Raw genomic sequence first — 144,179 nt, forward strand, 5'->3', positions numbered from 1 at the left:
GGGCACAGAACCCCTCAGTGACTGCTAATATCCTTATCATTTACAGTAGGGGGTACAGTATCCCTTATAATACATGAGTGATACTCAGAGTTCCCTGTATAACTCAGCCTGCAGCCTTGTGCCTTTATATGGGCACAGAACCCCTCAGTGACTGCTAATATCCTTATCATTTACAGTAGGGGGTACAGTATCCCTTATAATACATGAGTGATACTCAGAGTTCCCTGTATAACTCAGCCTGCAGCCTTGTGCCTTTATATGGGCACAGAACCCCTCAGTGACTGCTAATATCCTTATCATTTACAGTAGGTGGTACATTATCCCTTACAATACATGGGTGATACTCAGAGTTCCCTGTATAACTCAGCCTGCAGCCTTGTGCCTTTATATGGGCACAGAACCCCTCAGTGACTGCTAATATCCTTATCATTTACAGTAGGGGGTACATTATCCCTTATAATACATGAGTGATACTCAGAGTTCCCTGTATAACTCAGCCTGCAGCCTTGTGCCTTTATATGGGCACAGAACCCCTCAGTGACTGCTAATATCCTTATCATTTACAGTAGGGGGTACAGTATCCCTTATAATACATGAGTGATACTCAGAGTTCCCTGTATAACTCAGCCTGCAGCCTTGTGCCTTTATATGGGCACAGAACCCCTCAGTGACTGCTAATATCCTTATCATTTACAGTAGGGGGTACAGTATCCCTTATAATACATGAGTGATACTCAGAGTTCCCTGTATAACTCAGCCTGCAGCCTTGTGCCTTTATATGGGCACAGAACCCCTCAGTGACTGCTAATATCCTTATCATTTACAGTAGGGGGTACAGTATCCCTTATAATACATGAGTGATACTCAGAGTTCCCTGTATAACTCAGCCTGCAGCCTTGTGCCTTTATATGGGCACAGAACCCCTCAGTGACTGCTAATATCCTTATCATTTACAGTAGGGGGTACATTATCCCTTATAATACATGAATGATACTCAGAGTTCCCTGTATAACTCAGCCTGCAGCCTTGTGCCTTTATATGGGGGGCACAGAACCCCTCAGTGACTGCTAATATCCTTATCATTTACTGTAGGGGGTACATTATCCCTTATAATACTCTAGAAGCACATTATATATATAGTTATACATACATATATTAGCCTAAATGCTGCCCTAAGTATAAAAGATTACAGAAAATCACAGCCTCTGTAGTTAGCTATCAATTAACAATATAATAAAAAGGCCCTATGACAGTTTCAGAAAATCAGCAAATAAGAAAGAAAGGAAGTTTGTACAGACCCTGCTCAATGAAATATAAGGGGTAAAAGGCCACATCGGCGGTGGGACTGTGTGTTACCAAATCCTTAGACGTTTCAGTTGGCCACTATTGACTTATGTAAAGATATCATAGGTGAATTGCATCATTGAATAAATATGTCTCTTTTCCACATACGACTTCTTCGTGGCCCTTTGTCCCACTTTCACAGATATATAGATGTCATCATATCGTTTGGCAATGCACTGACAAAACCTAAAAGTGGAGAAAAAAAAATTCAAGCAAAAAGTTTTAAAAGACAGATTGTGTCACATTTATAGATATGGGAATGCTCCCAGAATGCTCAGGGGTTTTCTGGATAAACAATCTTTCTGTAATTTGAATCTCCATACGTTCAGTCTAATAAGAAATCATGTAAACATTAATTAAACCAAAAAGGACTGTTTTGTAAGGGCAGTCAGGCTATGGGATTCCCTACCAAGAGAGAGGGAATGAGTGATTCATTGGGGGTGGGGAGGAAAGGGGATCTCCCCATCAGCATAGGAAGGGGTTCCTTACTGTAAGGGCAGTCAGGTTATGGGATTCCCTACCCAGAGAGGGGGAATGAGTGATTCATTGGGGGTGGGGAGGAAAGGGGATCTCCCCATCAGCATAGGAAGGGGTTCCTTACTGTAAGGGCAGTCAGGTTATGGGATTCCCTACCAAGAGAGGGGGAATGAGTGATACATTGGGGGTGGGGAGGAAAGGGGATCTCCCCATCAGCATAGGAAGGGGTTCCTTACTGTAAGGGCAGTCAGGTTATGGGATTCCCTACCAAGAGAGGGGGAATGAGTGATTCATTGGGGGTGGGGAGGAAAGGGGATCTCCCCATCAGCATAGGAAGGGGTTCCTTACTGTAAGGGCAGTCAGGTTATGGGATTCCCTACCAAGAGAGGGGGAATGAGTGATTCATTGGGGGTGGGGAGGAAAGGGGATCTCACCATCAGCATAGGAAGGGGTTCTATACTGTAAGGGCAGTCAGGTTATGGGGTTCCCTACCAAGAGAGAGGGAATGAGTGATTCATTGGGGGTGGGGAGGAAAGGGGATCTCACCATCAGCATAGGAAGGGGTTCTATACTGTAAGGGCAGTCATGTTATGGGGTTCCCTACCCAGAGAGGGGGAATGAGTGATACATTGGGGGTGGGGAGGGAAGGGGATCTCACCATCAGCATAGGAAGGGGTTCCTTACTGTAAGGGCAGTCAGGTTATGGGATTCCCTACCAAGAGAGGGGGAATGAGTGATTCATTGGGGGTGGGGTGGAAAGGAGATCTCACCAGCAGCATAGGAAGGGGTTCCTTACTGTAAGGGCAGTCAGGTTATGGGGATCCCTACCAAGAGAGGGGGAATGAGTGATTCATTGGGGGTGGGGAGGAAATGGGATCTCACCAGCAGCATAGGAAGGGGTTCCTTACTGTAAGGGCAGTCAGGTTATGGGATTCCCTACCAAGAGAGGGGGAATGAGGGATTCATTGGGGGTGGGGAGGAAAGGGGATCTCACCATCAGCATAGGAAGGGGTTCCTTACTGTAAGGGCAGTCAGGTTATGGGATTCCCTACCAAGAGAGGGGGAATGAGTGATTCATTGGGGGTGGGGAGGAAAGGGGATCTCACCATCAGCATAGGAAGGGGTTCCTTACTGTAAGGGCAGTCAGGTTATGGGATTCCCTACCAAGAGAGGGGGAATGAGTGATTCATTGGGGGTGGGGAGGAAAGGAGATCTCACCATCAGCATAGGAAGGGGTTCCTTACTGTAAGGGCAGTCAGGTTATGGGATTCCCTACCAAGAGAGGGGGGATGTGTGATTCGTTGGGGGTGGGGAGGAAAGGAGAGCTCACCATCAGCATAGGAAGGGGTTCCTTACTGTAAGGGCAGTCGGGTTATGGGATTCCCTACCATGACAGGTGGTTTATTGTTAGGGTTGGATACCTATTATGACAGAGACAGCATTTATAGCAATGGATATGATTAAAACCAGCAGTACAGGGTACAGGGAGCCAGTTACAATGCTAAGAAGGATCCCCCCTCCCTGGGAAACCAAACTGGCTGCTGTGCAGATGGGGACGTTTCTGTTTGCTTATTCCAGTCTGGATCAACAGAAAAAGAGATTTGTACAGACAAAACCCGATGAACTTCCCCTTTAGAACTCTCAGCTGAAGACAGGGCACAGCTATTGGCGTTACTGTAGGGCCAGCGACAATGCGGGGCCCAGGGTAAAAGGGGGGCTGGTAACTGCAAGCTTGGGGGGGAGTAGACAGCAATCGCTCACTAGTGCATGTACATCAGGTCAAGTGTGCAGTGTAGTGAAACGGGGGTCTGAGTAAGCACGGGGGGCAATAAACAGCAGGTCACGCGCACCCCAGAGCAGAATGATCCTCTGAGCACTTTTGTAATTTACAGCGATTTTACATTTTTAGTGGTTTCTGCTATAAGTGGTTATACACCGCTAATGTTACACTTCTGGCTCTACAGATCTCTCAAGTCATGTATTAAACCAGCCTAATATAAAAAGCACTAATGGGAAACCAGGCAGAACAAATCCAAAAAAGAACATGAAAGTGATTAAATCCTCGTTTTCATAAGAATTTTTGTGCACGTGCAAATGAAAAAAAAAAAATTAAGAAAACCTCAAAAATCACAAATGAAATAAACAACTTGCCTGGAACAGCTCCCATTGGCTTCTACGTGTTTATGGTGTTTATAATTGATAAACATTAAAAAAAAACGTGTTTAGTAATTTCGTTTTTTAGCACTAAAAACTACAATTCGTGAATCCAACAAAATAGGAACATTAGTAAATCTTGCCCTCAGTTGAGGCAAAAGCTTCAGTCTAACTCCCATATGTTATAAAAGGCACTAAGTTTGCCCAGGAGCAGTAACCCATAGCAACCAATAAGGTGTCTACTTTTAAACAGGTGACCAGTATATTCTACCTGCTGATTGGTTGCTATGGGTTACTGCTCCTGGGCAAACTTAGTGCCTTTTATTACATAACCCCATATCTGCTGATATCTCAGTAACTGCTAATACTAGAAAATCAGTGTAAATTGCTGATTACCCCCAGTGAGTTTACATCAATTCATTTTTTGGTTTTATATCCCCTTAAAGGTTAATGTCGCACTTGAAAGGCCACAGATAATTCTAAAAGAATTATAGAAGTAGATCTGGTATAAACCCACCTCTGTGATACCTGGAAAGCGCTGGGTATGAGGGGGGCAGGATTCAAACGGCTGCCTCAGGGTGGCAAGGACCCAAGGAATGCCCCTGCACGTTGCCAGGGGGCAATTACATAGAACAATGGGCAAAATACACCTGGGCTCCCACCTATCCCTGTAATCTGTTCCTTCATAAAGTAGGAATAAATCCCATGTTTATATGCTGAAATCCAGCTGCAAAACTGTTCTACTCCTTCTGCATCATTTGTAATCCTGGCAGGGGAGGAGGGACTAAACCACTGATGTTACAGATTGTAACAACTTCCCCACAGCTTACAGACAGCATGCAGGAACTACATAACCCACAATGCATTGCACTGGGATGTTCCTTTCCTTATTGACATCACGTGTGCAGCAGGGAATTGTGGGATTGGGAGGAGGCAGGCTGAAGGCTGAAGGCAGGCGACTACTGTTACATTTTATTTGAGTCACAAAGTAGTCAGCCGGATCAGCAGGGGGCGGGGCTTAGGGAACAGGGGGCGGGGCTTCCTATTGTTTCTACCTCCAAAGCTGACAATTCAGCCCTAAACATCAGGGGGGGGAAATGAAAGATCTTTCTTGCAAGATCACTGGAAAGATCCTAATTGCTACGTGTATGGCCCCCTTAAATTGTGTTTGGGTGGAGTTCCCCTTTAAATAGAGGTATAGTGAAAGATATGCATTCCTATAACTCACCCCCATTGGCTGGATCTCTCCGGGCCCCTGTGCCTGGCACTGCCCCTCTCTGTCTCCATGTGCTGCAATGAACACAGTGGTGCCTGGGTGGGCACGAGCCAGGAATGTCGCCCAAGCTGGGCCTCGGCCAGAGAAAAGTGAAAGTCATACATGGGCACAGACACTGTTGCACATACACCCAGCTCAAGGGCAAAGTCATTACTGGCCCCAAGGCCTGGACTGTTGCCATTGTGTCTGCGGAGGAATCATATCAGGGACAGGGCAGGGTGGCAAGGGCACTTAGCCATACTCAGGGCACTTACCCACACTCAGGGCACTTACCCACACTCAGGGCACTTACCCACACTCAGGGCACTTACCCACACTCAGGGCACTAACCCATTCTCAGGGCACTAACCCATTCTCAGGGCACTTACCCATGCGATACTTACCCATACTCAGGGAACTTACCCATGTTCAGGGCAGTTAGTCATACTCAGGGCACTTACCCATGCGATACTTACCCATACTCAGGGCACTTACCCATGCTCAGGGAACTTACCCATGTTCAGGGCAGTTAGCCATACTCAGGGCACTTACCCATGCGATACTTACCCATGCTTAGGGTACTTAGCCATACTCAGGGCACTTACCCATGCAATACTTACCCATGCTCAGGGCACTTACCCATGTTCAGGGCACTTACCCATGTGATACTTACCCATATTCAGGGTACTTACCAATGCGATACTTACCCATATTCAGGGCACTTACCCATGCGATATTTACCCATATTCAAGGCACTTTCCCATGCTCAGGGCACTTACCCATACTCAGGGCACTTACTCATGCGATACTTACCCATGCGATACTTACCCATGCTTAGGGCACTTAGCCATACTCAGGGCACTTACCCATGCTCAGGGCACTTACCCATGTGATACTTTCCCATATTCAGGGTACTTACCAATGCGATACTTACCCATATTCAGGGCACTTAACCATGCGATATTTACCCATATTCAGGGCACTTACCCATGCTCAGGGCACTTACCCATACTCAGGGCACTTACTCATGTGATACCCATGCTCAGGGCACTTACCCATACTCAGGGCACTTACCCATACTCACAGCACTTACCCATGCTCAGGGCACCTACCCATACTCAGGGCACTTACTCATGCGATACTTACCCATACTCAGGGCACTTACTCATGTGATACCCATGCTCAGGGCACTTACCCATACTCAGGGCACTTACCCATACTCACAGCACTTACCCATGCTCAGGGCACCTACCCATACTCAGGGCACTTACTCATGTGATACTTACCCATACTCATGGTAAAGAGCACTCACATTGAATCAACATTTACTCATAGTTTAATACTCGAATTTTGCTTTTGTATTGATGTTACTAAAGTTTAACCAACAACTCCCAGCACCCCCAGGCAACTGAGGGCCGGGACATGGTTTGGAGCTGCCATATATAATCAATGCTCTATTCTTTTTTCATTACAGGGACAATGGACAAATGTTGGGCACCCTCTGGTGACATCATTCATTAACCCTTTGCAGCCTGCTGTCACTCCTGACTGCTTTCATTAGGGCTAGAAACTCCCAGCAGCCAGTTAGCAGTAAGCTTGTACTGGCCGATCGGATTTAGACAAAGGGGTATGTCTGTATCAATGTGGGGCAAAGCCAGAGATTAGCACGGGGCTGCATATGTCGCTCTCTAATGTGCCCCAAGTGTTTGCCAATTATATCAGCTCAGTGAACAAAGCTGGGCCTAGCCACACTGGCACCACTGGCACCCTACCCCCCCCAGCTGCTCACTTCAAGACCATATCCCCCCGGTTTCCCCCACCCCAAAGCAGATTTGCACCGCCTCCCAATTGCACCCTAGGCTCATATCTCTTCTACCTACCTACCCCAAGTTCCTGCCCCGGCAGTAAGAGTCTATGAGAGACTCTAGGCTTCTTATGGTTGCTTAGCACTACATGGGGGGGTCTAGTTCACCCCCTACCCAGGTCTAGTAACTCATGGCAACCTGGTTAATAGAGCAGTAGGGCAGAGTCCTGCACGGAACTAATTTTTGAGACCCAGACATTAACCCTTGCTGTGTGTATTGTGAAGAAGTGATGGCATTTGCCCTGGGCCCATTGGGCAGTCTATATGCCCAGCCTGTAGCCCACCAGCTGGTGCTGCCCTACAACCCCCCCAAATCCCTTCAACAGCTAAAAGGACCTGTAGACTATTTCTCCTATTTCCACACGCCCGTTGCTGCCCGCAGTGCAATGCTTCCATGCCCTCCTCAGCCAGAAATCCCTTCCAAGTGGCAGGCATTGCCAATGGAAGATGGAGGTCACAATTTGTGACAGACACTGTCTGCAGCTCAGTGCTACAGGCCAAGGCCGGTCTGACTACTGTTGCACTGTCTGGCCCCAAAGGGTCAGACGCCTACAAATATTGCAGAAAGTTGGTTGGAGCCAATGGCTGGTTCTTCTCGCTTGAACTACACCCAAAGCAGTGAGTCCAAACACACAGACACGTCATTTGCTGGAGGCAGCTGTACAAGCTGTATAATATGCAAGCAATATGGCAGCTCCCAAGCACATGTATACATGCATTATAAACTGGGAACTAGACTCTAATTAATATAACCCTTTACATATATATATATATATATATATATATATATATAGATTATATAGATGGTGTAGACCCTTTTTTGTAGACTGGGCTTCCCAGTTCTCTTGAAAATTCAGGGACACGTCTATTAAATGCATGTTGCAGGGCTGAACTAACTGCATTGCAATCAGTGCAGCCCTTCTGAATGGATATTATAGACATGCCCCAGAATTTTCAAGTGATCCGATCACCCTAATGTGGCCCTGTATTTGCGTATTCCATAACAATATTAGAGATACAAATCCAGAAGAGCAAAGTATTAACCCCAAATTTACCCTAACTTCTATTCAGGTTGCTCCCTCCACTATAATGCATTTTAGCCTTCCAAGTGGGGCCAGCTCTGCAGTTTGGGAACCTCTGGCCAGGGCAGCACCCACCCAACTAAATGAAACTTCCATAACAGGCACTAATATAAACAGCCTGGACAGTTCCCTTCTACAGCTGGGGGGCAGTCAATATTCCAGTCTCTCATTCAAATTAAAGCCTGGTTGCTAGGGTAATTTGGAGAGCTGCTGAAATCCCAAAATGGAAAGCTGCTACATAAAAAGCTAAATAATTCAGAAACCACAAGTACAGGTATGGGACTTGTTATCCAGAATGTTTGGACCCTGGGGTTTTCCAGATAACGGATTTTTCTGTATTTTGGATCTCCACAAATTAAGTCTGCAAATAATGAATAAACCCAATAGGGCTGTTCTGCCCCCAATAAGGGGTAATTATATCTTAGTTGGGATCAAGTACAGGTACTGTTTTATTATTACAGAGAAAAGGGAATCATTTAACCATTAAATAAACCCAATAGGGCTGTTCTGCCCCAATAAGGGGTAATTATATCTTAGTTGGGATCAAGTACAGGTACTGTTTTATTATTACAGAGAAAAGGGAATCATTTAACCATGAAATAAACCCAATAGGGCTGTTCTGCCCCAATAAGGGGTAATTATATCTTAGTTGGGATCAAGTACAGGTACTGTTTTATTATTACAGAGAAAAGGGAATCATTTAACCATTAAATAAACCCAATAGGGCTGTTCTGCCCCCAATAAGGGGTAATTATATCTTAGTTGGGATCAAGTACAGGTACTGTTTTATTATTACAGAGAAAAGGCAATCATTTAACCATTAAATAAACCCAATAGGGCTGTTCTGCCCCAATAAGGGGTAATTATATCTTAGTTGGGATCAAGTACAGGTACTGTTTTATTATTACAGAGAAAAGGGAATCATTTAACCATGAAATAAACCCAATAGGGCTGTTCTGCCCCAATAAGGGGTAATTATATCTTAGTTGGGATCAAGTACAGGTACTGTTTTATTATTACAGAGAAAAGGGAATCATTTAACCATTAAATAAACCCAATAGGGCTGTTCTGCCCCAATAAGGGGTAATTATATCTTAGTTGGGATCAAGTACAGGTACTGTTTTATTATTACAGAGAAAAAGGAAATCAGTTTTAAAATTCTGAATTATTTGATTAAAATGGAGTCTATGGGAGACGGGCTTTCCATAATTCAGAGCTTTCTGGATTCCGGATAAGGGATCCCATACCTGTATAACCCTTTACATATATAGCTTATATAGATGGCGTATAAACTTTTTAGGGGTTCCCAGATCCCTTGAAAGTTCCAGTGTAAAGCCAAACAGAGCCTTCTATAGGCTACCAGTCCACATAGGGGCTACCAAATAGCCAATCATAGCTCTTTTTTGCACCCCCAGGAAATGTTGGCATGCTTGCGTGGCTCCCCAACACTTTTCCCATTTGAATTCTTCTTCTAAATATCTCCAGCTTTCAAAATGGGGGGTCACTAACCCCATCTAAAAAACAAATGCTCTGTAAGGCTACAAATGTATTGTTACTGCTGCTTTTTTACTACTAATCTTTCTATTCAGGCCTTCGCCTATTTGGATTCCAGTCTTCCATGCAAACCAATGCATGGTTGCTAGGGTAGTTTGGACCCAGGCAACCAGATTAGCAGAATTGCAAACTGGAAAGCTGCCATATGAGAAGCTAAATAACTAAAAAAAAAAACACAATAAAATAAAAAATGAAGACCAATTGTCTCAGAAAATCACTCTCTACCTCACACTAAAGTTAATTGAAAGGTGAACAACCCCTTTACTAGTACTTCAGGCTCAGGTAAAACACCCAGCAGGACGGTACAGACCTCAGGGGCAGCTCTATATGTAGGTAAGTAGCCGGCACTGAACGTACCACTGTATCTATCCCCCCCTTTCACCCCTACCAAGGATTTCTCCCTGATAGACTTGCCCTCTGCTCCACAGGTCCGTATCGCTGATCCCAGGAGGTGTTCCTCCCCCCCCCCCCCGACTCACCGCTTGGTTTAGTCCTCCGCCTCCAGCTCGGCTATATAAGGCTGCCAGTGGGAAGGCAAGGAGGCAGTTGCGGGGGAATGGGAGCTGGGATCGGTACCTGGCTGCGGTGAGGCACTGGCCTGGCAACATGAAGACTATCATTGCTGCTTACTCGGGGGTCTTACGCGGTAAGCAGTGACTGGGGGGTTTGTGGAACGTACCAAGTTGCCATTGAATCCATCTGTATGGGGGGGGGGGGTTCTGCTTGCTGTTTGGGTTTTATTTCTCTCCTATAAATTAATAATTTCCTGCTTCTGTTAATGATTGCTGGTTCTGTGCTTGTTGGACTATTCATTTCTGCAGGGAGATAATAAAATCCTATGTCTGTTTGCATTAGGGGATGATTAACTCTTTTTGGGCTAATTCAGACCCAATGTGGTTTTTATACACTGACTGCAGAATGGTTCAGCTCCCAGTAATACCCAGTTAGTGCAGGGAGATGCAGCCCAAGTGTTTCCTGGGAACAAGCTCTGTTATGGATTGCAAGCTCTGTGGCACAGTAAGTGGAATTGTTGCATTCCCATAGGCAGCTCTCATTGTGCTCCAGGGGGGGGGGGGGATTTGGGAAAGGGACTTCCTGCAGCCAAGGCCTTTGTTCCCAGAGAGCAGCACATTCTGTAACCCCCCATGGGCAGGATTAATACAGTTAGGTACTTACCGCTGTTTAGCTAAATTGCTGGGTTGAGTTCGATCTGCCAGAACTGGTTGAAATAATAAGCAGTTATTATTAGCAGCCACTAATTTGATGATAATTAAAACTACAACCTGTTGCATGCTTGCAGTAAGGGGTGAAGACACACAGCGCTACTAGTAGCAGCTACTAAAACAGACAATGCTGATCATTTACTGATAATTGTTCCCATGTGTTTTTTTTTTTATCAGTCCCTTGGACTGATTCAGCAGCTAATCAGCCCGTGTATGGGCAGAAACGAGCGGCCTGGCAGACCGATACCGAAATTGGCCAGATATCGATCGGCCAGGTTAGAAAATCGGGGACCACATCGGTTCGTTGGTGCGGCCCCCGAACCGACTGCCCCATGGCCGCAAATGTAATCCGATTGTTTGGCCCCAGGGCCAAACGATCGGATTATTTTTTTTTTTAAAGCAACTTGCTACCCGATATCGCCCACCCGTAGGTGGGGATATCAGGTAAAGATCCGCTCGCTTGGCGACATCGCCAAGCGAGCGGATCTTATAGTGTATGGGGACCTTAAGTAGCGCTGTGTGTTTTCACCCATAGGGTGAAGACACCTGGAGCTACTAAAGCCAGAAAATCCCCTGCCATAGACAATACTGAGAATTGCCCCTGATAAACACATGTAGAGACAGTTATCAGTAAATGATCAGCATTGTCTGTTTTAATAGCCACAAGAAGTAGCTGCTACTAGTAGCTCCGTGTGTCTTCATCCTTAGTCCCTCTTTGTTAATATCCTCACTTTGTCAGGGTGAAGAGACATGGAGCTACTAGTAGCAGCTACTTTTTCACAGCTACTAAACTCCAGAAAATACCATTCCATAGAAAATACTGATAATTGCCCCTGCGAAAACACACGTAGAGACGGTTATCAGCAAATGATCAGCATTGTCTATTTTAGTAGCCATGACAAGTAGCTGCTACTAGTAGCTCCATGTGTCTTCACCCTAAGGGCTCTGGTACACGGGGAGATTAGTCGCCCGCGGCAAAACTCCCTGCTCGCGGGCGACTAATCTCCCCGAGTTGCCTTCCCCCTGCCATCCCACCGGCGAACATGTAAGTCGCCGGCGGGATGGCAGACGCGGCGGTGCGATTTCGCGCAAATCGCCGAAAAAGACTCTAGAGGCTTTTTCGGCGATTTCCCGAAATCGCCCCGCCGCCCCGACTAATCTCCCCGTGTACCAGAGCCCTAAAAGCTTCTAACTCCCAGCATCCCATGATATACTGGGAGTTGTAGTCTGAGAGCAGCTGGTTGTAGGGAGCCTCCATTGATGATCTAGGACTTAGGTCCCACAAGGAGATTAGTAGCGTTGCTGGCCAGGAATAGTCTTCCCAGGTTTTATATGGAGCCTTAATACCTTACTATCCCCCTAAAAGACTATTCCCGGCCAGCAATTGTAGCTACTAATCTCCCTGTCTGACTTAAGCCTGACATTTCCACTTGCATGTCTTTTGGCACACTGACCTTGGCACCAATGAGTCAAATCGTATCATGGAACACCCTTTAGAGGGTACCCACTATGCAACTCCTGGTACCACCAGTTTTATATGGTTTAGATTGTGTGTGACCTGTTTACTTTGAATCTTCGGATCTGTTTGAACAGAACTGCACCCTAATCACTCTTATAAAGGTATGGAACCTGTTATCCAGAATACATAGGAATTTCCAGATAAAGGATCTTTCCATAATTTGCACCTTCATACCCAAGTCCACTAATAAATCATTTAACCATGAAATAAACCCAATAGGACTGTTCTGCCCCCAATAAGGGGTAATTATATCTTAGTTGGGATCAAGTACAGGTACTGTTTTATTATTACAGAGAAAAGGGAATCATTTAACCATTAAATAAACCCAATAGGGCTGTTCTGCCCCCAATAAGGGGTAATTATATCTTAGTTGGGATCAAGTACAGGTACTGTTTTATTATTACAGAGAAAAGGGAATCATTTTCAAAAATGTGAATTATTTCATTATAATGGAGTCTATTGGGTCAGATTGTTGTAAAGGGCAAGATATTAGAATTGCAGCCCAGCAAATGCATAGCTAATATTGTTAGGGTAAAGACACACTGAGCTACTAGTAGCAGCTACCTGTTGTGGCTACTAAAATAGACAATGCTGAACATTTATTGATAACTGTCTGTGTTTTAGCAGAGGCAATTCTCAGTATTGTCTATGGCAGGGTATATTCTGGTGTTCTGTAGCTGCTACTAAGTAGCTCTGTGTGTCTTCACCCTTAAATTACATGGAGTCGCATCCTTGGCCTTAACCCAAGTCCGTTTTTTCCAAACTTAAAATTTCTCCTCCAAGTGGCCAATCGGTCCCTGTGAATGAGCAAAATCATTATGGAAGCCACTGAAAGGGGAACAGCCTGACTTCAATATGCAGATCCTTGTTTACAGAAGAAGTAAATAATGACTTTTTGTAGCCAATTTGGGAGGCAGAATGTAAGCACAACGCAACGTGCCAATGCTCCTGTTTATATGGCCGGTGTTACAGCTCAGTGCATCCTCCTTATGGTTCAACTGTGGCAGCATTCCCTTCTCTAAGTTCAATGACTTGATCGCCTTGTACTTTTAAAGGTACAGTAAGCATTAAAGTTGTGGGGGGGCCAATACTTCAGGTGTTGCAACCAAGTAGCAGATGACATGTACTGTCTTGCAGCTTTACAGCAAATATCTGGTTGCTATGGGTTACTAGAGCTGTAAGAATTGGATTGTAAGCTCCTGTGCTACCATATACTTGCTAGCATACTGTCCAATGATATTAAGATGGCAGTAATATCCACACTTGAGCAGCGCAGTCATCGGAACGGGCCTGAGATCCAGTTTCAGGGAAGCCACCCTAGAAGAGGGGACTGTGCAAAAGTTCAGGTCCCGTTGGGCTGTCCCACTCCCCCCCGCTGCAGCCTGTGCTGGTAGCTATCCTGTTTCCCTGCACGTGAAGAAAACTTAGCCCCGTCCATAAATATTTATATTCTGTTTAATGAGTCCTCATGAAATAAACAGTGGCCTGGAGCTCCGTGTGTACATTAACCAGTAGGTGACATAGTTGTATCTGATCGGGAAGTCACACAAGGAACTGCCATAAAGTTGACTAACGCAATAAATAGAAATTGGGCTTTTATTTTAATAGCACTTTAGTAAGTAGGGCAATTAGATTCTATATCCAGGGCTTGGCAACAGGGGATGCTTATATTCATAATATCCTGCTCCTGTGCTCTGCCTGTTCATTAATACATCCTTATTAATTGCCTCATTTGGCACTTCACTTGGACTTTAACCTGTGACTGTCTCACTGTTTTCTATATGTTCAACTGGGGGGGCAGGAATAGCAGCTGGGCTTTCCTCTCCGTATGCCCTTAATGGTGTATATAAATTATACAGTGTTCGAAGGTCTAATTAGTTCTCTTGGCAAAACGGCTGAGGGTTAGGGTTGCATGTCAATATTGTCCGGAAGGCCCTAAAGGGGTGGTTTACCTTAAAGTTAACTTTTAATATGTTCTAGAATGGCCAGTTCTTAGCAACTTTTTAAAAAAATTTTTTTTCTTCTCATTGCAGCTTTCTAATGGGGGTCACTGACCCCAGTAGACAAAAAAAACTATTGATCTGCGAGGCTACCGTTCTATGGTTATTGTTACTGTATATAACTTATTTTTCTATTCGTATACCAGTCCCCCATTCAAACCACTCCATGGCTGCTAAGGTAATTTGTGGACCCTAGCATCCAGATAGCTGCTAAAACGCCAAACTGGAGAGCTGCAAAACAAAAACTTAAATAATAAGAAAAAGTACAAATACAATTTGCAATTAGTCTTCATTTTTATTAGAATATTACTATCTATAACATACTAAAAATTAACTCAACCCCTTTAAAAATTTATGGAAGCTGTATTTGTGTAACTATAGAGCGCTAAAGGGCAACTAGTTGCCAGTTTGCCTATCTGCCCTTGGGCACTAGTGCCGCAATTGGGTTTCTCTGCAAGATCCAAGATCAAGGACGTCTATGACTTTTATTTCCCCACCATAAATGTCTGGGGAAGATCTACAGGAGCACTGTGTGTGGCTTTGTCTAAATATCATTTGTGTTGTGCAAGGGAAATAAGGCACTGTGCGTAGCTACTAGGGGTGTGAGAATGAAGAGTATTATTGAGCAGTAGGGTCCCTCCATTCCTCTCTATAGAAGTAATTTATAAAATAAACAAACTTTATACTATTGGTGTATAGGGCCCAGCCCCTTTTAGGACAAGGGGCTGGGCTATTAGCCAGGGTTGTGTAATCGGCCTACTGTTTGGCCACAGATCTGAGTGGAAATCTGCTTCACGCCAAATTCCACTATGCTGGAGATAAGCTGATCAAGAAACTGTTTGAGGCTGTAAAGCATTCCGCTTGGGAATGGCAGGCTCTCTTGCTGAGTTACGGAGGACGTATCAGAATAGTGTGTTCCTTAGACTTTGCCAGAGTATTGGCCTCTTTAGCTCTGTCCTTGTATTACTGGGAGAATGAAATGAATACAAGTGCCCTTTAGATTACTGCACAATGAAACAATGGGAAAAACAAGTGTTACTTTTCTTTTCCAGGCACTGGGTCCAGTCTCCTATCAGCGGTACATGACCTTCCAAATATCCCCTGGCTGTCCAAATCAAGTGTGGTGAGACATCTTCAGATCATCTCTGTCCTACAATGGGTTCTCAGCTTCCTCATATTGGGTAATTGCATTTGTATTTTGCCAAAACTTTTTAACAAGGAGGCAGGGACTTCTAAATGTAGCACCTTGTTTCCTTGTGTAACCTTGGCCCAGCCTGAAGGCCAGTTAGGGGGGGATTTGGGGTGAGTGCTTATTTGTGCCCTGGGTACCCCTGGAACTATAGCGGGGTGACTGTTAGCCCATAACAAGGTTACAGATATATAGAAACATTGGGGTAAGGGGGCCCAGCCTGAAGGCCAGTTAGGGGGGGATTTGGGGTGAGTGCTTATTTGTGCCCTGGGTACCCCTGGAACTATAGCAGGGTGACTGTTACCCCAATGTTTCTATATATCTGTAACCTTGTTATGGGCTAAGGGGGCCCAGCCTGAAGGCCAGTTATGGGGGGATTTGGGGTGAGTGCTTATTTGTGCCCTGGGTACCCATGGAACTATAGCAGGGTGTCTCCATTATTTTCATTATACAAGAAGATAACATTTTTGTTGGTAACCCAGTTAAGCCTTCCTTGAGGGGGAAGCGGTTGGATGATAAAGGTGTAGGTTAGATCCTTAATACTTCTCCTACAGTATATGTTGTTAGGTAACCATAGAATTGCTTTGTATTTACAGGTGTGGCGTGCACTGCAGTACTGGTGTACATCTTCTGCACTGACCTCTGGCTGATTGCAGCTTTGTATCTGACATGGATGGTGCTTGACTGGAATACACCATATAAAGGTGAGGCCAGAAGGGACTGTTGGCTTTTATATTTAACTGCATAAGGCCTATGGCACAACAGATGCCTTGACTTCTGAGATGTGTGCAGGTAAATGCCTGACAATAGCTTGGCGAGAGGGAAGCTATGCCAGCTCTGAGCACATGCAGTGTGCCATAAGCATTGCAACCCAGTGAGCCAAAGCTGCTGGAATTAAAGCAAAGGATTCATAGCTGTTTTTGGGTTGACCTGTACAACAGTACAGTTCGACCCAAAAACGGCTGTGAATCCTGTGTGCTTTCCAGATCGCATTCCAAAATTCCCAGTTATTCTAGTTACTTCCTGCTCCACCTAAGCACCTGGAATCACTGGTGTTTACTCGTGTAACCTGGTCTTTATACAACATCCCTGTATAGAATTCACCAAGGTACCTGCTGCAGATGCCTCTATGAATAACTACACTTGCTACAAGGAACAACAGTTTCACCTATTTCTGACTTTGCTGTGTTACAGGTGGCAGGCGATCCTCATGGGTACGGAACTGGGCAGTCTGGCGCTACTTCAGAGACTATTTTCCAATAAAGGTACTTTACTTCTCTGCAACTCCATAAGTATATTTCTGTTAAAAAAAAAAAAAAAAAAAAAAAATTAAAAAAAAAAAAAAAATCTTGCTATATGGGGCTTAAAAGGGGACAATATATTACTGTACTTAAATCATGTAGATAACCTCTCGTGTTAACTCCCCCCTCCCTGTCGGTGCTGTTGGCAGTCAGATACTAGGAGCTGAGAATAACAATAATTTTCAGTGTATTGGCCAACATGCTGAGCTGTACTTTGTACACTGTACTCTGGCCTGTATTTGTACATGTGTGATTATTGATGAAGAATACCTTTATCTATCTAATTATGAAAGTCCCATAAAGATTCGAAGTTGTTTTGGTCTTCAGCCTTTAGATAAACACAAGGCCATAAGGACGGTGCACAGTATCTCCACTGGAGAGGGATAAATTAGTATAAAGTGTGCTTACTGTGTGGAAACTCTTTATACCAAGACCAAACATTATATTGATTTTTTATTTTTTTCTTCTACTGATTGCTTGAATTTTTCATATCATGATTTTTTGAGTTTTAATAAAGTGATCACCCAAAGGCACCTTATCAATAAGCTTGGATACCATGGCACTGTACTCGGGGTGATTCTGTCGGCCTTCCCAATGTTGCCCCCCACGCTAAAGTTTCTAGCCTTGGAGAAAGTCCAGGGGGGGGCTGAATTGCTAGTGAAGAAAGCTCAGTTGTGCTAGAGTTGAAATTTGTGTTTTAAAACTGAAATTTTGTGTCTCCTCGATACCAGTAGTGTATTTGCCCCACTGGTAACCTTTCCTTTTACCCCTTAGTCAAACACTGGCCAGAGCCTGTTGCTTGTTAAGCAAATCCTGTATCCCAATCTAGAATCCCTTACATTCTGACCACCCCCCACACTAACTATTTTCCCATCAGTCTTTTGAGGACTAACAAACCCTTCCATTGCGGCTTAGCCATACAATCCAATTCTGCTCTTGTATAAACAAACCTGTTTGAAATTATTGATCAACTATGGCCATTTTTATATGGGCTGTAAACAATTTTAAGACTTGAGCAATAGGCTTGTCGTTTTTAATGACCTTTTAATAAGGTATCCCTATCGCTACTGGTCCCCGGATGGCTTGTTTGCCAGGACTTTGACTATTCATAAATTCCCAGGTTGCTGAGTAATCTTGGCTGTTGGCCGGTTTCATCCGTGATGGTATTGAACTTTGTCACTTGCTGAGCCATCACTTTCTGAGTGCAAGGAACAGTCGCCTCGCAGGTGTTTGTACCTCATTTGTTTGTTTTTAGACACTGTCTCTCCATAGCTCCCCCAGTACAATGCCGACTTTCTGTGTATGGAAATTGCTGCATTTACGGTTGCTCTTTCTCTTGCAGTTGGTAAAAACGCACAACCTCCTGCCAAGCAGAAACTATATCTTCGGGTATCACCCCCATGGAATAATGTGCCTTGGAGCATTTTGTAACTTTGGAACAGAAGCCACTGGTGTGTCCAAAAAGTTTCCTGGAATTAAGTGTCACCTGGCCACATTAGCTGGAAACTTCAGAATGCCTGTACTGAGGGAATATTTAATGTCCGGAGGTAGGATGTGCTTAAGTTTTTGAACCTATGTGTTTTGCTTCACATTTGCTACCTGCAACTCTCCCCCTGCAAAAAAGGACACAGAATACACATATATAATAAAGGGTGACTTGCCTGTTGCTCTGCAGGGGGTATGAAACCTGCTGGCTCCTCCTATAGGCCGGCATAGAGAATAGATCTGATAGCATTGCTTTCCGGTAAAGAATGCATGCACCACAAAGATTATTTGCACTCTGCATCCCTTTTGGGGGGGAAAAAGGATAAACATAGCTTTATACAATATCAAAAGGCTAATAGTCAAGCCATGCAGTGCACAATTATACCAGGGAGAGCAAAGCTTACACCATCTTGGATATGTAATGGGATAATAAACTTTCTGTAGTTGGGTATGGCTGCTTACATGTAGTGTAGATACATACAAGGCATTATTGACACCAAATAACACCCATATCTTGTGGCACTTTAACATTTTATATATTGATATGTAGAACAGCCAATCTAAAGTGCAGTCAGACTTCCTAAGACGACAAATTTGACTTCTGCTGGTGCATATATGAATACTGCTACTGACATATGACTCAATGAAATGTCCTAATCCTTTTAGGTATATGCCCCGTGGCCCGGGATACCATTGACTACATTCTGTCCAAGAACGGAACTGGAAATGCTGTGGTTATTGCAGTTGGGGGAGCCGCAGAATCCCTTAACTGCAGACCTGGGAAAAACACTGTAACGCTCAAGCAGAGAAAAGGATTTGTGAAAGTTGCACTGCAGCATGGGTAAGGCATGCAGTTCCTGCCACTCTGCTCATTGAACCTTGTGGTTTCATGTGGTGCCCAGAAGGGAACTGCCTTTTCCAGTGTAAAATAATGAGCACCTACTGGAACATTATAATTCTACTTTTTAATGGAGGAAAAGTTGTCTATAGTGTTGAACTAGAATCGGTTAAGGAAAGGTACAATCACTGGGTAAACAGGGTAATTGATTGTAATCAATAACCTTTCCTTCTCCTTTAAAATGGGCTTCAGAAAAATAACCATAAAGCAAATTAGACCAGCTTAAGACTGCTCTACAATGTCACACCTGGTAGTAGTTTCCTTTGGTGGGGTTCATGAAATTATTTGTTGAGCTATCCGTAGTGTTTGTGGGTACTACGTTGTCTAGTAGCACTTGGCAAAATCCATATAATTTCAAGTGTCTAAGTCCAGTACCCTCTGCAGGGTTGAAAGGAACCTGGGGGATAGTAGTGCCGCTTGTGTGTAGATAATATTTTCAGGCAACTTTCTTACATTTTCTCTGACCTTTGCAGAGCTGATCTTGTTCCTGTCTACTCATTTGGCGAAAATGAAGCTTACAAGCAGGTCGTCTTTGAGGAGGGGTCTTGGGGAAGATGGATACAGAAGAAGTTTCAGAAATATGTTGGTTTTGCCCCATGTCTCTTCCATGGGTGCAGCTTCTTCTCCTCTAACAGCTGGGGGTTGGTTCCGTATGCCAATCCAATAACAACTGTTGGTAAGGATAATCTTATGTTTCAAACATACTGAATAGCTTTTATATAAGAAAATATTGTACAAGAAATTCATTGAGATTTAGGTATCAGAATAGCACTCAATAGTAAGAAATCCAAGTCCGGCTTGGGACTCCTCCAGTTACATGGGAGTAGGAGAAACAATAGGTTAGCTGAAAGCAGTTCTAATGTGCAGCGCTGGCTGAAAGCTCAGACTCAGGCACAATGCACTGAGATGGCGCCTACACACCAATATTACAGCTACAAATACATTTGTTGGTTCAAGAATAAAAGGTTAAATGGCAGAGGGAATTATTTGCTATTTAAACAGTTTCATTTAGAAATAACAAGTATGCCATAAAAAATCATGAGAGAATCCCTTAAAAGCACTTTATTTTATTTTTGGCCTGTGGACTGAACTTTAGACTGAAAGAGCAAAGTATAAAAAGAACTTACATTTTTTTTTTCTAGCTATGAAGACCCACGTTACACTTTCACGTTCTTTTCTGCCAACTGAAACATTTTTCTTTTCTGTCTAGTTGGAGAACCAATCACCGTTCCCAAGATCGAACAACCCACCCAGAAAGATGTTGAACTTTATCACGCCATGTACGTGACATCCCTGCAGCGGCTTTTTGACAAGTACAAAACTAAGCTTGGTCTCCACGATTCAGAAATGCTGGAAATTGTCTGAATTTGTACCCTTTGCATTCTGTTATGTGCTTTCTGTGACATGTACCCTGACTGTAATAGGGGAGAGAACTATATTTTTGACAATTTGTTGCTAGCAATCACACCTGTATGAGGTGGAATTCTGAGGTATGTTCATTTGCTGAAACCAGCTGCTGTATCGAGTCTAGTACTTTAGGCTATGCTCTCTACAGAACTGGTTTTCATGATGACGGAAGTTGTTGTGATGGGTCTGCCACCTGCCTTCTGTACAGATATAGTCTTGGGGATCTTGCTAAACCATGTTTCTGCCGCCACATTTGTGACCTGCTAAAAGTAAAAAGTACACATGTAGATTTGTTTATGGCCCAGTCTATAGTAGAACATATCTCCTACGTGTGAGTCTTCTGAAAGCTTTAACTTACTTTGCTCCATCCAAATGCAGTTGCGCAGCCAGAGATTCAGATAAAGGCCTCGCCATTTCTACACTTCACCCAATATACAATGTACATAATCTCACTATTCCTCCAACTGTCTGGAAATAAAGTAATATTAGGGTGAAGACGTACAGAGCTGATCATTTACTGATAATTGCCTCTGCAAAAAAAGACAGTTATCAGTATTGTCTATGGCAGAGTAGTTCCTGGCATTTAGTAGCTGCTACTAAGTAGCTCTGTATGTCTTCACCCTTATCCTGCTGTCACAACTTGGTTCCTTGTCCAGTTACAAGCTGTTCCCAGTCTGGGCTTTTGTTAAGGAATGGATGGTGGCTGTATATCTATAATCCCCTTCTCCCACATTTGGTGGAAAGAAAGCGTAGGGGGGGGGAAAAGAGGGTGTGTCTGTTCTTGGAGCAGAGGTCCACTTTGCACAACTGTACCTAGGTTTGGGCCCTATATGTTATAAGCTCCCAAGTACTTTCGTGAAAAAAAAAAAAAATTCTCTTGCTGGAGGTTGCACAGACTTTTAACGTAGCAAAAAGATCTTTCTAACGCTTTTCACATTCCCTAACTCGAAACAACACTTCACAGTTTTATACACCATTTTCACATGGGTACAGGATTTATAGAATGCAGAAGACACATTCCCTTTAAAAATAACTCTTATGGTAGGTTTATTACACTGGTGTGGTTAAGGAACTGGGTAACAATATCCCACCAATAAGAAACAGAAGAAGGCTTGACGGAATTCTGTTCTAATAAGCACAATGCCATTGGCCACCTCCTATGTACTGAAAAGTGCAATTTCTAAGATCTGGAATCTGCCTTCCTAAGAGTGGTAGAAGAAATGTATTTTGGAGACTGTATTTAATCACCCGCTTGCTTCACTTACCTTCATCCCAGTTGTAGGATGTTGGTGGGGTCAATGTAGTTGAAGTGCCTTCACCGGAATCAGCCGCAACTGTATCTGTATACTTGTCTGCGTAAGTGGTAAAAGTACTGTAGGGAACTCTAACTCCCCCAAAGTGTAAGAATGACTAAAGGTTTCTATCCTCAATGCATCTATCTTACCTTCTGCCAACTTTCCACCTACCAGTAAAATGCTGGCGTCCTATTTCATGTTTAACTCTGAGCCATCCAACCGTTCCCAAGCAGAAAAAAAGGTGAAGCGCCCTGAAGGAAAAAACAAGATAAGTGTTAATGATTCAGATTGGAAACTAGACTTTATTAAATAACTTTTTATGAAGAATCGGAAGATCAAGAACAGGATGGAGTAGATCCATTTGAATTGGACAGCCTTATTCTAATCGCATAATGATATTAGTAAAAGATAGGCCTAAAGCACAAAGATGTTTTTATAAAGCACAACCAATGCAATTTGGTGGTTTAGCCCCTTTTTTCTAGGCGTGAAAATCAAAATGGATGTAACTAATTCATAAAACCCCCCACTATTCAGCTGTAAGAATGTGTTCAGTTATCTACTGAATCATCATCTCAGTGTTACTTTTATTTTTTATCTGTTTTAAGTGGGTTGGAATAAAATGGGGAAAGTGCAATTTTATTGTAAAATGAATGTTATAAATATTTTACTAAAATGAATGTATATAGAAATAAGTCAAATTTATTTTTATGTTCTGTGAGTGATACAAATGTTTGACTATAAAGTGTTTACATTAAATAACAAAGAATACATATTCTTTCTCCTTAAAAATGGGATTACTTATTTGTTGCCTTTTTTTATGTGCTTGGTTTTGTTTTCCCAGAGATGATTAGTGGTTGTAAACATATTATATCGATTACTGTATGTCTGCGGCTGTATAACAAGCCAATGGACAAAGATAGAAACATTTCACTACCTGAAGGTCAAATGTTTGTAGGTGAAGCAACTGCAGTGACCCTTTAGAACATGACATCTGTTGGCCCACAAAGCCATTTTGTCAAATCAGGGATTAGTTGTTCGGAGAGCAACCAACTATAATAAGCAAACAGGACATATGACATCTGCTGGCTCACCCCTTGATAGATTTAAGCCACTTATTCCAGCTCAAAAGCACAAAGAGCTTTCTCCGAAAAGGAGTTAAATGGTGTCGATAAATGTCTTTGCGTGGAACAACCTTGACTTAAAAAGAAAAAAGCTGCCCTTTTTTTGGCTGACTTATGGAAGAATTAGTTACTGTCCAGTCATGGCTTAATCAAGCCAATATAAGCTCCCAACTCCAGACCAAGTCAGCAGATTTTCGGGCCGTGTATGTTGCTTTGCTGACTGAAATCTGTCAGGAAGGTTAGAAGATTCCATGTGGTCCTTTCCCTTAGACTTTATTGTGTGACCACACAAAGACAGTGCTGTCAAACTGTAGGCCTGCGGGCCAGATGTGGCCCTCCAAAGGATTTTTATGGCCAACAGTCTGCTCAAGGGCTTCATAGACCACTGTATGACATAATTTTTATTTAATCTGGCCCTCAAACATGCTACATAGGAAATACTTGGTCCATTATAATAAGTTGAACAGCACTGCACTATAGATTTCATTTAAGAAGGATCTAGTTACCGGCGCAGACTGGACAGATCTAAGCTGCTAGTTTGGTCCCTTCAGATCAAGTTGGCCCTTTCCGACAGTATCTCTATAAAAGGGGCAAATATTTATGGGGCAGGTTGAAAAAATCCCATTAGATCAGGACATGCATTGAAGCAGGCCTCTCCTGATGGGCCTGCATACTGTAATGCTTGAAAGTTGATATGTTATTGGATCATTCTCTTTCCGTAAATACATGATCAAATATAATAATTTTTAATTTGTCTAACTAGGTTATCATCTTCTTGTTTGAAAATCATATGATGTTTTAGGTCATATTTATATACAAAATTAGAAAATGTTAAAGGGTTCACAAACTTAAGAGAACCACTTTAGGTCTCTGTTATCATTTGACCCATGGTCTAGGGACCGAGCCATCAGGCCAACATGATTTGTCAATGGAAATAGGTGGAAAGATATACTTGTTTGGTAACCATGCCAAACAAGCGGCTCTTTATGCGAATGGCTAACTTCAGCCAGAATAGAATAAATGAGGTTTCATCCACAGGTGAGAAATACACTGAAAGTTATTAAGTTGTTGAATTTTTTCATCAATGCAGTTGTACTGGCAGGTATATTCATGCATTTTTAGCAAGAGAGAAGAAACTCTCAAACAAAGAAACTCTTCCTTTTGAATATTTTCCCCCTCTAGAGCAATTTGGAGGAAAAACACACCTTGGCGTTAGGTGTCATTACTCTAACTATGATAATGGGAACATACCAGCAACAAAACCAGCTACACTGGGAATTAAGAGCTGGATTGTTATCTTGCAACCACAGGCAATGATTTTCAGAAATAACAGGATTTATTTTATGAGCGCCTCCATTTACATGGTAGAATCCATCCCTTATGAGATACTTGGTTTGTACCCACTTCCATAATGGGTGAAATATGCTTGGAAGTAGAGAACTGGCTGGACAAGACTCATGACCTACACAGGGACCCTCGACGGTTTGGATCTGCTATATGACCCACAACAACTCTATATGCATCCCAGCCTACTATCTGCCTCCTGCCTTAAACCATGATAACTTCATACAAGGGTGGGTGGAAGGAAGAGTAGCTGACTTGAGAGAAGAAGGAGTAGAGCAAACTGCTCTATGAGTCCTGCCCCAACTGCCTGTATCGTACCCACATCCACAGCGAACAACCAATTCCTCTTAAAATACCCAGTCAATAGATCACCATTTCTTACAGTATCTATTGGTAGCAGCCAATTAAGATAGTAAAAGATAAATTAATAGCATCTAGTTTATAATTTGGTCCTTTCTGTAAGAAGTATGAGGAGCCATTTCAGAAGCTATAGAACGGTTTCAGTTGTAAGCAGCCAAGTCGTTCAAGGATATTAAATATATGGTTATATGCAGTGCTTGACAGACTTTATCAGTTCAAGACACTCTTGGAGGTCCAACAATTAGTTAGTGCCCACCTTAGTTTATAACTAGAAAGCTAGGAAAACATAGCTGTATCACCTATAGCTCCAAGAATATCTACAACAGTAGATATACACCCCCAAATCTAACACTACATGACCTACAAGCCAGGCTGTCTGGTGTATTTAGCAATAGCAAATAGGGTTTTTCCCCACAGATCCACAGTGTGGGAACCAATATTATAATGGGATGTATACATCTAACTGTAACAGGGGAAAAACTGTATAACCCAGTTTTCTACACTTGTACCATTAATTTTAGCTGTGTGGCAATGTCCCAGATATGTGTGTGTCACTGTTTTTGTTCCTCTGCCATATTTAAACACAGGGAATTTATTGTATGTTAAATACCAGGTGAAAAGACCTGTCTCCCAACAGCCTCCACAAACCACAAACTGTTGTAGGGACTTAACATGAAACCAGAAGTACACTGCATTTGTAAATGAGCCCTTTTATACTGACAGTGTCGATTTGTGACTGTGTGTTCCAAGGAATTGTCCCTGGATGAGTCCCGTGTGTGTTAAAAATAGTCAACATCAAAGTTATGCAGTGTTACTGTGACCGGAAAGCAAATCCCACTGACAGACTTCTGGCCATTAGCCTGAAAACTGTGTGTTCCTTATTAGGATTTAAGATTAGTAAAGATTTATCCTGTTTTATGGCTGAGATTCTAGCAATCTGTGTTATAGCATTTTGTCACAGTTTCACAGATCCTATCTGACCCCCCCCCCCCCCCCCCCCCATTGTAAGCAGCAGTCCTGCCCTGCTTTATGGCTGAGATTCTAGCTATCTGTATAACAGAGCATTCTGTCACAGTGGCACAGATCCTATCTGATCCCCCCATTGTAAGCAGCAGTCCTGCCCTGCTTTATGGCTGAGATTCTAGCTATCTGTATAACAGAGCATTCTGTCACAGTGGCACAGATCCTATCTGATCCCCCCATTGTAAGCAGCAGTCCTGCCCTGCTTTATGGCTGAGATTCTAGCTATCTGTATAACAGAGCATTCTGTCACAGTGGCACAGATCCTATCTGATCCCTCCCTTGTAAGCAGCAGTCCTGCCCTGCTTTATGGCTGAGATTCTAGCTATCTGTATAACAGAGCATTCTGTCACAGTGGCACAGATCCTATCTGATCCCCCCCATTGTAAGCAGCAGTCCTGCCCTGCTTTATGGCTGAGATTCTAGCTATCTGTATAACAGAGCATTCTGGCACAGTGGCACAGATCCTATCTGATCCCCCCATTGTAAGCAGCAGTACTACCCTGCTTTATGGCTGAGATTCTAGCTATCTGTATAACAGAGCATTCTGTCACAGTGGCACAAATCCTATCTGATCCCCCCCATTGTAAGCAGCAGTCCTGCCCTGCTTTATGGCTGAGATTCTAGCTATCTGTATAACAGAGCATTCTGTCACAGTGGCACATATCCTATCTGATTCCCCCCATTATAAGCAGCAGTCCTGCCCTGCTTTATGGCTGAGATTCTAGCTACCTGTATAACAGAGCATTCTGTCACAGTGGCACAGATCCTATCTGATCCCCCCCCCCCCAGTCCCACTGAAATTGTGCTTGCATACGGGGCAATGGGGACTAGTCGTGCAGAAACTTTAACGTGTCCTCTCCCCACTGTTCCATACCTGAGTTAAATGGCGTGTATAGGTGGGGGGGTCAATTTCCTGAAGATGACCCCAAATATTATATTCTCTCTCCCTGTCAGCTCCTCTGTAAAAATCTGCTACATCTGGTAACTTTCTTTCAAGCAGCCATGTCCCATATAAGGCCTGACTTGGCTGCCATCAAATTTGCTTTTGCAAAGCATGGGAAAAAGTATGATCTGATGTGCAAACATTTTACAAAAATTCTAAAACTAGATTTTGGGACAATATCATTCCTTTGGAATGATTTACACACAGTGCCCTCATGTGGTCATCTTCCTGTATATATGTAAAAACAGGGCAGTGATAAATATTGCTAAAATATCTCCAATTTTGAGCAAGTAATTCTAACTTTTTCAAATTGTTTCCTTTTTCTCTGTAATAATAAAACAGTACCTGTACTTGATCCCAACTAAGATATAATTATCCCTTATTGGGGGCAGAACAGTCCTATTGGGTTTATTTCATGGTTAAATGATTCCCTTTTCTCTGTAATAATAAAACAGTACCTGTACTTGATCCCAACTAAGATATAATTACCCCTTATTGGGGGCAGAACAGCCCTATTGGGGTTATTTAATGGTTAAATGATTGCCTTTTCTCTGTAATAATAAAAAAGTACCTGTACTTGATCCCAACTAAGATATAATTACCCCTTATTGGGGGCAGAACAGCCCTATTGGGGTTATTTAATGGTTAAATGATTGCCTTTTCTCTGTAATAATAAAACAGTACCTGTACTTGATCCCAACTAAGATATAATTACCCCTTATTGGGGGCAGAACAGCCCTATTGGGTTTATTTAATGGTTAAATGATTCCCTTTTCTCTGTAATAATAAAACAGTACCTGTACTTGATCCCAACTAAGATATAATTACCCCTTATTGGGGGCAGAACAGCCCTATTGGGTTTATTTAATGGTTAAATGATTCCCTTTTCTCTGTAATAATAAAACAGTACCTGTACTTGATCCCAACTAAGATATAATTACCCCTTATTGGGGGCAGAACAGCCCTATTGGGTTTATTTCATATTTAAATGATTCCCTTTTCTCTGTAATAATAAAACAGTACCTGTACTTGATCCCAACTAAGATATAATTACCCCTTATTGGGGGCAGAACAGTCCTATTGGGTTTATTTCATATTTAAATGATTCCCTTTTCTCTGTAATAATAAAACAGTACCTGTACTTGATCCCAACTAAGATATAATTACCCCTTATTGGGGCAGAACAGCCCTATTGGGTTTATTTAATGGTTAAATGATTCCCTTTTCTCTGTAATAATAAAACAGTACCTGTACTTGATCCCAACTAAGTTACATGGACTGATATTGGTGGCAGAACCATCCCATTTTTTAAATGTATAAATGTTTTAGTAGGCTTATACTACTGTGATACTAATTTGCAGAAAAAACTCTTATATGGAAAACACCAAGTCCCAAGTATTCTGGATAATAGATCCCATACCTGTTTTATATATTTGGTATCTGTTGCACGCACACAGCATTGCCTGATAGGTGGGCTAGATGTCCAGCTTTTGAGCACTCAGTCCATCATCCTGTGCCACCTCAAGGATGACATTAATTTGCCTTTTCTTTTGGGGCCTGTCTATAAAGAATTATATAAATTACCTTACTTATACTAAAACAGCGGGAACTGAAGGCCACAATAACCACTGATGTATAATGAGTATCTCCCACACACAGGGCTGCCTGACCAATCCTCTCCCCTCAGTTACAGTATATATTTCCCTCAGTATATGATATAGTCAGTATCCCCCACACACACAGGGCTGCCTGACCAATCCTCTCCCCTCAGTTACAGTATATATTTCCCTCAGTATATGATATAGTCAGTATCCCCCACACACACAGGGCTGCCTGACCAGTCCTCTCCCCTCAGTTACAGTATATATTTCCCTCAGTATATGATATAGTCGGTATCTCCCACACACACAGGGCTGCCTGACCAATCCTCTCCCCTCAGTTACAGTATATATTTCCCTCAGTATATGATATAGTCAGTATCCCCCACACACACACAGGGCTGCCTGGCCAATCCTCTCCCCTCAGTTACAGTATATATTTCCCTCAGTATATGATATCGTCAGTATCCCACACACAGGGCTCCCTGACCAGTCCTCTCCCCTCAGTTACAGTATTTATTTCCCTCAGTATATGATATAGTCAGTATACCCCACACACAGGGCTGCCTGACCAGTCCTCTCCCCTCAGTTACAGTATATATTTCCCTCAGTATATGATATAGTCAATATCCCACACACTGGGCTGCCTGACCAGTCCTCTCCCCTCAGTTACAGTATATATTTCCCTCAGTATATGATATAGTCAGTATCCCCCACACACAGGGCTGCCTGACCAATCCTCTCCCCTCAGTTACAGTATATATTTCCCTCAGTATATGATATAGTCAGTATCCCACACACACAGGGCTGCCTGACCAATCCTCTCCCCTCAGTTACAGTATTTATTTCCCTCAGTATATGATATAGTCAGTATACCCCAAACACAGGGCTGCCTGACCAGTCCTCTCCCCTCAGTTACAGTATATATTTCCCCCAGTATATGATATAGTCAGTATATCCCACACACAGGGCTGCCTGACCAATCCTCTCCCCTCAGTTACAGTATATATTTCCCTCAGTATATAATATAGTCAGTATCCCCCACACACAGGGCTGCCTGACCAATCCTCTCCCCTCAGTTACAGTATATATTTCCCTCAGTATATGATAGTCAGTATCCCACACACACAGGGCTGCCTGACCAATCCTCTCCCCTCAGTTACAGTATATATTTCCCCCAGTATATGATATAGTCAGTATCCCCCACACACAGGGCTGCCTGACCAGTCCTCTCCCCTCAGTTACAGTATATATTTCCCTCAGTATATGATATAGTCAGTATCCCCCACACACAGGGCTGCCTGACCAGTCCTCTCCCCTCAGTTACAGTATATATTTCCCCCAGTATATGATATAGTCAGTATCCCCCACACACAGGGCTGCCTGACCAGTCCTCTCCCCTCAGTTACAGTATATATTTCCCTCAGTATATGATATAGTCAGTATCCCCCACACACAGGGCTGCCTGACCAGTCCTCTCCCCTCAGTTACAGTATATATTTCCCCCAGTATATGATATAGTCAGTATCCCCCACACACAGGGCTGCCTGACCAGTCCTCTCCCCTCAGTTACAGTATATATTTCCCCCAGTATATGATATAGTCAGTATCCCACACACAGGGCTGCCTGACCAATCCTCTCCCCTCAGTTACAGTATATACTTCCCCCAGTATATGATATAGTCAGTATCCCACACACACAGGGCTGCCTGACCAATCCTCTCCCCTCAGTTACAGTATATATTTCCCTCAGTATATGATATAGTCAGTATCCCCCACACACACAGGGCTGCCTGACCAGTCCTCTCCCCTCAGTTACAGTATATATTTCCCTCAGTATATGATATAGTCAATATCCCACACACACAGGGCTGCCTGACCAATCCTCTCCCCTCAGTTACAGTATATATTTCCCTCAGTATATGATATAGTCAGTACCCCCCACACACACAGGGCTGCCTGACCAATCCTCTCCCCTCAGTTACAGTATATATTTCCCTCAGTATATGATATAGTCAGTATCCCACACACAGGGCTGCCTGACCAATCCTCTCCCCTCAGTTACAGTATATATTTCCCTCAGTATATGATATAGTCAGTATCTCCCACACACAGGGCTGCCTGACCAATCCTTTCCCCTCAGTTACAGTATATATTTCCCTCAGTATATGATATAGTCAGTATCCCCCACACACACACAGGGCTGCCTGACCAGTCCTCTCCCCTCAGTTACAGTATATATTTCCCTCAGTATATGATATAGTCAATATCCCACACACACAGGGCTGCCTGACCAATCCTCTCCCCTCAGTTACAGTATATATTTCCCTCAGTATATGATATAGTCAGTATCCCCCACATACAGGGCTGCCTGACCAATCCACTCCCCTCAGTTACAGTATATATTTCCCTCAGTATATGATATAGTCAGTATCCCCCACACACAGGGCTGCCTGACCAATCCTCTCCCCTCAGTTACAGTATATATTTCCCTCAGTGTATGATATAGTCAGTATCCCCCACACACAGGTCTGCCTGACCAATCCTCTCCCCTCAGTTACAGTATATATTTCCCTCAGTATATGATATAGTCAGTATCCCACACACACAGGGCTGCCTGACCAATCCTCTCCCCTCAGTTACAGTATATATTTCCCTCAGTATATGATATAGTCAGTATCCCCCACACACACAGGGCTGCCTGACCAATCCTCTCCCCTCAGTTACAGTATATATTTCCCTCAGTATATGATATAGTCAGTATATCCCACACACAGGGCTGCCTGACCAGTCCTCTCCCCTCAGTTACAGTATATATTTCCCCTCAGTATATGATATAGTCAGTATCCCCCCCACACACAGGGCTGCCTGACCAATCCTCTCCCCTCAGTTACAGTATATATTTCCCTCAGTATATGATATAGTCAGTATCCCCCACACACACAGGGCTGCCTGACCAATCCTCTCCCCTCAGTTACAGTATATATTTCCCTCAGTATATGATATAGTCAGTATCCCCCACACACACAGGGCTGCCTGACCAGTCCTCTCCCCTCAGTTACAGTATATATTTCCCTCAGTATATGATATAGTCAGTATATCCCACACACACAGGGCTGCCTGACCAATCCTCTCCTCTCAGTTACAGTATATATTTCCCTCAGTATATGATATAGTCAGTATCCCCCACACACACAGGGCTGCCTGACCAGTCCTCTCCCCTCAGTTACAGTATATATTTCCCTCAGTATATGATATAGTCAGTATCCCCCACACACACAGGCTGCCTGACCAATCCTCTCCCCTCAGTACAGTATATATTTCCCTCAGTATATGATATAGTCAGTATCCCACACACACAGGGCTGCCTGACCAGTCCTCTCCCCTCAGTTACAGTATATATTTCCCTCAGTATATGATATAGTCAGTATCCCCCACACACAGGGCTGCCTGACCAATCCTCTCCCCTCAGTTACAGTATATATTTCCCTCAGTATATGATATAGTCAGTATCCCACACACAGGGCTGCCTGACCAATCCTCTCCCCTCAGTTACAGTATATATTTCCCTCCGTATATGATATAGTCAGTATCCCCCACACACAGGGCTGCCTGACCAGTCCTCTCCCCTCAGTTACAGTATATATTTCCCTCAGTATATGATATAGTCAGTATCCCCACACACACAGGGCTGCCTGACCAGTCCTCTCCCCTCAGTTACAGTATATATTTCCCTCAGTATATGATATAGTCAGTACCCCCCCACACACACAGGGCTGCCTGACCAATCCTCTCCCCTCAGTTACAGTATATATTTCCCTCAGTATATGATATAGTCAGTATCCCACACACAGGGCTGCCTGACCAATCCTCTCCCCTCAGTTACAGTATATATTTCCCTCAGTATATGATATAGTCAGTATCCCACACACACAGGGCTGCCTGACCAATCCTCTCCCCTCAGTTACAGTATATATTTCCCTCAGTATATGATATAGTCAGTATCCCCCACACACACAGGGCTGCCTGACCAATCCTCTCCCCTCAGTTACAGTATATATTTCCCTCAGTATATGATATAGTCAGTATCCCCCACACACAGGGCTGCCTGACCAATCCTCTCCCCTCAGTTACAGTATATATTTCCCTCAGTATATGATATAGTCAGTATACCCCACACACACAGGGCTGCCTGACCAGTCCTCTCCCCTCAGTTACAGTATATATTTCCCTCAGTATATGATATAGTCAGTATACCCCACACACACAGGGCTGCCTGACCAATCCTCTCCCCTCAGTTACAGTATATATTTCCCTCAGTATATGATATAGTCAGTATCCCCCCCACACACAGGGCTGCCTGACCAATCCTCTCCCCTCAGTTACAGTATATATTTCCCTCAGTATATGATATAGTCAGTATCCCACACACACAGGGCTGCCTGACCAGTCCTCTCCCCTCAGTTACAGTATATATTTCCCTCAGTATATGATATAGTCAGTATCCCACACACACAGGGCTGCCTGACCAGTCCTCTCCCCTCAGTTACAGTATATATTTCCCTCAGTATATGATATAGTCAGTATCCCACACACACAGGGCTGCCTGACCAGTCCTCTCCCCTCAGTTACAGTATATATTTCCCTCAGTATATGATATAGTCAGTATCCCACACACACAGGGCTGCCTGACCAGTCCTCTCCCCTCAGTTACAGTATATATTTCCCTCAGTATATGATATAGTCAGTATCCCCCACACACACAGGGCTGCCTGACCAGTCCTCTCCCCTCAGTTACAGTATATATTTCCCTCAGTATATGATATAGTCAGTATCCCCCACACACACAGGGCTGCCTGACCAGTCCTCTCCCCTCAGTTACAGTATATATTTCCCTCAGTATATGATATAGTCAGTATCCCCCACACACACAGGGCTGCCTGACCAATCCTCTCCCCTCAGTTACAGTATATATTTCCCTCAGTATATGATATAGTCAGTATCCCACACACACAGGGCTGCCTGACCAGTCCTCTCCCCTCAGTTACAGTATATATTTCCCTCAGTATATGATATAGTCAGTATCCCACACACAGGGCTGCCTGACCAATCCTCTCCCCTCAGTTACAGTATATATTTCCCTCAGTATATGATATAGTCAGTATCCCACACACAGGGCTGCCTGACCAATCCTCTCCCCTCAGTTACAGTATATATTTCCCTCCGTATATGATATAGTCAGTATCCCCCACACACAGGGCTGCCTGACCAGTCCTCTCCCCTCAGTTACAGTATATATTTCCCTCAGTATATGATATAGTCAGTATCCCCCACACACACACAGGGCTGCCTGACCAGTCCTCTCCCCTCAGTTACAGTATATATTTCCCTCAGTATATGATATAGTCAGTACCCCCCACACACACAGGGCTGCCTGACCAATCCTCTCCCCTCAGTTACAGTATATATTTCCCTCAGTATATGATATAGTCAGTATCCCACACACACAGGGCTGCCTGACCAATCCTCTCCCCTCAGTTACAGTATATATTTCCCTCAGTATATGATATAGTCAGTATCCCACACACACAGGGCTGCCTGACCAATCCTCTCCCCTCAGTTACAGTATATATTTCCCTCAGTATATGATATAGTCAGTATCCCCCACACACACAGGGCTGCCTGACCAATCCTCTCCCCTCAGTTACAGTATATATTTCCCTCAGTATATGATATAGTCAGTATCCCCCACACACAGGGCTGCCTGACCAATCCTCTCCCCTCAGTTACAGTATATATTTCCCTCAGTATATGATATAGTCAGTATACCCCACACACACAGGGCTGCCTGACCAATCCTCTCCCCTCAGTTACAGTATATATTTCCCTCAGTATATGATATAGTCAGTATACCCCACACACACAGGGCTGCCTGACCAGTCCTCTCCCCTCAGTTACAGTATATATTTCCCTCAGTATATGATATAGTCAGTATACCCCACACACACAGGGCTGCCTGACCAATCCTCTCCCCTCAGTTACAGTATATATTTCCCTCAGTATATGATATAGTCAGTATCCCCCCACACACAGGGCTGCCTGACCAATCCTCTCCCCTCAGTTACAGTATATATTTCCTTCAGTATATGATATAGTCAGTATCCCACACACACAGGGCTGCCTGACCAATCCTCTCCCCTCAGTTACAGTATATATTTCCCTCAGTATATGATATAGTCAGTATCCCCCACACACACAGGGCTGCCTGACCAGTCCTCTCCCCTCAGTTACAGTATATATTTCCCTCAGTATATGATATAGTCAGTATCCCACACACACAGGGCTGCCTGACCAGTCCTCTCCCCTCAGTTACAGTATATATTTCCCTCAGTATATGATATAGTCAGTATCCCACACACACAGGGCTGCCTGACCAGTCCTCTCCCCTCAGTTACAGTATATATTTCCCTCAGTATATGATATAGTCAGTATCCCACACACACAGGGCTGCCTGACCAGTCCTCTCCCCTCAGTTACAGTATATATTTCCCTCAGTATATGATATAGTCAGTATCCCACACACACACAGGGCTGCCTGACCAGTCCTCTCCCCTCAGTTACAGTATTTATTTCCCTCAGTATATGATATAGTCAGTATACCCCACACACACAGGGCTGCCTGACCAATCCTCTCCCCTCAGTTACAGTATATATTTCCCTCAGTATATGATATAGTCAGTATCCCACACACACACAGGGCTGCCTGACCAATCCTCTCCCCTCAGTTACAGTATATATTTCCCTCAGTATATGATATAGTCAGTATCCCCCACACACAGGGCTGCCTGACCAATCCTCTCCCCTCAGTTACAGTATATATTTCCCTCAGTATATGATATAGTCAGTATCCCCCACACACACAGGGCTGCCTGACCAATCCTCTCCCCTCAGTTACAGTATATATTTCCCTCAGTATATGATATAGTCAGTACCCCCCACACACAGGGCTGCCTGACCAATCCTCTCCCCTCAGTTACAGTATATATTTCCCTCAGTATATGATATAGTCAGTATCCCACACACACACAGGGCTGCCTGACCAATCCTCTCCCCTCAGTTACAGTATATATTTCCCTCAGTATATGATATAGTCAGTATCCCCCACACACAGGGCTGCCTGACCAATCCTCTCCCCTCAGTTACAGTATATATTTCCCTCAGTATATGATATAGTCAGTATCCCCCACACACACAGGGCTGCCTGACCAATCCTCTCCCCTCAGTTACAGTATATATTTCCCTCAGTATATGATATAGTCAGTATCCCCCACACACACAGGGCTGCCTGACCAATCCTCTCCCCTCAGTTACAGTATATATTTCCCTCAGTATATGATATAGTCAGTATCCCCCACACACAGGGCTGCCTGACCAATCCTCTCCCCTCAGTTACAGTATATATTTCCCTCAGTATATGATATAGTCAGTATCCCCCACACACAGGGCTGCCTGACCAATCCTCTCCCCTCAGTTACAGTATATATTTCCCTCAGTATATGATATAGTCAGTATCCCCCACACACAGGGCTGCCTGACCAGTCCTCTCCCCTCAGTTACAGTATATATTTCCCTCAGTATATGATATAGTCAGTATCCCACACACACAGGGCTGCCTGACCAATCCTCTCCCCTCAGTTACAGTATATATTTCCCTCAGTATATGATATAGTCAGTATCCCACACACACAGGGCTGCCTGACCAGTCCTCTCCCCTCAGTTACAGTATATATTTCCCTCAGTATATGATATAGTCAGTGTCCCCCACACACACATCTCATCCCCTCAGTATATAATTCTCATCTCATTCCCATTACATCATTCCCTATCCTAGAACCCCGCCACACAGCATTGGGAGAGGATAATTCGTGTAGCCACGCCCATTTGTTTGAACTGAAAGCCAAACTACCCAATGGGAAACCTCCCTTCAATCCCGCCTCTCTATAACCTCCGTGTTGTTGTTTTTGTTGTAAATTGTCTATAAACCAATCGGCGCTGAGCAAAAAGCGAAGGGCGTGACTAACAGAGCCCCGCCCACCAGCTGACCGCTCACACTCAGCCTCACAGGTTGCTGTACGTGCGCGTAACCGGCTGTGCGTGCGCGCTCCGGACCCGGAAGGAAGCTGCGGTGGCGGCTGAGAGTCAGCTGGATGGGGAGGGGGAAGGCTGCTTGCTGGTAGCAGTGTAGGCTCGCAACTACGGAGGCCATGAGCTCCACTTTGCCGGTTTCCCGCGGGAGGGATGTTTTGTCCGTTCTGGGCCCTTCTGTGTCCGTGCCTCCGGGGGTCGGAATGGTGCCGGGGCCTGGAGCCCGCTCATTGCATGTGGAGCTTCACACACAGCAGGTGGGTCCCTACAGGCACTGTATGCTGTCTCCTGCACTTATAGGGGCAGCATTCCGCACCGCATTGTGGGGAACGCTTTAGGTGCATTGTGGGTAAGGCTGTTAGTGTGCATTGTGGGTAAGGCTGTCAGGGTTAGGGTGCATTGTGGGTAAGGCTGTCAGGGTTAGGGTGCATTGTGGGTAAGGCTGTCCGGGTTAGGGTGCATTGTGGGTAAGGCTGTCAGGGTTAAGGTGCATTGTGGGTAAGGCTGTCAGGGTTAGGGTGCATTGTGGGTAAGGCTGTCAGGGTTAGGGTGCATTGTGGGTAAGGCTGTCCGGGTTAGGGTGCATTGTGGGTAAGGCTGTCAGGGTTAAGGTGCATTGTGGGTAAGGCTGTCAGGGTTAGGGTGCATTGTGGGTAAGGCTTTCAGGGTTAGGGTGCATTGTGGGTAAGGCTGTCCAGGTTAGGGTGCATTGTGGGTAAGGCTGTCCGGGTTAGGGTGCATTGTGGGTTAGGCTGTCAGGGTTAAGGTGCATTGTGGGTAAGGCTGTCAGGGTTAGGGTGCATTGTGGGTAAGGCTGTCAGGGTTAGGGTGCATTGTGGGTAAGGCTGTCAGGGTTAGGGTGCATTGTGGGTAAGGCTGTCAGGGTTAGGGTGCATTGTGGGTAAGGCTGTCAGGGTTAGGGTGCATTGTGGGTAAGGCTGTCAGGGTTAGGGTGCATTGTGGGTAAGGCTGTCAGGGTTAGGGTGCATTGTGGGTAAGGCTGTCAGGGTTAGGGTGCATTGTGGGTAAGGCTGTCAGGGTTAGGGTGCATTGTGGGTAAGGCTGTCAGGGCTAGGGTGCATTGTGGGTAAGGCTGTCAGGGTTAGGGTGCATTGTGGGTAAGGCTGTCAGGGTTAGGGTGCATTGTGGGTAAGGCTGTCAGGGTTAGGGTGCATTGTGGGTAAGGCTGTAAGGTAATGGGCACTATGAGTAAGGCTGGGTTGTATGGTAGAAATGCCAGCACTAGGCTGCACTATGGCTAAGGCTATATGGGTTGGGGTGCATTTTGGGAAAGGCTTTCATGGTTTGGGTGCATTGTTGGAGGGAGACTGACAAGGTAAGGGTGTATTGCAGAATAAGGGTGCATTATAGGAAAGGCTGCTGGGATATATTGCATTGTGGGTAGGACTGACAGGGCTGAGATACTCTGATAGGGAGACTGGCAGGGCTGGGTTGCTTTGTGGCTTAAGACAGTCACGGTATGCTGTGAGTAAGGCTGTTGGGGTGCATTATGGGCAAGGCTGACATACTTAGATACATTGTAGGTTAGAGTTGGTATGCAGATCTTATCCGATCCCCAATGTAAACAGCAGTCCTGCCCTGCTTTATGGCTGAGATTCTAGCTATCTGTATAACAGGGTCTGTGCCACTGTGACAGAATGCTCTGTTATACAGATAGTTAGAATCTCAGCCATAAAGCAGGGCAGGACTGCTGCTTACAATGGGGGGATCAGATAGGATCTGTGCCACTGTGACAGAATGCTCTATCTGATCCCCCCATTGTAAGCAGCAGTCCTGCCCTGCTTTATGGCTGAGATTCTAGCTATCTGTATAACAGAGCATTCTGTCACAGTGGCACAGATCCTATCTGATCCCCCCATTGTAAGCAGCAGTCCTGCCCTGCTTTATGGCTGAGATTCTAGCTATCTGTATAACAGAGCATTCTGTCACAGTGGCACAGATCCTATCTGATCCCCCCATTGTAAGCAGCAGTCCTGCCCTGCTTTATGGCTGAGATTCTAGCTATCTGTATAACAGAGCATTCTGTTACAGTGGCACAGATCCTATCTGATCCCCCCATTGTAAGCAGCAGTCCTGCCCTGCTTTATGGCTGAGATTCTAGCTATCTGTATAACAGAGCATTCTGGCACAGTGGCACAGATCCTATCTGATCCCCCCATTGTAAGCAGCAGTCCTGCCCTGCTTTATGGCTGAGATTCTAGCTATCTGTATAACAGAGCATTCTGGCACAGTGGCACAGATCCTATCTGATCCCCCCATTGTAAGCAGCAGTCCTGCCCTGCTTTATGGCTGAGATTCCAGCTAGATATGTGGTAGCAGAGAACCATGCAGAGCTAATACACTGGCTGTCAAAACATCCTGCCTGCCATGGGTCAAATAGACAGCTGTGATTGGCTGAGACAAACTGCCCTGCCCCCTTGTGGCCTAACATAGGAAGAGACTGAGTAGGGATAGGCAACATCTTTTTCCAGGGAGGCTTCTGATTGGATAAACAAATGAAGCCTTGGGCTGCCAGCACCGTGTTAAACCTTGATCATTGCGAAAGCTTTTAAAATGAAAAAAAAAAGCAAAAGATCTGAGGAAAAGTCATTTTAATCCTATATGTAATTATGTGCAGTGCGTGTGATTGGCTGCTTTGTGTTGGTATTTGCTGTTTATAGGAGGAGAAACAGAAGATTAAACATAACTCCCGTTATATTAAAACCAGAGATCCTGTTTTGTTTTAGCCTCCGGCTGCTTGTCCGTGGTGAAATCCCTGATCATTTATCCCAAACACATGAATTCATACTATTTTATTTTTCATTTCGGGTCAGGAGGGTCTCCATGTTATGGTATTTAGACTGAGGAGTCACGAGTATCAGCTTGGAATTCCCCAGCCGCTGTCTGTGAGATAATTCTATGAGCTCTGTATCCATGGGCTAGCTGATTACTAGACCAGCAGTGGCTAATGCTCCTCCCTGGGGGTAGTCAGCCAATCACACTCAGCCTTCAGGGAACTCTTTGACTTTGGTCTTTTTTCAATCCAACTTAACGATTTATGTATAACTTTATTTCTAAAGTGCTACAAGGGACATAGTAACACACAGGGAGGATAAGTGTTATCATAAATACAATAAATAAGTATAAACACACAGAGATTAAGTGCCATGTGGTATAAGACACAGGAAGGATGTCCCTGCCCCGTAGAGCTTACAATCGAAAGGGTCGGGTAACATACAGGCACAAATTGGAAGTTAAGATTGCGTAAAATATGGGAATTTGCCCTTAAGAGCAAGTCTAGACAAAATAATGTTGAAGGTATTTGCCTCCCCATCTACAGCCCCCCTGCAGACTGAATATGTGACCCCCACAATAGAGAATTACAGAAGGTCAGGTACCTGAAGAATACCCGCAAAGTGGTCAGGTTTCTTTTAAAGAGTTCCTGATCCGCCAACCAGGCGGGCAGTCCGTGAGTACCCTATCTGGGTATGTGGTTCAGCTGTGGGTCTCAGACCAACCACCCCTTTACCTGGTAGATCTGCCGCTACAGTGATGTCACTTCCAGTCCACGGGGATGTAATTTCAGGTCTAGCGGGTACCTGGGTGGGGTAGTAGCAGGTCTGAGTAGGGAGCATAGTGGTGGTGTGGGTCAGTGGCTTCGGGTTGAGCCAGAGCTGCAGGGTGCAAGTGTTGGGGATTCCACAAGCTGTGTGCCAAGGTGGCTACCTGTAATAGTCCATTTTGTAGAAATCACGTGGCTTTACTTCACTGCAAAAAGGCTCATTATATTGTGAGAATATCACATACCGATTCTGTTAGTCTTATTGATTGCGTAGGCAATTAAAGGAGAAGGAAAGTCATTTTGGCATTTTACTGCCAGTAGATTCGCCACATTAGTGCCACCTAGAACCCTATATTTATTCAGCAGAAACCTTTACCTGCCTGAGTAACAGCCCTAGAAGCTCCCTCTGTTTGTTTAAAATAGCCGCTGCCATTTTAGCTTGGTAGTAGCTTCCTGCTCCAGTTGTAGCCTGTTGGAGGCTCAGCTCAGACCTAAGGATGGGGGAAGTGAGTTCTTATGCATTCTTATGGGAGGGGGGAGAGAGGAGAGAACTGAGCAGACTCAAGCCCCAAACCTGAATGAGCCCTAAAAGAGAGGAAGTGTGATACTGAATAACATGTTCCCAAAAAAGGAGATAAGAAATCCTGTGTTTCTTTTGATAGAGGACTCAGAGTGCAGCATTTCTGCTTATGGCTGTATTTACATAGACCTTTCTAAAAAAAAACGTACTTAGTTTTTCCATTTCCTTCTCATTTTAAGGTGGCCATAGAAAGGCCGATTCTAGCTGCCGGTCCTTTAGACCGATTTGGCAGTTTATCAGCCCGCGTATGGGCACCAACGACGGGCCTCCCCAACTACATTGGCTTGTTGGTACAGTCCCCGAACTGACTGCGCCTATACCAGCTGTTCTAAATCAATCGATTTGGCCCCAGGGCCAAACAATCGAGGTTAGTCCAATATCGCCCACCCGTAGGTGGCTAAACGAGCTGATCTTACCGTGTATGGCCACCATTTTATTCCCTAATAGTAAAGTTCAGCAGCCAGGGAAGACATTGTACATGGGAGTATATTTCTATACTAATGGCCTGGATAATAATGCAGTGTAAAACCTGCGCGGTTGCGGGTGTAGGGGTTCAGATGCATGGAAGGGCGGAAGCTAATATAGAACAATGCAGTAGACGTATCCGAGGAAGGACAGGGTTATATAAGCTATTGCTGTCCCCACTGAGCAGATGTACCAGGGACACCCTGTTGTTTGTACGCTCCGTGTCTTGTTCTTCCTGTAACTCACGCTAGCATTACATGGAATTAATAATGTAGAGCCCACAGCATGCCGTCTCTGATACTGACAGGGTTCTGGAGAGAAAATGGAAGGGGCAGCAGGGTTCCTAACGATTGTGGGGCTCGCTGATTAGCTGCTGGGTGATTGGACGTTCTACAGAACATGTACTGCTGACATATATGTACACAGACAGTTAATCATTTATACATTAACATACAAACGTTGATATTTTTTTCCCTTTTGTCTGATGCCTGTGCCCCATAGAGCAATACCATCAAGCAGCCTGTTGGTTTTCTTGCCCCTGTACTAAGCACAATTCAGCAGGAACAGCCCCCTAAGTTTGCTCATAGCCTGTACAGAGAGATACCATAAAACTAAGGCACATAGGGATTCCCCTGTACTAAGCACAATTCAGCAGGAACAGCCCCCTAAGTTTGCTCATAGCCTGTACAGAGAGATACCATAAAACTATGGCACATAGGGATTCCCCTGTACTAAGCACAATTCAGCAGGAACAGCCCCCTAAGTTTGCTCATAGCCTGTACCAGGGCCAGGTAATGTGCCCTCCCATACTGGATATTGGCTGGCAGAGGATGCTGGGAGTAGTAGTTGTGGCATGTTTAGGTTGCATGTAGTGTTTCTTCCCAAGCTTTTCCAAAGTACTGTGCAGCCTTGGCACGGAACATGCCAGATAAGCTAGACATTCTTTTTTGGGCGTGTTTGTTAGAGGCTGTTGGTATTTCCTTGCTTTATCATTTCTGGGTTTGGGGCGGGGCCTGCTTCCTCTAAAAAAAAACAAAAAACCATTTGTTAATTATTTAACTCTTTTCACCCTAGTCCCAGTTGGTTGATGAGATGTTATTTGTGAATGCAGTGGGTATAAGTTTGTAGCTAGAGGTCTTATGAAGGGCTGCTGGGTTTTAATTTCTAATGTGTCTTATCAATATTTCAAATTGAAACTGAAGGGCTTCGTGGTTCACCTTGTAGTTTTAACCTTGTCCAAGAAGCCACTTGATTTTTGGCTGGCTACTCGCTTCTTCCGTGCCACTGTAGGGCCGCTTTTGTGCTATAAATAATATCAGCAACCCCAGTGTGGGGCTATTCTGTTACACTGTATTCTTCATAGCAGGGACAGTATTTCCTTTACTTTTCTTTGTCATCCCACTTTTTTTTTAAAAAAAATATATAGAAAACGGATGTCTAACATAATAGCCAGAACACTACTTCCTCCTTTACAGCTCTCTAAGCTGTTAGCGGTCAGTAGCCAATCAGTGACTTGAGGGGGGACTATATAGGACATAACTGTTCAGTTAGTTTGCTTTTGAATCTGACCTGTGTTACACAAACTGGCTGAACAGTTGTGTCCCATGTGCCCCACCCGACTAACTAAGAGGTTAGAGAGCTGTAAAGCAATGTAAGTAGTGTTCTGGCTATTATTTTAGACATCTGCCCACTCCAGCCTTTATAGATGACATTTTTGCCTTACTAACTATATTACAAATGTATTTTATTTCACGCCCAGGGTACGGCAACATTTCTGACCATTTCGTGGAACAGTTTGGGGAACGCCCTTTCCTGTTTTGGCACAATAATGCCCCCGTGTACAGAACTGGTTTGCTGAAATTTGAGAATTTGGAAAAGAGATTAAACCTCAACCCAAACACTGTGCAATGAACTGGACCCCCAACTGTGAACCATGCCTGATCTCCAACATCCTTGCCCAACCCCACTAATGCTCTTGTGTCTGAATGGGAGCAACTCCCAGCAACAATGTCCTAACATCTATTGGGAACCTTCCCAGAAGGGCAGGGGCAGTTATAGCAGCAATGGGAGGGGCAACCCAACTGAACCCCTGTGGGATGAACTGGAACCCCAAGGCCTGATCCCCAATATCCGTGCCCAACCTCACTAATGCTCTTGTGTCTGAATGGGAGCAACTCCCAGCAACAATGTCCTAACATCTATTGGGAACCTTCCCAGAAGGGCAGGGGCAGTTATAGCAGCAATGGGAGGGGCAACCCAACTGAACCCCTGTGGGATGAACTGGAACCCCAAGGCCTGATCCCCAATATCCGTGCCCAACCTCACTAATGCTCTTGTGGGTGAATGGGAGCAAATCACTCTAACAATTATTTTACTTCATTCTGAAGTTGCTTTTCTGCTGCTTCTCTCTGGCCTTTGCTGCTGCCCTCGGGCCCCACTGACCCGTCCCTTCCTTCCGATGTCCCCTATTAGATGTATATACACTATTGATTTCTATACGTCAGTGCTGTTGTTCTTGCGCATTTAATCCAATGTAGGACAGAGCGGCCTTGCAGTGTTGTAGCATTACTAAGCCATTTGTCACAGAGTGCTGTGAGAGTGCAGTGACAGCCGGAGAAACCACATCTTAGTTCTCTTCCCTTTGAAATAGATGGAGAATATAATATTCCAGCAGGGGTTTACCATAGAGATTCGAGGAATCTATAGGAACAGGTTCTCTTTCTGCTTTTCTCAGTCTGTCCGTATGTACTCGTGAATGGAGAATCCCCTCGTATGAACTAACAGGGATACATTGTAACTGTGTAGATTACAGCTGACTTTTCCTACAGTGCTGCGTTGTTATGTGCTCGATCACGTGTTCCATTCGTAACAATTAACTCCAATCACAAGTGGCTTATGCCGTCGCCTCTCCGTCCCCTTTTATTAATAGCCAGTGTTTAAGCCAATCATGTGATGTATCCTGTGAAATTCTTATCTGTATTACAGAGGGTTTGCCCCGTTCATGTGATTCCTTACATGCTTTGCTTAAAGCTGTACTTTCAGTATCTCCCTTATTATTCCCATATTTTGTTAATACAGGTATGGGATCCCTTATCCGGAAACCTGTTATCCAGAAAGCTCCAAATTACGGAAAGCCCATCTCCCATAGACTCCATTTTAATCAAATAATTTAGATTTTTAAAACCGATTTCCTTTTTCTCTGTAATAATAAAACAGTACCTGTACTTGATCCCAACTAAGATATAATTACCCCTTATTGGGGGCAGAACAGCCCTATTGGGTTTATTTCATGGTTAAATGATTCCCTTTTCTCTGTAATAATAAAACAGTACCTGTACTTGATCCCAACTAAGATATAATTACCCCTTATTGGGGGCAGAACAGCCCTATTGGGTTTATTTAATGGTTAAATGATTCCCTTTTCTCTGTAATAATAAAACAGTACCTGTACTTGATCCCAACTAAGATATAATTACCCCTTATTGGGGCAGAACAGCCCTATTGGGTTTATTTAATGGTTAAATGATTCCCTTTTCTCTGTAATAATAAAACAGTACTTGTACTTGATCCCAACTAAGATATAATTACCCCTTATTGGGGGCAGAACAGCCCTATTGGGTTTATTTAATGGTTAAATGATTCCCTTTTCTCTGTAATAATAAAACAGTACTTGTACTTGATCCCAACTAAGATATAATTACCCCTTATTGGGGGCAGAACAGCCATATTGGGTTTATTTCATGGTTAAATGATTCCCTTTTCTCTGTAATAATAAAACAGTACCTGTACTTGATCCCAACTAAGATATAATTACCCCTTATTGGGGCAGAACAGCCCTATTGGGTTTATTTAATGGTTAAATGATTCCCTTTTCTCTGTAATAATAAACAGTACTTGTACTTGATCCCAACTAAGATATAATTACCCCTTATTGGGGGCAGAACAGCCATATTGGGTTTATTTCATGGTTAAATGATTCCCTTTTCTCTGTAATAATAAAACAGTACCTGTACTTGATCCCAACTAAGATATAATTACCCCTTATTGGGGGCAGAACAGCCCTATTGGGTTTATTTCATGGTTAAATGATTCCCTTTTCTCTGTAATAATAAAACAGTACCTGTATTGATTCCCAACTAAGATATAATTACCCCTTATTGGGGCAGAACAGCCCTATTGGGTTTATTTAATGGTTAAATGATTCCCTTTTCTCTGTAATAATAAAACAGTACCTTGTACTTGATCCCAACTAAGATATAATTACCCCTTATTGGGGGCAGAACAGCCCTATTGGGTTTATTTAATGGTTAAATGATTCCCTTTTCTCTGTAATAATAAAACAGTACCTGTACTTGATCCCAACTAAGATATAATTATCCCTTATTGGGGGCAGAACAGCCCTATTGGGTTTATTTAATGGTTAAATGATTCCCTTTTCTCTGTAATAATAAAACAGTACCTGTACTTGATCCCAACTTAGATATAATTACCCCTTATTGGGGGCAGAACAGCCCTATTGGGTTTAATTAATGTTTTATTGATTTTTTAGTAGACATAAGGTATGGAGATCCAAATTACGGAAAGACCCCTTATCCAGAATACCCTTGGCCCCGAGCATTCTGGATAACGGGTCCTATACCTGTATTTGTTTAACTTATTCAGTATAAAACCAATTGCCTGTTTTCAAATATAATATCCATGAATTCTCTGGTTTGTATTTGTTAAGGCTAAGCTACATGCTTTTTGCTTTTAAATATAGAAAGATATTTGAAGAAAATCATGCAATGCAGTCTGCTGCCATACTGCAGCCATATGTGGGTGAGCACTTGGGGTTGCACATCATGTTTGTTTTATTCCTGGTTTAGAAAATATGAAAATAAGAAACAAACCAAAATACAGCACCAGTAGGGTTAGTATTGTACCTATTGTTCTCTGGGAGATACTAAAATCAGCCATAAAGCAGGGCAGGACTGCTGCTTACAATGGGGGGATCAGATAGGATCTGTGCCACTGTGACAGAATGCTCTGTTATACAGATAGCTAGAATCTCAGCCATAAAGCAGGGCAGGACTGCTGCTTACAATGGGGGGGGGATCAGATAGGATCTGTGCCACTGTGACAGAATGCTCTGTTATACAGATAGCTAGAATCTCAGCCATAAAGCAGGGCAGGACTGCTGCTTACAATGGGGGGATCAGATAGGATCTGTGCCACTGTGACAGAATGCTCTGTTATACAGATAGCTAGAATCTCAGCCATAAAGCATGGCTAGCTATTTTTTGCTGCTTGCTTAGTAGTACAGGTATAGGACCCATTATCCAGAATGCACAGGACCAAGGGTATTCCGGATAAGGGGTCTTTCTGTAATTTGGAGCTCCATACCCTATACTAAAAAATCAATAAAACATTAAATAAACCCAATAGGACTGTTCTGCCCCCAATAAGGGGTAATTATATCTTAGTTGGGATCAAGTACAGGTACTGTTTTATTATTACAGAGAAAAGGGAATCATTTAACCATTAAATAAACCCAATAGGGCTGTTCTGCCCCAATAAGGGGTAATTATATCTTAGTTGGGATCAAGTACAGGTACTGTTTTATTATTACAGAGAAAAGGGAATCATTTAACCATGAAATAAACCCAATAGGGCTGTTCTGCCCCAATAAGGGGTAATTATATCTTAGTTGGGATCAAGTACAGGTACTGTTTTATTATTACAGAGAAAAGGGAATCATTTAACCATGAAATAAACCCAATAGGGCTGTTCTGCCCCAATAAGGGGTAATTATATCTTAGTTGGGATCAATTACAGGTACTGTTTTATTTCTATAGAGAAAAATGTGAATTATTTGATTAAAATGGAGTCTATGTGAGATGGGCTTTCCGTAATTCGGAGCTTTCTGGATAACGGGTTTCTGGATAAGGGATCCCATACCTGTACTGTTACATTTTTTTGACAAACCTGCTGTATTAGATTTGGCTCTTACTTGCCTTATTACCTTCAATTTGTTTTCAGAGGCGCCTCCGTCACTTAAGGAATATTGCAGCTCGGAACATTGTGAATAAAAATGGATATCGACTCCTCGACACTTACTTTACCCTTCATTTGTGCGATGAGAAAAAGATTTACAGAGGTAGGTGATGGAATGAAAGAAGATGCACTGTCCCCAGTAACCAGCATGTATATATATAACATACATTCCCCGCAGAAGACCCCTTCCTGAACTACTCCACCTGCTTTCCAAAATACCTTAGGCCAGTGTGCTCGGCAGCCAGGTCCAGATTGGCATTCAAAATAGGCCCTGGCATTCCCAGTACCCAGAGGCACAATCAGCCCACCAACAGCCCATTAAATAGTGACTGTCTGTGGCACCTTACAGCCCCCCTGGCATTCCCAGTACCCAGAGGCACAAACAGCCCCCCCCAGCCCAATAAATAGTGACTGTCTGTGGTACCTTACAGCCCCCCTGGCATTCCCAGTACCCAGAGGCACAAACAGCCCCCCCAGCCCAATAAATAGTGACTGTCTGTGGCACCTTACAGCCCCCTGGCATTCCCAGTACCCAGAGGCACAAACAGCTCCCCCAGCCCAATAAATAGTGACTGTCTGTGGCATCTTACAGCCCCCCTGGCATTCCCAGTACCCAGAGGCACAAACGGCCCCCCCAGCCCAATAAATAGTTACTGTCTGTGGCACCTTACAGCCCCCCTGGCATTCCCAATACACAGAGGCACAAACAGCCCCCCCAGCCCAATAAATAGTGAGTACCTATGGCACCTTACAGCCCCCTGGCATTCCCAGTACCCAGAGGCACAAACAGCCCCCCCAGCCCAATAAATAGTGACTGTCTGTGGCACCTTACAGCCCCCCTGGCATTCCCAGTACCCAGAGGCACAAACAGCTCCCCCAGCCCAATAAATAGTGACTGTCTGTGGCACCTTACAGCCCCCCTGGCATTCCCAGTACCCAGACGCACAAACAGCCCCCCCAGCCCAATAAATAGTGACTGTCTGTGGCACCTTACAGCCCCCCTGGCATTCCCAGTACCCAGAGGCACAAACAGCTCCCCCAGCCCAATAAATAGTGACTGTCTGTGGCACCTTACAGCCCCCCTGGCATTCCCAGTACCCAGAGGCACAAACAGCCCCCCCCCAGCCCAATAAATAGTGAGTGTCTGTGGCACCTTACAGCCCCCCTGGCATTCCCAGTACCCTGAGGCACAAACAGCCCCCCAGCCCAATAAATAGTGACTGTCTGTGGCATCTTACAGCCCCCCTGGCATTCCCAGTACCCAGAGGCACAAACGGCCCCCCCAGCCCAATAAATAGTTACTGTCCGTGGCACCTTACAGCCCCCCTGGCATTCCCAATACACAGAGGCACAAACAGCCCCCCCAGCCCAATAAATAGGGAGTACCTATGGCACCTTACAGCCCCCTGGCATTCCCAGTACCCAGAGGCACAAACAGCCCCCCCAGCCCAATAAATAGTGAGTACCTATGGCACCTTACAGCCCCCCCGGCATTCCCAGTACCCAGAGGCACAAACAGCCCCCCCCCAGGCCAATAAATAGTGAGTACCTATGGCACCTTACAGCAGCCCCTCTGGCATTTGCCAGAACTTACACATTGCCAGTGTGGGTCTAATGGTAGCTGCCATATCTTGCTGATTGACATTCAGTTATGTGGTGGGCCATTGCCATCTATGAGATCGCACAATAGAAGTCAGGACCAGATCTTCAGCTGGCAAAGGTGGCCATACACTGCGAGATCCACTCATTTGGATATCAAGATTCTGATATCCACGATGTCGGGCTAATTCATTAGTTTGGCCCTAATGGCGGGTATACGGGCCATCGGACCAAGGATCCCATCCCCAATCCGACGGAAAATCAAACCTGCCCGATCGAGATCTGGACAATTTTAGGCCAGGTATTGGTCAGGTAGGCACATACACAGTATCGTCTGAAGGACCTGAGTCAGTAGCTGAAATAAGCCTGTGTATGGCCACCTAAACATTTCAAGCAGCTAGAGATGGTGGCTGCTAACAGGTCTGGACTGGCAAGCTGTGGATTCTGGCAAATGAGGGGCTGCTGCTCTGCATTAACAGGTTCATGTACACAGGGCAGTATTGGGATTCTTGTGTGGAGGGCTTCTGGAAGTGGGAGGTATGTTACATAACTGTCCAGTCCTTTAAAATAGTGAGGGAAGTTGATGCTTTATTGCATAGAGCTGACGTACATGAGGGTGTGAACAGCAGCTGCAATACAAAAGATCAGCACTGTGAGTAAAAGATCATTAGAGGGCATAAAAAGCTTTAGATGACCCACAGAGCGAGTTAGTTGCCGCGATAGATCTCTGTTACCATGTACGACTAACCTCTCTCTCCAAAATGCCTTTCCACTGGCAACAATAGGAGTTGCCGCTTCAGCTTTCCAAAGTTGCCCGCAGGCATTGTTGCCCCTGGAAAGGCATTTTGGAGAAAAGTTAGTTGTCCATGGTCGCATAGGTCTATCATGGGCTACTAACTCGCTCCGTGGGCCATCAGCCTAAAGCTGCACAAGACCCAGGGAGGCTCTATAGTGTATATAGGATAAGTAGGTAACATCTACCTGCCCGGGGATTGGTTAATGTTTCTGAATAAAGAGACGTTAGTAATGACACTCACTTGTTCTTCTGTTTCTCTTGGCAGAATTCTATAAGAGCGAAGTAGTAAAAGACTCTCTGGTAAGTGCGGCGCCTCCCGGTGCTCTTTTCCCTGTGAGCTTTTTCTATGCAGTTTAGCTCCCACCCCCCTCGCCAATTAATTACTATTCATTAAAGGAACAGTAACATTTTTCATGTAAAAAAATCAATTTTACCCCCCTTCCAATAACACTTCTGCCTTGGACAAATGTAACTATTTTTATTGCTTTATCCATAAATACCTGGATAAAATCCCTCTTCCGGCTGTGTGCTGCATAGCTAAAAAGGCAATGAGGCCCAGACATAGATTCTAGGGATGTACCGGATCCAGGATTCGGCTGAATACATGCCTCGGGTCAAACAAATCCTTGAAATCATGTAACTTTTTATCACATAAACATGGAAGTTGAACTGCTGGTAGCTCCTATAGCAATACATCATGCTCAGGGTAATACTGCCCTACTAAACCTGAATGCTGCGGGGATATAAATGATAACATAGAGAGCCTAGCCGGCTGAAAAATCCTGTGTGAAGCTGGAGTTACTGACGTCTGGCTTCGAGAATGTCAGGCTACCGGGAGAATGGAATCTGCAGGTAAGAGTTTTAAGAATCCATGGCGCCCAGTTGCCTTTTTTGAAATGCAGCTCACAAACGGAAGTGGCATTTTATCTCAGTGGTTATGGATAAAAAAAACAAGGGGGAAGTTGTGCTCATCACTAAATAAAGCATTAGGCGGGGGTGCAGTGAGACTGTGACTGCAACATTCATATAGACCGAGACAAGAGCCCCTCTGTACTCCCCCCATTTTCATTATCAATATCATTCTGTGCATTGAGCCACCAAGCATTTTTTTTTCCATATATTGCAAAAAACAGTACTTCAAGCTGGCGAAGTACGTCACAGTCACCCCCAGTCTGGCCAGTCCTACACTCACTCACCCCCGGTCTTGCCAGTCCTACACTCACTCACCCCCGGTCTGGCCTGTCCTACACTCACTCACCCCCGGTCTGGTTTGTCCTACACTCACTCACCCCCGGTCTGGCCTGTCCTACACTCACTCACCCCCGGTCTGGCCTGTCCTACACTCACCCCCGGTCTAGCCTGTCCTACACTCACCCCCGGTCTGGCCTGTCCTACACTCACCCCCGGTCTGGCCTGTCCTACACTCACTCACCCTCGGTCTGGCCTGTCCTACACTCACTCACCCCCGGTCTGGCCTGACATTTGACAAAGGGGCTGAGTTTTACCTGCAACTTGCTTTCAAGTTTAAAACCCCCAGGGTTGCCGGGGATGACTGGGATGTAGCAGAGGACCTCTTGTTTCTGTCTGTATGAATTTTGTTGACATATCCTCATTGCACCCCTAATGGTTTCAGATTTAGTGGTGAGTGGTGAGACTTTTTGTCACATAAACATGGGAGTTGAACACTTTTCACCATGCGCTTTGCGCATTATTCTCTTTGACCCTTCTGATTCGGATTCGCTTCTGTATTCAGTTAATCTTTTGCAAAGGATTCAGAGTTTTGCTGGATCCTAAAATTGTAGAAGCTTGGTTTGCTGTACATTTCAGGCACGCAGAGTAATTCACATATATTTATCTTTCCCCTCTACCTTGTAGAATCCAACATGGCGGAGCCTTGATTTTGGGCTGATGCCAGACCGCTTGGACACATCCGTATCGTGCTTTGTGGTGAGGATATGGGGTGGGAAAAATGACGTCTGCCGGCTGCTGATAGAATGGAAAGTGAATCTGGATGGGCTGAAGTACATCGGCCCGCAGGTCAGTATCAGTTCCTGTTATAAAACATTTGCGCAAAGTGCGGAGGGTCCAAAGCTTTTGTAGAAGCCTGTAATACTGCCTTCCACCAGCAGGGAGCAAAGTGCCGCTGCAATCCTGACCGACTTTTTCTGCTACCTGTCATCATCTGATTGTATAGCTTTTTTTTTTCCCTTTTCCTTTATTGCTTTTCTTTTAACCCTGTACTGATAATTTAACCCATTCCTGTGTGATGAAATGTTTTTTTACACTGATTTTTTTCTCTTGTTTGCAGATCCATGCCTGTAACCCAAACGAAATCATTTTTGGCCTTAACGATGGGTATTATGGGGCAGCGTTTGAGAGCAAGGTGAGATGCTTGTACCTCTGCACAAATACTGTATATCTTTCCCTTCATTTAAACAGACCTTAGTACAAGGGCATCATTTGCCCCCATTGATTATCTATTATAGTAAGTAATAGTATAGATGCTACAGCTATAGAGCTTTACCAGTATAAGGGTTATATTTTCCTGCTATGTTCCCCTTTATATACAGGGCCTTAGAGACTTGTTATGTTTCCGAAGATCCCAAAACTTAAATAGTTATTTTCATGTCATTTTGTGACCTATTCCAGAATCATTCTGAGTTACAGAGGAACAGCCATCTCCAAGTGGATCAGAGCGCAGTTCGAAATTCCTATGGTGTCTTCTCTTTGCTAAGGTATGAGTCTTAGGTGTATATTTATCATGCTGTGTAAAAAGTGAAGTGAAGCATTACTGGTGATGTTGCCCAGGGCAACCAATCAGCAATTAGATTTCACCAGTTAGGAAATCAAAGCAAAGCATCTGATTGGCTGCTATGAGAAACATCACTGGTGATGTTTTACTCCACTTTTTACACAACATGATAAATATAGCCCTTAGTGTTCTTCTCTGCTTTATCTCACATACATAACTCCTTGAACCCTGTATTTAAATGAATATTCCCATGCTAAATGAATCCGTGTCCAACTGTACAGTGTTAAATGATTGTTACTAAATAGGAGCTATAAGGGGGAGGAGGGTATGTGAGGGGCTTGTGTGTGGTTTTGGGGTTCTGAGGGATTAACTGTTGAAAGGTTTCAGTAGGATAAATGTCAGAGGAGCAGAAAGCCAAGTTGAAAGTCTTTGCAGGTATGGGATGTGTTATCCATAATGCTCAGGACCTGGGGTCTTCCAGATAAGGGATCTTTCCATAGACTGGATCTCCATGCATTAAGTTTACTAAAAAATTATTTAAACATTAAATAAACCCAATGGGATTGTTCTGGCCCCAATAAGGGGTAATTATATCTTAGTTGGGGTCAAGTACAGGTAATGTTTTATTATTACAGAGAAAAGGGAATCATTTAACCATGAAATAAACCCAATAAGGCTGTTGTGCCCCAATAAGGGGTAATTATATCTTAGTTGGGATCAAGTACAGGTACTGTTTTATTATTACAGAGAAAAGGGAATCATTTAACCATTAAATAAACCCAATAGGGCTGTTCTGCCCCCAATAAGGGGTGATTATATCTTAGTTGGGATCAAGTTCAGGTACTGTTTTATTATTACAGAGAAAAGGGAATCATTTAACCATTAAATAAACCCAATAGGGCTGTTCTGCCCCCAATAAGGGGTAATTATATCTTAGTTGGGATCAAGTACAGGTACTGTTTTATTATTACAGAGAAAAGGGAATCATTTAACCATTAAATAAACCCAATAGGGCTGTTCTGCCCCAAATAAGGGGTAATTATATCTTAGTTACATAGTTACATAGGGTTGAAAAAAGACCAGTGTCCATCAAGTTCAACCCATCCAAGTAAACCCAGCACACCTAACCCACACCTACCAATCTATACACTCACATACATAAACTATAAATACAACCACTAGTACTAACTGTAGATATTAGTATCACAATAGCCTTGGATATTCTGATTGATCAAGAACTCATCCAGGCCCCTCTTATAGGCATTAACAGAATCTGCCATTACCCCATCACTAGGAAGGGCATTCCCCAACCTCACTGCCCTCACCGTGAGGAACCCCCGACGCTGCTTCAAATGGAAGCTCCTTTCCTCTAATCTAAAGGGGTGACCTCTGGTGCGTTGATTGTTTTTATGGGAAAAAAGAACATCCCCCAACTGCCTATAATCCCCTCTAATGTACTTGTACAGAGTAATCATGTCCCCTCGCAAGCGCCTCTTTTCCAGAGAAAACAACCTCAACCTCGACAGTCTCACCTCATAGTTTAAATCTTCCATCCCCTTTACCAGTTTAGTTGCAGTCTCTGCACTCTCTCCAGCTCATTAATATCCTTCTTAAGGACTGGAGCCCAAAACTGCACTGCATACTCAAGGTGAGGCCTTACCAGGGACCTATAAAGGGGCAAAATTATGTTCTCATCCCTTGAGTCAATGCCCTTTTTTATACAAGACAGCACTTTATTTGCTTTAGTAGCCACAGAATGACACTGCCTGGCATTAGACAACTTGTGATCTACAAAAACCCCTAGATCCTTCTCCATTAAGGAAACCCCCAACTCACTACCATTCAGTAGATAGTTCGCGTTTATATTATTTCTACCAAAGTGCATAACTTTGCACTTATCAACATTGAACCTCATTTTCCAGTTTGCTGCCCAGTTATCTAATTTTGTCAAATCGCTCTGTAAAGCAGCACATCCTGCATGGAACTTATAGTTTTGCACAATTTAGTGTCATCAGCAAAAATAGAAACAGTACTGTCTATGCCCCCCTCCAGGTCATTAATAAACAAGTTAAAAAGCAAGGGACCAAGGACTGACCCCTGCGGTTGGGATCAAGTACAGGTACTGTTTTATTACAGAGAAAAGGGAATCATTTAACCATTAAATAAACCCAATAGGGCTGTTCTGCCCCAATAAGGGGTAATTATATCTTAGTTGGGATCAAGTACAGGTACTGTTTTATTATTACAGAGAAAAGGGAATCATTTAACCATTAAATAAACCCAATAGGGCTGTTCTGTCCCCAATAAGGGGTAATTATATCTTAGTTGGGATCAAGTACAGGTACTGTTTTATTATTACAGAGAAAAGGGAATCATTTCTTTAAAATGGAGATTATGGGAGATGGCCTATCTGTAATTTGGAACTTCCTGGATAACGGGTTTCCGGATAAGGCATCCTATACTTGTACAATGCTGGGCAGCCATTTCTGATAGAACTAGGCCGTCATTTATAAACAATGTTCACTTAGTTCCTTGTATAATGCTGATTTTGCACTTTATTTCCTACCAAGATTCAGTAAGATATGGCTCAGCTTGCACCTCTCATAGCCCAGTTCTTGTGTATAATAATCTTACTAGAGGCTACCAGGGGGCATAGCTAGTTCTGCTTACAGCCACTAGATGGGGCTGTGTACTTGATAATGGTATAAATAGCCTTAACTGGGAGATTTTATTGCATTTACTCTGATTTTTTTGAAAGTCCATGAAAAATGTTTTAGTGATTCCTAACAATATAATATGAACATATGAGAATGTATTGCTTAGACAGGGATTATCTTTATACACCTATAGGGTACAAAAATACTTTATTATACTAAACAGGGCTGTTAATAACAAAGAACACTTAATTTGCAGAATGACAGCAGTTCTAAACTGTAAATAATTATATCAAAAGCACCTTCTGCAACAGCAGGACATCCAGGAACAGACACTGGCTTAGTTGCATGTATAGGTATATGACACCCAATATCCTGAAACCTGTTATCCAGAAAGCTCTGAATTCCAGAAAAAACATCTCCCATAGACTCCATTATAAACAGATAATTCTACATTTTAAAAATAAATTTTCTTTTTTTCTTTAATAATAAAACAGTACCTGTACTTGATCCCAACTAAAATATAATTACCCCTTATTGGGGCATAACAGCTCTATTGGGTTTATTTCATGGTTAAATGATTCCCTTTTCTCTGTAATAATAAAACAGTACCTGTACTTGATCCCAACTAAGATATAATTACCCCTTATTGGGGCAGAACAGCCCTATTGGGTTTATTTAATGGTTAAATGATTCCCTTTTCTCTGTAATAATAAAACAGTACCTGTACTTGATCCCAACTAAGATATAATTACCCCTTATTGGGGGCAGAACAGCCCTATTGGGTTTATTTAATAGTTAAATGATTCCCTTTTCTCTGTAATAATAAAACAGTACCTGTACTTGATCCCAACTAAGATATAATTACCCCTTATTGGGGGCAGAACAGCCCTATTGGGTTTATTTAATGGTTAAATGATTCCCTTTCTCTGTAATAATAAAACAGTACCTGTACTTGATCCCAACTAAGATATAATTACCCCTTATTGGGGGCAGAACAGACCTATTGGGTTTATTTAATGGGTAAATGATTCCCTTTTCTCTGTAATAATAAAACAGTACCTGTACTTGATCCCAACTAAGATATAAATAATCCTTATTGGAGGCAATACACTTTCTTTCAGCCTCCAATTGATGTCCAATTGTGTTGAAATCTCTTTACCAGCAGGGGGTGCTGTGGGGTTTCAAAAGTAGAAAAGACACAGGTTACATAGCAGATAACAGATAAACAACCCAGCTGTACCAGTGCAGGAATGGCTGCCCCTGGGGCTACACAGTGGGGTATTTATATAAACTATAGTAGGGTTTCTGTAGCAAACACCCCAGCTGTACCAGTGCAGGAATGGCTGCCCCCGGGGCTACATAGCGGGGTATTTATATAAACTATAGTAGGGTTTCTGTAGCAAACACCCCAGCTGTACCAGTGCAGGAATGGCTGCCCCCGGGGCTACACAGCGGGGTATTTATATAAACTATAGTAGGGTTTCTGTAGCAAACACCCCAGCTGTACCAGTGCAGGAATGGCTGCCCCCGGGGCTACACAGTGGGGTATTTATATAAACTATAGTAGGGTTTCTGTAGCAAACACCCCAGCTGTACCAGTGCAGGAACGACTGCCCCCGGGGCTACACAGCGGGGTATTTATATAAACTATAGTAGGGTTTCTGTAGCAAACACCCCAGCTGTACCAGTGCAGGAATGGCTGCCCCCGGGGCTACACAGCGGGGTATTTATATAAACTATAGTAGGGTTTCTGTAGCAAACACCCCAGCTGTACCAGTGCAGGAATGGCTGCCCCCCGGGGCTACACAGTGGGGTATTTATATAAACTATAGTAGGGTTTCTGTAGCAAACACCCCAGCTGTACCAGTGCAGGAATGGCTGCCCCCGGGGCTACACAGCGGGGTATTTATATAAACTATAGTAGGGTTTCTGTAGCAAACACCCCAGCTGTACCAGTGCAGGAATGGCTGCCCCCGGGGCTACACAGCGGGGTATTTATATAAACTATAGTAGGGTTTCTGTAGCAAACACCCCAGCTGTACCAGTGCAGGAATGGCTGCCCCCGGGGCTACACAGCGGGGTATTTATATAAACTATAGTAGGGTTTCTGTAGCAAACACCCCAGCTGTACCAGTGCAGGAATGGCTGCCCCCGGGGCTACACAGCAGGGTATTTATATAAACTATAGTAGGGTTTCTGTAGCAAACACCCCAGCTGTACCAGTGCAGGAATGGCTGCCCCCGGGGCTACACAGCGGGGTATTTATATAAACTATAGTAGGGTTTCTGTAGCAAACACCCCAGCTGTACCAGTGCAGGAATGGCTGCCCCCGGGGCTACACAGCGGGGTATTTATATAAACTATAGTAGGGTTTCTGTAGCAAACACCCCAGCTGTACCAGTGCAGGAATGGCTGCCCCCCGGGGCTACACAGTGGGGTATTTATATAAACTATAGTAGGGTTTCTGTAGCAAACACCCCAGCTGTACCAGTGCAGGAATGGCTGCCCCCGGGGCTACACAGCAGGGTATTTATATAAACTATAGTAGGGTTTCTGTAGCAAACACCCCAGCTGTACCAGTGCAGGAATGGCTGCCCCCGGGGCTACACAGCGGGGTATTTATATAAACTATAGTAGGGTTTCTGTAGCAAACACCCCAGCTGTACCAGTGCAGGAATGGCTGCCCCCGGGGTTACACAGCGGGGTATTTATATAAACTATAGTAGGGTTTCTGTAGCAAACACCCCAGCTGTACCAGTGCAGGAATGGCTGCCCCTGGGGTTACACAGCGGGGTATTTATATAAACTATAGTAGGGTTTCTGTATCAAACACCCCAGCTGTACCAGTGCAGGAATGGCTGCCCCCGGGGCTACACAGCGGGGTATTTATATAAACTATAGTAGGGTTTCTGTAGCAAACACCCCAGCTGTACCGGTGCAGGAATGGCTGCCCCCGGGGCTACACAGCGGGGTATTTATATAAACTATAGTAGGGTTTCTGTAGCAAACACCCCAGCTGTACCAGTGCAGGAATGGCTGCCCCCGGGGCTACACAGCGGGGTATTTATATAAACTATAGTAGGGTTTCTGTAGCAAACACCCCAGCTGTACCGGTGCAGGAATGGCTGCCCCCGGGGCTACACAGCGGGGTATTTATATAAACTATAGTAGGGTTTCTGTAGCAAACACCCCAGCTGTACCAGTGCAGGAATGGCTGCCCCCGGGGCTACACAGCGGGGTATTTATATAAACTATAGTAGGGTTTCTGTAGCAAACACCCCAGCTGTACCAGTGCAGGAATGGCTGCCCCCAGGGCTACACAGCGGGGTATTTATATAAACTATAGTAGGGTTTCTGTAGCAAACATACAGCTTTTACCAATGTAGGTTAACAGTACATTATATTTGAATTACTTAAAAAACATTTTCATTTTTTGGTGTTACTGTTCCTTTAAGTAAAAATTGCATTATTGATTTAACATCCCCTTTAATTTAAATAGTCATTCCTCAGTACAATATCATTTGGCACAAGTTTATACAGTGAGGGAGATCGCTAATGTCTTTCTTCCTGTGCAGGCAAAGCAAGACGTCACAATGGGGCCCCCCCTGGCTGGCTGGGTACCCACCTGCGTGCAATAGTCTACAGGCTGCGCGTACGCCATGTGTTAAAACTATACATTTTACGTGATTATAAAAACAAATAATCTGGATTTCCGGATATGGGGTCTATCTGTAATCAAAACACCATACCTTTAATTTTTAGTATAATGTAGAGAGTGATATTCTTAGACAATTTGCAATTGGTCTTAATTTTTTATTACTTGTGTTTTTCTTTTAATTATTTTACTATTTGTTCAGCAGCTCTCCGGTTTTAGAATGTTAGCTGTTATCTGGTTGCTGGGCTCCAAATTACCTTAGCAACCAGGGGCTTGCTAAGGTAGAGTTGCAATGAGTGACTGGAACATGAATAGGAGAGGGTCTGAGTACAGCTATGGAATCCCTTATCCGGAAACCCATTATCCAGAAAGCTCCGAATTACGGAAAGCCCATCTCTCACAGACTCCATTTTAATCAAATAATTCAGAATTTTAAAACTGATTTCCTTTTTCTCTGTGATAATAAAACAGTACCTGTACTTGATCCCAACTAAGATATAATTACCCCTTATTGGGGCAGAACAGCCCTATTGGGTTTATTTAATGGTTAAATGATTCCCTTTTCTCTGTAATAATAAAACAGTACCTGTACTTGATCCCAACTAAGATATAATTACCCCTTATTGGGGCAGAACAGCCCTATTGGGTTTATTTCATGGTTAAATGATTCCCTTTTCTCTGTAATAATAAAACAGTACCTGTACTTGATCCCAACTAAGATATAATTACCCCTTATTGGGGGCAGAACAGCCCTATTGGGTTTATTTAATGGTTAAATGATTCCCTTTTCTCTGTAATAATAAAACAGTACCTGTACTTGATCCCAACTAAGATATAATTACCCCTTATTGGGGGCAGAACAGCCCTATTGGGTTTATTTAATGGTTAAATGATTCCCTTTTCTCTGTAATAATAAAACAGTACCTGTACTTGATCCCAACTAAGATATAATTACCCCTTATTGGATGTGAAACAATCCTATTGGGTTTAATTAATGTTTTAGTGATTTTTTAGTAGACTTAAGGTTATGGAGATCCAAATTACGGAATACCCTTGGTCCCGAGCATTCTGGATAACAGCTCCTATACCTGTACAAAGATAAGTAATAAAAAGTAACAATACAATTGTAGTTTTTTTGGTTGCCGGGGTCAGTGACCCCCAATTTGAAAGCTGGAAAGAGCGTGAAGAATAAGGCAAAAAATTCAAAAACTGTAGACAATAAATAATGAAGACCAATTGAAAAGTTGCTTAGAATTGGCCATTCTATAACATACTAAAAGTTATTTCTGGACAAGGGTTTTCTGGGTACCAGAACTTCCCACTGATCTTCTTTTCTATGTTGCCGTTGATACCTTTGGTGTGTTTATGGTTTCTGCTTCCTAATTCCATCGCCCTGTACTTCATAGACCGGCTGCGTAGCTGTTATAATGTCTATTAACCTCCACTGCACTCAGGTTCTTGCAATATTTGGCTTTTACACAAACCTGTTCCGTATGTGCTATATATTAGTGGACTGAACTGATCCGATTCCCTTTCTACGCACGTTTTTCTATCCATCAGCCCCTTTACGAGTGCGGCATGTTTCACCTGAACCGTTAGAAGCATGAAGTTTATGGGCCTTCGCTTTCATAGAGCAATAAACCCCGGCAAAAAGGACGTGTGATCTTGGCCAACTATTTTCCTTCTTAAATTAGTTATGAAGAAGTCTGGAAAGTATAGATGTTCTGTTAAAAGAACTGTAAAAAGGAACTTATTTTATGCGGGAGTTTTTTTGTTTTTTTTTTATTCGGGGTGAGCAAAGCCATGAGTGCTTGTTCCTGTACCATATGCTTTAGCGTGTATTTAGTCAGCCACAAATGTGGCCTCATCCAGACGTAACGATTCGGAGGCATCTTTCGTTTTCCGAGGTTCCAGAAACTTTTTTTTATCCCTATTGAAAGTAAATGAAAAATATAATTCTGTGCCTACAAGATGTAGACCCTCTCCACTGTGTCCTGAAGGGCCATGGTTTTCATGGAGTTCTGCCTTAACCTTCTGGGGACATTTGTTTCCTCTGCCATTTTGGAAGTCTCTTCCATTAATCCTCCTTCATTGGAAGGTCAGTGTAGAGGCACAAGCTTAAAACCTAACCCCCACGCCATGACTAAAGCCTTTAGCTTGGGGTAAATGTGCAGGTCATAGCCAAGGGCATTGCGGAAAAGAAGACGGATAGAGCCAGCTGATGTCATCCTAGTTCTAGAGGAGTACTCACCACTTTAATCGCAGACCTGGATCTTCTAGGCTCATAAAAGTTGCCAGCGCCATTATGGAAGACCCGTAAAGATTTGGAGGCATCTTTTGTTTTCCGAGGTTCCAGAAACTTAACGTAGACGTTCACTTTAGGTTTTCATCACTATTGAAAGTAAATGGAAAAATATAATTCTGTGCCTACAAGATGTAGACCAGGGGTGGGCAAACTACGGCCCGCGGGCCACATCCGGCCCCTTTGCCTTTTTAATCCGGCCCGCCGCCGACGCCAAGTCTCATCATGCGAGACTTGTTGTCATTGATAGAGCCAGCTGATGTTATCCTAGTTCTAGAGGAGTACTCTCCACTTTAACTGTAGACCTGGATTTTCTAGGCTCATAAAAGTTGCCAATGCCATTATGGAAGACCCGTAAAGATTCGGAGGCATCTTTCATTTTCCAAGGTTCGAAAAACTTAGCATATAGGTTTTCATCCCTATTTAAAGTAAATGAAAAATATAATTCTGTGTCTACAAGATGTAGACCCTCTCCACTGTGTCCTGAAGGGTCATGGTTTTCACACCCTCCGTTGTTTTAATGGAGTTCTACTAGACTGCTTAACCTTCTGGGGACATTTGTTTCCTCTGCCATTTTGGAAGTCTCTTCCATTAATCCTCCTTTGCTTTATTGGAATGGCAGTATAGAGGCACAGGCTTAAAACTTAACCCCCACGCCATGACTAAAGCCTTTAGCTTGGGGTAAATGCACAGGTCCTAGCCAAGGGTATTGTAGAAAAGAAGAGTAGAGCCAGCTGATGTCATCCTAGTTCTAGAGGAGTACTTGCCACTTTAACCGTAGACCTGGATCTTCTAGACTCATAAAAATTGCCAGTGCCATTGTGGAAGACCTGTAAAGATTCGGAAGCATCGTTTGTTTTCCGAGGTTCCAGAAACTTAATGTAGACGTTCACTTTAGGTTTTCATGCCTATTGAAAGCCAATGGAAAAATATAATTATGTGCTTACAAGATGTAGACCCTCTCCACTGTGTCCTGAAGGGTCATGGTTTTCACGCCCTCAATTGATTTCATGGAGTTCTACCAGACTGCTTAACCTTCTGGGGACATTTGTTTCCTCTGCTCTCCTCCTTTGCTTCATTGAAAGGTCAGTATAGAGGCACCGGCTTAAAACCTAACTCCCACTCCATGAATAAGCTTAGTGCAGAAAGCCTTTAGCTTGGGGTAAATGCACAGGTCCTAGCCAAGGGCATTGGGGAAATGAAGAAGGGGAAATGAAGCCAGCTGATGTTAACCTAGTTCTAGAGGAGTACTCACCGCTTTAACCGTAGACCTGGATCTTCTGGGCTCATAAAAGTTGCCCGTGCCATTATGGAAGATCCTATCAGACACTGGAAGGTCAGTGATGGCATGTAGACTTGCCACCTAAACCACACACCATCACTCAATAGTTTAGAAAGCCTTCAGCTTGTAGTAAACTCACAAGCCCTAAGCCAAGAGCCTTGTGGAAGAAGAGAAGGGAAGAAACAGCTAATGTCACCCTTGTGCCAGATGAGTACTCGCCACTTAACAGATCAGAGACTTGAACCTATTGGGCTCATAACTGTTTGAGGTGCCTTTGGAAGACTGCCAGGCTTCCTCTGCTTCATTGGAAGGTCAGCGATGATGTGTGGGATTGCTACCTAACCTGCATGCCATCGCTGAGCTTTGTGTTTCAGACAGATTTTACCTTAAGACAGTCTGCAATTTAACTGCATTAAATGTTGGAATGTCTACTTTAAAAGGAGGGCATTGCAAAAGGTACAGACCTATCTCATTAATTGATCTCGGCAAGAAACATGAAAACATCCAGATAAATACAATCTCCCAAAATCTTGCGCTATTAGGCTTTTATCATAATAAACCAGCACTGTATTGTCTAGCTAGTATGTATCCTTTATATATATATTACCAACTCAGCGGTGATTAGTATAAAATGAAAATAAACAGTCTCAGTGGGACGATGAACCCGAGACCTTTCTTCCATAGATCAGAGCTTGTCTAATATCAGCATTACATTCAAGTTGATGCTCTCCTTCAGCCTTTTCGGAAATGAATACAAGTTCTCAGCCACTCAGTTCATTGGATGCTTCTAATTAAAATGCTACATTAAGTCTAAACTGAAAAATAAAAGTGGACCGACCTTCTGACCTATGTTGAGAACCTTTGGATCAAATAAACTTGCAGTAGCCACCAAATCCCACCTGCATATTGCAGATAACACATAAGACATGGTAAAAGATCTCGGTAGATTTCTAAAAAGCTACATGTGTGGACTAGACTAGAGGTTCTGATGTTTCTGGGGATGCAAAGACAAAGGTGCGTATATGGTTGTCATGCTAGAAATCATTATAACATGGAGGCATCCATTGTATTTTTCTGTTGAATGTGTGCAACTCCACAGGCTTTCCCCCTTAGGAATGCAGATCAGTGCCATGGTGCTCAAGTCATGGTCGATCAAATTAGAACGATGAAGTAGCTCCAGTGATCCCACCAATTAGAAACCAGATCAAGGGGCCCATTCACTAAAGTCTGAATATTTTAGGCTTAGAATTACGATATGGAAAAAATTCTGAGTAACCACCAAATTCTGATGTCACGAAATCTTTTATCGGTTGTACGAAAATATCATAATTGCCTTCCGAAAGTCACAAAATTTTCCGATCAGAACGTTCGTAAACAGCACGAAACCATCAATGTATGATTTTGGAAGCCTCCCATAGGACTCAATGGCACTCGACAGATCCAACCTGGCGAAAAGATAGTCGCGATACCAAAACTTGAATGAATTCCAAAATATTCAAAAACTACGACTTTTTTGTGGAACTTAACAAAAACCACAAAAAAGTTGTGGAATTTTAACAAAATTATCATGGACATTCTGAAATTTTCGATAAGTTAGAAAAAATACGATTTTATCTCATAAATACTTAATCGAGGTTTTGTAAATGGGCCCCCGAATGTTTGGATCATTTGTGGGGTTTGTTTTCCTAAATTTCATTTTAAAACTAGGTCTTAAATGCAGATAGTCCTCCTAAAGCTCTATATAGCTACTCATCCCCCAGGACAACATGGGTTGCAATTTTGGTCTGAAAGATTGGAAAACATAAAGGCAAACATAAACTGTTTACGTCTACCGACATACCAAGCACTGGCCAACATGGTTCATCGGCCAAACTGACCGATACCCAAGGTACATAGATGTCAGTAGGGGTCAATGGGCATCCATATGTATTGTACATGTCGCTATAGACTTCTACTAATGTTTCAGCCTTTTTAGGAATCTGAGACATCCCTACAATTAAGAATTGTTGGGGGGGATAAAACTTCACCGCTGGTGGGCTTAGTCTCGCTTGGCGACTCTTGCGAGTGTTTTTTTTGTTTTTGCTTTTATTGAATTCATTACAGGGAACTGCAATATAATGTAAGACACCTGTGCACACATTGAGCTCATTATTCCATGTGTTCCGGTGATGGAATCTCAATCACTGCCGTTTAATTGCATGAAACACTTGTAGCTAACCTGGAACCTCACCCACGCTTTGATTTGTAGCCTGCGCCTGAGCGAAACCTCTTCCACCATTAACTATCGGTGCCGTAGGCTGGTCTCCCGAGCGCAGGAAGATTTGTGCTGTTCCTTCCTGACGGAATACCTGTCACTGATGCAATCGTTATTGATATCCCCACATCTTTTCCCTAAGCCTCGGCCTCTGGTAGGAAGCACCCCCTGTGCTATAAGCTCTTTCCTTGATGGTTCACTGCAGCCCGATGTGGTTGACTGAAGCTGTTAGAGCCACATGTTTTATGAGGGTTTATATAAAGGCTTTATCTCAGTACATTTGTTGGGAAGAATGTTTAATAACTTCTAACAAGCTCTCTTAGAAAGAACATGTGTTTTTCGATTCTCCCAGAATCATTATTTTTTATCCTAACCAGTGCCTGCTGGAGTTTTTTTTTTTACAGAGCGTTTAATGGAACATATTACCAGCTTCAAAGCCATTATTAATTTCTCTTATAGAGACAGAAAAATGTAGAAGTGTACCGACCAAAGACCCTCGTAGCGTTGTTTACATGTTTACACCACATGTATCCCCTTTAATAATAGTCATACAACGATATTGGCCCTCAAGCTTTCCCTTAAGTGCTTCATAAGTATCCAGTCTCCAGATGCGGAATGACATTAAAGATGTGCAGTAATGTTAAACAAGATGGTTCTCTTAGTTCCTGAGCTGTGGATTCTTCTAATGCCCTTCTTATCACAGCCTACCTACAGCCTTGATCAGCTGCAGTTTATTGATTGATAAGTAAGAAGTCTATGTGCTCTTCTATCCTAGAGAGGCATCTAGCATATTTTTGAACCCCTCTGTCTCTCTGTTAGTGGAGAATTCCTTCACAATACAGAAACCCTTGCTATGCTAATGGGGAAACGTCCTTCCCTTTCAGTTTTAATTGTTTTTTTTTCATCTGCACCATTCTAAGCAACCATAAATAAGGGAAAGGCAGAAGCATTGGGACACCTGCCTGTCCAACTTTGCATTTTGAAACCAAGGATAATAAGGAAAAGGCAGAAGTATAGGGACACTTACCCGTTGAACTTCTGCCTTTTTATTCTAACACCAAGGATAATAAGGAAAAGGCAGAAGTATAGGGACACCTACCCATCGAACTTCTGCCTTTTTATTGTAACACCAAGGATAATAAGGAAAAGGCAGAAGTATAGGGATACCTACCCGTTGAACTTCTGCCTTTTTATTCTAACACCAAGGATAATAAGGAAAAGGCAGAAGTTGGACAGGCAGGTGTCCCAATACTTTTCCTTATTATCCTTGGTTTCAGGATGAGAAGTATTGGGACACCCATCTGCACAACTTCTCATTTTGAAACCAAGGCTAATAAGGAAAGGGCAGAAGTATTGGGAGACCTGCCTATCCAACTTCTCATTTTGAAACCAAGGCTAATAAGGAAAGGACAGAAGTATTGAGACACCTGCATGCATAACTTCTTTTTCTTAAACCAAGGATAATAAGGAAAGGGCAGAAGTATTGGGAGACCTGCCCATCCAACTTCTCATTCTGAAATAAAGGATAATAAGGAAAAGGCAGAAGTATTGGGACACCTGCCCATCCAACTTCTCATTTTGAAACCAAGGATAATAAGGAAAAGGCAGAAATATTGGGACAGGTAGGTGTCCCAATACTTTTTCCTATTATTCTTTGTTTTAGAATGAGATGTATTGGGACACCCGTCTGCACAACTTCTCATTTTGAAACCAAGGATAATAAGGAAAGGGCAGAAGTATTGGGAGACCTGCCCATCCAACTTCTCATTCTAAAACCAAGGATAATAAGGAAAGGACAGAAGTATTGAAACACCTGCACGCATAACTTCTTTTTCTTAAACCAAGGATAATAAGGAAAAGGCAGAAGTATTGGGAGACCTGCCCATCCAACTTCTTATTCTAAAACCAAGGATAATAAGGAAAAGGCAGAAGTATTGGGACACCTGCCCATCCAACTTCTCATTTTGAAACCAAGGATAATAAGGAAAAAGCAGAAGTATTGGGACAGGTAGGTGTCCCAATACTTTTTCCTATTATCCTTTGTTTTAGAATGAGAAGTATTGGGACACCCGTCTGCACAACTTCTCATTTTGAAACCAAGGATAATAAGGAAAGGGCAGAAGTATTGGGAGACCTGCCCATCCAACTTCTCATTTTGAAACCAGGGATAATAAGGAAAAGGCAGAAGTATTGGGACACCTGCCCATCCAACTTCTCATTCTGAAAACAAGGATAATAATATGGAGCTCCTCCTGCCTTTGCTGCTAATACTTCCTCTACAATTATGGGATGGCACTCTACTAGATATTGGTTGGCTTTCAGTTAAAGTTCCAGTTCATCCCACAGTGGTTCAGTTGAGGTGAGGTCTGAGAACTGAGCATGTAAAAATACATTTACCCAGAGAATGTGTTTCCACTGCTCCAGAGGCCAATGGAGATCATTTTTAAACCACTTAAGCTGATGGTGATTTTAGGAAGATTTGCGTCTTCTCACCCCTAGAAAAAGCCATGCTGCTATGTGATGACATTACTTTCATAAAATAAATGCATAGGTTTATAATTGGTCAGTATAATCCATTTCCTAATAGCTTACAAACTGAATGCAACCCTGACATTACTGCTCCAGGGGCCCCAATCATTATGTTATCCAGAAACATGTAGTTTTCTATTCCTTGACCAATTTGGAGTTATTTTTTTGTTTGTTTTCTCCTTCAGACTCCACCGGGCTCAGTGTGCAATCAAGCAGACGCAAGTGACCGTTCTAAAAATTGGAAAAGAGATCGAAGAAAAACTCCGACTGACCTCTTCTTGCAATGAACTGGTAATTAGTGTAAATTGTACATTAAAGGAACAGTAACACTAAAAAATGAAAGCACTTTAAAGTAATAAATATATAATGCACTGTTGCCCTGCACTGGTAAAACTGGTGCGTTTGCTACAGTAACACTACTATAATTTATATAATAAGCTGCTGTGTAGCCACGGGGGCAGCCATTCAAGCTGGAAAAAAGGAGAAGAGGCACAGGTTACATAGCAGATAACAGATAAGCTCTGTAGAATACAATAGTGTTTTATCTGTTATCTGCTATGTGCCTGGGCCTTTTCTCCTTTGGATGGCTGCCTCCATGGCTACATAGCAGCTTATTTATATAAATTATAGTAGACTTTCTGAAGTAAACACACAACTTTTACCAGTGCAGGGCAGCAGCACATTATATTTTAGTTACTTTTATACACTTTCATTTTTTGGTGTTACTGTTCCTTTAACAACAGAGAAGGAAAGTAGAAATCAGACTTGTTCCCATGGATGATTGTTACCCAGGCAAATTGAGCTTTATGAAATAAGTGTAAAGTTCTTATATAAGTTAAAAAACAAAAAGTAACTTTATATATTGCGGCCAGAGGTACCTTGGTTGTGGTTGTAGGGCAGGGGAGTCTGTAACTCAAGCAGTGGGTGGGACTAGAATACTCTGATGGAAGCTTACATAGGGAGGGGCAGGGAAACTGTAACTCAAGCAGTGGGTGGGACTAGAACACTCTGATGGAAGCTTATATAGGGAGGGGCATGGAATCCATAACTTAAGCAGTGAGTGGGACTAGAACACTGATGGAACACTCTGATGGAAGCTTCCGTTGGAAGGGGCATGGAATATGTAACTTAAGTAGTGGGTGGGTCTAGAACGCTGATGGAACCTTACATAGGGAGGGGCAGGGAACCTGTAACTCAAGCAGTGGGTGAGACTAGAACAATGAACGAAGATTACATAGGGAGGGACAGGGAACCTGTAACTGAATCAGTGGGGGGGACTAGAAAACTCTGATGGAAGCTTCCATAGGGAGGAGCAGGTAACCTGTAACTCAAGCAGTGGGTGAGACTAGGACACTGATGGAAGCTTCCATAGGGAAGAGCAGGGAACCTGTAACTCAAGCAGTGGGTGGGACTAGAACACTCTGATGGAAGCTTCCATAGGGAGGGGCAGGGAACCTGTAACTCAAGCAGTGGGTGGGGCTGGAACACTCTGATGGAAGCTTCCATAGGGAGGGGCTGGGAATCCTTAACTCAAGCAGTGGGTGGGACTAGAACCCTCTAATGGAAGCTTACATAGGGAGGGGCAGGGAAGCTGTAACTCAAGCAGTGGATGGGACTAGAACCCTCTAATGGAAGCTTACATAGGGAGGGGCAGGGAAGCTGTAACTCAAGCAGTGGATGGGACTAGAATACTTTGATGGAACCTAACAGGGAGAGGGGTGGGAAATCTGTAACTCAAGCAGTAGGCTGGTCTAGAACATTTTGATGGAAGCTTATGGGGAGTGGGGGGAATCTATCTCAAGCAGTGAGTGGGACCAGAACATTCTGATCACAACTTACAGGGAAAGGCAAACAGCTAATAGGTGGGAATAGAGATAGAAAAGATAGGCATTACACAGGTGTGCCTGAAACCCATGGGCTGGGCAGTTTTAGGCCAAACATTGACATATTTAGCAAATTCAGGTCTTGGAAGGGAATCTGCAACATAATTAGTGGCCATAACAACGCTCTGATGGCAAACCACAGAAGGTAACTGATAGACAACTCATAGATTTGCCTATTGTCTATCTCAGGTTAGGGGTTAGGTATTCTGAAGAACCAAGGAGGTAAGATCATATGTAAAATAAAAATGCTTCCAATACTGTAAGACATAAAAACTATAGTTGAATTGTTTTTTAATAGGCACAGTCCATTTCCTATATATGCCCTGTGTGTTGGTCTTGTGTTAAATTTCGATTTATATCAACACTTTAGACAATTCAATAGAATGGAGCAGAGCACTGATGGTAGAGGAAGAAAGGGGGATGTCAGTAATGCGTAAAGGTGTACACTAGTGATGTGGGGGGTTTTAGTAGGTATGTAATGCACACAATGGGCTCTTGTGGAGTTCTGTATGGGTTACTAGAAACTAGAACAACGCTTACAGGGCTAGTGCTGGACGTCTCAGACCTTTATGGCAGTTTTCATGGGGAGTGACCTTGTATCTTCAGCAGTTAATAATCAAAGAAACAGTATCGTTCAGAAGCCCAGGAAAAAAAACTATTTTCAGTAATGCTAAAGTATAAAAATACATGTGTTTTGAATAAACGTCGGTTCTATCGTTGGGGGCACACTTGGTTCTTTTGTGGACCGTTAGAATAATACCGTCACTGAGTACAAACCAATAGAGTTCTGTTTGCAGTATTTTGCCCCCATTGCTAAGGCCCTAGGGGCATTTCTGATGCCACACATACATTTTCCCAGTTTTGGATTACACAAGTAAAGGTATGCCCCGCTTTCCTTTAGATCTGATGGAACGTCTGTACGTATATCAGCTGGGATGAATTTCATTTAATGTAAAATACCGATAGCCCAAAAGCTATGAATACATTAAAAACATATTTTCCCTATAATTGAATAATACACCAAATGCAGTTATGTAGTTAAGTGTGAAATTGCTAAAGTCTCACATCTCCTGTGTGAACTGCTGCTGAATGTGTATTGTATTACACAGATCCTTGATATGCCTCCTCCAAGGATAATGCCTCTAAGCCATATGGACTCCTTATTGACGAGCACAGCACACATCATTTTATTAGTGGGAAAACGAATACATGCATTTTTCTACATACATAGTGTTTACAGTCAAAATATCTTAAGTCTTTTGCCTTAACGGAGAATATCTCAACCTTTTTGTCCATAGATAGTCTTCTATCTTGAAAGCACTGAAATAAAGGCATAGTTATGCATCCGAAAGTTCATCAAACCCCATGACCGCCATGTTGTCTAGTTTAACTGTCCAAACCTTCTGCTTAGATTTGAGGCGTTGAGGGACACATATGTACTTGGAAAAGTGTATGTGCTCTGCGCCCAGGGATGGGGTGTGGGAGGATAGAAATGGAAGTGGTTGACGTCATGGAACACTGAAAAGGCTGAAGCCAAAAAAGCTGCGATACCGGAGAAGAAAGACAATACTGAGTGGAAGAGTGGGTCTTTCTTATAGAGATTGCAGAGTTAAAGAGAGCTTTCAGATGCTTTAAGGTAAAGAAAAGGCATAATCACTGGGGGATGCTTAAGTTTTAGGCTCCCCCCCAGTGATAATGATCTGCTTACCTGAGATGCTGCGCAGGTTTCCCTGTTCTTTGAAAACTCCACTTGCCTGGGGTACTACTGTAGGAACATACGGCCACAATGTCACAGTCTTCTTCCTGGAACCCTCCTGGGTGCCTGATCCTTCATCCAAATCCTGGACCCCAGGATTTAGCATCTTCCTCCCTGCCCTACCATTTCTAGTAATGTCAGTTATGGACTGAGGGGTAGGAACAGTTTTGCTGGAGGGGCTGAGACAGGGTGATAATGTCTCCATTGGGGAGGGCACTGGAAGGAGTTAGGCCTATGACCGGCAGAAGTAATTTATCAGGCAGACCTGCGGGTTTGGGGCCTACAATGTTCCCAAAGGTATTCTATGAAGAACCCACCCAAATCATTTCTTCTTGCTCATCCATAAATAGGTAGCTAGGAGTATGCTTGGCACCAGTTCAGTGCATGTTTAGGACCATTATCCTGCAGAAATATATCTTCCGGTGTGACCTTAAGCCAACTGGGATGGCTCACCAATTCCCAACATTTATCAGTTGGTACTTCTGGCTGACTCCATATAGCTGTTGACTTTGGGGAGATAAGGTTTGGCAGCTGGTTATCAGCATATGAATGGCCATCCTCAGCTTGCAGGGGAGGAAAGAAATTAAGGCTTGTACCACCTAAATGTAGATATAATGAATATCCCAGCATGCCCCTTGCCTGCCTTTAGTTTGGTTATATCACAAAAAAAGCTGTAAAATCTGGGCAATAGTGGCATATACAATAAGAAGCACCAAGTGAAGGTAAATTTTTGACCTCTGGCACAGGTTTATCAGAAATAGACTGCAAAGTGCGTGGTTCTTACCGGCAATATAAAAACATGTTTCCTGTTTCCCCAGAAAAAAGAGAGTGAATGTTTACGCCTCAAAATACTGGTGCTTCAAGATGAACTGGAGAGGCAGAAGAAATCCTTGGGACGGGAGATGGAAATTCTGCAGAAGGAGCAGAGGTTACTAAATGACAGACGTAAGTAAAGGGAGAGTCCTGTCCAGCCATAACTAACCAGTTTGTAGTGGGACAGTCCTTATTCACAGACCCAAGTATGGTTACTATCCTTGCCCGGCCAACGTCTTATTCCTAGACTAAAGGTGGCCATACACGCTAAGATCCGCTTGCTTGGCGAGGTCACCAAACGAGCTGATCTTCTCCCCATATCCCCACCTACGGGTGGGTGATATCGGGCTAATTCGGTTTCGATGCGGTGCCCGATCAAGATCTGGCCAATTTCAGGCCAGATGTCGGTCGGGCAGGCCCGTCGTTAGTGCCCATACACGGGCAGATAAGCTGCCAGATCGGTCTATGCTGGAATCAGCCGTGTATGGGCACCTTAAGGTGACTAATACAAAGTTGCCCCCTTCCTCTGCTGCTATAACAACCCCATCCCTTCTGGAAAGATTCCCATTTCAAGGTGTAGTTCAAGTTAACTTTTAGTATGTTATAGAATGGATAATTAGGATTTGAAAGGGTTAAATGTCCGCGTGAACAAGGAAGTGAAAATTATTTCACTGCAAAGCGACATTTACCCCTTCCGGATCCTAATAAGTATATGCTAATTAGGATTCTGTGGCCAAATCCCTTGGAATGGATTTGGGGGTTCGGCCGACCCCGAGAAACTAGGTTCGGTGCCTCCCTAATTGTTGTTGTTACTTTTTATTCTCTTTCCATTCAGCCCCTCTCCTATTCATATTCCATCTCATTCAATTGACTCCCTGATTGCTAAGGTAATTCGGACCCTAGCAACCAGATAGCTGGTGAAATTCCAAACCGGAGAGTTGCTGACTAAAAAAAGTAATCAATTTATAAGCCACACATAATAAAAAAGAAGACTGGAAGACTCTCTCCAGTTATCATACTAAAAGTTAACAACCAATTTAATGTTGGGACATAGTTGCTTGAAGTTTCTTCCATTTAGCCTCTGTGGTTTTGGGTCAGGCTTTGGGCTTCAAATTCATCCCACAGTGGTTCAGTTGGGTTGGCGTCAAGACCCGGCATCACCAAGTTCCTTCTCCCTCCTCTCAGCAAGCCACAGAATGGTCAATAATGTCATTTTTTGGGGAGAACAATCGGGGATCAATGTATCTTTTTGGGCACATTGAAGGGGCAGTAACACCAAAAAATATAATGTAATGTTGCCCTGCACTGGTACAACTGGTGCCTTTGCTGCTGTGTAGCTCCGGGGGCAGCCGTTCAAAGCCATAAAAAGGAGAAAAGGCACAGGTTACATAGCAGATAACAGATAAACTCTGTAGTATACAATGGAATTCTGCTTATCTGTCTTTGGGCCTGTTATCGCTACTTAAACACCCCTAGGAACTTCAGTCAGTAAGGAGTTAAGGTGCCCATACACGGGAAGATCCGCTCGTTTGGCGATATTGCCAAGCGAGCGGATCTTCTCCCGATATCCCCACCTATGGGTGGGGAATATCAGGAGAATCCAGGCTAATTCGATCGAATTATAACAACGGGTATAGGAAAAGTCGGTCCGTGGACCGCATCAACGAGCCAATGCGGCCCCCGATCCGACTAGATTTTCTAACCTGCCCGATTGAGATCTGGCCGATTTCAGGCCAGGATACATTGAAAGGTGTGTCATCTTCATATCCTTGGAAAATTGGCAATTCATTGTGAATAAGCCCACAGCTTCCTCCCTTCCTCACAGGGGATAAAAGTTGGGTCGAGCTGGATCTCGTTTAAACACATTCTGCACTGTGCGTTGCTTTTATTAAAGCGTGTCTTGTAAATTTCTCCCTAGCGTGATAATGCGCTGCACTTTTATTCTCTAACTGAATATCTGAATCAGGCGCCATATGTGGGGATAATAGCAGGGATTTTACCCCCCTACCCGCCCCCCTGCTCGCTTTATTTTACTTTTATTGTCGGCCTTTTGTATAAACTCCGTGTCACTCTAAAACTGTGTTGTGTAAATGAAATAACAAAAGATTCCTAACCCAGAGTTGTGAATACAAAGTTCCCTCCATGTTCTGCGATGTGTTGTACAAAGTCAGTGGCATTTAGATTTATTTTTATTTTTTAGGCAATGTGTTTAATGTTGATCGCGAGAAGCTGCAGAAACAGAATGAAACACTCGGCGAGTTAAGGAAAGAATGCACTGCGAAACGGTAAATGAATTAAATATTATTATTCTTTATATTATATGCACAAATTCTGCTCTCTGATTATTCATCATTCCCATCAGCCCCTGCCCCAGAGAGCTTACAATCTAAGATCCCTATTACATTCCCATCAGTCCCTGCCCCAGTGAGCTTACAATCTAAGGTCCCTATCCCATTCCCATCAGTCCCTGTCCCAGTGAGCTTACAATCTAAGGTCCCTATCCCATTCCCATCAGTCCCTGCCCCAGTGAACTTACAATCTAAGGTACCTATCCCATTCCCATCAGTCCCTGCCCCAGTGAGCTTACAATCTAAGGTCCCTATCACATTCCCATCAGTCCCTGCCCCAGTGAACTTACAATCTAAGGTCCCTATCACATTCCCATCAGTCCCTGCCCCAGTGAGCTTACAATCTAAGGTCCCTATCACATTCCCATCAGTCCCTGCCCCAGTGAGCTTACAATCTAAGGTACCTATCCCATTCCCATCAGTCCCTGCCCCAGTGAGCTTACAATCTAAGGTCCCTATCACATTCCCATCAGTCCCTGCCCCAGTGAACTTACAATCTAAGGTCCCTATCACATTCCCATCAGTCCCTGCCCCAGTGAGCTTACAATCTAAGGTCCCTATCACATTCCCATCAGTCCCTGCCCCAGTGAGCTTACAATCTAAGGTCCTTATCACATTCCCATCTGTCCCTGTCCCAGTGAGCTTACAGTCTAAGGTCCCTATGACATTCCCATTGGTTACAAGCCTATATAACCCCTATGCCATTTGGCATTGTCTCCCATAGTTGTGAGAGTAGGCCCTGGATGTTATGTTCTATGGTAGGCCCTAGGCCCAGTTTATCACTGCTCTTAATTTCCCCTGCTAATGGGATATAGTGCTAGAGCTGCTTCTTTATTTTTGCTTAGGGTCTAATTATCTCCATAGCCAATATAAAGAAGTCCCAAGACATGTCAACTACAAAAGTTCTTTTTTTTCTTCTAAAAAATGCTATTCGGTCTTATTAATACAGGCATTCAAGTTTATCATGCATATTTCCAGATACTAATCTCATATAAATGTCCTCTTGTCGCAGGGAGCAGTTTTTAAAGACCAACGCTCAACTTACGATTCGCTGCCGGCAGTTGCTGTCTGAGCTCTCGTATATTTATCCGGTTGAGGCAGTAAGTGTTACCGGGGTGTCTCATACCCTAACAGAGTCAAATAAGGCATACAAATAGGTCATATGTCCTTATGAAAAGCTGTCAGTCAAGTGAAGACCTAGTGACCATGGAATAAGACAACAAATTACAGGTCATTTATGGTCAGGCAATTATTGGTCATACATGCTAACTGCCCTGAAGGGTCCTGGCAGTGGCCATTCAAGTTACTGAAGGGACAAATCCGCTGAGCTCAGAATCAAATGTGAGTTTTGTGCCCCTTTAAAACATGGACTTGTGCAAAGGCATGAAAGGAATTTAAATATTTGTAAACCCTATGGAGTGTTAGTTTGCCTTAATGCCACATGTTATACATACAGGTTGCTTTTACAAACAATGTGTTAGTTGGTTTGACGGAATAGCCTTTTGCGCCTCCGTTATTTAAGTGTCTGGGTGTCTGTACCCGTGGGTGGTCCTATAGAATGAGCGGTACCCATTAAAGAACATCATCGATGTTGGAGGGATGGAAACTCTGAGAAATGAAGATGTCTTTAAAGAATTTGTACATAAAGCCATTGCAAGAAAACATTTTTTTTTTTACTTGAAAATACCTTTCATTTTGCTTGTAGTACAGGTATAGGACCCGTTATCCAGAATGCTCGGGACCAAGGGTATTCCGGATATGGGGTCGTTCCGTAATTTGGATCTCCATACCTTAAGTCTACTGAAAAATCATTAAAACATAAATTAAACCCAATAGGGTTGTTTTGCATACAATAAGGATTATTTATATCTTAGTTGGGATCAAGTACAGGTACTGTTTTATTATTACAGAGAAAAGGGAATCATTTAACCATTAAATAAACCCAATAGGGCTGTTCTGCCCCCAATAAGGGGTAATTATATCTTAGTTGGGATCAAGTACAGGTACTGTTTTATTATTACAGAGAAAAGGGAATCATTTAACCATTAAATAAACCCAATAGGGCTGTTCTGCCCCAATAAGGGGTAATTATATCTTAGTTGGGATCATGTACAGGTACTGTTTTATTATTACAGAGAAAAGGGAATCATTTAACCATTAAATAAACCCAATAGGGCTGTTCTGCCCCAATAAGGGGTAATTATATCTTAGTTGGGATCAAGTACAGGTACTGTTTTATTATTACAGAGAAAAGGGAATCATTTAACCATTAAATCGACCCAATAGGGCTGTTCTGCCCCAATAAGGGGTAATTATATCTTAGTTGGGATCAATTACAAGGTACTGTTTTATTATTACAGAGAAAAAGGGAATTCGTTTTAAAATTCTGAATTATTTGATTAAATATACTGGAGGATTTCTAGCCTTTTGCCCTGGACAACACCTGTAGTTGGATAGCCCCCCCCCCCTTTTTTAAAATACCTATAATAAAAGTAGGCTATTCTGCGGAAAACCCAATTCACTAGCATCTGTACCATTTTGACTTGTTCAGCAGAGCCACATGCTTTTGGGCAGCCATCTTAATTCAGCAATACGTTTAGCATTATATGGAGCAGAGAAGGGTAAAATGAGGGACAGATGAGCCCACATTCCCCCCAACAGCCTGGGCCCTGAGCTGTCACTTCAAGAGAAGACTTGATGATACATTGGACATTTCACCCCACAGATAGATCCTTATCTGGGAAACTGTGACAATTGCGAGGCGCCCGATTCAAGATCAAAAGGATCAGTGGCTGGGATCCACGTCAGCTCCACTTCTCGGTTCAACCACTAAACGTTTACAGAAGTTGCACTGCAGTATAAGGGGCGGCAATAGAGATAAATGCAGCATATCCAAGATTTTATCTCATTCCATATTGCACGATCCAACGTCTTTTTAACTCCTTTATCCACTAAGGGGACTGCTTTGTGTCTTATTCCCAGGCCCATTCATTCAGAACTACCTCCGACTGAAAGAATTAGGCACTAATGCAAACAAAAAGTCTTCTAATTGCTCTCAAAGATACACCTGAAAGGCCAACTTGATGGTCAGTTATGGTGAGATTGGGGTGATGGCCTATTTGCTGCCCTAGATGATTTTTGCATCATGGCTCTTTTGTTCCTATATCTATACCTTTAACAGTTGGAGTCCTGACCAATGGTTGGACCATCAAAACAAAACAATTCCATATCTCTAGTAACAAAAGCAAGAGGTGCCACTAATAACCATTGTAGATCAACTCACCAAATCAGATAAGTTGTCCAGGTGCAACAACCCCAGACCCTCGACTTGGAGGATGGAAAACCCATCAGTAATAGAAACAGTAGGGGCTTTACCCCTTATTGGGGCAGAACAGCCCTATTGGGTTTATTTAATGGTTAAATGATTCCCTTTTCTCTGTAATAATAAAACAGTACCTGTACTTGATCCCAACTAAGATATAATTACCCCTTATTGGGGCAGAACAGCCCTGTTGGGTTTATTTCATGGTTAAATGATTCCCTTTTCTCTGTAATAATAAAACAGTACCTGTACTTGATCCCAACTAAGATATAATTACCCCTTATTGGGGCAGAACAGCCCTATTGGGTTTATTTAATGGTTAAATGATTCCCTTTTCTCTGTAATAATAAAACAGTACCTGTACTTGATCCCAACTAAGATATAATTACCCCTTATTGGGGGCAGAACAGCCCTATTGGGTTTATTTAATGGTTAAATGATTCCCTTTTCTCTGTAATAATAAAACAGTACCTGTAGTTGATCCCAACTAAGATATAATTACCCCTTATTGGGGCAGAACAGCCCTATTGGGTTTATTTAATGGTTAAATGATTCCCTTTTCTCTGTAATAATAAAACAGTACCTGTACTTGATATTAACTAAGCTGCATTAATCCATATTGGTGCATTGCCGCTTTGGGTTGGCAGGCAGCAGGTTAGGGTTGGGTGTGTCGACAAAAATGTTAACCGACACAGCGCTAATAGCTAAATAAACAATTCAAGCCAATGTGGTCTCCTAAAAAAGCCTTTATTAGATTACATCTTTGGTTAGTCCTTGTCAACCGCTCAAACAGTCGCCTCTTTGAAATGGTAAGTGGTTACTGTAGCCACCGCATATATTCCTTTCCGTTCCATATTGGGGAGCTGCAGAATGAAATCTTCATTCAGAAATGACAAAAAGAAAGGCTTATTGCACATTTTCCTCCATACAAAATGTTAATTTCATGGTGAAATGCCCCTTTAGCATCTAATTTCTCTGTAGTGGTTCTTTAAGGGCACCCACTCCATTTAGATATTCGGAAAGAATTTTTAACTGTGAGAGCTGTGAAGTTGTGGGATTCCCTTCCCAAATCAGTTATATAGCTTTAAGAAGGGGCTGGATAGCTTTTTAGCCATTGAGGGAATACAGGCTTATGGGAGATAGCTCTCAGTACAAGTGAGGGAATACAGGGGTAGGGGGGATAGCTCTCAGTACAAGTGAGGGAATACAGGGGTATGGGAGATAGCTCTCAGTACAAGTGAGGGAATACAGGGGTATGGGAGATAGCTCTCAGTACAAGTGAGGGAATACAGGGGTAGGGGGGATAGCTCTCAGTACAAGTGAGGGAATACAGGGGTAGGGGGGATAGCTCTCAGTACAAGTGAGGGAATACAGGGGTATGGGAGATAGCTCTCAGTACAAGTGAGGGAATACAGGGGTAGGGGAGATAGCACTCAGTACAAGTGAGGGAATACAGGGGTATGGGAGATAGCTCTCAGTACAAGTGAGGGAATACAGGGGTAGGGGAGATAGCTCTCAGTACAAGTGAGGGAATACAGGGGTATGGGAGATAGCTCTCAGTACAAGTGAGGGAATACATGGGTAGGGGAGATAGCTCTCAGTACAAGTGAGGGAATACAGGGGTATGGGAGATAGCTCTCAGTACAAGTGAGGGAATACAGGGGTAGGGGAGATAGCTCTCAGTACAAGTGAGGGAATACAGGAGTAGGGGAGATAGCTCTCAGTACAAGTGAGGGAATACAGGGGTAGGGGGGATAGCTCTCAGTACAAGTGAGGGAATATAGGGTTATGGGGGATAGCTCTCAGTACAAGTGAGGGAATACAGGGGTATGGGAGATAGCTCTCAGTACAAGTGAGGGAATACAGGGGTAGGGGAGATAGCTCTCAGTACAAGTGAGGGAATACAGGGGTAGGGGGGATAGCTCTCAGTACAAGTGAGGGAATACAGGGGTAGGGGAGATAGCTCTCAGTACAAGTGAGGGAATACAGGGGTAGGGGGATAGCCTCAGTAGCTCTCAGTACAAGTGAGGGAATACAGGGGTAGGGGGGATAGCTCTCAGTACAAGTGAGGGAATACAGGGTTATGGGAGATAGCTCTCAGTACAAGTGAGGGAATACAGGGGTATGGGAGATAGCTCTCAGTACAAGTGAGGGAATACAGGCTTATGGGAGATAGCTCTCAGTACAAGTGAGGGAATACAGGGGTATGGGAGATAGCTCTCAGTACAAGTGAGGGAATACAGGGGTATGGGAGATAGCTCTCAGTACAAGTGAGGGAATACAGGGGTAGGGGAGATAGCTCTCAGTACAAGTGAGGGAATACAGGGGTAGGGGAGATAGCTCTCAGTACAAGTGAGGGAATACAGGGGTAGAGGAGATAGCTCTCAGTACAAGTGAGGGAATACAGGGGTAGGGGAGATAGCTCTCAGTACAAGTGAGGGAATAAAGGGTTATGGGAGATAGCTCTTAGTACAAGTTGCCCCAGGGACTGGACCGATTGCCATCTTGGAGTCAGGAAGGGTTTTTTTTCCCCTCTGCAGCAAATTAGAGAGGCTTCAGATGGGGTTTTTTGCCTTCCTCTGGATCAACTGGCAGTTAGGCAGGTTATATATAGGCATTATGGTTGAACGTGATGGATATATGTCTTTTTTCAACCTAACTTACTATGTTATTATGTTTCAATAGGTCTCTTGTATTAACATTCTCCTCTCAATTTATCTCCTTTCACAGCCCGACCAAAAAGATTATTTCATATGTGGTGTGAAGCTGCCGAATTCCGAGGATTTTCAAGGTATGAAGAACAACAATATTCCGACAGTGACGAGTTCAGCTCATACATTTACGACATATATATATATTATTATAACAAGCCTGCAAGTTGCAACATAAAAAAATTTGATGCTCGTCTTTTTTTGCTAAATTGCATAAAATGAGCTATTTTTTCCCCCTTTTTAAACATATTTCAATCAGCTATTCCCAGATCTAGAGAGATTTATCACCCCTGCTTGTGCCGTGTACAGCGTGTTCTGTCTGGGGCCCTCGGTGTGGTTTGTTTTACTAATCACAGTTTGTGATTACTACGGTTTTTCGCTTCCCATCTTGGCTCCATATGCCTCCCTGTAATTAATCTAATGAGGTTTTTTTAGCTTGTAATCAAATTTCGGGGGGAGCCAGAAGTTGCAACAGATTCCCCCACCCCTCAGTGTCTTTGGGCCCCATGAGGTTCTAGTTGTGGCCACACGGATATAAACCAGAGGAGGATTTTTCTAAGTGAATTCATATCTTCTCCATTGAAAACTAATGAACTTTTGCCCCAACACTTGATGCTTCTTACAAGTGTAAGAGCTTCATATTTACACAGTTTAAAGTTAACCTTTAGTATGCTATAGAATTTCCAATTACAAAGAAATTTGCACTTGGTCTTCATTATTTATTTTTTTATAGTTTTTGAATTATTTGCCGTAACAATCTAGTCCATGGGTACAGTGGGGGTCATTTATAAAATATATTTTTGAACATATTTGCCCTTCCCCTGTTTATATTTATAAACCTGGACAAGACTGATGCATTTACTGTGCAAACATAATTGTGAATTCTTTATTCACACTGCAAAAGCTTTTATAATATAGTATAGAGGGATGGAACCTGTTATCCAGAACACTTGGGACCTGGGGTATTAATTAAACAGTATTTTTAAACAGTAATTAAACCCAATAGGATTGTTCTGGCTCCAATAAGGGGTAATTATATCTTAGCTGGGATCAAGTACAGGGACTGTTTTATTATTACAGAGAAAAGGGAATCATTTAACCATGAAATAAACCCAATAGGGCTGTTCTGCCCCAAAAAGGGGTAATTATATCTTAGTTGGGATCAAGTACAGGTACTGTTTTATTATTACAGAGAAAAGGGAATCATTTAACCATTAAATAAACCCAATAGGGCTGTTCTGCCCCCAATAAGGGGTAATTATATCTTAGTTGGGATCAAGTACAGGTACTGTTTTATTATTACAGAGAAAAGGGAATCATTTAACCATGAAATAAACCCAATAGGGCTGTTCTGCCCCAATAAGGGGTAATTATATCTTAGTTGGGATCAAGTACAGGTACTGTTTTATTATTACAGAGAAAAGGGGATCATTTAACCATTAAATAAACCCAATAGGGCTGTTCTGCCCCAATAAGGGGTAATTATATCTTAGTTGGGATCAAGTACAGGTACTGTTTTATTATTACAGAGAAAAGGGAATCATTTAACCATGAAATAAACCCAATAGGGCTGTTCTGCCCCAATAAGGGGTAATTATATCTTAGTTGGGATCAAGTACAGGGACTGTTTTATTATTACAGAGAAAAGGGAATCATTTAACCATGAAATAAACCCAATAGGGCTGTTCTGCCCCAATAAGGGGAAAGAGAAAAAGGAAATCATTTTTAAAAATGTGAATTATTTGATTAAAATGGAGTCTATGGGAGATGGCCTTCCCGTAATTCTGAACTTTCTGGATAATGGGTTTCCAAATAAGGGGTCCGATACCTGTATTTGCAAATTGGGAATATTTATGCGCACTCTATGTCCAAATTATGGCGCGGAAAAAGTGTGCGCTAAACTGATTTCACACAATGCTAAATTATATTGGTAAAGTGAAACTTGGTGCTATATACGCAGACAAAAAAACACGCATTTTACAGCGATTCACAAAAAGAGAAAAACCTGTGCAGCAGTACAAAAGGTAACCGTGTAGGGGAAAACGTGCAAAACAATCATTTATAAATGAGCCCCAGTGGGACCTGAGGAATCTATCAGGTATTGGAGCTGCCAGAGGAGAGCAGAACAGAATGTGCAATAATGTGTGCCCAAAACTGAATTATTATTTTTTTGGCCACTAAATGGAACCTGGAAAAATTGGCTGTAGAGATTCTGAAGTGTTCAAAATTAGGTATGAACTTGTACCGGTTCCTTATGTGAAATACGTGTGGTCTCTTTTCTTGCGCTTTTTGCCTCCTACTATCCAGTCCGCAATTGGAGGCCATGTAAGAGAATTGCCCCCCCAAGGCTGCAAGGTTTCAGAAATAACAGAAGACAATTGTAAAGCTACATTCTGGCATCACAGACATAGCATAGACACAAGCAGTAGGTCGGGTTGGCTGGGTTCGGGCCGACCTCGGCACATCACTGGTGGGTTCGGGCTGAGCTCTTCTACTTGCTCTCCCCGCCCACAACCTTACACTGCCGGGAAGCCGGTCGGGTAAGGGTAGGGCGTGAGTAGACAAAATCTTGACCCCTACATCACTAACAAGCAGATGTAGTACAGTTTGTATTACTAGTGTATGTGTGTGAATGTATCCAACCTAATGTTTGATTAAAAAAATGTAAAACCCAACATTTATAGAAATAAATATAATTGTTATATTTTTGCAGTTATAAATTTCTTTTTTTTTTTTTTTTTCTTTTTTTCCAGCAAAGGATGATGGGAGTGTGGCTGTAGCATTGGGCTACACAGCCCATTTGGTCTCCATGATTTCCTTCTTCCTCCAGGTACCTCTACGTTATCCCATTCTCCACAAGGGCTCCAGGTCTGCCATCAAGGACAACATCAATGACAAGCTGACGGAGAAGGAAAGAGAGTAAGTACAATGTTCTTATTTACCCGTTAAAGGGGTGGTTCACCTTTCATTTAAATTTTAGTATGTCATAGAATGGTCAGTTTCAAGCAACTTTTCAACTGGTCTTCATTATTTATTTATTTTTTTTATAGTTTTTAAATTATTTGCCTCCTTCTTCTGACATTTTCCAACTTTCAATTGGGGTCACTGACCCCAGTAGCCAAAAACACTTTTGCTCTGGGAAACTACAATTTTATTGTTATGTTTTATTATTTTTTTTTTATATTCAGGTCCTCTCCTATTTACATACCAGTCTCTCATTCAAACCACTGCCTGGTTGCTAAGGTAATTTAAAACCTAGCAACCAGATAGCTGCTGAAATTCCAAACTGGGGAGCTGCTAAACAAAAAGTGAAATACCAAAACCATAAATAATAAAAAAAAATAAGTAAAGAGCAATTGTAAATTGTCTCAGAATATTACTCTCTACACCAGTGATCCCCAACCAGTGGCTCAGGGCAACATGTCGCTCCCCAACCCCTTGGATGTTGCTCCCAGTGCCCCCAAACCAGGGAGTTATTTTTGAATTTGTTTTCGTTGAATAAAAACAAGATTTACTACCAAATAAAGCCCCCTGTAAGCTGATAGGGTGCATAGAGCAGTTGCTCTCAACCTTCTTAATGCTACAACCCCTTTAATACAGTTCCTCATGTTGTGATGACCCCCCCAACCATAAAATTATTCCTAAGACCATCGGAAATATGTGTTTTCCAATGGTCTTAGGCGGCCCCTGTGAAAGGGTCGTTCCACCCCCAAAGGGGTCCCAGCCCACTGGTTGAGAACCGTTGGCATAGAGGCTCCCTAATAGCCAATCACAGCCGTTATTTGGCACCTCCATGAACTTTTATGATGCTTGTGTTGCATTACATTAAACTGTGGCTCACAAGTAAAAAAACAGTTGGGGACCCCTTCTCTACATCATTCTAAAAGTTAACAAAAAGGTGAACAACCCCTTTAAAGGGCTGGCTTTGACCAGTATAGTGTGTTGCCTGTCAATGCATTTTTAGGATAGACGAGCACAGAAATATGGAGTCACACTGGTTGCGTTAGTACCAAAGTTTCTGCATATCATACTGTGTAAAAAGTGGAGTGAAGCATTACTGGTGATGTTGCCCAGGGCACAATCAGTAATTAGATTTCAATAGTTAGGAAACCAAAACAACGCATCTGATTGGCTGCTATCATCACCGGTGATATTTTACTCCACTTTTTACACAGCATGATAAATATACCCCTTAGAAACATGCTGCTATGCCTTTAAAAGCTACCCAGCATGTTTCTATTGTGGATCAGTACACCTTGTTATATCCCTCAGTAGATAGAAGGTATGGGCTGCTTCAAGCTCCTGTCGAAGCGTTCCACAACTGTCCAATGAATGGTTATTACCATTGGCACAGCATGTAGTATCTACAGAACCGTGTTGGACCCGTTTGTGGCCCCGCTGCTCTATGCCAGAGAACTCGCACTGCTTTTTATATACTTGTCATAAAGACAAAACAGCTGAAATGAACATGTTCTTGTAGATAAAACGGAACTTGCCAAAATGCGGGCCCATAAATATCTGCACTGTTTATCCACTCTAAATGTATTTCGCCAGCTCAGAATATCCGAATGTGAACTTGTATCAAAAGAAGAATTTCCCAAAAATGATTTATTGCTCGCAAAAATGGCTTGTTATGTGAAGCGTCTGTCTTCAAAAACCCCAAGTATTTTTTTTACATTAAATATTCTGTTTTCCTTGGCCGTTTGGGGCAGTTATTTCAAACAAATTGCTGTAGTGAGTCAATAGCATGTGTTTGTCTTGTCAGTTCTCAGTCAGCATTACATTTTGGTTTAATTTTTAAACAAAAAAAATCAACAATTTTTTTTTCTGGCAGCATTTTTTAACGTATTACACAGAGGGCAGAAGAGAATTGGTCTTGTTAGCAGTTAAATTCTCAGGCCTTTTATTCCTTTATATCTATCAACCTCTTCATGTTTTAATTTCATTATACTGAATTACTCACCAACCCGTCTGTATGGCTTTTCCATGTGTTTAAATCCCTCTCACACACACAGAGGTAGTTATTAGTTATTCCTCTTAAAACTTCATGGTTTGACCTCTGGTTCTAGCCATCTATTATCTATAAAAATGAAATAAGTGCAGAGCAAAAGGAGGGAGAAGAAAAGAAATTGGGACAAAAGGACAGAGATAATTAAAAAGGGGAAGGAGGAGAGATGAGAAGAAAATAGTATAGGGAGCAGTTTATAAAAGAGACAGAAAGGGCAATGGGGTGGGCATGGAAGGGGCAATGGGGTGGGCATGGAAGGGGCAATGGGGTGGGCATGGAAGGGGCAATGGGGTGACGAAAGGCAAAAGGTGGGACAATGTAGAAGATAAGAATATGGGATTTTTTTAAATAAAAAAAAAAAAGAGTATAAAGAAGTCTGGAGAAAAAGAAGATGAGAAAAGTAGGGATCTAGAGAAAAAGAACATAAGATGAAAGTAGGGATTTAGAGAAAAAGAAGATGAGAAGAAAGTAGGGATTTAGAGAAAAAGAAGATGAGAAGAAAGTAGGGATTTAGAGAAAAAGATGATGATGAGAAGAAAGTAGGGATCTAGAGAAAAAGAAGATGAGAAGAAAGTAGGGATCTAGAGAAAAAGAAGATGAGAAGAAAGTAGGGATCTAGAGAAAAAGAAGGTGAGAAGAAAGTAGGGATCTAGAGAAAAAGAAGATGAGAAGAAAGTAGGGATCTAGAGAAAAAGAAGATGAGAAGAAAGTAGGGATCTAGAGAAAAAGAAGGTGAGAAGAAAGTAGGGATCTAGAGAAAAAGAAGATGAGAAGAAAGTAGGGATCTAGAGAAAAAGAAGATGAGAAGAAAGTAGGGATCTAGAGAAAAAGAAGATGAGAAGAAAGTAGGGATCTAGAGAAAAAGAAGATGAGAAGAAAGTAGGGATCTAGAGAAAAAGAAGATGAGAAGAAAAAGTAGAGGTCTAGAGGAAATAAAAGTAAATGAGTAGAGGTCTAGATTTAAAAAAAAAATGAAAATTATGTCTAGAGAAAAAAGAAGGAAAACATAATAATGTCTAGAGAAAAAGAAGGAAAACAAGAAGAGGTCTAGTAAAAAGAAAAGGTCCAGCAAAAAAGAAAAAAAACAGGTTTAAACAAAAAAGAGGTCTAGAGAAGCACGAGTAGATAAGTGTGGAAGAGGATGGAATTAAAGGGAAGGTTAAGGAATTATCACTGGTAAACTAGATGGGAAATGTTCAAGAGAAGTGACAGATGGGAATAGCAGAGGAGGAAGAACCCCATTAGGGATAAGTATCCAGTGGATCCACACACTGCTCTATCCAGCCCCTTCTTTACTGGGGCCCAACTAGAACCAAGTTTAGGGAGGGGCTTCAGAGATGACATCATGTGAGGGTGTGTCTCCGTTACTTGCGGTTGCACAAACCACAAAAAGAAACACAATGCAGCATTCAGTATGAGATAATAGATACTTCCAGAAGACCCTAAATATTTTATAAAATCGCTTTCCAAAGAGATTTAAGGCCAAATCCACCTGTTCCATTTTATTTTATTTTTCATGTGAAAATCCATATTGGATAAAAAAAAATGGATTCTTACAGTCAAATGGCTCTAATAAAAATTCTGTCCAGAAGATTTAATAAAAATACCACAGGCCTCGCACAAACCCAAAGGGCCCAGCTGAGCTGGCAGCAAAGTGCAAACTTTCCGATAGCCTAGAACTTTCCCAGAGTTGGATGTGTATGTGCTCCGTTGTCTTCTTTTCTATAAATAATATATTTATATAAATTTTTTTTTTTACCCATCTCCTCCCTCGCTGGTGTGCGATGTACAAATGACAGATTAGTACAGATACGACCACATGTTGCACACAAAATAAAAGCCATCTGGGAACAGCTTCAATATGGTTTTTCTGCAAACAATGGCGACGAGTCAGGTGGTTACTTGCACAATGAGAAGCGGCCGGCTCTGTAGGCGTATAGGAGCATCTGGGCCAAGTCTCTGGAACGGGGATGCTGTACACGCTCCATCATAAATCACCATTTGGCTATAAAGCTGTTTAGATATTAGAGTTCTTAAGCGGAAACTTAAAATGTAAGGTAAACGTTATGGAGCACAGATCCTTCTCAGCTTAGCTTGACAATAAATGTCTGAGCAAGAGGCCGGCCAGATTTATAGCAAAGCCAGATATTTCATCTTTCCAGCAATGCTACACCCGGTAAAGGGTAACTTTTTAAAGGGGTAGTTTACCTTTAAATTAACTTTTAGTAGGTTATAGACCAGGGATCCCCAACCTTTCTTACTCGTGAGCCACAGTCAAATGTAAAAAGACTTGGGGAGCAACACAAGCACCATAAAAGTTCATGGAGGAGCCAAATAAGGGCTGTGATTGGCTATTAGGGGCCTCTATGCACCCTATCAGCTTACAGGGGCTTTATTTGGTAGGAAATCTTGTTTTTATTCAACCAAAACTTGCCCCCAAGTCAGGAATTCAAAAATAACTCCCTGGTTTGGGGGCACTGAGAGCAACACCCAAGGGGTTGGGGAGCAACATGTTGCCCCGAGTCACTGGTTGGGAATCACTGATGTAGAGAGTGCTATTCTGAGACAGATTGCAACTAGTCTTCATTTTTCCTTATTTGTGGCTTTTCAGTTATTCAGCTTTTCATTCAGGAGCTCTCCAGTTTGGAATTCTAGCCGCTATCAGGTTGCTAGGTTCCAGTGTACCCAAGCAACCAGGCAACGGTTTGAAAGAGAGACTGGAATAGGAGAGGGTCTGAATAGAAACAATTGTAGCCTCACAGAGCAATAGGGTTTTGGCTGCCGGGGTCCGTGGCCCCCATTTGAAAGCTGGAAAAATTCAGAAAAGAAAATGCAAATAATTCAAAAACTATAACAAATAAAAAATGAAGACCAAATGCCAAGAACAGGTCGTTCAATCACAAACTATAAGTAAACTTAGGTGAAGCACCCCTTATACAATATGATATCATGTTAAATAAAGTTCTAGGGTCAAGGAGATGATATCAAGATTCTTGTTGTAGGCAAAATATAAACTTTACAACTCTAGTTCGGATTCTTAACCTATGGGATATGAGCATCCTATCTACGTGGGATTAGTTAAGGGCCAAAATATTAAAAGTACCCCCCTGCTCATGATGGCCCCTACCTACCCTGGCCTCTCTAGTACATAATAACCAGAGAATCTGACCCTCAGGCTGGATTGGGCCTTGGTTGAGAAGGGAAAAGGCTAGAAGATTCCAGCTTCTTTATGACAAATAGGAGGTCTAGATTACTAACAGGTGCTAATTTGCCCGTGTAACCAATAAGGAATTGATTATTTGCTTGGTTGCCTTGGATCACAGCAGTGGTGCAATTCAGGCCTGTTTAATGTTTTTGCTGTGTTGCGGTTAAGGTCCCCATACACGGCCGATTCTAGCTGCCAATATCAGTCCCTTAGACCTATTTGGCAGCTTATTGGTCCATGTATGGGCACTAACGAGGGGCCTGCCCGGCCGACATCTGGCCTGAAATCGGGCAGATCTCGATCAGGCAGGTTAAAAATTTAGTAAGATCGGCTCTTAAATGCGGTCCCCGAACCGACGGACGCCTATACCCATCGTTCTAATTTGTTCGTTGGCCCCAGGGCCAAACATATGAATTAGCCCGATATCGCCCAGAAGATATCGGGAGAAGATCCGCTCGCTTGGCGACCTTGTCAAGCGAGCGGATCTTAGCGTGTATGGCCACCTTCATACCCAGTTCATGTACAGATAGGGTTGCCACCACTCCGGGCAGGGAGACGGGACGTGATGTCACTTGCTGGGGCCAATGACATCATGTCCTGTCCCTCATGATGTCACTGCCCCAGCTAGTGACATGATGAGTGTGGGTCTAGGACACGGCGATTGGTCAGTTGCCATATCAGTCTTCGAGAATCTTGCCTGGTATTCCGAATGATCTTCCACAACCAATTTTTTTCTTTTATTTACTAAAATTCAATTTATTTTTTGCTATGGCCACTTTCATTAATGGCATTTTTTATTTTATTGGGAATGAATTAAATATTACGCAAGTGTGGAATGAAGATTTTTCGCTAATTCCAGAAATATTGGGCGTGTAATAATTACAGCACTTTGGCTACATTTGCGATTTGTTCTTGATTCCCCCCCCCCCCCCCCCATTTTGTCATGGGTGTTAAATACTTTTGCTTATATAACCAGACCCAAAGGCAAATACACAACCTTATTTCCCCTATGATTCATATGAGGAAAATTCTCTTAAACCTATTCAGAAGAAAAAGTCTACAGCTGGATTTGCTTCTTTTATATGTGTAATAATAATATAATTAATTTTATTTTTTTTAATGATTACTTTGGGGGGGGGGGCTGGTATTGCATATTCTTATTGTATCCCAAAAAAAATGCTTAATTTGAAGCATGTTTATTATAACATAATGATAATTGCACAATTGTTTCTATTTTATACTTTTTACCAATTTAAAATCCGTTTAAAAAATTAATCTCTGTAATTTTCCTCTCTCATATGGACTCTGTAAGCCAGGTTGCTGACTTTGAGCAAAAAGAAAATGGGAATTCAGGCACCCGCAGGATTCCACATAGGCCAAAAAAATTAAAAGTCAAAAAGTTTTTATTCAACGTTACATTAAAATAGTTGACATCTCCAATACTCATTTTGTAAAAAAAAAAAAAAAATGAAAACAAGAATGAACGCAATAACTTTTGTATACAAGCCTCCACAAATATATATATACAGGTAAAGGATCCCTTATCCGGAAACCCGATATCCAGAAAGGTCCGAATTACGGAAAGCCTGTCTCCCATAGACTCAATTTTAATCAAATAATTCAGATTTTTTAAATTTATTTCCTTTTTCTCTGTAATAATAAAACAGTACCTGTACTTGATCCCAACTAAGATATAATTACCCCTTATTGGGGGCAGAACAGCCCTATTGGGTTTATTTCATGGTTAAATGATTCTCTTTAATAATAAAACAGTACCTGTACTTGATCCCAACTAAGATATAATTACCCCTTATTGGGGCAGAACAGCCCTATTGGGTTTATTTAATGGTTAAATTATTCCCTTTTCTCTGTAATAATAAAACAGTACCTGTACTTGATCCCAACTAAGATATAATTACCCCTTATTGGGGGCAGAACAGCCCTATTGGGTTTATTTAATGGTTAAATGATTCCCTTTTCTCTGTAATAATAAAACAGTACCTGTACTTGATCCCAACTAAGATATAATTACCCCTTATTGGGGCAGAACAGCCCTATTGGGTTTATTTCATGGTTAAATGATTCCCTTTTCTCTGTAATAATAAAACAGTACCTGTACTTGATCCCAACTAAGATATAATTACCCCTTATTGGGGCAGAACAGCCCTATTGGGTTTATTTCATGGTTAAATGATTCCCTTTTCTCTGTAATAATAAAACAGTACCTGTACCTGATCCCAACTAAGATATAATTACCCCTTATTGGGGGCAGCACAGCCCTATTGGGTTTATTTAATGGTTAAATGATTCCCTTTTCTCTGTAATAATAAAACAGTACCTGTACTTGATCCCAACTAAGATATAATTACCCCTTATTGGGGGCAGAACAGCCCTATTGGGTTTATTTAATGGTTAAATGATTCCCTTTTCTCTGTAATAATAAAACAGTACCTGTACTTGATCCCAACTAAGATATAATTACCCCTTATTGGGGCAGAACAGCCCTATTGGGTTTATTTAATGGTTAAATGATTCCCTTTTCTCTGTAATAATAAAACAGTACCTGTACTTGATCCCAACTAAGATATAATTACCCCTTATTGGGGGCAGAACAGCCCTATTGGGTTTAATTACTGTTTTATTGATTTTTTAGTAGACTTAAGGTATGAAGATCCAAAGTACAGAAAGACCCCTTATCCGGAATACCCTCGGTCCCGAGCATTCTGGATAACGGGTCCTATACCTGTATACACAAAAAAAAAATTAAAAACTTTAAGGTGCCATTTACTAACGGTCGTATTTTTTTTTTTTCAATTCAGATTGGTTTCTATTTTTGTATTTATGTGTCAAAACTAGGGATGCACCGAATCTAGCCTTTTTTTTTTTTTTTTTTTTTTATGGATTTGGTTTCGGCCGAATCCACTTCGGCTGAACCGAATCATATTTAGCATAAATTAGCATATGCTAAATAGCACCCAGAAAGGGTTACATTTTAGGGGGGGGGGATTTTCACTGGTTCGAGATTTGGCAGAATCCGTCAAGGTGCGTTCGGGGTTCAGTGCGACCATTCCAAATCCGAAAATCCCCCATCTAAGGGGCATATTTATTATGCTGTGTAAAAAAATGGCGAGAAAATTAGTCACATATCGCCAGGCTTCGCTGTGTAAAAACGGCGTAATTGTTTTACGCGTTTTTTCTTCCACCGGAACTTATGGAAAATAATGGCGTAATATCCGGCGTTCAGATGGCGATCTAGTGCTGGGCGGTATACCGGTAAAAACCGATCACCGGTTTTTTTTTTTGAAACCGATATGAATTTTCTACATACCCCCATACCGGTGTGCGTGAATACTTCCAGGTGCGCGCGTGACGTCAGCGCGCACGCGACGTCAGCGCGCACACTCTAAAAAAGCGCCATCGCTAGGACGCATTCAGAGTCGGATACCAATGTGAGCTGTCGGGGGGTGCCTGGCCAGTAATTATATTTTATGTGAAGGGGATGGGGGGGTGTTATTTATGTGAAGGGGATGGGGGGGTGTTTGGGGTGGGGGTGGGTGGGTTATACTTATGTGAAGGGGATGGGGTTGTGTTTGGGGGGTGGGATGGGGTGGGGGGTTATATTTATGTGAAGGGGATGGGGGTGTGTGCGGATGGGGGGGTGTTTGGGGTGGGGTGGTGGTGGGGGGGTTTGTGTGGGGATGGGGGGGTGTTTGGGGTGGGGTGGGGGGTGTGCGGATGGGGGGGTGTTTGGGGTGGGGGGGGTGCGTGCGGATGGGGGGGTGTTTGGGGTGGGGGGTGGGGGTGCTGCGTGCGGATGGGGAAGTGTTTGGGGTGGCGGGGGGGGTGCGGGTGGCGGGTGTTTGGGGTGGTCACCTAATCATGCATGGGGAAAAAAAAATACCGTCAAATACCGTGATACCGATATAATTTTGAAAAATACCGTGATATAAATTTTTGGTCATACCGCCCAGCACTATGGCGATCTTTTCCATTTATTTTACACAGCTTTTTACTCCCGTTTTTTCAGCGAATTAGTTTTACACGGCATAACAAATACGCCCCTTAGACTTGTTTAGATCATGTAGAAGTTAATGGCAAATGTCCCTTCCCTTTGCTCATAGATATTTCTTTGCTTTGATTCTTCAGAGGTTTCCGGATTTTTGTCACTGGATTTTGTGTTTTTTTTTTTTGGTTCATATTTTTTGATAAATGTCAAACATTCGTGGAAATGAGTATTCGAGTATTTGAGTAAATCTGCCTAGAACTGTTTGGAAAAGATTGAATATTACATTTTATTCAGTATAAAAATATTGAAAAACATACCCTGTTTTATTATTAAGAGAATAGTAGTGAATATCCTTGGGCTTTCTAAATATCTGTACGTTAGATTATACGTTGAAGTATATAGAACCATTAGCGGAACTCCAGTGAAGGTGTGCCGGTCCCTTTGGCAGGTAGAGACCTATAAAACGTTAGCTCTGCTTGCTGTCTCTCTGCTTTCTGTAACTTGCAACTCATGAGGAATTGTATCTCTTCATCTTTTTGGCAGTCGGAGACATTTTATTTTGTGCAATTTTTGAACAGAATTCTGTTTGGCTTAATGCAGACTGTTTTTATTGTGTGTTTTAAGATTACATTCTTGGTATCTAACATACTTTTGCCTTTTGAGTATTTCTCCTGGTGGATGACTCCACCCATGTTGCCTGACTCTTCCCTTGGAGAATATTGGGTGCCAGGGATTTGACTTCTTGTATGTATGGAGATGAGCTGTTGTTCATTATATAGATCTTGAGTATCGTAATGACTTTCTCAAGCCAAGCTCTTCCTGTAACGAGTTCTGCTTCATTCCTTCATGCAGGAACCTGTTCTTGTATTAAATGATACTGACACATGCAGGGAAATGCCCCAAATGTACTCTTATTATATCATAAAATAGGCAGTTTATCTTTGGGTGTGTAATTACAAAATAAGTAGTAATAAAACCTTATATTATAAAGATTTCCTGTGCTTGAGAGTCCACTGATGGACCCCTCTAGGTGTGCTCACAATCAGACATATTGACCTCCCCCTGCCTGTCTAGGGCTTGACATTATGGGGCCTATTTATTAAAATACGACAGGTACGAAATACAAAAAATTTGTATTTGTTTGTATTGTGCTTTGCTTGTTTTCTGCGAATTTTTCATATTTTGTTACAAAATCGTATTGTTGCGCCGAGTAGGAAAGTTTCGGGTTCATTCAAGCTTCGGTATGGTGACTTTCCCTGGGCCAGGTTGGAGCTGCAGAGCGCCATTGAGCCCCATGGGAGGCTTTCCTTGGGCCGGGTTGGAGCTGCAAAGTGCCATTGAGCCCTATGGGAGACTTTCCTTGGGCCGGGTTGGAGCTGCAGAGTGCCATTGAGCCCTATGGGAGGCCTTCCTCGGGCCGGGTTGGAGCTGCAGAGTGCCATTGAGCCCTATGGGAGACTTTCCTTGGGCCGGGTTGGAGCTGCAGAGTGCCATTGAGCCCTATGGGAGACTTTCCTCGGGCCGGGTTGGAGCTGCAGAGTGCCATTGAGCCCTATGGGGAGACTTTCCTCGGGCCGGGTTGGAGCTGCAGAGTGCCATTGAGCCCTATGGGGAGACTTTCCTCGGGCCGGGTTGGAGCTGCAGAGTGCCATTGAGCCCTATGGGAGACTTTCCTTGGGCCGGGTTGGAGCTGCAGAGTGCCATTGAGCCCTATGGGAGACTTTCCTTGGGCCGGGTTGGAGCTGCAGAGTGCCATTGAGCCCAATGGGAGACTTTCCTTGGGCCGGGTTGGAGCTGCAGAGTGCCATTGAGCCCTATGGGAGACTTTCCTTGGGCCGGGTTGGAGCTGCAGAGTGACACTGAGCCCTATGGGAGACTTTCCTTGGGCCAGGTTGGAGCTGCAGAGTGCCATTGAGCCCTATGGGAGACTTTCCTTGGGCCGGGTTGGAGCTGCAGAGTACCATTGAGCCCTGTGGGAGACTTTCCTTGGGCCGGGTTGGAGCTGCAGAGTGCCATTGAGCCCTATGGGAGACTTTCCTTGGGCCGGGTTGGAGCTGCAGAGTGCCATTGAGCCCTATGGGAGACTTTCCTTGGGCCGGGTTGGAGCTGCAGAGTGCCATTGAGCCCTATGGGAGACTTTCCTTGGGCCGGGTTGGAGCTGCAGAGTGCCATTGAGTCCTATGAGGGGCTTCCAAAATCATGCACAGAAGGATCAAAGCCAGAAAGGTTTTCCCGCCATTTACGATCGTTCGGATACGAAAATTTTGTGACTTTCGGATCGTCAATACGATATTATTGTGACTAATACGATTTTTTCATAAGCATTTTCGTGATATTTGCGATCATCAGAAATTATCATATTTAATCTGAATTTTTCACAGTTCAGGATTCGAACTTGTACTTTGATGAATAGACCCCCTAGTGTGCATACTGGGAGTCCTGGATGAACTAATAAGTACCAACCATGCTAGAACCAGATACAGAACGTTCTTATACTACGCAAGAAATATCATTGCAATGACTTGGATGGGCCCCAAATTACCCTGGTAAATCAAACTCTGCCCCTCATCAAATTTACTCTACTAGCCAGAGGTTCCAAAAAGAAATTTGAAGAAATATGGAGCCCATGGTGGGAGGCAGGCCTATTGACAATAAGTAGTAGTAACCTCTATCTCAGTGGTTCTCAATCTGTGGGTCGAGACCCCTTTGGGGGTGGAACGACTCTTTCACAGGGGTCGCCTAAGACCATCGGAAAACACATATTTCCGATGGTCTTAGGAATAATTTTATGGTTGGGGGTCACCACAACATGAGGAACTGTATTAAAGGGTCGCGGCATTAGGAAGGTTGAGAACTACTGCTCTATCTGTTGCCTCTTCCCATTCTTCCTCCGTAAGATCTGGGATATTGGACAACCACTTACGATAGGCTGTTTGGAATGGTGACAGGGTTGTTTGTTATAGAATTTTATCCAGTGTTGATGTAGGTTTAGTTAAAGTGGGGGACCAATGTCATGGTTTTACAATCTACTATGGCAATCTACCCCAAACCCCCTGGCTAAGACCAATGGCAGAGCGATATACCAGACCTGGATGATGAAATGTGGGATGATGCTCTTGACTAGATTCCCGAAATACCAATGTCAGTCAGAGGCAGGTTTATCCAAATTAAATTTATTAATCGTGCTTATTTAACACCCCACAGATTAGCAAAGATATAACCTCAAACATCCGACCTGTGCCCCAAATGTAACACAGCAGGAGGCTCATTTCTCCATGTATTCTGGGAATGTCCAGCCATTCACCAATTATGGTCATCAATACTGAAATACATCAGTAAAACATTGGCTTTCCCTAACATACACTCCCCAAAGCTATGTTTACTGGGGGTACTAGAGGGCCTGGGGTTATCGCCATGCCAACATCTGTGCTATTTGCAACTGCCATTTTATGTTAAAGCCATTTTGCTAAATTGGAAATCGACAACTGCCCCCTCGCTTACCTTCTCGAAAAAAACTAGTAAATGATGTGCTACCTAAACAAAAATTGGTCTAAAAACTTGTAAAAGAAAAAGTGGGGGACCATAGTGCAATTTCAAACTGTGGTTGGGAGGTTTGTAGGCCAACTCCACCGCATTGCACAGTATTTATACATATATCCCGCGGGCTATTCAGTTGGGTGACAGACAGGCATGGCCACTTTGGCAAATTGTTTTTCCTTATTTACATTTACTTTTACTAGATGAGCTCAGACTAGAGGGATACGTTTCATTATTAGTCCACACGGAATGCAGGGCTATCAATTATCTGCTCCAAGCTTAAATGAGATCATCTTACAGTATTTACAGAACATATGGCGCAGGGTCCCAGAAGTTTTCTCACATTAGCACACAATTCATTATAATTTCCTCAAGTGCGTAATCTATATATCGTGTAAAGTATACAATTAATTTATTATCCGGAGAACCCACAAAGGTACCTGCTGTACCTCTTATTGAGGCTGCAGTGCTGTTCCTTAATGTTCCTTTTTGTCTATTTGTAAGAAAGTACATCACGCAGCGTCGTTAGGGTCCATCAACATACTTTACTAATTTACAAACAACATTTAGGGAAGCAGAGTTTTAAATCTTCTAATTTTTGCTCCTCCCCCCCATAAAACTTTAACACAAAATCAATCAAAAAATGTCTGTGTACAAAGAAAAGATACACATAAAAAACATGCAAAAAAACCATGAACGGTCCTCATTTATAGGGCTGTGACTTGTGTAATTATAATAGAACCCTGATTCAGCGTTTATCAGAGGACCACCTCAAAGCAGTTGAGGTGGGAAGTGTAAAATCTGGTGGGAAAAAAAAAAACACAGTTTGCCTACGTGGGACCACAAATAAATGCTGTTTGTGTTATAGGCTATGTGTGTTATAGGCTATAATGTTGCCCTATTTTCAAAGGGTTTCAGAAATCAATTGAGAGGTAAGGTAGCCATACATGTGCCAATAATCTTTCCTGCGACCATTGGTTCATGTCCTCCATTGACGTTTAGGGCTGAATCGTCAGATGATATTGAATCGTCTGTGAGTCCTACCCGAAGGCATGGGCTCCGATGCTCATGTGTCCATGGCTTTCGCTAATGAACAGGATGTGCGGGCAGATCCACCTTCGCTGAAGCTAGGGCGGGGACCACCAAGTCTTGGCCTTGGGTCAAGCCCAGAGGACTATGACACCTATCCAGGGTGCTCAAATCAGACACAAAAAAGGCGCTGAAGTGTGCGGGTGCAATGCCATTAATTGCCTTGGTAAGGCTCCAGCTGGCAGATGAAAGAAAAATTACCTCCCGCCTGCCTAATGTCTGGGGCAAAGGAAGTGAAGCCTTTGACAACCTAAAGGCCAGAGGACCAAGTGTTTCTCATTTCGATACTACACTTGATCTTAGCCAAAAGGCAGAGAAGCGATCGTCAGATAGGGAGGTAGAAACAATAGGGATTCTACCGCTACCTGACAATTCAGCCCTAAATGAAGATTTTAACCTGTCAATCGTTTTACCTGTCCGATTGGTGAGACGACCGATATCCAACACTCTCTCGTTGATCCGCCATAGACGCACCAATATTGTATGAAACAAGGTTTTGTACAATACTATCAGTGCATGTATGGCCAGCTTAAGGATGCACCAAGTGCACTATTTTGGGATTTGGCTGAATCCTCTACACAAGATCTGGTTAAATCCGAATCCTAATTGTAATATGCAAATTAGATTATGAAGGTTTTAATGACAACCATGCACACAGTGTGTGCTAAAAAATGTTCAACTTCCATGTTCATGTGATGAAAAGTCAGAATCCCAAACCGAATCCTGGATTCAGTGCATCTCTAATGGAGAGTTCTCAGACCTCTATAACTCCTCCTTCTAGAGTCATTGAGTTCACCAGTGTTATCCTAGCTTATAGAAGGGATCAATTTGCCCAAATATAAAAGTGTATACACTTGCAGTTTGGTTAAACTCAGGCAAATGTATTTGCTTAAAAAAAACAAGCCAGTTTCCAAATGGAATGTCCATGGAATCAAACAGATTGATTCTATGGAGCCATCTTGGCCCCATGTGATATCCTGGGAGATACCAAATCATACTGAGGTCTGGTAAATATGACAGTGGGTAATCATCATGCTCCACACGCAGTTGTCTACACACAAGTTGTACAGATCTGACGTTTCAGCCTCTGAGCCATTGGTACACAGCAGAATTACTGGCCCCTTAGTTCTGGCTGGCAATCCCTTTTTTGTATTTTTATTGTATTTTTTGGTGTAATGTCACTGAAATTTGATCCAAATGATTGTATGGAATTGTCTATGAAGATTCTCATTCATCCAGGCCATGATATACAGTAGTATTAAGATAAGGTATTAGATATACTAGTAGTATTAAGTCTAAAACAACTGGACTTTTCTGAGTTTTTCTTGATGGACTATTGTCTATGAAGGTTCTCATTCATCCAGGCCATGATATACAGTATCTAGTAGTATTAAGTCTAAAACAACTGGACTTTTCTGAGTTTTTCTTGATGGACTATTGTCTATGAAGGTTCTCATTCATCCAGGCCATGATATACAGTATCTAGTAGTATTAAGTCTAAAACAACTGGACTTTTCTGAGTTTTTCTTGATGGACTATTGTCTATGAAGGTTCTAATTCATCCAGGCCATGATATACAGTATCTAGTAGTATTAAGTCTAAAACAACTGGACTTTTCTGAGTTTTTCTTGATGGACTATTGTCTATGAAGATTCTCATTCATCCAGGCCATGATATACAGTATCTAGTAGTATTAAGTCTAAAACAACTGGACTTTTCTGAGTTTTTCTTGATGGACTATTGTCTATGAAGGTTCTCATTCATCCAGGCCATGATATACAGTATCTAGTAGTATTAAGTCTAAAACAACTGGACTTTTCTTAGTTTTTCTTGATGGACTATTGTCTATGAAGATTCTCATTCATCCAGGTCATGATATACAGTATCTAGTAGAATTAAGTCTAAAACAATTGGACCTTTCTGAGTTTTTCTTGAAAACGTTTCACCGCTCATCTGAGTGTCTTCTTCGGTTCAGATGGTAGGTAGGTAGAATCATGGTAGCACTGTGATTGGATCATACCTTCTTTCAACTGTCAGTTTCAGCCAACACCTAACTGAATAAGTTCAATGGAACCATTGTGATTGGATGCCTGTGACAGTACTACCCTCAAGGGTTTAAATGCCAGGGTTCTTTTGAACTGAAGAAGCCACTCGGATGAGTGGTGAAACGTTTCCAAGAAAAACTCAAAGTCCAGTTGTTTTAGGCTTAATTCTACTGGATACTGTATTGTATGGAATTCCACTTACACACAGAAATATAGGTTGTGTTTCGGCACTGAAGGCCCAGCAGGTTGTTCTAAGCAGCCAGTAACCGAAACAGGAATGCCAAACCCAATGAAGGGATCTTTATTGCTTTCAGATACATTTGTAGAGCATGTAGGCTAATAAACATTTTAATCCGAACAGTGACCTTCATAGGCAACATCCAAGGCATTTGAGTAACCCCATTCCTTAATCAGTGTGTTTCTCAACCACACGTCCTTGGACCTCTTTCCCAACAGTTGTCCTTGGACCCAGGGCTGAGCCAAAGCAGCGTTAATGAGATTTCCTGAAGAAAATATAGGAAGTCTCATGTTTCACAAGAGTTAAATACCTTGGACCAAGAAATCAGTCATTTGTGTGTTGGCCAGAAGGTTTCTGGATTAGAATCTCGCAAATTAATTCTACTTCTACTTTAGTGAGGTCGGCTGTTTTTGGATCAACATTTTTGAAATTAATTTTAACTTTGGAAAGCTATTTTTTAGAGTTTTTTTTCTCGTCCAGTACTTGGTATCAGGAAGTTAGGAGTTCATTTTAGCATTAAATGATTAAACTGTCCTGCCTCACTGATAAACAACCCCCCCCCCCAAAAAAAATAAATCCGGAATCGTGGTGCTCCTACATCTAATAAACATGGCAGTATGTTAAAGACCACCCCAAATGTAAGGTATGATTAATTTACTGAATTGATCAGCAACAGGAAGTTCTTGGTATCCAGCGAACAGAACACCCACCAATTACGTAACTCCATCATGAAAATATATACACCCCAGATGTCTTAAACAATTTAAACAAATTCAAGGAAATTGTACCAAATTTACAAGTAATTGGTATCATAGAGGTTTGGAAGCATTGTCAGTTGTTTGCAATAATCATTCTTTATCTGCAATTAAAAAATGTATATATGTATATATGTTTATATAGTATGTATATACGCCGTACCCTGTACATATGTGCACAATATTTATTTTTTTCAGAGCAAATAATTGAAGGATAAACCTCTCTATTTATAGATGTGCTCCAGAGTTCTTAATTGCCTTCGCATGTTGTCAGATGTGGTAAATTGTATTTAAGAGAATTAACGAGCTGAAACAATTTCACAAAAACATTCAAATGAAGCGGCCCAGATTCAATCCAATGATAAAACTGTCTAGTTCATCTCCTAGTCTGTCTCCTAGTTCATCTGTCTAGTTCATCTCCTAGTCTATCTCCTAGTTCATCTCCTAGTCTATCTGTCTAGTTCATCTCCTAGTCTATCTCCTAGTTCATCTCCTAGTCTATCTTCTAGTTCATCTCCTAGTTCATCTGTCTAGTCTATCTCCTAGTTCAGTTGTGGACATTGTCATAGAGTTTAATGATGATTTAACATGGCCATGATAAAAGGTTTTCCTGCTCAAACTGAATCTTGCCCATTGTTTGCTTGGGGGGGGGGAGTTATCAAAGGTTGAGTCAGATTTCTCATTTTTTTTTAAAAATTGGAATAAACTAATTTCCGTGAATGTCTGGCATTTACTAAAAAGTATGTATGTAGGTATATCTTTATTTATAAAGTGCTACTTATGTACGCAGCGCTGTACAGTAGAATACATTAATACAAACAGGGGGTTATTAAGATAATAATAGATAAATACAAAGTATAACAATAAATACAAGGTACAGTTGCAATAAGTTAAGAGTCAAAGACACAAGAGGATGGAGGTCCCTGCCCCGTAGAGCTTACACTCTATAAGTCTGAACAGAAAAGGTACGCCTGAGGAAAAGGTGCAGAAAAGTCGCGAAAGTGCGACTTTTTCAAATTGCTGCACTGAAACCTCTACTTTTTTGAATGGTTACTCAAAAAACCAGCATCAAAAATACGAAACCTCTTAAAGTTTCGAAGCAAAAGAAAGATCCTCCAGGGGAGAGAAGGGACATCTTCCATTGACTTCTACATGATATCGGTAATTTTTAGCTGGTGAATTGCTGGATTTGTAGCTGTTTTGATGCATAGTAAATCTCTAAAACCTAGGATTTTTTTTTGCTCTAAAAAAAAAAAAAGTCACAATTAGGGGGAAAAACAAATCAGACGGTTAGTAATTTGCCCCCTAAATTTCTGTTAGATCTCGATAACAAATAACACTTATCTCCCACTTATCCTAATGGGGGGTAGACATAGCTTTATTACACTATCCCTTTAAACAGTAGAGAAATGGACCAGGGTCCTAGTCTTTCTAGGAAGAGTGGTAAAGAAGAGAGGGGGGGGGGCAATCGGATCTACCATTAGATTGAGTGCAGTTTTGGAGACCACATCTCTAGAGGAGTCCTCACCAATCCTACACCATTATGTATCATAGATATGTGTATCCTAAGTTTTTAGATCTGAGAGAGTCAAGTAAATGTATCTATGGACTCCAAAGAGGAGTGTATTTATTAAAGTATCTATAGAACAAGGCACTTTATAGAGAAGTGAGAAGGTTGATGTCTCTCAGTAATATGTAAGGGGGTCCTACTGTATGTAGAAGCTAAAACACGATATGAACAATCTCTAGTGAAGTAGTAAGGCCTTATCTGCTCTGTATAATTGGAATTCATAGTGTTGGTGAATATATTCCTGCATACAGCTTCTCTGTGCTCTAAAAAGTACCTCTCATGATCACTCTACCTTCTACTTCTGACTGTAATACAGTATGGCTTTGTCTGTTTATTGTTGCCTTTATATTTCTATATCTTAAGAGGTTTATTTTTATTGTTTTATACAGGTTTCCTTTGTATCCGAAAGGTGGAGAAAAGCTTCAGTTTGACTATGGAGTCTATCTCCTCAACAAAAATATTGCCCAGGTAAGAGTGACATAGAGAACAGTGGGTAAAGGCAGTTGCCCAATAATAAGACAAGGATTTAGGGGAAGAAGAGACATAGGAGGAATGTCTATCTTTCTCTTTTCCCCCGTGAACAATGGCAAAGCCATTTATGGCTGCATATCTCAGTGTAACAAGCCTCACCGAAGGCTCAAGTCCTCAATAACAATAGGTGTCTCCACATTTCACTCCGCACTTTGAAAATATTAACTGTACACCCAGAGGGTCAAGGATAAGACTTAAGTTTTATATCTCAGAGCAGAACACCTGTTACAGCAACGTTCCCATGTTTAGTCAATGAGCGGCCTGCTTCTCACCCGTCGTCATCTTCTGGCAAAGAATATGAGGGGAGAAAAAAAATATTTTGAAACATTTTTTCAACACCCCGAAATGTCTCGGTCTCCGCTTTCCTCTTTCTATTAACTCATGTAAAGCAATAAACTGCTGGCATGAAAGGCTTTCTCAGTAAGAATATACACGTTCCTCTCATCCCGAAGGAAAACGAGACTCCAGAAGAACAGTGCTCGCTATTCATTGGCGGCAAAGTGCAACATCCTCCGGCGAGGGTAACAATAAAATAAATAGGCCGTAGGTAATAAAACGTTTAATGCTAAATACGAGCTCGGAATATTTTACCTCATTAAACCTGGGGGCGATGCTAAGTGGTCAAGAATTTATTTGCTTAATCGTTTTCGGCTTGTCGGCATTAATCTTGGTGGTTGAACCCTGATCGGTATTTCCACTGCCTTGCATAAGTATTCACCCCCCTGGACATTTCCACATTGGTAGGGTTACTACCTGGAAGTAAACTGGATCTGACTTGCACAAGATGCTTTTAAATATGCAAAATGTTTTTGTTGCCCAACTATTCAACACTTGACAGAACCATCTTTGGCTTCGTAAACCTTTTTTTTTTTTTTTTTTTCTATCAGTAAAATTACTCTAAACAGCCTCCAGAATTACCTACCTTTGTCCCAGCATTCTCTCCGACCTGGTTCCACAGTTAGAAGTTAATTGTTATTCTTTGCTTCCTTGTGCAGAGTGAAGCCCCGCCCCCACTTCCTGTTCAGGTCTCTCATCAAAAAAAACAAAACAAAACCCTGCTAATGCACAGACTGGCTCCTGCTGCCTCCAGGCATACTCTCCAGGTCGACTACAGGTAGTCCAATCAAAGAGAGAACTGAACAGGAAGTGGGGGCAGGGCTTCACTCTGCACAAGGAAGCAAAGAAAAACGATCAACTTCTAACTGAGGAACCAGGTCAGAGAGAATGCTGGGACAAAGGTAGGTAATTCTGGAGGCTGTTTAGAGTAATGTTACTGATAGAAAAAAAAAAACGATATTGTGGTCATTACGGGAAGTTCTATAAATTAGAAAAAATATAATTTTTTCTCAAATTGAAAATTTGTTCTTTAATGAATGGGCCCCTACGTGTTGATGTTTATCCAATTTTGGTCTGATAGTGATAATCAAAATGTATTATATATTGTATGATATCCTTGGGGGGACCTACAATGGAAGTCACTTTCGTACGATTGGTGCCTGCCAACTATTTCATGTTCAGAACAGCCTCTGATTGGTTATTTTTAGGGCTTTATCCTACAATTTCAGGCTGAATGTTCGTTCTAGATTGTTGCATTGAAACGTACAACCGATATCCCGACGTTCGTCAGAAGACTAAAATATGAACGTGTGTGGGCAGCTTAAACCACTTTCTTTTTGTAACTTCCTGGTCCTGCCGAGTAAAGGTGCCAATATACAGGCCGATTGTAGCTGCCGATATCGGTCCCTTGTAGGGGCAGAAACGACGGCCATACCCGACCAATATCTGGCCTGAAATTGGGCAGATATCAATCGGGGAGGTTAAAAGATTGTCAGATCGGGGACCGCATTGGCTCGTTGATGCGGTCCCCAAACCGACTGTGCCATTGCTGCCGTTAGAAATCGATCATTTGGCCCCAGGGCCAAACGATCGAATTAGCCTACGTTTTCCCGATATCACCCACCTGTAGGTGGGGGATATCAGGAGAAGATCTGCTCGCTTGGCAATCTCGGATCTTAACGTGTATGGGCACCTTAACTGTTTGCAGAAGACAAGCTATTAAAACAAATTGGCAGCCCACAGATAAGCTCTCGGAAGCAGTGGCACCTTATCTCAAAGCCTGAAAAAGGTGCTGTTTATGAAAGGAAGGGGTTTGTTTATACTTTAACTTAATTTGAACTGCTTCGATTGTCCCTTAATAGCACTTTTCCTTGTGATTGTTTGGCAGATATAAAAGGTAACATGTCCCTATGTATTTAAGTAAAACTGCCAATCACAGGAGCTGACCCGGGATGTCACAATTGTACAACTCCTTTTGATTAAATTCACCAACCAATAATTTTATTTGTTGTTATTGTACAGCAATATTTAACACAAAAGGTGGTTTATTGACCCTTTGGAAATATATTTAAGTATATGTTTTGTGGCTTTTTTGATTTTTTTTAATATCCCTTTTTATACAATTGATATAATATCGGCTTTTATCCGTATCGGTTGTCGTCGGAGCTGTTTCTCGATAAGATCCCGTCTCGAATCCTAAGAGCCATGAATTCTGTAGGACAGCTTAATGCGTTCTTCATCCTCATGTAATCTATCACCTTTTTACTAGCTCTCAGAATGTGCACTATTTGTTGTTGGAAGAGAGCTATAAAAGCGGTTATCTTATACTATACATTGGCAGCGATTTTTCCATGTCATCATCTAGATGTCTAATAAATTCAAGCTGCAAGCAGATGAAATGAGCTCTAATGCACTCTTTGAATTCTATAGTGTATTGTTACAATTTTATTTCCCCCCCCCGTTCCTGGCCATGAAGGCCGTACGGTCTTGGCACAACCGCACTGTACATCATAATGCAATGTTATCGCGAAGATAAAACCCATAATCCACTGCGTATTTATAGCATTGCGGTTCCTTGTCTTTGGTGAGCAACACTGGCCTTACTCTGAAACATCATAAAAATGTCAGGGATTATTTGATTGTGTTTCACATAGTGTTCCGTTGCCCTGTGCCATTTTAAATCTTTAGAAATTGCCATGTTATGTTTCTCGGTGTAGAGTGATACCTGTAGAAGACTTTATTGGGAAAGGGATAGTCTACCCAGGGATTGGCACAGCTCTACTGACCAATTATATCTCATAGTTGCTGGGGCAAAGGGTAAGATTACAGTGCAATGAAATCGCAGGAGCGAATGTATAATGTGCCAATAGAAAAAAATGAAAAATTGACTTTATTAAAAAAACAAAACACGGATTAACAGATTTTTCTTCTGTGGAAAAAGTGCCCCCTTGGAGACGGGAAGAATTTTTTTCCCCAAGCCTCCATGGAGAACTTTTTCAGCACCATGGTGTTTAGAGTGTTTATTGCAACCTATTGCCCCCCCTTCACAGCATCTACCTTGACTTTGACTTGGCCATTCCAGAATCCGCCATTTTTTTTTCTTTAGTGGATTTACTGAAATATTTATTTTCATGTTACAAGGTCGAATTTTAGTTGAGCTTCGATCTTCTCACATCATTTGATCCTCATGATACGAATAAACTTAGGGGCTGACAATTAACAGGGGCTGTTTACCTTCAGGTTAACTTTTAGTACAGGTATAGGACCCATTATCCAGAATGCTCAGGACCAAGGGTATTTGGGATAAGGAGTCTTTCCGTAATTTGGATCGCCATACCTTAAGTCTACTAAAAAATTAATAAAACATTAATTAAACCCAACAGGACTGTTCTGTCCCCAATACGGGGTAATTATATCTTAGTTGGGATCAAGTACAGGTACTGTTTTATTATTACAGAGAAAAGGGAATCATTTAACCATTAAATAAACCCAATAGGGCTGTTCTGCCCCAATAAGGGGTAATTATATCTTAGTTGGGATCAAGTACAGGTACTGTTTTATTATTACAGAGAAAAGGGAATCATTTAACCATGAAATAAACCCAATAGGGCTGTTCTGCCCCCAATAAGGGGTAATTATATCTTAGTTGGGATCAAGTGCAGGTACTGTTTTATTATTACAGAGAAAAGGGAATCATTTAACCATGAAATAAACCCAATAGGACTGTTCTGCCCCCAATAAGGGGTAATTATATCTTAGTTGGGATCAAGTACATGTACTGTTTTATTATTACAGAGAAAAGGGAATCATTTAACCATTAAATAAACCCAATAGGACTGTTCTGCCCCCAATAAGGGGTAATTATATCTTAGTTGGGATCAAGTACAGGTACTGTTTTATTATTACAGAGAAAAGGGAATCATTTAACCATGAAATAAACCCAATAGGGCTGTTCTGCCCCCAATAAGGGGTAATTATATCTTAGTTGGGATCAAGTACAGGTACTGTTTTATTATTACAGAGAAAAGAGAATCATTTAACCATTAAATAAACCCAATAGGGCTGTTCTGCCCCCAATAAGGGGTAATTATATCTTAGTTGGGATCAAGTACAAGGTACAGTCACAGAAAACACAATTTTTCCCCCCAAAAATCAAAAACACAAATGTAAAACTTCAGCATCGGAAAAAAATATTTTGGGGAGATCGTTGATCCATTAAAGACGGTGAGAAAAATATGAATTCTCGGTGTTCAATTTTTTTGACACTTTTTACACATTTATATTTGGATTATTTAATAATTTAGGTAACTTTCCCGTTGTTATAGCATTCCATTGTTAAGTACGAAAAAAAGCACAAGACAAGTACGAACGTTGATCAATTGCTTGTAAACCTGAGAATATTCCTAGAACAATTCCACATTATTATCCATTCAGGCTTTTGCACATTGCCGCGCAGTGTTTTCCTCCGTCTTTCATATCGAATCTCCTAAATCGGCGTGAGTGCTCTGGTTATGCTGCCAGAGTTTGTAGCCATTCAGAACGCCGCCAAGTCTTCAAAATCGGTTTGAGAAAGGCCAATGTGTAAGGGTGGAACGGCCGAGCAGATTAGTTCCAAGCCAGTCCAGTTCCAGCAGAATTAATAGCTCCTCACTGTCAGGAGCAGTTACATATCAAGTACTCGCCTGGCCCTGCCCGTGCCAATATAAATGTTGGTTTCTGGGCTTTTCATTGCACGATATTTACAATACTTTCAGTGTCCCCCGGAGCTTTTCTTTTTTTTTTTTCTTCTGTAAATTGACTTAAACATAATTTTTCCCTCACCCACCCCAATCCCCTCTGTACATTAAACTGTTATTTCCAAGACCCTATAAGTTCTTTATGTCCAGCATGTAACCATTTATCTTAACGGGAAAAAAAAGTAATTCCCGACATGCTGGATTATTATACAGAATCAAGAATTTCTTGGCTGAAGCTACATGTTATGGGTCAAGGCACCAGTTAATCATGTCATTTTCATCTATTGCACCCTTTCTAAAGTCCACAAAATACTATTTTTTTTTTGTAATGATGGATGTGAAATGTTTGGTCATTAAACTGTCTCAGATACTTTTTTTCCTGTATTCGTTCCACGCCTGTTGTTGAGAGTTTCAAGTTCTTTCTGTTTTGCATTCTATTCTTCTCCTGCAGTAGCTGTCTATTGAAATTATAGGCCGGAGAGTAGGGGAAATAGTACAGCCATGCTTGTCCTACCCCACCCCTGCTCCTCTGCCATGACACAAAGATGGGATTAAAATGGCAGGTCATGGTTCTAGAAGTTCTTACAAAACTATTTGGTCATGAAGGTATTGCCTAATATTATAATAAATGCAGTGTTGTATGCCATTGAATTAGCCTTCCCCAAAATGGGGGGCATAGGATGAGCATACACAGTAATATTGATATTAGTATCCCAAAAGGGCATTAAAAAGGGTACAAATTACAGCTAAGTTAGATGCCTGTTCGGTTTTGAACCATTTAAGTGCTACATTAATGGTGCCTAAACCAGCCTGAAACTCTTGGGTTAGGCAGTTCTTGGCTGAAAAAGTACTTTACAATGGACATATGACAGGTCTAACTTCTGCCATTAATGTCCCCTTTGGTGGCTTTGATCTCCTTTCCCAACCACTTTGGTGACCCCACCCCCCCTTTCTGAAAGTTATTCTCTTTCAGTAGACAGCTGTATTCTAAACCAACTTGCAAGTGGTCTTAATTTTTTAAGTATTCACATTTTTTTGTTCTGCAACTGACTTAGCATTCCAAAGGAACAGTTCAGTGTAAATAGGTAAAATAGACTATGCAAAATAAAAAAAATATTTCTAATATAGGCAAAAATGGTAATCTATAAAGGCTGGAATGAGCAGATGTCTAACATAATAGCCAGAACACTACTTCCTCCTTTACAGCTCTCTAAACTCTTAGTTAGTCGGTGACTTTAGAGGGGGCACCTGTTTAGTTCGTTTGCACATTATGCAAGTCAGATTCAAAAGCAAACTAACTGAACAGTTATGTCCCATATGGCACCCCATCAAGTCACTGATTGGTTACTGACTGCTAACAGCTTAGAGAGCTGTAAAGGAGGAAGTAGTGTTCTGGCTTTTATGTTAGATTACATTTTTGCCTAACTAACTATATTGAAAACATATTTTATTTTGCTCAGTCTATCTATGTTACCCACTTTAATTTTTACCCTAAATTGTTCCTTTAATACCAGTTTAAAAATCAAAAGGGAAGGTTACTATGATAAGAAAGATGAGCAGTAAAAAATATCAATAAAACTAAACCCTTAAGATACAAGCCCTGATAAAAGATAGGCCCATGTATGAAAGCCTTGTAACAGGCTGTTTCACAGATACCTGGCCAAGAGTATGGTATAAAGGGTCTCCAGATATATCCCACTTTGTGTAAATGGTTATACAAGGAGTACCGTATATACTCGAGTATAAGCCGATCTGAATATAAGCCGAGGTACCTAATTTTACCTAAGAAAACTGGAAAAACTTATTGACTCGAGTATAAGCCTAGGGTGGGAAATGTAGCCGCTACTGCTAAGTTTCAATAATCAAAATAAATACCAATAAAATTACATTAAATGAGGCATCAGTGGGGTATATGTTTTTAAATATTTATTTAAAAAAAGCAGTAAGCTAGCTCTGTAAGTGAAGAAGAGGGTCAACAAAAACAATATGGTATCAACAATGATACCTTAAGAGTATTACCCCCATAGCTCAATCAGTAACCAAGCTAAAACACAAAGAGTTAAAATCCTTCAAAACTATAAATAGTTTATATAGAATATAAAGTGCAATGTCTAGTGCAGAATGGGACAGGTGAGGATGGTAGATGAAGATGAATTTGGGAGCGGGCCAGAGCACTGGAGGGTCTGGTTGTGGGAGGCCTAATTTGCAGGAGATAGGGTGCTAGTCTGGAGGGACCAATGGCTCCCAACTTGAGTATAAAGTATTTTGGGTGCTGAAAAACTAGGCTTATACTAGAGTATATACAGTAATTATACAACCAAATACAACTGAAGGCAACTTCACATTTGGTTGGATAGTTATTGAATGAGTACCACATCATGGTCTGATCATTGACCCAACACATTGCCCAATTAGGTAAAGATCCACTCGATTGGCAACCTTGCCAAACAAGCCGATCTGTGGTTGGCCAGCTTTACCGTCTGTGTCTTTTTGTTAAGTTTTGTAGAGGTATAGTAGGTTACTCTTTAATATACAGGGTTGTAGTGGGCTTTTGGGAAACCCAGAAGAAAACCTGGCGGGCCCCTAGCCCGGCTGGGCCACCACTGCCCCACTGCAATACTGGTAATATGCTAAAAGTTAATATAAAGGGGAACTTACCCTATAATTGGCTATGAAGATTTTCATTCATCCAGGTCATGATATATCTAGTATAAATAAATCTAAAGCAACTGGACTTGTTAAGTAATCATTGATCGAGTCCAGTTGCTTTAGATTTATTTATACTAGATTCCCCTATAATTACTCAAGCTATTGGGTGGCATCAAGGGCAATTTGGATTCTGTCTGTAAATAAATGTATTGTAATATTGTCTCAAATTGAAAAAAAATATATTGAATTTTGGATTAATTCATGATAGTATAACTGAATTTTTCAGTAAGGCAATGCTCATTCTCTCTGATATTGCTTCCATTTTTTTCATCCTTGGACGAAATGCCATAAAGCGCAGCGTTAATTAAAATGTACGATGTTTGAATTCCAGGGACCACTTGGCATTTTAAAATATATTTTAGAGTTGGGGTTGATTTATATTCTGTACTCGCCTATTTATTTAATATGTTAGGAAATATACACACTTCCAGTAACAGTTTTATTAACATACATTAAAAAAAAGTCTTAATGGGCATTGTAGCGCCGACGTTTTAATCAAGTGCATCTCCGAACGTTTATGGTTCCCATAAGAGGAGTAAGTGATGCTTGGCAAGAAAAAAAAAAATTCGGTTTTATTTGCACTTTTAACAACATTGGCATACTTGGAAGACGTTCTTTCGGGCTCGGATTCCCATAAAATAGGGACTTTTTTTTTTCATGTTTTCATGACCTGTCAGTTTACATGTTGTCTTGGTTTTCATTTTTGAAGATTTCACAGACTGGTTCTATTTAATTTTCCCTAATAAGGAAAATATATTTGAAGTTTGTTTTAATTAAGTTTCATAGTAAAGGCCTTTTCAAGACGACCTGCCAGAAAACAGATTCTTGGTAATAAGCGATTCCCCTGATGTTTGCCCCCCGCTGCAGTGGTTTGACCCACTTTCTCAATTCAAACCTCATTGGAATTTCAACCTATGGCCAGGGCTCCTGCTTAGCTCATAACCAAGTTAGAGATCTAGTAAAGTATCTGTCATTAAACTATAGTTCCAAGAATATCTAGGACATAACTTGTTGCCCCAAGTTTCACCCTAGCTGTCCTCCACACTTGACTTAGGATCTAGATCTGGATCTAGGAACGCAAATAGGCTTTTTCATCTGACTGGTCTTCAGACTAAGCTCCCCTGCCACGGCTCCATGCCCGCAGCTCCAAACTTTAGGATTCACTTTCCTACTGGCTGCCTTTTGAGTTGTTTTAACATTGCAGAAATTTAGGTGACCCGTTTAGGATTGGAAATATAGTAAAGGGCTATTGCTGGACAGTTAAACAAGAAGGAAAGGCCAACTGGTTAACCACATTAGTGCGACCTAGAACACTTTATTTATTCTGCAGAAAGCATTACCATACCTGATTAAACAGCCCTAGAAGCTCCCTCTGTTTATTTAATTTAGCAGCTGCCATTTTAGCTTGGTCTTAGTAGCTTCCTGCTGCAGCTCTGGCTGCTGGTAGCTCAGATTACACAGCACAGATGGGAGGGGGAGCAGGAGAAGGGAGGGGAGAAGGCGATAGGAGAGAGCTGAGCAGATTTGTGCCCTGAAGGATTTTTCTGAGAGCGGGAAGTCTGATACTGAAGAACATGTGTAAAAAAAAAAGTTCCGTATGGTGCATAATGGATCCTAATTTAAAAATCCTTTATGTATATTAATGATTCAAAGCACAATAGATTTTTCTTCTGGTTTAACATTTGTGACAAAAACACCCAATTACATGAATGTATAATGTTGTTGTAGAATGGCCAATTCTAAGCAACTGTTTAATTGGTCTTCATTATTTACATTTGATTTTTTTTTTTTTTGCCACCTTCTGACTCTCTCCAACTTTCAAATGGGGGTCACTGACCCCGGCAGCCAAACCCTATTGCTCTGTGAGGCTCCAGTTTTATTGTTATTGTTACTTTTTCTTACTCATTTTACTATTCATGTCATCTCCTATCCATATATCTGTCCCTCATTCAAATCACTTCCTGGTTGCTAAGATAATTTGGACCCCAGCAACCAAATAGCTGCTAAAACCTCCAAACTGGAGAGCTGCTGAACAAAAAGTGATATAATTAAAAAAACTCTAATAAAAAAAGCAAGACCAATTGCAAATCATCACACTAAAAGTTAACTCAAACCCCTTCAAACCCCTACGGTTTGAAGGAGGAAATCAGGTAATTTAATTAATTAAAAAAAAAATCACATTCTTCATCACAGTCAAGAACGGCCAATCACTCCTCGGTTTATGAGTACGAGCCCTTAGAGAAGAGCTAGAAGAAGATGATTTTGTAATGTTCTCTCAACATTCTCTCTTATTCAGTTGCTATTAAATTCATTTTCTTGTGTTTTCCAGTTAAGATATCAGTATTCGCTGGGCACCCCCGATTTACGCCAGACTCTTCCAAACCTAAAGACCTTCCTGGAACATGGCTTGATGGTTAGATGGTAAGTTCCAAGTTTACGAAAAGATCAGAAAAAAAAACGTTAATGTCTTCTGTAGGTTGGAGTCTGAGAGGATTGTGGGTATTCTTACTAGCAGTCATAGGGGCTCATACTGCCCAATAATTCCACATCCCCCAGTTACCTACTGTTTTTTAGGTTTGGTTTTTGTTTAGAACACACAGTGGTAGCTCCTCAGTAGGCACCAACACATAACCAAAGCAACGCCTACCATGCCTGGCCTAGCTTACCTTCTCTTGGCTCAGATAATTCATGTAGCTGACAGTCGGAAGTGGCACATCACCAAAATAAACAAGACAGTTTATAGTTCATACAATAATGATGTCGCCGTTTCCAATAAAAAAAGACCAGGGAAATATTAGTAGATCCAAGCAGGTCATGGCAGGCCAACGTTCTTTTTGGAGATACGTTGAATTGCCTCCACACAATCCTAATTACTGATCTATTTCCCCCAAATTTGTCTAAAAGTACAGGTATAGGACCCGTTATCCAGAATGCTCGGGACCAAGGGTATTCCGGATAAGGGGTCTTTCCGTAATTTGGATCTCCATACCTGAAGTCTATTAAAAAATCAATAAAACATTAATTAAACCCAATAGGATTGTTTTACATCCAATAAGGATTATATATATCTTAGTTGGGATCAAGTACAGGTACTGTTTTATTATTACAGAGAAAAGGGAATCATTTAACCATTAAATAAACCCAATAGGGCTGTTCTGCCCCAATAAGGGGTAATTATATCTTAGTTGGGATCAAGTACAGGTACTGTTTTATTATTACAGAGAAAAGGGAATCCTTTAACCATTAAATAAACCCAATAGGATTGTTCTGCCCCCAATAAGGGGTAATTATATCTTAGTTGGGATCAAGTACAGGTACTGTTTTATTATTACAGAGAAAAGGGAATCATTTAACCATTAAATAAACCCAATAGGGCTGTTCTGCCCCCAATAAGGGGTAATTATATCTTAGTTGGGATCAAGTACAGGTACTGTTTTATTATTACAGAGAAAAAGGAAATCAGTTTTAAAATTCTAAATAATTTGATTTAAATGGAGTCTATGGGAGGGCTTTCCGTAATTCTGAGCTTTCTGGATAATGGGTTTCCGGATAAAGGATCCCATACCTGTACGTAAAATACGTGCTCCTGTTCCTGGTTTGCTATAAAATATGCTGATGACTAAAGAAGAGGAACGTCCCATGATATTTAGCAAACAAAACAAGACAAAGGAGATCCTTTTTGGATGGTGAGACTAGAGACTATTGAGGCACTAAAGCAACAAACTCACTTTGCATTAAAGGACAAGGAAAGCTCAGAAATATGGGTGTGACAAGTTCTATCCTCTTCAGTTCCTGCTTGGTGGACCCTCTTCTTTATAAAGAGGTCCTGGTAGTTTTTATATAGACACAGTGGTGCCACCTTGCCTGTTGCGCCCACAATCCCTTGCAGTGGCTGTGTTTTATTTATGTGTAAAGGGGTACACAATACCTATGTGAAGTTGGATTCTAGCAATCTTTATAATAATTCATGGTAGTCAAATACTTTTTACTGACCCTCCCATATAGATTGTAAGCTCTACGGGGCAGGGACCTCCATCCTCTTGTGTCTTTGACTCTTATCTTATTGCAACTGTATCTTGTATTTATTTGTATTTATTGTTATACTTTGTATCTATTATTATCTTAATAACCCCCTGTTTGTATTAATGTATTCTACTGTACAGCGCTGGGTACATAAGTAGCACTTTATAAATAAAGATATATATACATACATTTTACTGAATGTTGAGTGCATGTCATGCATAACCCCATTGATGTATTCTGTATTCTCACAATTTTTTTTATTTTTTTTAATTAGTGACCGGCATCATATGTCAAGTGCTATCCCTGTTCCAAGAAGACCCACAAGCTCTACTTTTGTAAGTCAAGATGTTGGGTTTTCCAGTAGGACTCCCACCCCTGACAAAGGACTGAGAAAACGAGCCAGCTCTGAGAACGAGAACACCCAGTATAAAACACCACCCCCTAGCTACAAAGCCGCCTTGGCAGAACCCATTGCCATTTTAGTTCCAGCAAAGGAACCCGAAAAAAGACCCGTAGCCTCATCTCTGGATGCAAGTGTAAACATTTCAAAGGAAGCAAGCAGCAAGGAGAGCCTTAATAGCGATGGTATAACCAATGGCAGTAATGACCAAACCCAAGCCAAGCCTTTCTCCGAAACCTCTAGTGCAATGAACGGAACTTTACTGCAAGGCGAATCTGTTGCCTTTGTCAGCGGGGAGATTCCCTGCAATTCCCAAAGCAACGACTTGCGTTGCACCGTGGAACAGGCGGAGGAGATAGTTGGCACAGAAGCAGCAGACTTTGCTACAGGAGACCAGCTGGAAGCGTTTAACTGCATACCCGTGGACCACGCCGTGGCGGTGGAATGCGATGACCACGTTTTGGGGGAATTCGAAGAGTTCTCCCGGAGAATTTATGCACTGAACGAAAACATGTCCAGCTTCCGCAGACCAAGGAAAGGTTCTGAGAAATAAAGCTTTAAGAAGCTTTGCTACCAACTCAACCAATCGTTTGTATTTATTTAAACAAATACTGACCATGTTCAAGGCTATTTTTTTGGGGGGGTGGTAAAGAATTTAAGAACATGGACTTAAATATACAGACTAAACGAATACAGACTTATTTTTACTGTAAAAACGCAGATTTTTGCAGCGTCGTTTACGCTTCCATCTCCGCTGTTTCTTTTGTTGCGAATTTCTTCCTGCATGCCTTGTCTAACATGTCGCATATTTCAGTTTGAAGGATCCAAATCATTTTCGGCTGAACAGATCCATAGCATAGCAAAGTAGTATGTTAGACGTCAAGCCGATCATTTTGTCAGTTTACCCTGAACAGTGTAAAATACATGTTGAGAAAAGAAACTCACGTGCGATCTTCTTGACATTTGAGTTGAAGAATCTTTTTTTTTTTTGTTTTTTTTGTTTTTTTTGTTTTTGGTTTTGTTTTTAAAACCTAAACTGAGGTAAAAACAAAATGGCGCCCCTTTGTTGTCTCTTCACAAACCGTTCATCGTAACTAGTTTACTGGCCACATAACGGTTTCATTGGTTTCCCATTTCTGTGATATCTTCATATCTTCATCGCATCCAGTTCGAGGGAAAGCTGTCCATACATGAAAGCAGTCACGACCATCAAGACCGTCGCCTTACAGAGATTGGCCATTAGACAGCCAATGTGCAGGAAAGACAGCAGGCTAGGGTTTGTATTGTACTATTATTATTGCAAGGTTGGCACTTTGTCATTCAAAAAAGGGGTCAAGTCCGACATTTTCAAACCCACTGGTAACGGACCAGCGTCCTTGGCATAATAATATCTATCCAGATCTATCTTGACGTTTCAGAAATATCTGACTTTTCAAATAAAGGGCAGGGTTGGACTGGGCCCCCCAAGGTACGCGTCCCCTGTTAAGGGCCCCCGCCGGACGTCCTCCCCTGAATGCACGTTTGTAAACGCATCAGGGGAGGACATCGGCAGAAAGGGAAGCGTCAACAGGGTCGGCTCTGTGCCGCTGGGGCCCACAAGGGCCGGGACCCACCGGGTATTTTCCCGGTGTCCCGGCGGCCCAGCCCGACCCTGATAAAGGGTAGTGGGGGCCCACCGGGTATTTTCCCGGTGTCCCGGCGGCCCAGTCCAACCCTGATAAAGGGTAGTGGTGGAAGGCGTTGCTCCCGATAAAATCTGAAATTCTCTGAAATAACAGCAAGTGGCATCCAATGGCAGTGTCTGCCATTTTGACATTGATAATTAAGAAGAGGCTATTATTTTAACGTATATGAAGGGAGCTGCAACTTCATAAAACAGGGGCAAAGGCCCAGCATCTGCTTCTTTATTAGTGCCCCCAATTGGCACCAGTTTTACCTTCATAAAGGTAAAAAAAAATAAAAACCGCTTTCATTGAGCGGGGCAGACTTACAGATTATTGCAAAATGGAACTTTTTAATGCAGAAAATGTTTAATTAGCCACTTGCTAAGAGGCTGTTTGGAACATAAACAGTATTAATTTGTACATTGCATTGCTATTTATATTAACCACATGTTAAATGCTGCTTTTATTCAGGAAAGGAAAAGGTTATGTAACACCTTGTCTGTGCTCCATTACTCTTAATGTGCATATTACGTTTTAGGAACGCACATTTCACAACTCTCCGATATATATATTTCTTCTGTTCTGTATTTTAACAAGACACTGCTGAAGAGAGATGGGTAGGACAAACCGTATCCCAACATTTACATCATGTGATCAAGGGCCCGCGGGCCAGAACCAACAGGGTCTCTGTGCACAGATCAGACCTGACCCATACAGTACTACCCGCCATGTCCTAAATTAAATATTAAAACCACGGGGTTCCCTTCCGTGCATGTCACTTTGTTTCCGAGCCCTTCTGATCAATCCTGTACTCATTAAAAATCATCAATTGTATTTGATTTCTTCAATAAAAATCTCAGGTTCCATTCAACCAAATGAAAACTTCTCGATTATGTTTTTAAGTGAAAGCTTCCAATGTTTTTGCTTTTTATGAAGCCTGGATAACAAAAGGGGCTGTCTTAAAAAAAGAAATACAGGTATGGGACCCCTTATCCGGAAACCCATTATCCAGAAAGCTCCGAATTACGGAAAGCCCTTCTCCCATAGACTCCATTTTAATCAAATAATTCAGAATTTTAAAACTGATTTCCTTTTTCTCTGTACAGGTATAGGACCCATTATCCAGAATGCTCGGGACCAAGGGTATTCCGGATAAGGGGTCTTTCCGTAATTTGGATCTCAATACCTTAAGTCTACTAAAAAATCAATAAAACATTAATTAAACCCAATAGGATTGTTTTGTATCCAATAAGGATTAATTATATCTTAGTTGGAATCAATTACAAGGTTCTGTTTTATTTCTACATAGAAAAAGGAAATCAATTTCAAAATTCTGAATTATTTGATTAAAATGGAGTCTATGGGAGACTGGCATTCCGTAATTCGGAGCTTTCTGGATAACGGGTTTCCGGATAAGGGGTCCGATACCTGTATTAATAAAACAGAACCTGTACTTGATCCCAACTAAGATATAATTACCCCTTATTGGGGCAGAACAGCCCTATTGGGTTTATTTAATGGTTAAATGATTCCCTTTTCTCTGTAATAATAAAACAGTACCTGTACTTGATCCCAACTAAGATATAATTACCCCTTATTGGGGCAGAACAGCCCTATTGGGTTTATTTAATGGTTAAATGATTCCCTTTTCTCTGTAATAATAAAACAGTACCTGTACTTGATCCCAACTAAGATATAATTACCCCTTATTGGGGCAGAACAGCCCTATTGGGTTTATTTAATGGTTAAATGATTCCCTTTTCTCTGTAATAATAAAACAGTACCTGTACTTGATCCCAACTAAGATATAATTACCCCTTATTGGGGCAGAACAGCCCTATTGGGTTTATTTAATGGTTAAATAATTCCCTTTTCTCTGTAATAATAAAACAGTACCTGTACTTGATCCCAACTAAGATATAATTACCCCTTATTGGGGCAGAACAGCCCTATTGGGTTTATTTCATGGTTAAATGATTCCCTTTTCTCTGTAATAATAAAACAGTACCTGTACTTGATCCCAACTAAGATATAATTACCCCTTATTGGGGCAGAACAGCCCTATTGGGTTTATTTAATGGTTAAATAATTCCCTTTTCTCTGTAATAATAAAACAGTACCTGTACTTGATCCCAACTAAGATATAATTACCCCTTATTGGGGCAGAACAGCCCTATTGGGTTTATTTAATGGTTAAATGATTCCCTTTTCTCTGTAATAATAAAACAGTACCTGTACTTGATCCCAACTAAGATATAATTACCCCTTATTGGGGGCAGAACAGCCCTATTGGGTTTATTTCATGGTTAAATGATTCCCTTTTCTCTGTAATAATAAAACAGTACCTGTACTTGATCCCAACTAAGATATAATTACCCCTTATTGGGGCAGAACAGCCCTATTGGGTTTATTTCATGGTTAAATGATTCCCTTTTCTCTGTAATAATAAAACAGTACCTGTACTTGATCCCAACTAAGATATAATTACCCCTTATTGGGGCAGAACAGCCCTATTGGGTTTATTTAATGGTTAAATAATTCCCTTTTCTCTGTAATAATAAAACAGTACCTGTACTTGATCCCAACTAAGATATAATTACCCCTTATTGGGGCAGAACAGCCCTATTGGGTTTATTTCATGGTTAAATGATTCCCTTTTCTCTGTAATAATAAAACAGAACCTGTACTTGATGCCAACTAAGATATAAATAATCCTTATTGGATGCAAAACAATCCTATAGGGTTTAATTTATGTTTTATTGATTTTTTAATAGATTTAATGTATGGAGATCCAAATTACGGAAAAACCCCTTATCCAGAAGCATGGTCCCGAGCATTCTGGATAATGGGTCCCATACCTGTACCATAAAATGTTTTTTTTTAGGCTGTATGAGAAAAAAGAAGGATTACCATAATTGTTATTAAACCTATAGAAAAAGGGCTGTCTTGTTTTTTTAAGACACACCCCTTTTTCTAATTTTTAATACCCTTAATGTTTTATTAGGTAGTTATTATTTACATAATAAGTATATGTTTGGGTGGGAAGCGCTATAGACCGTATAGAACGAGGGTTTATCATACAGTCTGCCTTTTTGGATGGGCACCATTTTGTTTCCCTTGGACAGTACAGTGTGAGGTTATAGTTTGTGTGCCCAGAACATTCCTTCACGTGTATTTGTATTTATACTTATGTGTAGGAGGTGCTATAGTGTTTCCCTTAGACAGTACAGTATGGGGGTACAGCTTATTGTGTGCCCAGAACATTCCTTCTCTGTATATTTGTATTTATACATATGGGTAGGGGGTGCCATAGTGTTTCCCTTAGACAGTACAGTATGGGGGTACAGCTTATTGTGTGCCCAGAACATTGCTTCTCTGTATATTTGTATTTATACATATGGGTAGGGGGTGCCATAGTGTTTCCCTTAGACAGTACAGTATGGGGGTACAGCTTATTGTGTGCCCAGAACATTCCTTCTCTGTATATTTGTATTTATACATATGGGTAGGAGGTGCCATAGTGTTTCCCTTAGACAGTACAGTTCGGGGGTACAGCTTATTGTGTGCCCAGAACATTCCTTCTCTGTATATTTGTATTTATACATATGGGTAGGGGGTGCCATAGTGTTTCCCTTAGACAGTACAGTATGGGGGTACAGCTTATTGTGTGCCCAGAACATTCCTTCTCTGTATATTTGTATTTATACATATGGATTGGCACTATTGCCATTAATGTTGGATAGGTACACCAGAGGGCAGCCTTAAACCTATAATTGGCACTGAGCAGTAGCTAAACAATATATAGATTACAGGACATGACCGAATTAACGTACTCGACAAACTCACGTTGTCCTTGGGAAGCTATGACTCAATACCCGCAGGTTGCCTTTGGGTGCTGGGATTGCTTCCAAGAAGGTATTATCCACCTTGGCACTAACCTGCGGGTTAGAAGTTCACCATTAATATATGTCTATTCCCCAATTCCAAAGAATAAGTCATCTGTAACCTTGCAAAAATCCTCTTTAATCCGTAGTATTTACTGAGTCATACGCTCGGCCCAATTATCCACCCCGACCTTTCTACATGTAACCTGCATGGGTTCCGCTGCATTGCCCATTCATAGGGGCCCCAAATAGCCTAAAGCTGAACTCTGATTTGTTATTGCTCCCAACCTAAATAACTACCCTTCTGGGGGCTCTTACAGACATAAAAAGCACAAATGAAAAAAATTGTGGAATGAATATCTTGAAATCTAACATCTAAAACCGCGAATGAAAAAACAATATTTTACCGTTTGCAAACGGCCAAACTTCTATCGACTTCGCCAGCTTTGAGATAGTGTTGTTTTGTATTGGAGTTTTTCGTGGTTTTTACACTTGTTTAAGAAAAAGGATAAAAATAGAAAAGGAAAAGAAATAGAAAAATCTCAAATATGCACTTATTTATTTAAAAACTTGACACTTTATTGGATAGAAATGTCAAAAAAACATAGATCACATTCAACCCTTCATTTTCAATGAGATTTTATTAATCCTGAAAACTCGTATTGAAAAAGAGCTTGAACCTTGACATTATAACTCTCATTGACTTCTATATAATATAGGGAGGATTCGGATCAGTATTCGGCTTTCTTCGGCAGGGTTCGGGTTCAGTAACCGATACAGGAGGGGAAGGGAACCCTGCCCAAAAGAGCTTACACTCTACAGGGAATTACTGCATTTCATACATTGGGCATACAGAGTAACATATAAAGCAATCAGTAACCGATACAGGAGGGGAAGGGAGCCCTGCCCAAAAGAGCTTACACTCTACAGGGAATTACTGCATTTCATACATTGGGCATACAGAGTAACATATAAAGCAATCAGTAACCGATACAGGAGGCGAAGGGAGCCCTGCCCAAAAGAGCTTACACTCTACAGGGAATTACTGCATTTCATACATTGGGCATACAGAGTAACATATAAAGCAATCAGTAACCGATACAGGAGGCGAAGAGAGCCCTGCCCAAAAGAGCTTACACTCTACAGGGAATTACTGCATTTCATACATTGGGCATACAGAGTAACATATAAAGCAATCAGTAACCGATACAGGAGGGGAAGGGAGCCCTGCCCAAAAGAGCTTACACTCTACAGAGAATTACTGCATTTCATACATTGGGCATACAGAGTAACATATACAGCAATCAGTAACCGATACAGTAACAGTAACCGCAGGGCTACCGCCTGACGTCCTCCCCGAGCGCGTATAAATTGAACGCGTCAGGGGAGGAACAGTCAGTAGGGGGAGCGCTGGCAAAGGTCGGACTGGGCCGGGGCCCACCGGGATTTTTTCCGGTGTCCCGGAGGCCCAGTCCGACCCTGCACAAACCTGCTTGATTGATTACATGTATGGGCAGCTTTACTGTGTGGCCACCCTACTTTCCATTTACCCATCAATGGAAACAACCATTTCAAGCGATATCATCTAGGAACACTACCTGCTTGGTCCTACAAACAATTGGACAATGGGCAAATTCCATTGTTAATGACAAAAATTTGCAAACCTGCTTGACTGATGGATGAAAAATTGCTAGGTATACAATCGTTCGGTACCCACTAACCTTACGATAATTTGACAGATATGTCGGATCGCACTAAGATTGGTCGTTAGGGAGAGAAAAGTCTTAATGTGTATGGGCAGCTTTACTGTGTGGCCACCCTACTTTCCACTTACCCATCAATGGAAACGACCATTTCAAGCGATGTCGTCTAGGAGCACTACCTGCTTGGTCCTGCAAACAATTGGATGAAAAATTGCTAGATATACGATCGTTTGGTGCCCACTAACCCGACGATCATTTGACAGATTTGTTGGATCTGACTGAAATTGGCCATTAGGGAGAGAAAGGTCTTAACGTGTATGGGCAGCTTTACTCTGTGGCCACCCTACTTTCCATTTACCCATCAATGAAAACGACTATTTCAAGCGATATCATCTAGGAACACTACCTGCTTGGTCCTACAAACAATTGGACAATGGCCAAATTCCATTGTTAACGACAAAAATTTACAAACCTGTTTGATGGATGAAAAATTGCTAGATACACGATCGTTCGGTGCCCACTAACCTTACGATAATTTGACAGATTTGTTGGATCACACTGAAACTGTTCGTAAAGGAGAGAAAAGTCTTAACGTGTATGGGCAGATTTACTGTGTGGCCACCCTACTTTCCATTTACCCATCAATGAAAACGACCATTTCAAGCGATATCGTCTAGGAACACTTCCTTCTTGGTCCTACAAACAATTGGACAATGGCCAAATTCCATTGTTAACGACAAAAATTTACAAACCTGTTTGACTGATGGATGAAAAATTGCTAGATACACGATCGTTCGGTGCCCACTACCCTTACGATAATTTGACAGATATGTCTGATCGCACTAAGATTGGTTGTTAGGGAGAGAAAAGACTTAATGTGTATGGGCAGCTTTACTGTGTGGCCACCCTACTTTCCACTTACCCATCAATGGAAGCGACCATTTCAAGCGATATCGTCTAGGAGCACTACCTGCTTGGTCCTGCAAACAATTGGATGAAAAATTGCTAGATATACGATCGTTTGGTGCCCACTAACCCGATGATCATTTGACAGATTTGTTGGATCTGACTGAAATTGGCCATTAGGGAGAGAAAGGTCTTAACGTGTATGGGCAGCTTTACTCTGTGGCCACCCTACTTTCCATTTACCCATCAATGAAAACGACCATTTCAAGCGATATCATCTAGGAACACTACCTGCTTGGTCCTACAAACAATCGGACAATGGCCAAATTCCATTGTTAACTACAAAAATTTACAAACCTGTTTGACTGATGGATGAAAAATTTCTAGATACACGATCGTTCGGTGCCCACTAACCTTACGATAATTTGACAGATTTGTCGGATCGCACTGAAATTGATTGTTAGGGAAAGAAAAGTCTTAAGGTGTATGGGCAGCTTTCCTGGGTGGCCACCCTACCCTCCAGGCAGCACCTATACCGCTGGTGTATAATAATAAATGGCATGAAGGAGTAGGAGTGAAATATTTCGATTTTCTTTTTGGAACGTTAAATTAAAAACAATGAAACTATTCTTTATCCTTTCAACATGGAAACAGCTGGGAAACATTGCAGCATTTCTAAAGGGCCCCAGTAATTGTGCTCACCTTCAGCAGTTCGATCCCCATTTATCAGGCTTGATCTTACCGTAGTCTTATCCAGCAGGAGAAAAGTCATATAGGGTCTTATTTTTGTAACCTTAGAACATAATATTGAAGGCCTACAGAAATGACTGTAGAGGTATGGGAATGTTCACCACAATGCAGACACGCTTTACCTCCCTTCCAGGTTTCCAGCTGAGAAATTCAGGACATCGTTGTGTTTACTGCACTTGTCAGAGCGTATTTTTTTAATCTGAAAATAGTCTCCGGCGTTTGTGCTAAGCACGGCGGCAACGACAAGACCTTCCTTGTTTTATTGGATGTAAAAACACAATCTGGGGGCTGCGCAATTTCATCTGGGAGATCAGCCGAATTAATCACATCTTACTTCGTGTTTTTCCTTGGTGATGAACAAATACCTTTTTCATGTTTAGGCTGGCAGTCACCTTTGGGAGAATGTTTGAGAAAATCATAGCTCAGTTACTTAATCTGGTGGAGGATATTGTTAATATCACGCAGGACTGGCGAGCGCCCCACCTTTCCACTGAAGGCAGACATTGACCACGCTCTAGAGAAGGAAAGACTCCTGTAGGCAAAGGGACCATCTGCAAAGGATCAAAATAAAAAAAATAAAACATATCTATATAAGGCTTGGATTCAAATTAGTACTGGAATCAGTGGAGTCTCAAATAAAAGTTAAACATATTTTTAGAACCAATAACATAGAACAAGAGATGATAAATGGAGCCCTGTGTAAGAAAGATTTTTTATAGGGTACTTTTTATTTCTAAATGACACTGTTTACACAGCAAATAATTCCCTCTGCCATTTAACTTTTATTCTTGAACAAATGTATTTGTAGCTGTAATATTGGTGTGTAGGCACCATCTCAGTGCCTTGTGCCTGAGTCTGAGCTTTCAGCCAGCGCTACACATTAGAACTGCTTTCAGCTAACCTATTGTTTCTCCTACTCCCATGTAACTGGAGGAGTCCCAAGCCGGACTTGGATTTCTTACTATTGAGTGCTATTCTGATACCTACTGGGAGCTGCTATCTTGCTCCCTTCCCATTGTTCTGCTGATCGGCTGCTGGGGGTGAGGGGGGGGGATATCACTCCAACTTGCAGCGCAGCAGTAAAGTGTGCCTGAGTCTGAGCTTTCAGAAGGAGCCAGCGCTACACATTAGAACTGCTTTCAGCTAACCTATTGTTTCTCCTACTCCCATGTAACTGGAGGAGTCCCAAGCCGGACTTGGATTTCTTACTATTGAGTGCTATTCTGATACCTACTGGGAGCTGCTATCTTGCTCCCTTCCCATTGTTCTGCTGATCGGCTGCTGGGGGTGAGGGGGGGGGGGATATCACTCCAACTTGCAGCGCAGCAGTAAAGTGTGCCTGAGTCTGAGCTTTCAGAATGAGCCAGTGCTACACATTAGAACTGCTTTCAGCTAACCTATTGTTTCTCCTACTCCCATGTAACTGGAGGAGTCCCAAGCCGGACTTGGATTTCTTACTATTGAGTGCTATTCTGATACCTACTGGGAGCTGCTATCTTGCTCCCTTCCCATTGTTCTGCTGATTGGCTGCTGGGGGTGAGGGGGGGATATCACTCCAACTTGCAGCGCAGCAGTAAAGTGAGACTGAAGTTTATCAGAGCACAGGTCACATGGCTGTGGCACCCTGGGAAATGAAGAATATGGCTAGCCCCATGGGAAAACAGATTACAATGCAGGATTCTGCTGGGGAAGCTCTATTAACTGATGGGTTTTGTAACAAACATGTTTTCCCATTTATTCCCTTTATTATGATGTAAGCCGTGTTGGTTTTAACATAGTCTTTATGTTCTGTTTTTGAACTTTTTGTTCTTTGGTTCCCCTAAGAGCCATTGGTTTTAATAACAAAATGGATGATGAATCGGGTTATAAGTCATGAACAAAATGTAATGGCAAATATTATTTGATTGGACCATTGTAAAAATGAATTATTGATATTTTGGCAGTGCTTTTTTTGTTTGTTTTTTTCTCATTCTTTCTAATGCAAAAATGTGCAGTCCGTCGGTCGCCGTATCTCGCTCTGCTCCAACTCCCTTCACGAAAAGAGCAAAATCCACCTCTGATCAGATGTCCAAATCGAGTCTAAATGCGTTTCGCTGTCTCTATTTTATGGAATATCCATTTCATTTATAAATTGTGACATTTTTTGACATAAAATATTCACAGACGTGTAGGTACGGCCGTGTTTTTATGAAGCTTGTCCAACTGGAACCCAATAAACATTGGCCAGATGTTCCCCGGGACTCGCTCTTTTGCAGTTGGCGAGTTCATTCGCCGGATTAAAGTACTTTTCAACCTGTCGCTAACAACGAATCGCTCTTTTATTGGAGACGTTCCTGTTATCGTTACTTTTTACATGTACCGTTTAATCGTTGGGAGTTTCATGAAAGAAAGACTTTTCTGGAACGGTTTCTCCTCCATCAAACGATTTCAAATGCCCATCACGATATTAAATAACGTTATTCCAAGGCAGGAATATTAACAGCAGGCCGTACGTGACCCACGCGGGGATCAACATCGAGCGGCCATGTAACTTTGTCTTATTTTCCATGTCGTTGGTTTGCAGCTCCAAACGGGCACCTCGTATAATAAATGGGGCTTTTGTAGGAACAATCAAGCAGCACTTTGCTTCCACCACCCCGGCGAGGTGAGAACAAGCCTCATTTTCAACATACTGCCCACAAGTTGATGTTTCCCGTGATCATCGAGGGCAGAGTGGGTTTTTCCTTTATTTGGAAGGAAGCATTTCAAACATTTCTAAATGACGTGTGAACTCGGTTTTTGACACAGTGCAGACGTTTCCAGGCTTTCAAGTGTACCAACCTTAATGTGCCTTAATGTAGCGAGCCTCAAAGCTCTCCTTGCTGCTTGGGGTTTAATAATATTTTGTTTGGGCCGCTATAGTCTGCCTTAAGGAATACCTCTATTGGCTTCTATTGGGATTATTTACAGAACACTGCGCTCAACCCAACAAGCATTGCTACACACTACGTCTTGTCAGGGACTTGAGCCTAAATACCAAGGGAAAGTTGTTGTTTTTTATCTGAAACCCCATTCGTTTTAATGTAGAATGTTTCCATTTTTGAATTAACATAAGCAAAATTAAAATTTGAGGTTTTCTTTATTTCTGTAATTCAAGCAAATTATGGCAAAATTAATATCATTATTATTAACATTTATTTATAAAACGCCAACATATCCCGCAGCGCTGTACAATAAGTGGGTTTCATACATTGGGCATACAGAGTAACATATAAAGCAATCAGTAACCGATACAGGAGGGGAAGGGAGCCCTGCCCAAAAGAGCTTACACTCTACAAGGAATTACTGCATTTCATACATTGGGCATACAGAGTAACATATAAAGCAATCAGTAACCGATACAGGAGGGGAAGGGAGCCCTGCCCAAAAGAGCTTACACTCTACAGGGAATTACTGCATTTCATACATTGGGCATACAGAGTAACATATAAAGCAATCAGTAACCGATACAGGAGGGGAAGGGAGCCCTGCCCAAAAGAGCTTACACTCTACAAGGAATTACTGCATTTCATACATTGGGCATACAGAGTAACATATAAAGCAATCAGTAACCGATACAGGAGGGGAAGGGAGCCCTGCCCAAAAGAGCTTACACTCTACAGGGAATTACTGCATAGGGATAGGGTACTTGAATACATTGCAGTTCACAATACTATTAGTTTGTGCCAGCATGGTTTTATGCGTAACAGATCTTGCCAGACTAATTTAGTCGCCTTTTATGAGGAGGTGAGCAGGAACCTTGATGCTGGAATGGCAGTTGATGTCATCTACTTGGACTTTGCTAAAGCGTTTGATACAGTACCTCACAGAAGGTTAATGATCAAATTAAGGAATATTGGCCTAGAACATAATATTTGTAATTGGATAGAGAACTGGCTGAAGGATAGAGTACAAAGAGTGGTTGTAAATGGAACATTTTCTAATTGGACCAGTGTGGTTAGTGGAGTACCGCAGGGGTCAGTCCTTGGGCCTTTGCTTTTTAACTTGTTTATTAATGACCTGGAGGTGGGCATAGACAGTACTGTTTCTATTTTTGCTGATGACACTAAATTGTGCAAAACTATAAGTTCCATGCAGGATGTGCCGCTTTGCAGAGCGATTTGACAAAATTAGATAACTGGGCAGCAAACTGGGAAATGAGGTTCAATGTTGATAAGTGCAAAGTTATGCCCTTTGGTAGAAATAATATAAACGCAAACTATCTACTGAATGGTAGTGTGTTGGGGGCATCCTTAATGGAGAAGGATCTAGGGGTTTTTGTAGATCACAAGTTGTCTAATTCCAGGCAGTGTCATTCTGTGGCTACTAAAGCAAATAAAGTGCTGTCTTGTATAAAAAAGGGCATTGACTCAAGGGATGAGAACATAATTTTGCCGCTTTATAGGTCCCTGGTAAGGCCTCACCTTGAGTATGCGGTGCAGTTTTGGGCTCCAGTCCTTAAGAAGGATATTAATGAGCTGGAGAAAGTGCAAAGACTGCAACTAAACTGGTAAAGGGGATGGAAGATTTAAACTATGAGGTTAGACTGTCGAGGTTGGGGTTGTTTTCTCTGGAAAAGAGGCGCTTGCGAGGGGACATGATTACTCTGTACAAGTACATTAGAGGGGATTATAGGCAGTTGGGGGATGTTCTTTTTTCCCATAAAAACAATCAACGCACCAGAGGTCACCCCTTTAGATTAGAGGAAAGGAGTTTCCATTTGAAGCAGCGTAGGTGGTTTTTCACGGTGAGGGCAGTGAGGTTATGGAATGCCCTTCCTAGTGATGTGGTAATGGCAGACTCTGTTAATGCCTATAAGAGGGGCCTGGATGAGTTCTTGATCAATCAGAATATCCAAGGCTATTGTGATACTAATATCTACAGTTAGTACTAGTGGTTGTATTTATAGTTTATGTATGTGAGTGTATAGATTGGTAGGTGTGGGTTGGGTGTGCTGGGTTTACTTGGATGGGTTGAACTTGATGGACACTGGTCTTTTTTCAACCCTATGTAACTATGTAACTATGTAACTGCATTTCATACATTGGGCATACAGAGTAACATATACAGCAATCAGTAACCGATACAGGAGGGGAAGGGAGCCCTGCCCAAAAGAGCTTACACTCTACAGGGAATTACTGCATTTCATACATTGGGCATACAGAGTAACATATAAAGCAATCAGTAACCGATACAGGAGGGGAAGGGAGCCCTGCCCAAAAGAGCTTACACTCTACAGGGAATTACTGCATTTCATACATTGGGCATACAGAGTAACATATAAAGCAATCAGTAACCGATACAGGAGGGGAAGGGAGCCCTGCCCAAAAGAGCTTACACTCTACAGGGAGAAAGCGTTGAGACACAAGGGGTCAGATTCATCAAAGTACGAGTTCCAATCTCGAAATGGGTAAAATTCGGATTAGATATGATGATTTCTGATCGGAAATGTCGCGAAAATGCTTGCGAAAAAAGCGTAATAGTCACGATAATATCATATCGACGATGCGAAAGTCACGAAATTTTCGTGTCTGAATAATCGCAAGTGGTGGGTAAACCTTTCTGACTTTAAACCTTTAGTGCATGAATTTGGAAGAGGGCCCTGCTCAAAAGAGCTTACAATCTACAAGGAGAAAGCGTTGAGACACAAGGGGGCAGATTCATCAAAGTAGGAGGTCGAATCCCGAAATGGGTAAAATTCGGATAAGATACAATAATTTCTGATCAGAAATGTCACGAAAATGCTTACGGAAAAATCGTAATAGTCGCGATAATATCACATTGACAATCCGAAAGTCACGGAATTTTCGTATCTGAATGATCGTAAACGGCAGGAAAACCTTTCTGACTTTAAACCTTCAGTGCATGATTTTGGAAGCCTTTCATAGAGCTCAATGGCACTCTGCAGCTCCAACCCGGCCCAAGGAAAGTCTCCCATAGGGCTCAATGGCACTCTGCAGCTCCAACCCGGCCCAAGGAAAGTCTCCCATAGGGCTCAATGGCACTCTGCAGCTCCAACCCGACCCAAGGAAAGCCTCCCATAGGGCTCAATGGCACTCTGCAGCTCCAACCCGGCCCAAGGAAAGTCTCCCATAGGGCTCAATGGCACTCTGCAGCTCCAACCCGGCCCAAGGAAAGTCTCCCATAGGGCTCAATGGCACTCTGCAGCTCCAACCCGGCCCAAGGAAAGTCTCCCATAGGGCTCAATGGCACTCTGCAGCTCCAACCCGGCCCAAGGAAAGTCTCCCATAGGGCTCACTGGCACTCTGCAGCTCCAACCGGGCCCAAGGAAAGTCTCCCATAGGGCTCAATGGCACTCTGCAGCTCCAACCCGGCCCAAGGAAAGTCTCCCATAGGGCTCAATGGCACTCTGCAGCTCCAACCCGGCCCAAGGAAAGTCTCCCATAGGGCTCAATGGCACTCTGCAGCTCCAACCCGGCCCAAGGAAAGTCTCCCATAGGGCTCAATGGCACTCTGCAGCTCCAACCCGGCCCAAGGAAAGTCTCCCATAGGGCTCAATGGCACTCTGCAGCTCCAACCTGGCCCAAGGAAAGTCTCCCATAGGGCTCAATGGCACTCTGCAGCTCCAACCTGGCCCAAGGAAAGTCTCCCATAGGGCTCAATGGCACTCTGCAGCTCCAACCCGGCCCAAGGAAAGCCTCCCATAGGGCTCAATGGCACTCTGCAGCTCCAACCCGGCCCAAGGAAAGCCTCCCATAGGGCTCAATGGCACTCTGCAGCTCCAACCCGCCCAAGGAAAGTCTCCCATAGGGCTCAATGGCACTCTGCAGCTCCAACCTGGCCCAAGGAAAGTCTCCCATAGGGCTCAATGGCACTCTGCAGCTCCAACCCGGCCCAAGGAAAGTCTCCCATAGGGCTCAATGGCACTCTGCAGCTCCAACCCGGCCCAAGGAAAGTCTCCCATAGGGCTCAATGGCACTCTGCAGCTCCAACCCGGCCCAAGGAAAGTCTCCCATAGGGCTCAATGGCACTCTGCAGCTCCAACCCGGCCCAAGGAAAGTCTCCCATAGGGCACAATGGCACTCTGCAGCTCCAACCCGGCCCAAGGAAAGTCTCCCATAGGGCACAATGGCACTCTGCAGCTCCAACCCAGCCCAAGGAAAGTCTCCCATAGGGCACAATGGCACTCTGCAGCTCCAACCTGGCCCAAGGAAAGTCTCCCATAGGGCACAATGGCACTCTGCAGCTCCAACCCAGCCCAAGGAAAGTCTCCCATAGGGCACAATGGCACTCTGCAGCTCCAACCCGGCCCAAGGAAAGTCTCCCATAGGGCTCAATGGCACTCTGCAGCTCCAACCCGGCCCAAGGAAAGTCTCCCATAGGGCTCAATGGCACTCTGCAGCTCCAACCCGGCCCAAGGAAAGCCTCCCATAGGGCACAATGGCGCTCTGCAGCTCCAACCCGGCCCAAGGAAAGTCTCCATACCGAAGCTTGAATGAATTTGAAACTTTCCTACTTGTTGCGACAAATACGATTTTGATGCCTATAATTTGTCAGAAAGTATGAAAAAGTTTTTTTGTATTCAGAAACAATTGTACTTTGATGAATGTGCCCCAAGGTGTGAATATTTTTGAGTTTTCCAAACTTAAATTTTGTGGAATTTAACATATAAAACCACCCCTAAAAACCTCAAATAAAGAAAAATAAAATGTAAGCTGAAACCTGGCAACTTTTGCAGAACTCAGTGGGAGGTGGTATTTTTAATATTGGAACTATTTGAATATATTTCAGTCAATTCTTTTAAAAAATTGAAGGAATAATGGGATTTTCTTGGCAATCACATTTCGGATGAAAAATGTTGCTGCTCAAAGCAACGCTACTTGGCTCAGCACTTTGCTCACTAATCTACCCACTCCCACTGAATTACCCCTTCTCCGCCCATTAGTTCTTGCCAACATCTCCCCCCCCACATGCTGCCGATCGCTAACCCTGTATTGAAGCCCCCCATCCCCGCGAGCAGGCCTTAAGCACATGCCCTGCCTGCCTACCCATAGTTCTGGCCTTGTTTTCACAAAACGGGAAGTTAATAAAAAGAAGATTTAAAAGGTTAATGGATTAAGAAAAGGGGTTGGCTTTTGAGAAAATGGGTGGAGTTTGAGCAGATCAGGGGCACGTTTGGGTGTAACTGGGTCAGGTATGCACCGAGTCCACTATGTTGGGATTTGGTTGAACCCCGAATCCTTTGTAAAACGTTCGGCTGACCCAAATTGGAACCCTAATTTACCGAACCCCAAATCCTTAGTGAAACATTCAGCTGACCCAAATCGGAACCCTAATTTGCCGAACCCCAAATCCTTCGTGAAACATTCGGCTGACCCAAATTGGAACCCTAATTTGCCAAACCCCAAATCCTTCGTGAAACATTTGGCTGACCCAAATCGGAACCCTAATTTACCGAACCCCAAATCCTTTGTGAAACATTCGGCTGACCCAAATCAGGACCCTAATTTGCCAAACCCCAAATATTTTGTGAAGCATTCGGCTGACCCAAATTGGAACCCTAATTTACCGAGCCCCAAATCCTTAGTGAAACATTCAGCTGACCCAAATCGGAACCCTAATTTGCCGAACCCCAAATCCTTCGTGAAACATTCGGCTGACCCAAATTGGAACCCTAATTTGCCAAACCCCAAATCCTTCGTGAAACATTTGGCTGACCCAAATCGGAACCCTAATTTACCGAACCCCAAATCCTTTGTGAAACATTCGGCTGACCCAAATCAGGACCCTAATTTGCCAAACCCCAAATATTTTGTGAAGCATTCAGCTGGCCCAAATCGGAACCCTAATTTGCCAAACCCCAAATCCTTCGTGAAACATTCGGCTGACCCAAATTGGAACCCTAATTTGCCGAACCCCAAATCCTTCGTGAAACATTCGGCTGAGCCAAATCAGAACCCTAATTTACCAAACCCCAAATCCTTTGTGAAGAATTCGGCTGACCCAAATCGGAACCCTAATTTGCCGAACCCCAAATCCTTCGTGAAACATTCGGCTGACCCAAATCGGAACCCTAATTTGCCGAACCCCAAATCCTTCGTGAAACATTCGGCTGACCCAAATCGGAACCCTAATTTGCCGAACCCCAAATCCTTCGTGAAACATTCGGCTGACCCAAATCGGAACCCTAATTTGCCGAACCCCAAATCCTTCGTGAAACATTCGGCTAAATCAAATCGGAACCCTAATTTGCAAATTAGCACAAGTAAGGGTTAAAGAGAACCACGTGCACAGCGCAGAGTGAAAAATTTTCAACTTCCATGTTTATGTGACAAAAAGTCACATGATTTGAAGAAATCGGATTCAGTTCTGCCAGAGGCATGGATTTAACCAAATCCGTATTCTGCTGAAAAAGGCTGAATCTTGGCCGAACCCTGGATTTGGTGCATCCCTAAACTGGGTATGGTTTGAATATAACACAACTTCATTATTCATGATTTCACAAAAGGAATATAAAAATCTTTATGCATATCAATAATAATATTTATGATTGTACAGGCATAGGACCCCTTATCCAGAATGTTTGGGACCAAGGGTATTCCGGATAAGGGGTCTTTCTGTAATTTGGATCTCCATACCTTAAGTCTACTAAAAAATCAATAAAACATTAATTAAACCCAACAGGATTGTTTTGCCTCCAATAAGGGGTAATTATATCTTAGTTGGGATCAAGTACAGGTACTGTTTTATTATTACAGAGAAAAGGGAATCATTTAACCATGAAATAAACCCAATAGGGCTGTTCTGCCCCCAATAAGGGGTAATTATATCTTAGTTGGGATCAAGTACAGGTACTGTTTTATTATTACAGAGAAAAGGGAATCATTTAACCATGAAATAAACCCAATAGGGCTGTTCTGCCCCAATAAGGGGTAATTATATCTTAGTTGGGATCAAGTACAGGTACTGTTTTATTATTACAGAGAAAAGGGAATTATTTAACCATTAAATAAACCCAATAGGACTGTTCTGCCCCCAATAAGGGGTAATTATATCTTAGTTGGGATCAAGTACAGGTACTGTTTTATTATTACAGAGAAAAGGGAATTATTTAACCATTAAATAAACCCAATAGGGCTGTTCTGCCCCCAATGCCCCCAATAAGGGGTAATTATATCTTAGTTGGGATCAAGTACAGGTACTGTTTTATTATTACAGAGAAAAGGGAATTATTTAACCATTAAATAAACCCAATAGGGCTGTTCTGCCCCAATAAGGGGTAATTATATCTTAGTTGGGATCAAGTACAGGTACTGTTTTATTATTACAGAGAAAAGGAAATCATTTAACCATGAAATAAACCCAATAGGGCTGTTCTGCCCCAATAAGGGGTAATTATATCTTAGTTGGGATCAAGTACAGGTACTGTTTTATTATTACAGAGAAAAGGGAATCATTTAACCATTAAATAAACCCAATAGGTTTCCGGATAAGGTCTCCCATACCTGTATGAACCACAATATACGTTTATCGGGTGGACTCTATATATTCATCTATACTCAATGTATTTTGCTCTTAATGAAATTGCTATCTAGAAAGAGGTTTGTGAGTTTGTTGAGTTGCCGTCAGAGGCCTATTTGTCATATTAGCTAATGATCTGAAATGCTAACAATTGTATAAACACTGTAACAAGCCATGGAGATATTCCCACCAAACGCACATAATTATTCAGATCCTAATGTAAACTGCCAGTGACCGGCGCTGTAACGAATGGAACAAACTGTGCCGAGCAGATTCCTAAACGACGCAGACTAATCACGGGTGGATAAACAAGTGTTAGCCGGGAGGAAACAATTAAAGCCTTCTCCGGGCAGGAACCGTTGGACTCTCCCACAAACGAGGGCACGCAATGCGATATGCTCGCCATATGGTCTCAAGTGTGAAGTCTTTGTTTCTCCGGGAAAGATGATGGCCTCGGATAACATGTCTCGGGTTGTGTGTATGCGAAAAGATCTGCCTTGTACGGAGGCTTCGTGGGTTATTCTTTACAGTCAGCTTTAATTATCCAAACTCGTTATGAGTGTACTTCCGGGTAGATTGTATACTTTCTGACAAGAGAAAAATAAATACTGGGCCTGGTATTCATAGGCTAAATCTGCCCTTACATGGGCTGAACATGTCAGTTGGATGCTTCTGACCCTCTTGGCTGATTATCAGTCTGTGTTGGGCCAAAAAGTTGTCCTTTCCCATTGATACTGTAACCCTTGCTTGGCCTTTACTGGCAGAATGCTGTTACCTCTACTACCCTCTCTCCCAGATGAGCCCTCGCTCGAAGGGTCTGGAGAAAGGGTGAGATAGTTGAACAAACTTAGTTGCTATGACAATAAAAAAGAAAGGGGACAATGGCTCATTAAGCAAATGGCTATTTATAAAACAGGCTGTAGCAAATACTTTTAAGTAAATTCAATCAACATACACCAACTCTTTTAGGAATTACTTACACACCATCAGACCAGGGTCGACTGGGGGAGGGTGAAGGGCCCACTGGGTCTCCCGCCCCAGGGGCCCTGCAGGTACAATCGTAAACGGCTTGAAAACTTTCCGACTTTGAACCTTCCGTGTATGATTTTGGAAGCCTCCCATAGGGCTCAATGGCACTCTGCAGCTCCAACCCGGCCCAAGGAAAGTCTCCCATAGGGCTCAGTGGCAATCTGCAGCTCCAACCCGGCCCAAGGAAAGTCTCCCATAGGGCTCAATGGCACTCTGCAGCTCCAACCCAGCCCAAGGAAAGTCTCCCATAGGGCTCAATGGCACTCTGCAGCTCCAACCCGACCCAAGGAAAGTCTCCCATAGGGCTCAATGGCACTCTGCAGCTCCAACCCGGCCCAAGGAAAGTCTCCCATAGGGCTCAGTGGCACTCTGCAGCTCCAACCCGGCCCAAGGAAAGTCTCCCATAGGGCTCAATGGCACTCTGCAGCTCCAACCCGGCCCAAGGAAAGTCTCCCATAGGGCGCAATGGCACTCTGCAGCTCCAACCCGGCCCAAGGAAAGTCTCCCATAGGGCTCAATGGCACTCTGCAGCTCCAACCCGGCCCAAGGAAAGTCTCCCATAGGGCTCAATGGCACTCTGCAGCTCCAACCCGGCCCAAGGAAAGTCTCCCATAGGGCTCAATGGCACTCTGCAGCTCCAACCCGGCCCAAGGAAAGTCTCCCATAGGGCTCAATGGCACTCTGCAGCTCCAACCCGGCCCAAGGAAAGTCTCCCATAGGGCTCAGTGGCACTCTGCAGCTCCAACCCGGCCCAAGGAAAGTCTCCCATAGGGCTCAATGGCACTCTGCAGCTCCAACCCGGCCCAAGGAAAGTCTCCCATAGGGCTCAATGGTACTCTGCAGCTCCAACCCGGCCCAAGGAAAGCCTCCCATAGGGCTCAATGGCACTCTGCAGCTCCAACCCGGCCCAAGGAAAGTCTCCCATAGGGCTCAATGGCCCTCTGCAGCTCCAACCCGGCCCAAGGAAAGTCTCCCATAGGGCTCAATGGCACTCTGCAGCTCCAACCCGGCCCAAGGAAAGTCTCCCATAGGGCTCAATGGCACTCTGCAGCTCCAACCCGGCCCAAGGAAAGTCTCCCATAGGGCTCAATGGCACTCTGCAGCTCCAGCCTGGCCCAATGAAAGTCTCCCATAGGGCTCAATGGCACTCTGCAGCTCCAACCTGGCCCAATGAAAGTCTCCCATAGGGCTCAGTGGCACTCTGCAGCTCCAACCCGGCCCAAGGAAAGTCTCCCATAGGGCTCAATTGCACTCTGCAGCTCCAACCCGGCCCAAGGAAAGCCTCCCATAGGGCTCAATGGCACTCTGCAGCTCCAACCCGGCCCAAGGAAAGTCTCCCGTAGGGCTCAATGGCACTCTGCAGCTCCAACCCGGCCCAAGGAAAGTCTCCCATAGGGCTCAGTGGCACTCTGCAGCTCCAACCCGGCCCAAGGAAAGTCTCCCATAGGGCTCAATGGCATTCTGCAGCTCCAGCCCGGCCCAAGGAAAGTCTCCCATTGGGCTCAATGGCACTCTGCAGCTCCAACCCGGCCCAAGGAAAGTCTCCCATAGGGCTCAATGGCACTCTGCAGCTCCAACCCGGCCCAAGGAAAGTCTCCCATAGGGCTCAATGGCACTCTGCAGCTCCAACCCGGCCCAAGGAAAGCCTCCCATAGGGCTCAATGGCGCTCTGCAGCTCCAACCCGGCCCAAGGAAAATCACGATACTGACGCTTTAATGAATTCATACTGAATTTGTACTCATTGCGACAAATATGATTTTGTCGCACAAATTGGCGCAAAGCACGAAAAAGTTGTGGAGAGTAACAAAAATATAGTCGAAAGTACGCACAGTTCTAAAGCTTACTCATTTTTATCAATCGGACTCAATTGTACTTTAATGAATATACCCCTATATCTCTTCAGTGGAGCACAGGCCACTCTTTTTTAGCTACCCTGCTGTCTATGCCTCACTCATGGGTCCCTGCACCCCTTATTTCTCTAAAGCTATGGTAAACTTGGGGTTTACTGTTTTCCAGTCCCAAGGCTTTTCTCCACCCTAGGCCCTAACTGAGGCCTCCTACCTTAGGGTCTCCGGCAACATCAACTCCCTCCTGAAGCGAAAGTCCAAAGAGACCAAGCACATGGTGGCTTCCCGTTTGTAAAGACTAAGGACACCTGCCTATATGGATTGGTTATATGGGTGGGTAAATAGTGAAAGGACAATAGGAAATTTCAGAGAGGCAGTTGAACATTTGAGTTATGATAGAAGAACGTTGGACCCAGGAGAGAGATTTGGGTGCCTTCAGCATAGAGATGGAATTGAAACTCAAAAGATAAAGACTATATTGAGAAGAACTACAGACCGTATGCGGTTCCTTAGCACCTGATAGCACTGTACCCACAAATAATAACTCTTGAATTTGGCTATATAGATGAACACTAAGTACGTTACTGTTTACAAGCCAATGATAGGCTGAATCGGGTTTCCATCCGATATGCACTCGGCTGCCATATATTCTATATATCCTAAATGGTTTCCATGCTTACAATTTTCCCAGCAGGTAAGAGTTTCCTTTCCTTGGTAACATGCCCTTAACGGTAATCCCGACATTTATTAACATATAATCAGCATTGAAATAAATAGGCCGAGCTGATTCCCAATGACATTTTACGTTGTGCTGTGGAATCCCTAATGACCTGTTCCTTCCTGGTTTCCTGCCTTAAACATTAGAAGCCTCTTTTTTTCCCCCCCGAGCCACAAATAAGGCACCATAGAGAGGAATTAATGAATTACCCAGGCTGGGGGCATCCTCTGTTACACTGGGAAAGGTCAGTAACTCCTCCATCAGCAGACTAAACAAGACTTGCCATTAACATCATAAAATGAAACGTTCTATAAATGTTCAAGCCCTCGTTTGCCAGCGAGTGGTTCCTCTATAATTTGGGGGAGGAAATCAATGTTTTCTCTTTACTTTCTTTTAACGTGGATTCAATTTGGAAGGGAAATATTCACTTAGTTAAAAAATCAATAGCAGCGTCCTAATTTCCTTGATTCCCAAGACGTCAGTAAAGAACTTACTGGGATGCCGTTTACCTTCTGGAAGGTGAGATGTCACTGGAGGACGTTTAAAAGCGAGATCTGTTCCCTACCGGATCCATGTTCTCTTTCCATGTCTGGTTAGCTTCAGGTAAGACATTCTGACACGTTACTTTTTCCAGTCGTTGAGGTGGAAAGAGCCACGGCCAAAGGAGATGTGTCCTTTCTGTCTCAACATTATTAATGGAGAATCATTTGAAGGAGAAGTTTGTCTTAATTGGACATTTTGCTCATTCATTATGGACATTTTACATGACTTGCCCAATAAAAAACATCTATCTTGTAGGGTTTGCCATTGGAAAAGCTAAAAGAACCATAAAACTGTGAATGAGGTTTCCTCATCAGAGCAAGCATGGCCATGCCCATACTATATGAACTAACATAGACATGCAGAAAAATTGGGCCCCGGGAGAGATTAGAAAGATAAATATCACCCAAGGGGTTAATTCCCCTTCTTGCTCGGGAAGTGCTGATTTCTTCTTCCCCTACTAACTTAGGAAGTCCAAGGTTTTGTTACCTATGCACCGTGCCAAAGAGGCTCCACTAGTTGATCCAGGGATCTTGTGATTGTACTTCTTGTCCATAGGTAATCTAATAGGAGTGAGCACATGGCTCTCCCACTTTGGACTCCACCTGTTAGTGGATGCGGATATGCTGGGGAACCTGGGAGAAGCCTCCAGTATCATGTCAGACAGGCTTGGATAACAAAATCAATATTGGGCTCCACCAAACAGAGTAGTTTAGACTAGTTCTGCAAGGCAACAGTTGCTTAAGTGTAAGGGCCACAGTCTGCAAAGGGACTTAGGCTGGTATAACTCCCTGAGAGGTTACCATGACCTGGATGAATGGAAATCTTCATAGTCTTCTGAGAGGTGACACCTGAAACGCACAGAGGTGTGAATGCCGTGGAGTTACTTACCAAAGTAAGTATCGTGCAACTCATAGAGACAGGGAAGGGAAGGTTTTGTTCTCATTTTAGGTCAAGAGTAGGTAGAAATACATGCAAAACATGCACATAGTATCCATGCATCAGACAAGTGAAGGTTAACAACAGGACAAGAACATAAGTCAGGATTTCAAGCCAATATTATAATACTCAGCATCTAAGACCCACAATTGGGCTCATTCATTAGCAGCATCATGGGTTGGTCATGATGCACCAAGATCTTCCATGAAGTGAAGGGAGATCTTGATAAGATCTTATCATTTAAGCAATATTGTACTTAGTAAATCATCTTCACCGGAGTGTTAAACAATATAGTATAGACTTGGATTTCAGGAACATTATGTCCCCTTTGCCTACAGTACCTCCCAGAACCAGCAGCTCTTTATTTCCAGCAGGTTTTTCTTATCAACCCACCAAACCATCTGCACGGACCATGCTGAGCTTTAGGATTTATTGACGTGACTTTATAAGAGGCTTTACATTTGGATTTCAGTCTCCGGAGAACGTCTTGTTTAGTCTGTGCATAGCGTTGCCTCATAGCGAGTAGAGCTCACTAATGGGTTCCTTTCCAGTGCCAAAATTCATCACCCTATATAATTATGGTCCTAATTGGTGTTGATATTAAATTGAAACCGGTTTCGACCCCAACCATGTATTTATAGAGTGAGAATGGATAGATCCGAATCAGACCGCGATGGCTTGATTGGCCGAAGGTGTTTAATTAATGACGTGTATTAACGTAGCCCTGGGGAAATAAGGAGCGCTAATGGCTGGAACCGGCATGGCCATTAATACTGCCGTATTTACTCTTATAACACAGGACTTATTTTTAGCAATGGTTAAACAGAATTATTTTGACATAGTAAGGACATTATCCCCTGAAGTGGAAAAACGATATGATTTATAATTATTTACAATGCAACATTCTTTTGATTGCTGGTCCTAACGACATGTACCATTGAAACAGTAGTCGATATATTCGGGTTTTCTGCCAAATTCTGACAATTATTTAGAAAGCAGTAGAATGAAAGAAGTGTGCAAGGCATTGTGGGAATGGGAGGCCCATGTAACCCCCTTCTGTCTCTTCCATCTTCTCAAATCGTATGAGATCTTCAAGCATTTCAAAATAAAGGTTTTGTATTTAGACTATGTCCTTCTCTGAACTGAAAAGATCTTCCAGTTGTAAAAGGGAACTTCTACATATGTAGTTTGTAATCAGGTGAACAGTAAACTCAACTTGCTGATTGGTTGCTATGGGTTGCTGCTCCTTAGACAATGCCCTTGGTGTTTAATATGATGCCAACCTATCCCTGGAGTTGGCCAATTGGTGAGGCAAAAATAGTTGATGCTTTTGACAATACTGGCCCAGTATTGCACCGTGTGTGCTCCAAACTATCATGGCTGACCAAAAATATCAATATATAGTTATTGAGTTGGTAAGAAAAACTGGTGGCATCACCATTAGTATGTGGTCATTGGCTGATCCTTCTGACTCAATAGTCCAGCACAATTGTGGAGACATAAGGGTCTTCTTGACCTGGGGCAGAAGTATAAGAGCTCTAAGGGGTGCATTTAATTCCTTACTTGGATGAGATAAAGTCCTTCTCGCTCTACTACAGAAGACTCATTGGTTCTATGAGAACTAACCTCTGGGTTCCGTGTTTCATTTTCTTGACCTGGGGCAAAAGTATAAGAGCTCTAAGGGGTGCAAGAACTCTAAGGGGTGCATTTAATTCCTTACTTGGATGAGATAAAGTCCTGCTCACTCTACTACAGACTTGACAAGGGCATGTGCTTCATTGGGTCTATGAGATCCAACCTCTGGGTTCCGTATTTCATTTTCTTGACCTGGGGCAGAAGTATAAGAGCTCTAAGGGGAGCAAGAACTCTAAGGGGTGCATTTAATTCCTTACTTGAATGAGATAAAGTCCTGCTCGCTCTACTACAGAAGACTCAGTGCTTCATTGGTTCTATGAGAACTAACCTCTGGGTTCCGTGTTTCATTTTCTTGACCTGGGGCAGAAGTATAAGAGCTCTAAGGGGTGCAAGAACTCTAAGGGGTGCATTTAATTCCTTACTTGGATGAGATAAAGTCCTGCTAGCTCTACTACAGACTTGACGAGGGCATGGCTAGAAGACTCAGTGCTTCATTGGTTCTATGAGATCCAACCTCTGGGTTCTGTGTTTCATTTTCTTGACCTGGGGCAGAAGTATAAGAGCTCTAAGGGGTGCATTTAATTCCTTACTTGGATGAGATAAAGTCCTGCTAGCTCTACTACAGACTTGACGAGGGCATGGCTAGAAGACTCAGTGCTTCATTGGTTCTATGAGATCCAACCTCTGGGTTCTGTGTTTCATTTTCTTGACCTGGGGCAGAAGTATAAGAGCTCTAAGGGGTGCATTTAATTCCTTACTTGGATGAGATAAAGTCCTGCTTGCTCTACTACAGACTTGACAAGGTCATAGCTAGAAGACTCAGTGCTTCATTGGTTCTATGAGATCCAACCTCTGGGTTCCGTGTTTCATTTCCTAATGACAGTAAGAGTGAATGCAGAGTAGCTCAGGGTCTGACCTGCACGAGTTTCTCATTTTGGGAGGTAATTGCAGTTTGTGTTTTTCCTGCCAAAGTGTGCTGGATACGCGAGGAACCATGACAAGAACAATAATGAGGCTTCTTGTGCTCATACGTAAACATCTGCTCTCCATAACCCTTTGTCTGACGTGAAAGTTATCTGTTTTCTGTTGTCTCCATTCCTTCTAAATGCCAAGCGGTACTGCAAATTTAGGTCATAACCAGATGGACTGCCCAGTCCTACCCTATGCCCACAACCTACCACAGCCCAACCCAAGGTAAGACGGGGGGGGTGAAGGGCCCACCGGGGCTCCCGCCCCAGGGGCACTGCAGGTCGGCCACGCACCCTTCCCCCCCCACAGGGCCCCCCCTAACCCCTCTCACAGGACCCCCCCGACGTCCTACCCCGAGCGCGTAAATTGAATGCGTCAGGGCAGGAGTGGTCGGGCAGGAGGAGCGCCGCAAGGTTCGGGTCTGGGCTGCCGGGACCCACTAGAGCCAGGGCCCACTGGGATTTTTCCAGGTGTCACATCGGCCCAGTCCGACCCTGGCCCAACCAGAGCCATTGGAAGTTATGGGCATAGTGTAGGAGTCATTGTTGCGAGTTGCCTTGCAAAAGTGACCCATATGTTTCCACGCGGGTGATTTACATTATCGTGGGGGGGAATGCATTTAGGTCAGATTAATCATTGAGCGACTAATTGCCTCATGTGTTATTGCCCTGAATGAGAAACAAAATGGGGTTCTTGGCAGCTACAAAGAGAGAACATTCCCTGTTGTTAATTCAAAATAGTGATGCACCAAATCCACTATTTTGGGATCTTGCCAAATCCTGCTGAGAAAGGCTGAATCTTGGCCAATGGGCATGGCATTCTAGGCAGGATATTATAGGGACCAATCAAGCCCTGAATTGTAATTGTGCCAATCACAGCAAATACTGCTGGGCCAATAGGGTGCCATTTGGTGAGCATGCCCAGTCTACATGTAGGATTCAGAGAGTACACAGCTCTTACAATGGGTCTTGGGCCCAATTATGTGTATTGGGAGTCAGGGGGTCCTCCCTGCCTTCTTCTAGTCTCCTGTACTGAATCTACTGCTGCTGGGCCAATTGATGTGGGGCAACTCTGGAGCAAACTTGTAGAGTGTAAGCTCTTTTGGGCAGGGCTCCCTTCCCCTCCTGTATCGGTTACTGATTGCTGTATATGTTACTCTGTATGCCCAATGTATGAAATGCAGTAATTCCCTGTAGAGTGTAAGCTCTTTTGGGCAGGGCTCCCTTCCCCTCCTGTATCGGTTACTGATTGCTTTATATGTTACTCTGTATGCCCAATGTATGAAATGCAGTAATTCCCTGTAGAGTGTAAGCTCTTTTGGGCAGGGCTCCCTTCCCCTCCTGTATCGGTTACTGATTGCTTTATATGTTACTCTGTATGCCCAATGTATGAAATGCAGTAATTCCCTGTAGAGTGTAAGCTCTTTTGGGCAGGGCTCCCTTCCCCTCCTGTATCAGTTACTGATTGCTTTATATGTTACTCTGTATGCCCAATGTATGAAATGCAGTAATTCCCTGTAGAGTGTAAGCTCTTTTGGGCAGGGCTCCCTTCCCCTCCTGTATCGGTTACTGATTGCTTTATATGTTACTCTGTATGCCCAATGTATGAAATGCAGTAATTCCTTGTAGAGTGTAAGCTCTTTTGGGCAGGGCTCCCTTCCCCTCCTGTATCGGTTACTGATTGCTGTATATGTTACCCTGTATGTCCAATGTATGAAATGCAGTAATTCCTTGTAGAGTGTAAGCTCTTTTGGGCAGGGCTCCCTTCCCCTCCTGTATCGGTTACTGATTGCTTTATATGTTACTCTGTATGCCCAATGTATGAAATGCAGTAATTCCTTGTAGAGTGTAAGCTCTTTTGGGCAGGGCTCTATACCCCAGAGCAACCAATCAGCAAATATGCCACTGCTTCTTAGGGGAAGGAATGCTGAACTACCAGCAAAGCCGGGCCCCTGTGGCCCTGAATCACTACCATTGACAGTTATGGCTTGTTCTAACAGGGAGAAACAAATTCATTCCAAGGAATCATTTGCTCATCCTCTGAGATATTTATGGGATGGCTAATTCAATTTATGGTGGATTTGGAAACAAAAAGAAAAGCAGTAAATAATCAGCTTGAATTCCTAGTGAGACGGCCAATTAATCTGCAAGGTGCCCGGGTTGTAAAAGTCATTGGGGGTCACGGCGGCCATAAAATAACTGCACTGCAGGTGGGGGCCTCCCACCCAACAAAGGCAACTTGGGGGTTGGGATGAAAAGATAAAATGACGAATGAGGGAGACATAAAGGATCCGTAGGGCTGTGTCTGCCTGGGATCTGCTTATTGTCTCCTACATGCCCAGCCGCCCATTCATTACTGATGGGATTCCTATTCCTCTCAGTAATTCCTTATTCTTAGTTCCCTAGAAATAGGGGTTTGTAGCACTAGGTAGGTACCTAATATATAGGGGCAGAGACAGGGGAAAGTGTTGGAAGGGTTACTGCCTACTCTGCCTACTCTGCTGGTATCCAGAATGCTCAGGACCTGGGGTTATCCGGATAAAGGAATCTTTCCATAATTTGGATCTCCATACCGTAAGGATACTTAAAAATTATTTAAACTTTAAACCCAATAGGGCTGTTCTGCACCAATAAGGGGTAATTATATCTTAGTTGGGATCAAGTACAGGTACTGTTTTATTATTACAGAGAAAAGGGAATCATTTAACCATTAAATAAACCCAATAGGGCTGTTCTGCCCCAATAAGGGGTAATTATATCTTAGTTGGGATCAAGTACAGGTACTGTTTTATTATTACAGAGAAAAGGGAATCATTTAACCATGAAATAAACCCAATAGGGCTGTTCTGCCCCAATAAGGGGTAATTATATCTTAGTTGGGATCAAGTACAGGTACTGTTTTATTATTACAGAGAAAAGGGAATCATTTAACCATGAAATAAACCCAATAGGGCTGTTCTGCCCCAATAAGGGGTAATTATATCTTAGTTGGGATCAAGTACAGGTACTGTTTTATTATTACAGAGA

At 42.7% G+C, this 144,179-nt stretch overlaps 2 protein-coding genes and 1 pseudogene across 3 annotated transcripts; 2 read left to right on the forward strand and 1 right to left on the reverse strand.

Moving 5' to 3' along the window:
- The first annotated feature begins 10,259 nt into the window (after nt 1–10,259).
- Nucleotides 10,260–22,836, forward strand: dgat2 (diacylglycerol O-acyltransferase 2). 2 transcript variants are annotated; one of them, NM_204041.2, is given in 9 exon segments: nt 10,287–10,376; nt 15,525–15,653; nt 16,258–16,365; nt 16,856–16,926; nt 18,305–18,509; nt 19,114–19,288; nt 19,819–20,021; nt 20,556–21,173; nt 21,367–22,836. In NM_204041.2, coding segments are annotated over 8 exon segments (1,086 nt in total). In that variant the 5' UTR covers nt 10,287–10,336; the 3' UTR covers nt 20,711–21,173; nt 21,367–22,836.
- A 13,703-nt stretch (nt 22,837–36,539) lies between these two features.
- Nucleotides 36,540–116,608, forward strand: uvrag (UV radiation resistance associated). The gene is made up of 15 exons (XM_002941163.5): nt 36,540–36,838; nt 47,207–47,324; nt 49,882–49,916; nt 51,492–51,653; nt 51,925–51,999; nt 52,266–52,351; nt 67,233–67,338; nt 71,505–71,631; nt 73,700–73,784; nt 74,860–74,947; nt 79,900–79,960; nt 82,634–82,799; nt 101,723–101,801; nt 111,975–112,066; nt 113,943–116,608. Exons 1-15 carry the CDS (start codon nt 36,701–36,703, stop codon nt 114,619–114,621), a joined length of 2,097 nt encoding a protein of 698 aa, XP_002941209.2. The 5' UTR covers nt 36,540–36,700; the 3' UTR covers nt 114,622–116,608.
- On the reverse strand, nt 96,918–97,048 carry LOC116409056 (annotated as a pseudogene).
- Nucleotides 116,609–144,179: the final 27,571 nt, after the last annotated feature.

Source organism: Xenopus tropicalis, chromosome 2 (genome assembly GCF_000004195.4).
Source record: "Xenopus tropicalis strain Nigerian chromosome 2, UCB_Xtro_10.0, whole genome shotgun sequence".
NCBI classification, from domain to species: domain Eukaryota; kingdom Metazoa; phylum Chordata; class Amphibia; order Anura; family Pipidae; genus Xenopus; species Xenopus tropicalis.

Coding starts and splice junctions, on each gene's coding strand:
- dgat2 (XM_031895818.1), top strand. CDS start 10,337: ATGAAGACTATCATTGCTGCTTACTCGGGGGTCTTACGCG. Junction 18,510..19,113: donor GGAATATTTAATGTCCGGAG/GTAGGATGTGCT, acceptor TAATCCTTTTAG/GTATATGCCCCGTGGCCCGG. Junction 20,022..20,555: donor CAATCCAATAACAACTGTTG/GTAAGGATAATC, acceptor TTTTCTGTCTAG/TTGGAGAACCAATCACCGTT.
- uvrag (XM_002941163.5), top strand. CDS start 36,701: ATGAGCTCCACTTTGCCGGTTTCCCGCGGGAGGGATGTTTTGTCCGTT. Junction 51,654..51,924: donor TGAAGTACATCGGCCCGCAG/GTCAGTATCAGT, acceptor TCTTGTTTGCAG/ATCCATGCCTGTAACCCAAA. Junction 79,961..82,633: donor GAATTCCGAGGATTTTCAAG/GTATGAAGAACA, acceptor CTTTTTTTCCAG/CAAAGGATGATGGGAGTGTG.